The 117,618-nt window shown below is 43.8% G+C and overlaps 34 protein-coding genes across 34 annotated transcripts; 15 read left to right on the top strand and 19 right to left on the bottom strand.

The window, feature by feature from the left end:
• Positions 1 to 12,644: 12,644 nt before the first annotated feature.
• LY79DRAFT_594541 (uncharacterized protein) lies at positions 12,645 to 13,963 on the top strand (the record flags this gene model as incomplete). The annotated part of the gene is made up of 2 exons (XM_060561699.1): positions 12,645 to 12,649; positions 13,396 to 13,963. The coding sequence occupies 2 exons, from the start codon at positions 12,645 to 12,647 to the stop codon at positions 13,961 to 13,963; spliced, it is 573 nt and encodes a 190-aa protein (XP_060408251.1).
• A 593-nt stretch (positions 13,964 to 14,556) lies between these two features.
• Positions 14,557 to 16,299, bottom strand: LY79DRAFT_678464 (cytochrome P450; the record flags this gene model as incomplete). Its single annotated transcript, XM_060564500.1, has 5 exons — positions 14,557 to 14,716; positions 14,772 to 14,938; positions 14,997 to 15,311; positions 15,382 to 16,164; positions 16,222 to 16,299. 5 exons carry the CDS (start codon positions 16,297 to 16,299, stop codon positions 14,557 to 14,559), a joined length of 1,503 nt encoding a protein of 500 aa, XP_060408250.1.
• Positions 16,300 to 17,820: 1,521 nt separating this feature from the next.
• LY79DRAFT_594539 (major facilitator superfamily domain-containing protein) lies at positions 17,821 to 19,284 on the bottom strand (the record flags this gene model as incomplete). Its single annotated transcript, XM_060561698.1, has 2 exons — positions 17,821 to 18,551; positions 18,582 to 19,284. The coding sequence occupies 2 exons, from the start codon at positions 19,282 to 19,284 to the stop codon at positions 17,821 to 17,823; spliced, it is 1,434 nt and encodes a 477-aa protein (XP_060408249.1).
• A 1,855-nt stretch (positions 19,285 to 21,139) lies between these two features.
• LY79DRAFT_653642 (averantin oxidoreductase) lies at positions 21,140 to 23,654 on the bottom strand (the record flags this gene model as incomplete). The annotated part of the gene is given in 6 exon segments (XM_060562607.1): positions 21,140 to 21,530; positions 21,631 to 21,806; positions 21,889 to 21,924; positions 21,937 to 21,984; positions 21,994 to 23,007; positions 23,610 to 23,654. Coding segments are annotated over 6 exon segments (1,500 nt in total). The 3' UTR covers positions 21,140 to 21,349.
• A 600-nt stretch (positions 23,655 to 24,254) lies between these two features.
• LY79DRAFT_707646 (isoprenoid synthase domain-containing protein) lies at positions 24,255 to 26,514 on the top strand (the record flags this gene model as incomplete). The annotated part of the gene is made up of 3 exons (XM_060565056.1): positions 24,255 to 24,306; positions 24,391 to 24,449; positions 24,501 to 26,514. 3 exons carry the CDS (start codon positions 24,255 to 24,257, stop codon positions 26,430 to 26,432), a joined length of 2,043 nt encoding a protein of 680 aa, XP_060408247.1. The 3' UTR covers positions 26,433 to 26,514.
• Positions 26,515 to 27,821: 1,307 nt separating this feature from the next.
• LY79DRAFT_642954 (uncharacterized protein) lies at positions 27,822 to 29,312 on the bottom strand. The gene is made up of 5 exons (XM_060562386.1): positions 28,758 to 29,312; positions 28,609 to 28,705; positions 28,195 to 28,553; positions 27,910 to 28,134; positions 27,822 to 27,828 (listed from the first exon to the last, which is right to left on the bottom strand). The coding sequence occupies exons 1-4, from the start codon at positions 29,143 to 29,145 to the stop codon at positions 27,911 to 27,913; spliced, it is 1,068 nt and encodes a 355-aa protein (XP_060408246.1). The 5' UTR covers positions 29,146 to 29,312; the 3' UTR covers positions 27,822 to 27,828; position 27,910.
• A 2,030-nt stretch (positions 29,313 to 31,342) lies between these two features.
• LY79DRAFT_674263 (uncharacterized protein) lies at positions 31,343 to 31,837 on the bottom strand (the record flags this gene model as incomplete). The annotated part of the gene is made up of 2 exons (XM_060564275.1): positions 31,343 to 31,694; positions 31,737 to 31,837. The coding sequence occupies 2 exons, from the start codon at positions 31,835 to 31,837 to the stop codon at positions 31,343 to 31,345; spliced, it is 453 nt and encodes a 150-aa protein (XP_060408245.1).
• Positions 31,838 to 32,077: 240 nt separating this feature from the next.
• Positions 32,078 to 32,478, bottom strand: LY79DRAFT_674262 (uncharacterized protein; the record flags this gene model as incomplete). Its single annotated transcript, XM_060564274.1, has 2 exons — positions 32,078 to 32,146; positions 32,353 to 32,478. 2 exons carry the CDS (start codon positions 32,476 to 32,478, stop codon positions 32,078 to 32,080), a joined length of 195 nt encoding a protein of 64 aa, XP_060408244.1.
• A 1,109-nt stretch (positions 32,479 to 33,587) lies between these two features.
• LY79DRAFT_570613 (uncharacterized protein) lies at positions 33,588 to 34,894 on the bottom strand. Its single transcript, XM_060559173.1, has 3 exons — positions 34,441 to 34,894; positions 34,099 to 34,381; positions 33,588 to 34,042 (listed from the first exon to the last, which is right to left on the bottom strand). Exons 1-3 carry the CDS (start codon positions 34,682 to 34,684, stop codon positions 33,871 to 33,873), a joined length of 699 nt encoding a protein of 232 aa, XP_060408243.1. The 5' UTR covers positions 34,685 to 34,894; the 3' UTR covers positions 33,588 to 33,870.
• Positions 34,895 to 35,110: 216 nt separating this feature from the next.
• LY79DRAFT_570609 (glutathione S-transferase) lies at positions 35,111 to 36,413 on the top strand. Its single transcript, XM_060559172.1, has one exon. It carries the CDS (start codon positions 35,282 to 35,284, stop codon positions 35,942 to 35,944), a length of 663 nt encoding a protein of 220 aa, XP_060408242.1. The 5' UTR covers positions 35,111 to 35,281; the 3' UTR covers positions 35,945 to 36,413.
• LY79DRAFT_570608 (fungal-specific transcription factor domain-containing protein) lies at positions 36,383 to 38,579 on the bottom strand. The gene is made up of 4 exons (XM_060559171.1): positions 38,396 to 38,579; positions 38,205 to 38,338; positions 36,925 to 38,148; positions 36,383 to 36,869 (listed from the first exon to the last, which is right to left on the bottom strand). The coding sequence occupies exons 1-4, from the start codon at positions 38,462 to 38,464 to the stop codon at positions 36,608 to 36,610; spliced, it is 1,689 nt and encodes a 562-aa protein (XP_060408241.1). The 5' UTR covers positions 38,465 to 38,579; the 3' UTR covers positions 36,383 to 36,607.
• A 222-nt stretch (positions 38,580 to 38,801) lies between these two features.
• LY79DRAFT_570606 (uncharacterized protein) lies at positions 38,802 to 39,281 on the top strand. The gene has a single exon (XM_060559170.1). It carries the CDS (start codon positions 38,954 to 38,956, stop codon positions 39,110 to 39,112), a length of 159 nt encoding a protein of 52 aa, XP_060408240.1. The 5' UTR covers positions 38,802 to 38,953; the 3' UTR covers positions 39,113 to 39,281.
• A 3,007-nt stretch (positions 39,282 to 42,288) lies between these two features.
• LY79DRAFT_570603 (uncharacterized protein) lies at positions 42,289 to 43,344 on the bottom strand. The gene is made up of 2 exons (XM_060559169.1): positions 42,673 to 43,344; positions 42,289 to 42,616 (listed from the first exon to the last, which is right to left on the bottom strand). The coding sequence occupies exons 1-2, from the start codon at positions 43,131 to 43,133 to the stop codon at positions 42,346 to 42,348; spliced, it is 732 nt and encodes a 243-aa protein (XP_060408239.1). The 5' UTR covers positions 43,134 to 43,344; the 3' UTR covers positions 42,289 to 42,345.
• Positions 43,345 to 44,023: 679 nt separating this feature from the next.
• On the bottom strand, positions 44,024 to 44,848 carry LY79DRAFT_570601 (uncharacterized protein). Its single transcript, XM_060559168.1, has 2 exons — positions 44,574 to 44,848; positions 44,024 to 44,514 (listed from the first exon to the last, which is right to left on the bottom strand). Exons 1-2 carry the CDS (start codon positions 44,749 to 44,751, stop codon positions 44,363 to 44,365), a joined length of 330 nt encoding a protein of 109 aa, XP_060408238.1. The 5' UTR covers positions 44,752 to 44,848; the 3' UTR covers positions 44,024 to 44,362.
• A 284-nt stretch (positions 44,849 to 45,132) lies between these two features.
• LY79DRAFT_570600 (uncharacterized protein) lies at positions 45,133 to 46,416 on the bottom strand. Its single transcript, XM_060559167.1, has one exon. It carries the CDS (start codon positions 46,272 to 46,274, stop codon positions 45,408 to 45,410), a length of 867 nt encoding a protein of 288 aa, XP_060408237.1. The 5' UTR covers positions 46,275 to 46,416; the 3' UTR covers positions 45,133 to 45,407.
• A 2,438-nt stretch (positions 46,417 to 48,854) lies between these two features.
• LY79DRAFT_570598 (kynureninase) lies at positions 48,855 to 51,008 on the bottom strand. Its single transcript, XM_060559166.1, has 3 exons — positions 50,732 to 51,008; positions 50,250 to 50,653; positions 48,855 to 50,198 (listed from the first exon to the last, which is right to left on the bottom strand). The coding sequence occupies exons 1-3, from the start codon at positions 50,916 to 50,918 to the stop codon at positions 49,308 to 49,310; spliced, it is 1,482 nt and encodes a 493-aa protein (XP_060408236.1). The 5' UTR covers positions 50,919 to 51,008; the 3' UTR covers positions 48,855 to 49,307.
• A 194-nt stretch (positions 51,009 to 51,202) lies between these two features.
• On the top strand, positions 51,203 to 52,963 carry LY79DRAFT_618089 (indoleamine 2,3-dioxygenase). Its single transcript, XM_060562020.1, has 2 exons — positions 51,203 to 51,729; positions 51,786 to 52,963. Exons 1-2 carry the CDS (start codon positions 51,406 to 51,408, stop codon positions 52,776 to 52,778), a joined length of 1,317 nt encoding a protein of 438 aa, XP_060408235.1. The 5' UTR covers positions 51,203 to 51,405; the 3' UTR covers positions 52,779 to 52,963.
• Positions 52,964 to 54,165: 1,202 nt separating this feature from the next.
• Positions 54,166 to 56,841, top strand: LY79DRAFT_570592 (fungal-specific transcription factor domain-containing protein). Its single transcript, XM_060559165.1, has 8 exons — positions 54,166 to 54,361; positions 54,495 to 54,755; positions 54,808 to 55,004; positions 55,069 to 55,363; positions 55,424 to 55,508; positions 55,571 to 55,935; positions 55,993 to 56,203; positions 56,252 to 56,841. Exons 1-8 carry the CDS (start codon positions 54,271 to 54,273, stop codon positions 56,805 to 56,807), a joined length of 2,061 nt encoding a protein of 686 aa, XP_060408234.1. The 5' UTR covers positions 54,166 to 54,270; the 3' UTR covers positions 56,808 to 56,841.
• A 7,107-nt stretch (positions 56,842 to 63,948) lies between these two features.
• On the top strand, positions 63,949 to 65,750 carry LY79DRAFT_653630 (histidine acid phosphatase; the record flags this gene model as incomplete). The annotated part of the gene is made up of 4 exons (XM_060562606.1): positions 63,949 to 64,194; positions 64,252 to 64,385; positions 64,446 to 64,594; positions 64,646 to 65,750. Exons 1-4 carry the CDS (start codon positions 64,038 to 64,040, stop codon positions 65,748 to 65,750), a joined length of 1,545 nt encoding a protein of 514 aa, XP_060408233.1. The 5' UTR covers positions 63,949 to 64,037.
• An 813-nt stretch (positions 65,751 to 66,563) lies between these two features.
• Positions 66,564 to 67,472, top strand: LY79DRAFT_594525 (uncharacterized protein; the record flags this gene model as incomplete). Its single annotated transcript, XM_060561697.1, has 3 exons — positions 66,564 to 66,867; positions 66,947 to 67,373; positions 67,427 to 67,472. The coding sequence occupies 3 exons, from the start codon at positions 66,564 to 66,566 to the stop codon at positions 67,470 to 67,472; spliced, it is 777 nt and encodes a 258-aa protein (XP_060408232.1).
• Positions 67,473 to 68,786: 1,314 nt separating this feature from the next.
• Positions 68,787 to 70,439, bottom strand: LY79DRAFT_707639 (ubiquitin fusion degradation protein UFD1-domain-containing protein; the record flags this gene model as incomplete). The annotated part of the gene is made up of 2 exons (XM_060565055.1): positions 70,344 to 70,439; positions 68,787 to 70,286 (listed from the first exon to the last, which is right to left on the bottom strand). A coding segment is annotated over exon 2 (1,284 nt), but the record flags the coding sequence as incomplete, so codon positions are not given.
• Positions 70,440 to 73,297: 2,858 nt separating this feature from the next.
• LY79DRAFT_55495 (uncharacterized protein) lies at positions 73,298 to 75,326 on the top strand. The gene is made up of 3 exons (XM_060557890.1): positions 73,298 to 73,770; positions 73,902 to 75,125; positions 75,193 to 75,326. Exons 1-2 carry the CDS (start codon positions 73,472 to 73,474, stop codon positions 74,926 to 74,928), a joined length of 1,326 nt encoding a protein of 441 aa, XP_060408230.1. The 5' UTR covers positions 73,298 to 73,471; the 3' UTR covers positions 74,929 to 75,125; positions 75,193 to 75,326.
• A 1,894-nt stretch (positions 75,327 to 77,220) lies between these two features.
• Positions 77,221 to 77,872, top strand: LY79DRAFT_674253 (uncharacterized protein; the record flags this gene model as incomplete). Its single annotated transcript, XM_060564273.1, has 3 exons — positions 77,221 to 77,360; positions 77,510 to 77,704; positions 77,773 to 77,872. 3 exons carry the CDS (start codon positions 77,221 to 77,223, stop codon positions 77,870 to 77,872), a joined length of 435 nt encoding a protein of 144 aa, XP_060408229.1.
• Positions 77,873 to 78,058: 186 nt separating this feature from the next.
• On the bottom strand, positions 78,059 to 79,469 carry LY79DRAFT_527553 (actin family; the record flags this gene model as incomplete). Its single annotated transcript, XM_060555943.1, has 2 exons — positions 78,059 to 78,969; positions 79,034 to 79,469. 2 exons carry the CDS (start codon positions 79,467 to 79,469, stop codon positions 78,059 to 78,061), a joined length of 1,347 nt encoding a protein of 448 aa, XP_060408228.1.
• A 3,911-nt stretch (positions 79,470 to 83,380) lies between these two features.
• Positions 83,381 to 86,093, top strand: LY79DRAFT_674251 (uncharacterized protein; the record flags this gene model as incomplete). Its single annotated transcript, XM_060564272.1, has 2 exons — positions 83,381 to 83,764; positions 83,841 to 86,093. 2 exons carry the CDS (start codon positions 83,381 to 83,383, stop codon positions 86,091 to 86,093), a joined length of 2,637 nt encoding a protein of 878 aa, XP_060408227.1.
• A 408-nt stretch (positions 86,094 to 86,501) lies between these two features.
• On the bottom strand, positions 86,502 to 87,719 carry LY79DRAFT_527566 (L-galactose dehydrogenase; the record flags this gene model as incomplete). The annotated part of the gene is made up of 1 exon (XM_060555944.1): positions 86,502 to 87,719. The coding sequence occupies one exon, from the start codon at positions 87,717 to 87,719 to the stop codon at positions 86,502 to 86,504; it is 1,218 nt and encodes a 405-aa protein (XP_060408226.1).
• Positions 87,720 to 88,520: 801 nt separating this feature from the next.
• Positions 88,521 to 88,992, top strand: LY79DRAFT_570560 (uncharacterized protein). The gene is made up of 2 exons (XM_060559164.1): positions 88,521 to 88,846; positions 88,925 to 88,992. Exon 1 carries the CDS (start codon positions 88,563 to 88,565, stop codon positions 88,746 to 88,748), a length of 186 nt encoding a protein of 61 aa, XP_060408225.1. The 5' UTR covers positions 88,521 to 88,562; the 3' UTR covers positions 88,749 to 88,846; positions 88,925 to 88,992.
• Positions 88,993 to 90,282: 1,290 nt separating this feature from the next.
• Positions 90,283 to 92,494, top strand: LY79DRAFT_642906. Its single transcript, XM_060562385.1, has 4 exons — positions 90,283 to 90,367; positions 90,419 to 91,522; positions 91,580 to 91,680; positions 91,737 to 92,494. The coding sequence occupies exons 1-4, from the start codon at positions 90,297 to 90,299 to the stop codon at positions 92,252 to 92,254; spliced, it is 1,794 nt and encodes a 597-aa protein (XP_060408224.1). The 5' UTR covers positions 90,283 to 90,296; the 3' UTR covers positions 92,255 to 92,494.
• Positions 92,495 to 92,826: 332 nt separating this feature from the next.
• Positions 92,827 to 95,546, bottom strand: LY79DRAFT_570554 (general substrate transporter). The gene is made up of 10 exons (XM_060559163.1): positions 95,425 to 95,546; positions 95,237 to 95,366; positions 94,720 to 95,043; positions 94,582 to 94,665; positions 94,408 to 94,533; positions 93,932 to 94,361; positions 93,728 to 93,865; positions 93,518 to 93,676; positions 93,360 to 93,456; positions 92,827 to 93,308 (listed from the first exon to the last, which is right to left on the bottom strand). Exons 2-10 carry the CDS (start codon positions 95,323 to 95,325, stop codon positions 93,202 to 93,204), a joined length of 1,554 nt encoding a protein of 517 aa, XP_060408223.1. The 5' UTR covers positions 95,326 to 95,366; positions 95,425 to 95,546; the 3' UTR covers positions 92,827 to 93,201.
• Positions 95,547 to 96,183: 637 nt separating this feature from the next.
• On the bottom strand, positions 96,184 to 99,102 carry LY79DRAFT_570546 (uncharacterized protein). The gene is made up of 4 exons (XM_060559162.1): positions 98,222 to 99,102; positions 97,534 to 98,166; positions 97,196 to 97,482; positions 96,184 to 97,142 (listed from the first exon to the last, which is right to left on the bottom strand). The coding sequence occupies exons 1-4, from the start codon at positions 98,794 to 98,796 to the stop codon at positions 96,346 to 96,348; spliced, it is 2,292 nt and encodes a 763-aa protein (XP_060408222.1). The 5' UTR covers positions 98,797 to 99,102; the 3' UTR covers positions 96,184 to 96,345.
• A 1,499-nt stretch (positions 99,103 to 100,601) lies between these two features.
• LY79DRAFT_678354 (rhamnogalacturonase B) lies at positions 100,602 to 102,631 on the bottom strand. The gene is made up of 2 exons (XM_060564499.1): positions 100,910 to 102,631; positions 100,602 to 100,857 (listed from the first exon to the last, which is right to left on the bottom strand). Exons 1-2 carry the CDS (start codon positions 102,503 to 102,505, stop codon positions 100,828 to 100,830), a joined length of 1,626 nt encoding a protein of 541 aa, XP_060408221.1. The 5' UTR covers positions 102,506 to 102,631; the 3' UTR covers positions 100,602 to 100,827.
• Positions 102,632 to 106,376: 3,745 nt separating this feature from the next.
• LY79DRAFT_618051 (uncharacterized protein) lies at positions 106,377 to 107,828 on the top strand. Its single transcript, XM_060562019.1, has 3 exons — positions 106,377 to 106,677; positions 106,732 to 106,945; positions 107,002 to 107,828. The coding sequence occupies exons 1-3, from the start codon at positions 106,503 to 106,505 to the stop codon at positions 107,510 to 107,512; spliced, it is 900 nt and encodes a 299-aa protein (XP_060408220.1). The 5' UTR covers positions 106,377 to 106,502; the 3' UTR covers positions 107,513 to 107,828.
• Positions 107,829 to 109,300: 1,472 nt separating this feature from the next.
• Positions 109,301 to 110,605, top strand: LY79DRAFT_527618 (oxidoreductase; the record flags this gene model as incomplete). The annotated part of the gene is made up of 1 exon (XM_060555945.1): positions 109,301 to 110,605. One exon carries the CDS (start codon positions 109,301 to 109,303, stop codon positions 110,603 to 110,605), a length of 1,305 nt encoding a protein of 434 aa, XP_060408219.1.
• A 371-nt stretch (positions 110,606 to 110,976) lies between these two features.
• On the bottom strand, positions 110,977 to 111,887 carry LY79DRAFT_642890 (GNAT family acetyltransferase; the record flags this gene model as incomplete). Its single annotated transcript, XM_060562384.1, has 2 exons — positions 111,823 to 111,887; positions 110,977 to 111,758 (listed from the first exon to the last, which is right to left on the bottom strand). The coding sequence occupies exons 1-2, from the start codon at positions 111,866 to 111,868 to the stop codon at positions 110,977 to 110,979; spliced, it is 828 nt and encodes a 275-aa protein (XP_060408218.1). The 5' UTR covers positions 111,869 to 111,887.
• Between the last annotated feature and the right edge of the window lie 5,731 nt (positions 111,888 to 117,618).

Below are 117,618 nucleotides of genomic sequence, written 5' to 3'. Positions count from 1 at the left end.
AAGGTTTTATTTTATAATATAATAATACTATAAATATAATAAATAAAGATACTATACCTAAATATAATAAACAAGAAGAAAATAAAAATATAAGAAATAAGTATATAAATAATAATAATAATGATGATAATAATAATAATAATAATAATAATAATAATAATAATAATAATAATAATATATAAAGAAGAGGAATATATATATATAAATAAGTTACTATCTCTTGTTTTCTCCTGCTTATAAAGGTTTTAAAGAGATTAGTAAAGTATATATTTAAGTATATATACTTAATAATAAATAGCTATCTTAATTTTTCCTATTAAGGTTTTTATAGATAAGCTATATATAATAAATTATATATACCTTAAGGGGGGGTATTAGATATTAAGGTTTAAAGACCTTATATATATAAAAATAAGATAATAATATAACAAAGAAGTAGAATATATAATACAGTATTAATAATACTGTATACACTGTATACACTAGATATAAGAATAACTACTTAGAAAACAGCTATATATACTATATAATAATAATATTTATATATAAAGAATAGGTCTTTTAAGTAAGACCTTCTCCTTCTCTAAGGAATTAAGAATATAGTTCTAGGTTACATAAGGTAAACAGATAAAACAATACCCTACTACAGGTAAAACAATACCCTACATTCTAATAACCTACCTAATAACCTACTTAATAACCTAGAATACTAAAGAAATCCTTAGAATACCTAAGATATAGGTATAAGTAATCCCCTTATATCCCTAGGTCTAGTTAGATAGTTAGATCTATAAGCTCTTCTGTTATATCTATAACAATATACTACCTTTATATCTTATCTCCTATCTCCTATCTCTTATTTGCCCCTTTTGCCTCTAAAATATTTAATTAGGTTAGTTTTATTCTTTTTATTTTAGTCTAGTTAGTTTTTATTATTCTTATATTAGTTTTTATTATTTAGTTATTATTTTATTATAAGAAAAAGTTACTACTATATTAGTAATAAGAAGATTAGTAGTTTAATTCTACTATAAGGCACTATTAAAACTAAGTAAAATATTAATATATAAGGTAGTAAAATAACTAGTATATATATAACTAATCTAAATAACTCTGCCTAAAGGTCTTATTACTAGTATACCCTAAGCACCTATAAATATAAAAGTAACTTACTAACCCCTATTTAAGAAGATAATAACATTAATTAATAGACCTTAGTCTAATTAAGGCTATAGTTTATTAATTAAATATTTATTTCTAGTTAGTAGTTAAACTTAGTTAGTAATACTATTATTACTAAGTAGTATAAAACTATATATAAAAGGTCTTATTATTTAGTTATATAGTTATAAGGTAGGCAAAGTACTTAATTAGGCTAAAAAGGCCTAATTAGGCGTATAAGATTAAAAGAATATCTAGGATCTATTATATTACTATAATAATAAAGTTATAGTTAAAGGTAGAGGTTAACTTATAGATATTAAATTCTATGTCCTATTTATCTTGTTAGTCTTAATTAGTATTTAATGTCCTAATTAGGATAATTAAGGCTCTGCTAGCTAGAAAAACACTTATAAAAACTACTTAAAGAAAAACCTAAAATCCTGCCCTATTCTATTACTAGTACTAATATTACCTATATAATTAGTACTACTCTTATAATAATTACTAACTACCTTAAGTTACTATAAATACTTATAATACTTTATACTAACTTATACTTACTTTATAAGTGCTTTATAAAGCTTAGTACTATAAAAAAGAAGTAACTTATAATAGATATTATAGCTCTTTACTAGTTATATAAACACTATAAGATTTTTAAGATATAATTGATTTATAGTAGTAATAACCTAGTAAATAGATTTATAAAGTTATTACTAAATAATATATTAAAGAAGCTAGTTAATAATAAGTAGTTAAAGATATAGATAAATAAATAGGTTTTTTATATATAATAAACTATATAAGTAAAAAGTATTAAATACTTTTTAGCTTTTTGTTTTTATTATATTTTTTAGCTATTCTTTTAGATATAAATAATTAGGGATTTTTAGTACTATAGAAAGTTACTAGTGTTATAATATTAACTATTATAAATAAATATTAGAGTTATTAGGTTAACCCTAATAACTTATTACTAGTAAATCCTTAGATATTTAGCTATAGATTCTCTAAGGATTTATAGGTAATAAGTTAGTTATTTAACTAACTAACCTATAATAATTCTTCTTCTTTTCTTTATATATAATAAAGAACTATAGTTACTTTATTATTTATTAATTACTACTAATATATATAGTTAACTATATTAACTTATCTTTTAGTATTACTAACACTATATACTACTTTACTTATTATTTTCTTTATTATTATTACTAATATTATTATTATTATTATCTTTATTTTTATTAAAAATAAAAAATATAAAAGTACTACCTTTATCTTTATTAGCCTTAGATTTAAGCTTACTAGTATATTAAAAAGAAGTTAGTAACTAGTATAAAAAAGTACTAAAGAGAATACTAAGTAAATATTAAAGAAAAACACTTATAACCTAAGAGTAAGTCTAGGACTACTTTAAAAAAAAGTAGTCTAAGCTATAATAGTAGTAGTCTACTCCTAGAAGATAATAGTCTAGGCCTTAAGGGCTATAATAGTAACCTTAGTAGTATAAAGTATAGACTTAGCTAGCTTAACCTAGTAATAAAAAAGTTAATAGTAGTCTTAAGGGTTATAATATAGTACTAGTAAAAAAGCTACTTTTTTTTTTAGCCTTAGCCTTATACTTAGTATTAAGGGCCTTAGCTAGGTTAACTTAGTACTAAAGTACTTTTTTAGCTATAACCTAGGCCTTATTAATTTTATCTTAGGCTAATATTAATATAAAAGGTTACTAAAAGGGCACTAGAGAAAGTAAATATATAGTAATACTATAGTAAATATAAGTAAGCTTAGTAAAATAGTTTATAACCTTAAAAAAGTAATATAGTTAAATACTAGCTATAGTAATAGTATAAGTAGTTTACTTAAAAAGTTAGTAGCTACTAAAACTTATAAAGATAACTAAAATAAAAATAAATATACTAAAATATAAGGCTTACTATATATAGTAGTATAGTAAGTATATTTATTACTAGTAGCTAAAATATATTAGCTATAATAATAAAAAAAAAGTACTAAAGAGGTACTAAGTATAAAAAAAGGTATATAAGTAGTCTTTATATAGTAAAAAAAAGTAATAATATAAGTACTTAATATACTAGAATACTAGTTAGTTATTTAATAAATATAGTAGTTATAAAGTATATTATAAATAAGCTTATCTTTTTTAATATAAGTATAAAAGTAATAAGTAATAAGTAAAGTAAAAAAAGACACTAAAAAGCTAGTAGTACTACTTTAGTTAATAAGACTAGTAGTAGTAAAGCTAATAGTAGTAGTAATAGTATTATTAGTAAAAGTATTAATAAAAGTAAAAGAAAATATAGTAGTAATAAAAAAGCTAGTACTAATACTAGTATTATTATTATTATTTTTCCTACTAAGTAGTAGTAGTAATAGTAGTAATAGTAGTAAAATAAAAAAATAAAAAATAATAATAAAGTAAAGCTATTAAAAAAAATTAAAGGCTAAAAAATTAAAAAAAAGTAAAGCTAAGAAAGTTACTTAATTAGGCTAAGTTAAAATAATAAAGTAAGTTATAATAGTATCTTAAGCTTATAAAGTAAAAAAAAATAATAAAAAAAGAATAAGACCTAAAGAGTTATTAATATAATTTACTAAAAAATAGAATAAAGGCTTTTTTTTATTATAAAAGTAATATAACTTAAGGCTAAAGCTATAAGAAAATAAAAGTAATAAGAAAAGTAACTATATAATAAAAGTTTCTTAAAAAATATATAGTACTTAAGAAAGTATTATAATTAAAAAAATAAAAAAGTAATAAAAGTATTATAAATAAATAAAGTATTTTTATTATAAAGTAAATAACCTTTAGTAAAGCTAGTTAAATAATAAAGACTTATAACTTAGCTAAAAATAACTATAACCTTAAAAAAGTAATAGTCTTAGCCTAGTTAGACTATAATAGCTAAAAAAGTAAAGTTAAAAGTAAGTAACTAGCTAAGGAGATAGCTATTTACTTAGTAACTTACTAAGCCTAAAGGTATTCCTAGATACCTCTAAGATACTAGGTAGTAGTAAAGCCCTAGGGGCTTACTAGAGTACTACTTAAGGGTCCTAAGGATAAGACCTTAAGGAAGAAGAATTATATTAGGTGCTAAAAGTAGAAGGCACTAGGGGACTACTAGCTATAGGGCTATAACTAGAGTTCTAAAAAAAATACAAGGATTTTATATAAGTGTTAAGACCTTTATAGTGTAGTAAAAAAGTATAAGTAATTATATAGGCTTATATAAGCTATATAAAAATAAAGTAAAATAAGGTTTAGATAAAGCTTTTTTTTCTTAATTTATTAATATTTTTATTCCCTTTTTAAGAAATAGCCCTGCTTTTCTATATTAGTTATAAGAAATCTATTTTTAGTATAAGCACTAATATATATTATATAGTGCTAGGTAAAAAATATAATATAAATACAAGTTATATTTACTAGTATATCTTAGTATATAGTTACTAAAAATAAAAACTATATTAAATAACCCTTATAATAATTTTAAGATCTATAATATATATTAATTATATAATTTAATATTTATAAGTTAGCCTAAAAAGCATTGTATTTTAAAAAAAATACAAATTCTGTATAAAATACACTTTAAATCTCTAGCTATAACTAAGAAAACTATTATCTAAGGGTTATATAAAAGCAAAGTTCTTAGGAACTAGAGAATTAGGAGAAGGTAGATTAGAAAATAGTTATAATTAACATCTAACTATACTATTTATAGACTTCTTTACTTAGTATAGTAACGTCTCTAATATATAGTAAAAAGTAAAGAATATACTATTAATATACTAGAATAAGGTAAAGTAATTAAGAGGTTAATTTTAGGTAGATTAAAGATAAAAAGATATATAAGAAGAAAAAGTTATTCTAATTAAGTAAAAAAGCTATATAAGAGAACTAGATTATATTAATAAAATACTAATAAACTTTTTCTTTTTCTTTTATAACCTATTAGGATATTTTTTAAATTAATATATAACTATATATATATTATAATATAAGCTATAATTACATAGTAGTAATTATAGATCTGCTTTTATTATTATAGGTATAAGCCTACTTTACCCTAGACCTCTATATACTATAATAGTATATATATACTATTAATAATACTAAAGGATAAGTTAATATAGTTAACTATATATATTAGTAGTAATTAATAAATAACAAAGGTAACTATAGTTCTCTATTATATATAAAGAAAAGAAGAATAATTATTATAGGTTAGTTAGTTAAATAACTAACTTATTACTTATAAATCCTTAGAGAATCTATAGCTAAATATCTAAGGATTTACTAGTAATAAGTTATTAGGGTTAACCTAATAACTCTAATATTTATCTATAATAGTTAATATTATAACACTAGTAACTTTCTATATTACTAGAAATCCTTTATTATTTATATCTAAAAGAATAGCTAGAAAATATAATAAAAATAAGAAGCTAAAAAGTATTTAATACTTTTTACTTATATAGTCTATTATATATAAAAACCTATTTATTTATCTATATCTTTAACTACTTATTACTAACTAGCTTCTTTAATATATTATTTAGTAATAACTTTATAAATTTATTTACTAGGTTATTACTACTATAAATCTATTATATCTTAAAAATCTTATAGTGTTTATATAACTAGTAAAGAGCTATAATATTTATTATAAGTTACTTCTCCTTTATAGTACTAAGCTTTATAAGGTACTTATAAAGTAAGTATAAGTTAGTATAGAGTATTATAGGTATTTATAGTAGTTTAAGGTAGTTAGTAATTATTATAAGAGTAGTACTAATTATATAAGTAATATTAGTACTAGTAACTATTTATAGACCTTAGAGGTAAGTACACTATATATAACTCTTTTATACTTTCTTAAGCTAAAGTAAATAATATTACTAGTTAATTTAAAGCTTTTATTATTAGTAGTAGGTTACTTAATAATTTATTTATTAGTAAAAACTATAATAAAGCTAAGTTAAGAGGTAAAGTTATAGTTATTTATAAATAAGTTATTAATAAATATAAAAAGCTTAGTAGTTATAAGGTTAATTAGTAAGAATTATAGGCTATAGTTAAAGTTATTAACTTATTATTTAATTTAGTAGTTTAAAGCTTTAATCTTCTTTACTATAGGTAATTAGTGTTAAGTAGTAACTAAATAGTTAAAGTAAGCTTTAGGTTAATAAATAAAAGTAATATATATACTATAGGTATATTACTAGATATAATCTTACTAGGTAGTAAGTAATTTCTTATTAATAAGCTAAAGCTTTTTACCTTAGCCTTTCTAATAAAGAGTAAACTTATTATTAGTAATAATAGATAATATACTACTATTAAAGTAATAAAGTAATTAGCTATAAGTAACTACTTAGGTTTTACTATAAAAGTAGCCTTCTTAGGCTTCTTCTTTTTATAAGTAGAGAATTTACTATTTATAAGGCTAATTATATTATTTATTTATATACTAATTAATCTAAAGTTACTATTATTAGGTAATAATATTAATAAGTAAAGGTTAAAGGTTAATAAATTTATCTAGAGATTTTCTTTATAATAGTACTTATAAGTTATTTACTAGTAGGTTTTTACCTCTATAATACTATATAATAGCTTAGTTACTATTATTATTATATTTACTAAGTAAAGATAGTAAATTTATATAAGTAAGTAAATAAAAATAATATAATTTAGTAGTATTACTAATTAGGTATATACTTAAGTAATATTATATAACTAAAAGAGAAATCTATATTAAAGTAGTAAAGAGGTAAAAGTAAGAATTAATTACTAAGTTATTTACTAGATAGTAAGTAACTATATAAGAATTATTTTTTTACTATTATTTATATAGCCTTAGATAATAAGCTATAATTTCTTATAAGGCTATTTATTTTTACTTTCTACTTTATAGACTATATATAATTTAAATATATAGGTGTTACTATAGAATTTCTTATTATAAGTAATAATATAAAATACACTATAGTTAATAAGGGCTTTTACTTTTACTTTATTAAATTCTTTAAAGGGTTTACTAGGTATAGTAATAATCTTTTTCTTATATAGCTTAATAGTAAGTATATAGTCTACTTTCTCTTTTATAGTTAAGAATACTATAGTTATAGTAAAGTATATCTTTATAAAGAATATAAGTATTAGGTTCTTTTATAAGTAACTATAGTATTATTATAGTAGTTTATTATTAATAATAATAGTATTATATACTTCTTCTTTAGTATTAGGTATCTCTATAAGGTCTTCTTATACTTATATAGTATATATAGAATTATTTTTTACTTATATAAAATAACTAGTAAGTTTATTTAGTGTAAAAAGGTCTAGTTAACCTTTCTCTATATAGTAAGGTTTTACTATAGTAATCCTAAAGTTATATAGGCTATAAAGTAAATTAATAGTATAAGTAGTACTATTATTAGTAATAAAGTAAAATAGGCCTTACTAGCTATATTTCTTATACTATATATAGACAAAGGATTAAAGGGGTAAAGTAATAGTATTAGTTAAATCTAGGCTATTATATATAGCTAGCGCTTTATAAAGCTATTACTTTATATAGATTTAGTATACTATAGCTATTACTTTCTTAATTACTTTAGTATACTATATAGTAGTTATAGTAGATAGTAACTTATTAGTTATTTAGAGGTATATACTAAAGACAAAGAGAGTTAAGATAAGGCTATTTAGGCTAGTAGTATTATTAATTATTTTAATAATAAGTTAAAAAGTAACTTTAGGTTTAGTACTAGTTTTTTTATAAATAATCTTAAAAGTATAGTAAAGGGGTATATAATAGTACTTAATTTTACTAATACTATAATAGGCTTTAATAAGTACTTCTTTTACTTTAATAAATAGCCTATAGGTAGTATATTTAAACTTACTAAAGTAAAAATTTAGGCTAATATTAGTTATTATTTAATTAAGTAGACTAAGATATATATTAATCTAGTATATCTATAGTGCCTCTTATATATACTTTATAGTAATAAATTATAAAAATCTTACTATATTAAATACTATTACTATATTAACTATATAAAGTACTAGTTTATTACTATTAAGATATATTATATTAATAAAGATCTTATAGTAAAACTTATTATTATTATATAGTATAAACTTAAAGTAACTAGGTGCTTTAGAGTATAGTTAGTAGTAGTAGTAGTACTTATTAATAGTTTTAATTAATAAAAGGGAGGTATTTTCTTTAGTATATTTAAGTAACTTATTAAGTTATTAAATAAATAAGTAGCTAAATTACTAGTAGATTTAGTATAATTTACTATCTATTAGGTATTACCTAGTAATACTTTTCTCTAGTAGTTATAAAAGTATTTATAGGTAGCTAAATTAGTAAATAATAAGTATAATATTATTACCTTAGATTAGCTAGTTAGTAAGGTTATTAAATTTTATACTATAATAGTTTATATTTTTAAAGTAAAAAAGAAATAAAGTATTAGTAGTTATTATATAAAAAATAAGGTTACTAAGTAGTATAAGTATATTAATTACCTCTAGGGATTTAAAGTAATTACTACTACTAAAGTAAATACTTACTTTACTTACTTAGGTAGTATTTATAGCTATCTTTTTACCTAAGTAGTACTAGAAGGTAAAGTATTACTTATAGTTAGTAGTTAATCTCTTAGCTATACTAGTATTAGGTATAATACTATAAAAAGTTACTACTAAGTAATACTTATTAAGTATAAATATTTTATTAGTTTTTATAGTTTTACTAAGTAATAGCTTTTTTAGTAGGTTCTTATAAGTAAGTATATAAGTAGTTACCTAGTTATATAACTTAGAGAATATAGTTAGACTATTAATTAATAGTTATATAAAAAAGATAGTAAATATAAAAAACACTATATTTATATAGTTATTATTATTACTAATAGGTTATTTATTACTATTACTTACTTCTTAAAGGTAACTTATATTATAACCTTTATAGTTAAGAAGAAAGTAGTTAAAGGTAGCTAGTAAAGCTTATATAAAGTAAGTGCTTTTATACTAGTTAAATAAGGATTACTACTCTTCTTTAGTATATTTAGTTAACTAATAACTAGGCTTACTATAAATAAAGTACTTCTTAATTAATTTATTACTATACTAGGTTTTACTATAGTAGTTACTTTATAAAGAACCTTATATTTACTATAAATTAATATAAGTATTATAGCTATTATTATACTTATAGTTAACTTAAAATTACTTATCCTCTATAGTAGATTTATTTATAAGGTATTATATAAGTAGCTTATAGTAAAGTAAAGTATTTACTACTTTATTATATAGTTATATATAGAGGCTATAGAATATAGCTAGTAAGTTAAGAAAGGCTATAGTATACTTAGGTATACTATAGTAATAAATAATAAGGCACTTATAATAATCCTTATCCTTAGGTAGACTATTATAAGTAGTTACCTTAATTAGCTTAATAACCCTTTTAATAAGTAACTTAAGGATCTTAAGCTTATTCTTACTATAGTTTTTATAAGTAATTAAGTTAAATAATATATAATAAAGCTTAGTAATATAGGCTAAGTATACTTTATTACTTTTAAATTATTTTTTAAGCTTTACTATTAGAGTATTAAAATTATCTACTTATTAGTAAAAAGTAAAAGTATAATACTTTTATAGTTTACCTTAGAGTATTACTTAAATTACTATACTATAGTAGTCTTATATTATATTTACCTAGACATAAAGATTATAAAATAATAGTAATTTTAAGTTAATAGTTTTATACTAGCTACTAGTATATTTTATAGCCTAGTTATTAAAGTATATCTTTATAAGGTTACTTACTTACTTTAGCGTTAGCCTTAATATTACTATTAATATTACTATAGTTAATAAAAGCTCTTATAGTAGTATAGTAGTTATTATATATAAGCTATTAATTTTAGCTATTATATAGGGTTTTAGTATTAATAAAGATAGTAGTAAGGTAAAGGTTAGGTTATTATAAAAGGTTTAATAAGTAATTACTAGTAATAAGTACACTTTAGTTAGTTTTTTACTATATAGAATTATATTATAACCTTAGATATTCTTAATAAAGTTAAGGTCTTTAAGGTATAGTTTAAAGTTATATAATAATCTTTTAATAATAGTAATAATCTTATTAGTCTAGTAGGTACCTTTCTCTTATTAAAGAGTATTAAATATATATTAGGTAATTAATAGGTATTTACTATAGTTAACCTATATACTATAATTAATAAAGAAGTTATATAGGCTTATTAAGACCTTCTAGTTAATTATCTTAAAGTTATTTATAGACTATTTACTAAAATCCTTATAAGTATAGTAAAGTAATTTACTACTAATATAGTTATAATACTTATAACTACTAATATAAAATATAATAATAGTGTTAAGTATAAAAGCTTTTTACTTACTTATAAGGTTAGTTAATAACTTCTTAATATAGTCTTTTCCTTATTACTATAAGAAAATATACTATATAAGGTTAATAAGTATAGTAAATATATTATTAATTACTACTACTTACTGCCTTATATTAAGTAGTATATTATACTTACTATAAACTTCTTCTTATTACTTTATAAGTAAAGGTATAGTAATCTATAAGCCTTACTTACTTATAAGCTTATTATATTTACTTATCTTAGCTTAGGTCTTCTACTTATAGGTATAGTGTTATTTACTATTACCCTTTATTAGCCTAATAACCTCTTAAATATAAGTGTTTCTTCTAATAGACTAGAAGGTATATATATTTATTAGAGGGATTACTACTAGTAGTATAAATAGTTAAAAAAAAAAACACTTTTATAAGTAAATAACTTAGAGAAAAATAATAGGCTATTATATTAGCTACTTATTAATACTATTAGTTAGTAAAAGAAGAAGAAATAATAGGCTATTATATTAGTAACTTATTAATACTATTAGTTAGTAAAAGAAGTATATATATAGAAAAAGAAGTTAGTAAGCTAAAGAGCTTATAATAAATAAGATATAGTAAATAATTACTAGTTAGCTATAGGTATATAAAGTAAAAGGTTTTTTATAGTTAAAAGTACTTCTCTAAAGGTAATAAAGCTTATATAATAGACATAAATTAATAAGGTTTTTACTAGTTAAAGGGACTAGTTATAGATCTATTAATTAACCTATTATAATAAGTAATTAGTATAAACTATTATAGTAAAGGTATTTATAAAGGTATTTTTTAGTACTTACTTACTTTAGGTATATAAATAATTAACTAGTAATAATTACTTTTTCTTATAGACCTTACTAATCTATAGTTTAGATAATAAAGTTAACCTATATAGTTAATAATAAAGTTAACTACTAATTAGTATTAGTAATACTAAAGAATAAGTTAATATAGTTAACTATATATATTAGTAGTAGTTAATAAATAATAGAGGTAACTATAGTTCTCTATTATATATAAAGAAAAAAAGGATAATTATTATAGGTTAGTTAGTTAAATAACTAACTTATTGCCTATAAATCCTTAGAGAATCTATAGCTAAATATCTAAGGATTTGCTGGTAATAAGTCATCAGGGTTAACCTAATAACTCCGATATTTATCCGCGATAGTCAACATTGCAACATATACGTTATATCAGAGACCCCTATAATCCTGAGGGCCCAGGTTCAAGCACTGTTTAGGGCAGTTAAAAACACCACCTATACTTTAGCAAGATGTACCCAATTAGAAGAAGGTATTAAGAAGAGTGTTCTATATTACCAGCCTTCTGACAGATATGTTGTAAACCTAGGAGGGTGTCGTGATATAAGCCGTAATTACGCAGTAGCAATTACAGATCCGCTTTTGTCATCACAATGTATTAATAAAAACAAATCACCCCAAATCTTTTATTAAGATATGGTTTTCTAGATACATTTGCAGATCCAAGATACCTTAAGTTTATTAGTAGGAGATGCGATATATATCATCTTGTAATTACTTACTACAACAGTATTTTAACAATGTGGGCCTATACATGACGGACCTGGTCCCATAGGTCTCGAGACAGGTTCGGGAAATGGAGGACTCTCCTATATGAGCACTGTTCATCACCATGTCTCTTTGAATAAAGTTTCCCTTGGAGTAGTCATTACCTCTTGGGCCGGCACGGCAAGAACGACGGCCACAAACATTGAAACTAGAACAGTTTGAAATCGCATTGTGATTTATGAAATATAAATAATCTTTTCGACTGTTTGTAGGAGTAATACTGTTGTTTTTGCTAGGAAAATGGTTAACGTGGGCAGCTTTGTCGTTTTATATAGACATCTCATCGCACTAAACGCGTTAGTAAATAATTAAAGCGAACTGTGTATTGAGGCCGCGAGTCAATCTATACAGTACACATCGCAGTGTAAATTGCGAGGAACTTGAGAGAACTACTCAAGGCATCATGTCGTCAATAGCAAAGCTTGAGCTTGCATGGTATGTGAAACGACCCACTCCTCTTGATAGTGTGGCTAAACGTACGCAAAGTTTTCATCGTGACAATATATTTTGTGTATGCTTTCAACTCTGACTTCTTAGGGGCCTATGTACGGTGTATTTCTTGAAAGTAACCGGGCGTTTCATTCGCTCAGAGTTTAAAGATAGTTTATGTTGTGCACTGTATACATAACCGCTGTCTGTTAAAACGCTAAATGAAGTGGAGCTATTAATGATTCATGCCGAAATACTGTATTTGTTTGCGGGCTCTGGGGATCCCTTGACATATTTCCCTGTATAACTATATACCGTGCCAGCGCCCCGCTTCTAATCACGATTCCCATGGCTCACTTTTTCTAACAGCCGAGTTTTTCTCTCTTCTGCCTGATGATGGAGCCTATGAAGCATGACAGCAACACAAGGCGGAGAAGCACGTTTATTCCTACAGTGCGGGTCAGTTGGGTGGCTACTAGCCTTATTGCCACCCTGGCTGCCGTACTCTGCCTCAGAATATCCCATCTCACGCCTTCCTCCCGACAGCCCGGGCTTCAACCTATAATAATCTCCTACGATCCATTGGTCATATATCTGGAGAACTTTCTCAGTCAAAGAGAGATCTATCACCTACGAAGGCTCGCGTAAGACTAACAAATCAAATCCCTGAGATGTGCTTTATATGGTTGCTTTAGCTGGCGCAACTCTGACATTTTGCCTTATAGGGAGGGAAGATATTACCCATCTACAGTTACAAGCTCTAATGGGCAGCTTGTGGATTTATCAACGCGGAGAAGCTTGACTGCGGTTTTGCCTCACAATGATTCCATAGTCGAGTCAGTCGTCTCGCGAGCAGCCAAATTCCAGGGATTTCTTCCCACATCCAATTTTGAGTCTATCCAGGCGACTAGCTATGTGGCCGGCGGGGAATTCCTTCCCCACTATGACATTGCGACACCAGAGCCTATCTATACCCACCCAAACGAAAGCCGCAGCTCGAACAGGACAGACAGAGCTACCACCATCTTCGCCATACTAGACGAGAGCTGCGGGAGCAAGTGCGGCACTATGTTTCCCAGGATCAAGATCAACTGGACGAACCAAGATGGTACATGGTGTGATTATGTGGATTGTGACTCAGAGACACTCACTATTAAGCCGAAGCCTGGTAACGCTATCTTCTGGAGAAACCGGAGAGACGACAACTCTATCCACCCTAACTCTCTTCACGCTGGGTTGCCCTTACATAAGGGAACAAAGTTAGGTATAAATATCTGGGCTAAAGATGCATAATCGGGCGATTTATAACAGAGAGTAATATTTTATAATATATAGAAAAAGAGTAGTATAAATTCACAGTATTTTAAAGCGTTATATATAATAAAATTGATGTAGACGTATAGTCAGTACGGGAAAGATGGCCGTAGGCCCGGGTTAGGGTGCCATTGCTGCTACTACGGCTGCCCCGGTCGACGGGAGCTGGAAAGCTATTAAAAGTCACAAAGCTTTTATAATAGTCGCGAGGCGGACCACAACAGCCAGCAACAGCATGCTAGAGATTAACATAACTGGTGGTAGTTTTATGCCAATCAAGGAGATTCCATTTCTCTAAGCAAGTCGCTTCAAAAATCTCAGCTACCTTACTAACCTGTTAGGTAATCCACTGACTTAAAAGAAAGATTGAGGACTTGGAGCCGGAGTAGCCTTTTACGCAGGGGTGATGAAGAGAAAGGAAGGTGGCGAAAGTCCTGGCAAATTGCCTGGAAGTAAAGCCCGCGCACCAGCAATCTCATCACGTGCCAGCCTGGACCTTCATCCGCCGCACTGCCCACCAGAGCATCTCGAAGCATATCTGGGTGATACCAAAGCTGCCTTTGAAACAGTTTTTAAGTCCCCTTCCTGGGTATCAAGCGCACGTTCAAAGGACCCTTTTTCCAAATGCCATACAGGTCCTGTTCCAACCAATTTCTACTGTCCTCTGCAATCTGTAGGTCGAAGTTCCAGATTACTCGGGCGAGGATGACTCTCATTTCAGCTATTGCCAGGCTATGTCACCACAGGTCAGTAAAGACCAAAGAGTTCAAAATTATGTTGCACTTACTTCCGACCAATGCAGTTGCGAGGCCCGTAGCCAAAGGGTTGAAGAGCACCTTTGTCTTCGTCTTTGAATTTCGGATCGTCAAGGAATCGCTCAGGTATAAAGTCGTCTGGCTGGACGAAGCGCTTCTTGTCGCGATACATAGGCCATTGAGAGATCATGACCCTGGTCTGCTTTCACCACAGTTAAGCGTCAGCTATTTCAAAAACATCATTACATTACACTTACACCTTCTGGCACAAATTTCTCACATATATAGTCTCCTCCAGGCTTAATAATTCGACTGATTCCTGTTGGTAAAACGGGATAAAGCCGCATAGTTTCATCCAAGGCTGCTAGCATGTACTGTAGCTTTTGCACACTAAGAATATCAATTTCTTGTTCTGCGCTAAAGGACGAGCGGACTTCCTTGGCAACTCTTGCCATAGCATCGGGATGGGTCATTAGGAAGAAAGTAGCACCTGAGAGCACAGTTCCTGTAGTCTCTGAGCCACCAATAATCAAGGTATCAGCTGTTGCTTCGATCTCCAGCTTTGACATAGCCTAAGAACATGGCAGATCAGTCAGTTCAAACACTTTATATTTCACATCTATCAGGGTTACCAGGACTTACTAGAGCACCCTCCCTCATCATCATAGACTGAATAAAATCCGGTCTTGATTCACTTGAAGCTATGCGTCTTTGTATCTTATCCTTACTAAGTTGTTGATGAAGGTTTTCCTTCTGCTTTAAATTTTCTGGAATTAGCCACTTTGTGAGCTGACTGGTAATCCAGAACTGCTTGAATGCATTTCTGTAAACCCTTGCATGGAGGCTGTCAAAGATGGATGAGACCCAAGGGTGATAGTCTGATCTTTCTAGGCAGCCAAACGGCTCACCAAAGGCCAGGTCTCCCATAATATCAAACGTTGCAAAGTTATACCAGGCAACCATGTTCAAAGCCCTCTTTCCATTCTCGCAGTTTTCATGAAGACGTTGGATCAATAGGTTAATCTGGTTCTGGATCAGGGGTTGCTGCTTAACCATGCTCTGGGCAGAGAAGCCATGCGCGAGAACCCGCCGGATACGAGCGTGGTCTTCTCGGTTGGCGTATATAATACCATACGGCTTACCACCAGCCTTGATAGGGTCCCTGTAGTTCTCCGTACTGCTTCCCCTACTGTGCCCCATTAAGTCCTTGAAAGCGCGTGGATCAGCCCAGTCTATAATGTTTGGGCCGATCCTGACAACAGGGCCATATTGCTTATGTAGCTCTTCGAGTTTCTTATGTGCCCTGCCGCTGAGGACCATTCTTGAGTGAGCAAGACCCGTAGCAGCGTAAAGCTTGGGACCAGGATAGTTACAAAGGGGGTGGAGGTATATGTTATAGATAATTCTGGAGAGTGGGATAATTCCCTATTGCTTCTGTTAGTTTCTTTCTTGGACTAGTTGGTTTTAATCCTGGAAGCTTACTAAACTAAGAAAAACAACAGTGAGCACTGCTGTTAATAATGTACTCTTGAAATTTGATATATCGTATGAGATAACCATAGTTGACCTGGTGGCGTGCCTTTGACAGCAGCTGCTTCTTTAACTGTAAATAATGTGTATACTGTTCTGCCTTAGTTATTATATCAAAAGGACTCAATGGTGATGAAATGAACTGAGATAGACAGCTTGCAAGAGAAGAATAGCTAATTATCCTGTTCTAGACACAAGATGTAAGGTTAGCTAGATATACTCCTCTACAAGCCTTTGCTCGTGCGTAATCTTGCTTTCGAAGCATAAAAGCTTCAAGGAAAGTCAAATATACTACTTAGCAATATTACCTCTACATTGGAAGCCTCTCCTGGTAATAAATAGTAGTCTATTTATGCAAGTGCACTTAGCTTTCCGGAAGCATAACTGCCGAAATCTAAGCTATAAACTTCCCACCTACTAAAGCAACATACATCAGGGATATATTCACTGTCATATTAGCTAGTAGTCAGTGTAGAAAGTTTAAATCAATTACGTCAAATATTAAGGTTACAAAGTAACTTTGTGATGTATTATTGGCGACTTGTTGTCTTCTAACAGCTAGGCTTTTGTTAGCCTTAATATAAACAATTAGCCCCGCAGAGCCCCGCAAGGTGGAACATAACTCTAACGTTAACAAATGCCTAATTTTGTTAAAGAGATAAGTTGTTCAAATAAACGTGTTGATGGATCCCGGGTACAGAAGTATATATCTATTAAAATAACTAATTTCATTAAGATAACTATATATATTATGCTTATTTTTTTATATACACCGTTAAATAATTATTCTTTTGGCTATTTGAGATATAGATGTATTATTAATACTGTCTTAAATCGTTTGTTGCAGCCTAACAAGTTATAGACAATGTCAGCCCCTCTAGGCTTAGAAGCGTAGACAGTACAACCTTTATATAGATAAGACAACTAGAGTTATTATAAAATAACAGTAGCGCTGTCTATATTATAACCTTGGTTATTCTATTTATGCAAAGGCTCTACTGCCTGCCCTTTTAGGGACTAGTAGGGCTAGTATTACCTATAACTAGTTAAGTTATAACATCTAGCCTATAGGTACTCTAGACATAAGAGTTTAAGTGTATAGTATAAGCTAGACTTATAACTGTTGTAGAGGTACTTGTTAGGTAGAAATTAGTATAGAACAATAGCTTAACTATCTACTTGTAGGATTATATAGTCTAAAATGGAGGAATACGTTTCTATGTATAGGACTAACTATGTAGGGCTAGGGGCAGATTGTCTAGTCCTAGTAAAATCCTATAACGCTCTATTATGCTAATAAGGGCATTGTGACGCTACTAGAACAAGAAAATACAGTATAGTACTAGTTTAGTAATTCTCTTACACTACCTCACACTGAAATATGACGACTTTTGAGCCCCAACTAAACTTCACCAGGAGCTATTTAATTAGGATACTAGGACAATCTTCAGGTAAAGCCAGCATAACAGAGTCACAAGGAAAAGAAATACAGCAATAAGATAATTATACTATTGAGCTTATGAACTGAATTGGGTCATCTAATAAATAATATTATGCTCTCAAAGATTCCTTTGACCGTTTCCTCCAGTCTGGGCCCTTTCTCATGATATACCACAACAAGGGCATAAATAAAGCATTCAATCCTCCAAAGACCGTCATGGCCCACCCAATGCCGACGCCGTTTATCAACGGCACAACGCCTGCCGTCGCGCCCGCCCCTAGGACGCACCTTAATAGGCTGTTGGACGCCACCACCGTCCCCGCCCGCCCCGGATTGATGTCCAGCATCAACGTTTGGATGCAACTCAGGGTTGCCCCCGCGCAGAATCCAAGGGCGAGGAGCATTATCAAGGGCCCGGACACATGGGCGCCCGCGTGCAGCATCCAGCCAAAGCTGACGGTGCAGGCCGTTCCAAGGCCGATTGTAGGGGCCGCGACTTCGATGCGAGCGCGCTCGATAGGGAAGTCTATAAGGTCCGTCTTGTTATTATCCACAGCAATTCCCAGCGCCGCCGCGTGCCGGCGGAAGTTGGCATCGATGAAGTAGCCCCGGCTCAGCGCGGCTAGAAGGGCCCCAATACCGTAGGGGAGGTAACAGAGCGAAACCTGCAGCTCATTAAACGAATAAACATGGCTGAACTGTGTGGGGATTAACGCGAGTGTGGCAAAGTACGAGCACGCGAGAATGGAGGAGTAGAGAAGAGGAAACCCGCATTCTGGTTTGAGGAGCAGAAGCACCGGCCTCAGGGGGTTCGGAAACTTCAACGGGGGTGGCTTGATCTCTAGCTCCGCGCGCTCCCTTCCCACGTCACCAGCTCCGCCCTTCTTGCGTCTTTGGAGCAAGACGTCTATCCCAGATTGATTCCACCACTGAGGTGGCACGCTTCCGTTCCCAACGATCTTCCTGCATGTCTCTGGGAAGAACAGGGCCATGGGAAGCAACGTCGCGGCGCCCAAGGCTGCGAGGAGCCAAAAGATGGAGTGCCAGCCGGCGTATCTGACCATCAAGCCTCCGATGACGGGCCCAACGGCCGCGGCAAGCATGGCCAGCCCCGCGGCGTAGCCTACGTACGCGCCGCGCTCGGCCGGCGCCGCGACATCAGCGACAATGGGGCTGACGAGGCTCTGCGCCCCGGAACTGCCCGCGGACTGAACCATGCGCAAAACAAGAAGAGCCGCGTAGCTGTTCTGGATGGCCAGACCGATGTTTGCACCGAGGAAGATGACCAGGCACATGATGAAGACCGGCCGACGGCCGCAGGTATCGGATATTTGGGCGCTGAAAGCCGGGGTCAGCCCCTCAAGGATCATATAGGTGCTGATGGAAAGGTTGACGAGACTGTCGCTGACATTGAGGTCACGGGCGATCAAGGTCAGGGCTGGGAAGTATATGTGGCCGGATAGTGAAGACAACAGCCCTGCGAAGGAGGAGGAGAAAACGAGTGCGCGTTTAGCCGCAGGTGAGTAGATGGAATAGTGGACGTTGTCAGACGGAAAGGGCAGTTCTGCTGCCATCGCTGGTTCGTTTCCCTCTTTCTTAGATGGCGAGTGTCTCTCGCTGGTGCTGGCCATGATGGTGCTCCCGTCAGCTGTCTCGTTTCGAAAGGTAATTGCGGGGTCGGCGCCGTCGTTTCTGCTTCCAAAAAAGTGTCTCCAATGTTGAAAGTCTGGAAATAATAAAAGAAAAGTCTTGAAGGTAATGCAAGTTGACTTATTTCGTCCAGGCCTATTGCCATAACACATTAGAGGCACTCAGTACGCAAAAGGCTGTAAGGTTACAAAAGCTGATTTTACTAGGCTTATTGAAGTTAAGCAAATGTTTCAGCGTACAGTATTTTCCCAGCAAAAAGTGTCACGGGAGAATACGCCGCCTATTTAACAGCTGAAATCTTCAAGGTTTCGGATCTTACGTGGCAGACGGAACAATTTCACAAACAGTAACTTTTCGGCCATGGCACTAAGCCACGACTTGAGTAGCCCTATGCCCCAGGTGCTGCGTTGTTAAACGCCTAATTTGGTAATAGCTTATAGATAACCTAATGTCTCGGCAATCGGACTTTACGGCCAGATCTCACACCATTGTTATCTGAGAGTGCAAGGAGAACCTAATCAAATCAAAGGTTGCAACAGACGTTAAACCAAAGACATGCTCATGAGTCATAATACCCGGGGGTGTCAGTTAGCCTTTGGCAGAGCTGATTACCCCCTCCTCACGGAGGGGCCAAGAAAAGAGGGGCCAAGAAAAGAGGGGTTGCAGTTGGAAAAGGGGGGTTACACCCTATGATTTTAATTAGTATTTAAGATCTTAAATGGAACTATAAAGCTCTACTTAGTAGTGAAGTATAAGGCTCTCCTTAGTAAAGAACTATATGTTAGAAATTACCTAAGTCATATGTTACAAGCAAGTCAGGGCAACTGACTCTAGCATAAAGCAAAAGCTTTAGTAGTAATACACCTGCATTATTATCTCCTGTTCTACACTATATAAGTACGCTAGCCAGCACTCCAACTGGTTAGGATGTAACACTTATATAGTCTTGATTCTAGAGGAGGGGGATTCAGTAGTTGTTACAGCTAGTAACTTAGGGTTATATAAAGAGTTAATTTTAGAGGGGCGCGCTTAGACCAAGACTATGATTTATAATACTATTTGTCTTACTTAACCTACCCTAGTTACCCTACTTCCTGGCTTTAAACCCTGACACCTGAAATAATAGCTTAAGATCTAAAATCTAGTACACTAGGTAGTAAAGCTAACAATGCTACTTTTAAAATTCATACCTATATCTGAAACTTTTGTCCTCTATTTAAGAGACAAGCTTTACAGCATACTGATTGTTTAAAATTAGATGCTGTAAATTGGCGTTGTAGGCGCAGGCTAAAAGTGTAAGGAGGAGTGTCTCCTTAGCACCAGTCAGTGTGAGCTTTCCCTTGCTAGGGGCAGTAGATGATGTTGGCCAAGACATTACAGTATTACTACTTTGGTAAAGGCAGTTACAGTTAAAGGTGAGAAAAGAGACAGCATGTACACGTCCTTCACGAAGAGACTTCTCTTACTTTGTACTTTAAAGAGTGCTATGGTCGTAGAGCCTAAGTGGGTAAAAGGTTTGGGGAGACACTCTTTTTAACTTATTGGCTTGTCTGAACAGCCATGAAACATGATTTTGAATAACTTAGGATGCGATTGTAAATCGATGTTAATCTGAGACATATAAGAAACCTTACGTGGCATGTACTTGAAAACTCAAACCATGTTGCTCTGGGTTAAGAGCACAAGAATAGATATAGTTCTAATTTACTTTCACAACTTCATCTCAGGGCCAGACCTTCATACGCCGTATTGCTCATAGTTTATGCGAGATTGCCTGTTGACGATTTCAATTTATGACCCTTACAGACGCCTTTTTAAGGCACTGTTGGGTGGGTGTTCTTCATACGGATGATACAGAGTCACATGTCCTTGAAAACAATTAACATCTTCAGCCTTCCCTTTCTTCCCACTGAGCCCAAGCTCTATGCCTCCCGTGCAGCACAGCTCAATCTAACACCGCCGGAGCAGCTAGGGCGACCCTTGTAATAATCAGACAGGGAAATCGAATTGTCTTGGAGTTGCCTTGATAAATAGCGGTCTCTTTTGCCGAATAATCCGGATAAACTCGGCTCTATGCCCCTTGTCCCATTGAACTGATCTTGGCGCGATTTCAAAGTCAAAGTGCCAGATCAGGGCAACGAAGGCCATGCGAACTTCATGGTAGACAAAGCTTTAAAGAGTTGCGCAAGTTAGAAACCAAGTACTTTGCACCATAGTTTTGGAATTGTACGGAAGGCAGCGTAGCTCCTCAAACGATCATGACGGCTTACCGTTTTCCAATGCAGTCTAAACTGCCTTTGGCAAAAGGTCGAAAAGCAGCCCTCTTGTCATCGGCGTACTTAGCGTCACGCTCCTCTGGCAGCCAGCGTTCCGGCACAAAGTCGTTTGGGTCCTTGAAATTGAACTCCCAGTGTCCTGCGCAGTAGTGCGGAACACCGCACGTTGTCTGGAAGCCGCAGCACGTCAGTAAACAGGCAGTGAAATGTTAAGAGTCAGAGATCCATCGAAATCAGTTGGATACGACTTACACCTCCTGGAAGCCAATACCCATCCATCCAGGAACCCTCCGGCGGTACTATCCGAGGGATTGTTGTCGCAAACGGCGTGTCTGTCCGGAGACTCTCCTGGATAACGGCGTCTAGATACAGTATCTTGTCTGTGTTCGCGGCTGTGATATCCGCCGCCGTTCGAATCAGCCCCGAATCTCTGATCTCAAAGCAAAGCCTTCTCAAAACCCTCGGTGTCCTTAAGATATTCCACATCATGGCGGTCATCAAGATCGGGGTTGCCTCCCCGCCCGATAACGTCAGTATGGATGCCACATCAAGTGCCTGCACGGGCGTGATAGGGTCCTTGGCGTCTTGCATTCCTCTGTAAACCGTCGCCATAATATCCTCGCGATCTACGTCCGCAATCTCCTCGATCCACTTTCTCGCCGCAGCGTCTGACATAGTCCGCAAGCTATTCCACAGTACCATCCAGGGAAGCTTCTGCGCCCAACCGTAGACCCATCTGGTCGCGGGGAAGCGTAGGATGATCTGCATGATGGATAGAGCCGGCGCGCCGAGCTCGGCCGCTCGGAGATACGCATGGTCCCGTTCGAGAGCCAGGCAGCCAAAGTCGGTGCCGAAAGACAGCGCCCCCATTACATCAAATGTGAACCATGTGAAGAAGCGGTCAATATTGATCTCCTTGGGTGACTCGTGCTCCCGGATCTTGGACACGAGCCTGTTGATCCATTCTCTGACAAGCTCTTCGTGCTGCTTGAACGTCTTGCTGGTGAAGGCGGGGAGCAGCAGGCGGCGGATGGCATGATGCTCCGCTTTGTCAAGAGAGATGAAAGACTTGCCCTTTGTTTGGAGCTGCGAGACACTGAAAAAGTTAGGGTCGCGCATAAACTGGCGGGATGTCCCACCGATAACCTCCCAGGCGACGCCCGAGGGTGCAGAGACCTCATCAGGCCCGACACGCACAATGGGGCCGTAAGTCTCATGGAGCCTGATAAGGTCACGATGATGACAGCCGCTGATATGCTGCCGCCAGAGACGGGGGAACCAGGAGATAGCGTAAAGCTTGGGGCCCGGGACTTTGGACAGAGGATGAAGATACAGGTTGTGACAGATGCGATAGACGCGGTAAACGCAGAACTGGTGAGACGTCAGAGTAGGAGGGACATGGATATTTGGAAGTAGGGAAACAATACTCACGAGACTGGCAACCGCTAACCACATTGAAGTCCTTAACTCCATCTGAAATGTGGTAAGATATTAGTGAAGTGATAGTCACCACTTACTAACTGATAGCTAGACTTATTTGTAAAAAGTGAACTCAGAAGACATAGAGAATGGTCACCTAGTTTGAGTGAGAACATAAGATAATGAAAGCTTTTGGTGTGACATGGTAGAATATTTGTTATTTTAATTGCGACGTTATGAATGAGTATCGACTGGGCGATCGGAGTGGTCTAAGCTATACGTTGACATAGTTTACCGAGTCTTCAAATGAAACTACTGTAAAGCGGAGACTGTACGATGTAGACTTCAAGATCTCTTCGAGCTAGATAAATCAAAGTTAAGATTCGCGGCCTTTCTAAAGTCAGTTTATAGGCTTTTTTGATTAAGCGGCACTCCTCAGTTAATATACATATACAATAATTAACTTATTTGACCCTGCTAATCTTTGGTCCCTCTGCAGCTCATGAATCAGGTTTACACAGCTCCTAGGTTGAGCTATAAACTAGCTTTGTTACCTTTAAGAAGCGATACTTTCTAAGTAGGTTATTGGTCTGCGTCATGATCTGTTTCTCATGATCTGTTTCTCACGATGGTTTTCCCTCGCATTCGCATTGTGAAATAATTTTTGTCGACCGCATTGTAGTCAGTTCATTGGGGCCCGTGCTTTTTGTTCTTCTCTTGATACCTAACACGGGCATCTCCTCTTTTCCTGGCTTGATATTCAGCCTCTTCCGGCTATCAACCGGATATCAGGGCCTCTTTGCTCCTTATGCAGCAGTGTACTGTTTGCCCTTTCACACACACCCTCTGTATTTGTCATGCATCTCTTGCTCCTTCTCCGTTCGCAACCAGCAACATAGAAGACCAGCGAGACGGTGAGCAATTGACTCCTGTTGACCCAGCAGGAATTTTTATCATACTACAGGCGATCCCAGCATTCAAACAATTATCTTGTGCTATGGATGCGTTATCCAAACTAAGCGAGGCCGACCTCTACCCCTATTCTTTACCAGTCGACCGCACTGAGGTTGTACAATCCGGTGCACTCACTTCTCTTCCAGTACGGATCCATCGATACAATCACCTTGCTGACAGCGGTGCGCTGTGCTTGGCAGATGACTGGCGCCGGGCCATGCAAGATGGACAGCATAAGAAATCCAATGCTTCGTCATCCATCGTGGGGAACTGGGCAAGCTTCATCTGGCCTGAATGGTAAGCATACTTCTTTCTTATCTCCATCTAGCCACGGTCTAGCTTTGTCACCAGCCACAACGGCTAATATTGGATCATGAGCAGCCGACCAGAACGGCTTGGGCTTCTATGCTATCTACTCGACGCAGGTTGTCTTCATGATGGTAAGCTCCGCCCTAGCTACCCAAAACTCTGAGAGCAACCGCTAAATATAGTCGGCAAGTTCAGATGCCTGCGAAGAGATATCCATCTCTGCCGCTCAGCAGGAGCACCTCGACTTTGCCGATGCGATGGAGATCCGAAGCGGAGAAACAGAGAGCCGTCCTAATAGCCACCCGCGCTCGGTTCGGATCAAGAACCTGATTTCCAATGCCGTCCTAGAGTGCATAAACGTTGACCGAGCCGGGGCGATGCGCATGCTAGAGGCGTACAGCAGAAAATGGTTGCGCGTCATGGAAACGTACAAGACGGACAAAATTGACGACATCGACATGTATTTTGAGGCCAGAGCCAACAACGGGGGCATGGGCGCGTACTATGCCATGCTCGAGTTCTCGCTCGGAATCACAATAACCGACGGCGAGTATGATATCTTGAGTGAGGCCATACGGCACGTCGAGCGCTGCATGCTCCTGACCAACGATTACTGGAGTTGGGCAAGGGAGCGAGAGCAAGCTAAGCGTCAAGAAGTGGGAAAAGTCTTCAACATTGTATATTTTCTCATGCAAAACAACAAGTCCCGGTCGGAGGTCGATGCTGTCGCCGAGGTCCGCAAGATGGTCCTCGAAGAGGAACAGAAATGGGTGAACACCAAGACAAAGCTGTACCAACGGATTCCCAACCTCGGCCGGCATCTTATCAAGTTTCTCGAGAGTCTGAATACAGCATTGGCCGGCAACGACTATTGGAGCTCCCAGTGTTACCGACACAATGACTGGGAGCACGTCCCGGAACTCCCGGGAGAGGGTGCACCGACCGTGGGAGAGCTTGTTGACATGGGGAGAATATTGCTGCAGGATAGCGACCCGGATAGTGACGACTTTGGTAATTCTGGTAGTGCCGTTGCAGCTGCAGACCCGTGTAAACCCTTGTCACTTCTGACTCCCCCATCGTCGTCATCGAGTCCAGTCACCGACCCACATCCATCACTTCCGCGCACGAGTCGTTTTACTGAATCCCCCGTCACCGAGCCAATCGACTACATCAGGTCCCTGCCCAGCAAGAAAGTCCGTGCGCACCTCATCGACAGCTTGAACCTCTGGCTTTCGGTGCCTCCTTTCGCCCTGTCGCTCATCAAGAAGGTCATAGACTGCCTGCACGACTCCTCCCTCATTCTGGACGACATTGAGGATGGATCTGACCTGCGCCGTGGGTTCCCTGCTAGCCATGTTGTCTTTGGAACAGGACAGGCCGTCAACTCCGCTACTTTTCTCTACCTCGAGGCTGTCCAGGCCGTCCACGACTTTGTCAAGGAGGGCGGTGGTGGGCTGGAGTTGATGGATGTTTTGCTGGCGTCCTTGAAGCAGCTGTTTCACGGCCAAAGCTGGGACTTGTACTGGACGCACCATCGAATTTGCCCAACAGAAGAGCAGTACCTCTGCATGGTTGACCAGAAGACTGGCGCCATGATGCGACTCTTGACCGCTTTGATGCAAACTACAGCAACATCATCGAATCCGCGGTATGATGCGTTGGAGCCCATTAGCTTTGAGGGAAACCATAGACCAGGGACGACACTGAGCAAGTTCATACAGCTCTTCGGCCGCTTCTTCCAAGTGCGCGACGACTATCTCAATATATCTTCTTGCGAGTCTTCGTACGCAGAGAAAAAGGGGTTCGCCGAGGACTTGGATGAGCAAAAGTTTAGCTACATCCTAATCCACATGTACACGCTTCATCCCCAGGCGAGAGATAAGGTCGAGGGAGTGTTCAGGGCGACGCGCCAAGGGGGCAAAGAGAGGTATGATGGGATACAATGGAAAAGATACATCCTAGGACTGCTGCAAGAGACTGGCGCTATGGAGGCGACGAGGCGGGTACTGAGAGAGTGGCACGAAGAGATGATAGCTCAGATCGGGAGACTGGAGAGGGAATTTAGAGCCAGAAATGACATTCTGAGGCTCTTGCTTGAAAGTCTGAGGATCTAAAGTCCCCCGACCTGACCTCTGGCTAGATGGGTGCTGCGCTTTATATTTACTCTGCTATATTTATAAGCTACTCTCTTGTTGTCTTGCCTTATAACTACCTCCTCTTTCTCTGCTACCTCATTAACAAGTGCACCTAGCTTACTTAAGGTTACTAATACATTTTACGTTCTCTAGGCAGCTCACTTAAGGCTATTACTGCCCTTATTTGTCCTGTCATCTATTGCCGACTGCACATACTTCTCAAGACTGTTAAAGCAGCTCTGTTCTTCTGTACTTCTGGGTATTTGGAAGCTCTTTTGCTAGATATAGATTCTGCTGTGAAACTTATAGAGATAGGTGCCGCTCTACTGACTGTATACCTAGTCTCTAATAGTACTGAGCCTCTATTAAATGCACTATTAGAAGGAGCTGTTACTAGAATAAAGAAGAGGACTATATAAGCCTTCTTAAAGAAGTATAAGTTAAAGTATAAAGACCTTTAACAGGCATAAGGGCAAGATTTAGAGAGGAACATTAATTCTCTCAACAGCTATTGCTCCTTTACACCTAAACGTTATGCCATACTATCCTCCTACTCTATGTAGATCTAGAAACACCTAGGCTAGTGGTATATTCATGTTGACGAGTAGTTCCTACGTCTCTATAATCTCAATATCTTCTGGATTAGGGAGCTTGGACAAGCTTGTGGTCTTGAGGTTCGCAGATAGTCCCGATTGATGTGTGAGTAACATAGTCCGTGCCAAAAAGTGCCGAAGATGAATCGTCCAGGGCCTCCCACAAGACCTTTATCCAACACTGCTGCCACCTCGTTAATGTCGTCAAGCTCCATTTACTGGGCATATTTGCTGCTGGATAAGTATAGAAGCCTTCCAGAAGCACTACAGTTATTCCTAATGCTTAGTAGTATATCATAGCTTGCTATACCTCAGTAAATGCTGATATCCTCCATTGCGCCGTGCCGTGAGCACAGGACCTCTGTCATTTGTGAGAGTCTGGAGACTTTTGATGACTATTTCGGTTGGTTTTGTAGACACTCTTTAGCGTGACTCTATTTAAATTACTCCCCGCCGCGGCGAAAGAGGGCCTCGATGGCGAGAAGCTGTCGGGACGTGGCAAACTAACAGGCTCGGCAGCCGCTATGTAAACAGATAGTTCTCCAGTCAGCCTAGCAATGCCTAAGACAGCAACGGTCTCAATGCCGAAGAAGCCGTGCGGCGTCCGAGGTTTGGATGACCAAGGTGACCCCTACATGTACAGATATTATGTGAAGTTGAAGTCTCGCTCGGTTTTCGTTCTTGTCTTATATATTAGTTTGTTTAGATCAAGTGTATATTGATTTACTCTGAGGGTGAATAATATCTTAAACTTCTGGTCTATAAACTTGTTTCTCTCGACTCTAATCAGATTTAGGATATCATATTGTCAATATAACATTGCCGTACTAACAAGTGAACAAATAAAGGCTGGGGTTACAAACCTCATGTCAACGAATATTGGTAACATAAACCACCTCCTTGAGTACCCATCACCTGAGACACACGGACATTCTCTTCCTCTAAACCCTCCATGTTGAGGATGTCATTAAGGCTTGCGTTCTCGTCTGAGCTGCCTGAGTAGTTGGTGAGTCTAGTCTTTTCATCTCTTTTCTGCCAAATGAACCAAAGACGGTCCAATTGTGCATGGTGGAGGTAGAAGATTGGATCTTAAGCCTGAATCAGACAAAGAAGTTCAAGTCGAATTGTGAGTCTATGTGAACGCTTACCATTAGGAGCCGTAAAATTGAAGAATTCACCTCTGATACCATTGGGGGCCATGTCATGAGGACCTCTCTCCAAAGCCAAGAAGAATGTCTCATAGTCCCTTTCTCTTAGAATATCTTGCACCACTTTCAGACTTACACTCGTGCCAGCGAAATCAGTGATGCCACGAGATAAACAATGGGGTTGTGAGTTTGATCCGTAATAGAGAGGACGCCAGTCTGCGAATGGGCCATCGGTCACACAGTGTCCTTCACCCACACTATGAGGCGCACTTTGATTCCCATTGCCGCCAAAACCAGTGACGCTCGAAAATATCGGAGACTCTGGGAAATTCTCCCAATCAAGTGTCCAATCCCAGTATCTATCGACGAACAAGTCAGCGTGTTTTTGAGGACAGTGTCCACATATTAACTCACGGCAATGCTCCTTTGTACGAGCACTTGTCCTGTAGATATTTTTCATATATGAAGATGAATCTTCTGTGCCATGGGAGAAAGGGTGCTTTCCCATGCGCTACCACTTTGGTCAATACGGAACTCTCTTGATAATGATCAATACGGCTTACCGCTGTGACCATGCTTGTTGTGCACAAAGGCAAAGTCGTCGTGAATGGTACCATTACCTGTGAGTACGGAAGTCATGCGGGTGAGACATTTAACCGCTTCTATGTAATCCAGCTTTTCTTGTCTTGAGAGCGTTCTCCATTCGCTTCTGAATGAGGGATCTATACAGCGATTGGGTTTTGAGGTTGCATCTTCATAGCCTAAATGTCGACCAAGCGCAAATATTGCTATGAGAGAAATAAAGATAACAAAAGATGTGCCAAATAGGCAACTAAATTGTCTCCAGCGTCGTTCAGTAGAAGATATTATATCAAGGTTGTCGTCAGATGACGTGTCCAAGTTAGACAACTCTAGATCAGACGATAATAAGTATCGGTATTTGGTATTCATGATTAAAGAAAACACAGCTAGCGTGATTGCAACATGAGTGAGAAGAATGATCGCCGGTTACAATATGATAAAGTAAAAGGAGGAACGGTTACTGATCTTACATGGGGGGATGGCCAGTAAAGATGTTTTTGTGACTGTATAAGGTTTGACTGGGGCTCTCTGTAACAATTATAAGCATCAAACCTATAGTGTTTTAGACATCCTTCAGTTTAATTGCTAGGTATATAAATCATACTATTATAGTCAGACAGCATTAGAACTAGACTTATAGCTATAACGTACATAATAAGCGAGCCAATCAGACAAGCAAACCAGTGACCTAACCGCAACTATAGTATTTTCTTCCTTTTAACACACGTCTAACCGCTAAAAACAATGCTATTATTAGATAACAAAGCCTAATTAGTCCCAGTAATCCAAGCTATCAAAGGAGGGCATCAGCATCACGTCCTCGCAGTCTGCCTCGACAAGAACGACAGCCAAACCCACGCCCCCGGCTCCCACGCACAACGGCCAACCTGTCGACTGTAACAAGTGGGACGTTGTGGCAGAAGGTAACAGCTGCGGTTCTCTGGCCGCAGACAACGGCATATCGGTCGACCAGTTCTATGCCTGCAACCCTGCTGTTTCCAAGGACTGTACCGCTAACTTCTGAATTAGGCAGGCATACTGTGTTGGCGTATCCGAGGCTGGACCTGGCGTCACGACAACGTCACCGTCAACGAGACCCTCCTCCACGACGGCAGCCCCGACCCCTCCCGGGCCGACACATACGAGCCAGCCGTCAGACTGCAGCAAGTGAGACGTCGTGGTAAGCGATGACAGCTACGGGCCCATGGCCGCGGATAACGGTATCACTGTGAACCAGTCTTACACTTGAAACCCTGCCATGCCGATGGATTATGTGACAAACTTCTGGGCTGGCCAGGTGTACTGTGTCGGCGTCTTCAGCTAGAAACAGGCATCAGAATCTGTCATATAATTGGATTGCTACGGGGTGGGGGTAGGATACCTGACTACATGTGAGGATATTATCATCACGAACGTATTCTCTAGAACATATATTCTTCATGCCCAGAGGGGCTTATTTAAAGTTACTGATTCTGTTTTACAACTGAAACTGTAATTTTCTCGTCAATCTTGAAGGGCGCGTAGAAAGATTGTCTTAAACATTTACTCGAGAGAGTTTTATTTAATAACTTCTCCGCAACCGCCTAAGATACCAGTAGGTTATAGAACCTTATATTTAGGAGTATATATATTGGAATAGGTCAGGGCGATCAGGAGATTGATTCTGGGCAGATCTAAGGTATAGAGGTGTACAGGGAGAGGCTTTTGTCTTAATTAAGGGAAAACCTATATAAGGGAGCCAGATCACATAGATAGGAGACTAACAAACTTTTTCCTTTCTTTTCTAGACCTACTCTTTTAGCTAGATCAGACTATAAACATTTCTTCTGTGAGCTAATTAGATATAATAACATAAGATAATTAGGAGCTTTACTCCTCTAATTATGTTAAGACTTGTTCTAATTAGACACTTAACTCTCACGATCAGAAGTCTCTGTTACCCTTGATCAGTAGACTTGATGCTCTGATTGAGGTAGGCTCTTGACTGATCGAGGAAGCATCTTGTGTTGCCTTGTGGGTTGTTGGTGTTTTTCCTTGGATCACTGCACTGCAGAGGTCCCTCCTACTCTACATGTTTCCAATATGAAAGTCTGTAAAAGGCCTGCTGGAATATTAGCTGAAGAGAAAATAAGCTTAAGCTCTGCTAATATAGTAGGAAGCTGTTAAGGGCTACTTTATTAAATGCGTCTGAGTATAAACTTATGGCGCAAAACTAGACTTGTATTCTTTTTGCTGCTATCTCCTAACTAACACTGTTTATCTTAAGCATCTACTGACAATGCTTTCTTGATGATAATGAGCATATGCTTTTACTCTCCTTGCTGTTACAATATCATATTCAACTCGCTATTTCTAAAAGAATTGGTATTAGGCCACTTATTCTTAAGTCAGCAACAAAAGATCTCAGTTGCCCGCCTAACTATATGGCTCATGACTGGCTATTTCCCAGCAAGTTGTGCACTGCTGTAGATCTGTACCTGTTCCACTTAAGAATGAGCCACTCCTGCCCCCCTAGGTTTTCAAACAGACTCATGACCTCCTCGCTGGGTCTCCAGTCTTTAACCTGCTACTGCACCACAGGTGTTGTTGGTGCCGCAGCAGCAGCAGCATTGTCGTCCTTCTCCTCCTCACCACCGCGCCCAGCTATGAACTTGACACTCCATCTTTGGCCCAGTCTCATCGGTAGATCATATCCCTCGGATTCTCTATTTTTTGAAGAGACCCACCACAGGTGCGCGAAAATCTCGTCGTCCTCGAGGCTCAGCATATTGTCGTAAGTCAAAGACTTCGCAAAAGCCGCAAGCAGGGACTCAATACAGTCCCTGCATGGCCCGGTGCTGAACATGTTTAGATAGTGATCATACTTATTATCCAGGTTGTCGCTGTACTTGGCGTCGAGGTCCATGTCCTTGTCCGTGCTGGTTTTGCGGGGTTAGTGTTCTGTACCCAAGATCTTGTACCCTCCTTGCTCAGAGTCGTGCGGATCCTCGCCACCGGGGCCAACAAAGTACCACCGCCCGTCTGGACGGAGTGGGTGAAAATCGACCTGGAATCGCCGCATGTGCGATCACTGCTGGTTGGTTGGCGCCTTGGGACTAAGAAACAGGTCTGAAGTGACGAAGGCACGCACGTCAAAGAGCCTTAGTTGCGCACCAAGCTTGAACAGGCCGACAGACACAGGATCTTTGTCTGCGGGATGGACCAGGTTTTGACGGGCTACAGACTGTTTATGTTTGGGGAGAGAGAAGAATGGCTAGAAGTGTAGTGCGGCCCTGGCCAGACTGGAGGGGATCCTTTTCCTTCAGAGGAGCTTCTCCTGGTCTATGATGGCGGCGCTGAACTCATGGCGGGCGTCTTGCAGGGGGTCGTCCTACAGCTAGGTGTAGTGCTTGCGTATTACTTTACTTGGCATGAAGGATGGCATGTGGCGCTCCCACAACCAGGGTGTATTGCATTATTGGACAGCCGGCAGGTGGACGAAACACTGCAGTGGTAAGAGGGAGACAGAGGGCGTGTGTCTGTTGCGTTTTCGGCGCTGGAGCTGTACGCCCTCGACCTGATGACCAGGGTGCTTACAAAGGGAAGATCTGGCAGTGCCTCGGGGTCGTGCAGGTGCAAGTGGCGTAAGTGATACCTGCGATAGTGGCATTCTGGCGCCCCTGGCTCAAAGTTCTGCGGCTGGATTTCTAGCTTGATGCTCATGCTGGCTGGCGGATCCTCCATCACGTTATAGACAGCAGCAATCTGCTTGTAGACAGCGCTTCACTCAAAGCAACCCCATCAACCAACTTCATCAACCAACCAGTCAACTTTGCGAATAGCTTCACATCAACCAACCAACTTCAAGGCCAAAGTTGAGTTGGTTAATTAATTTATGTGGAGTCAGATTATCTATATATTCCTCTGCTGTATATTCTTCTGAAGCTGAATATCTACACTATATTTCTACCTGTTATACTATTCTTGGTGTTTATATAGATATATAGTAGATACCCTGCCTTAAGTTAGAACCTATTATACTTGCTCCCCCCTGTCTATCTCTTATTTTTTCCTTTTCTCTATCCCTCTTTATTTCCCTTCCTAAAGCTATTTATTATAACTACTCTATTAACAACTAATGCCCTTGCCCTCCTATAATCCCAAGATACGATATATACCTAAGTAAGGAATGTATCCTTAGTTACCGTGCTATCTTTATAGAGTACTCTGTATAATTATAACTATTATTGTTTTGCCTTATGCTGGGGAAGAAAAGAAACCCACTATGGGGGGGGGGGGGGGGGGGTGGGGGGGGATGCCCTTCTATACTATAGGAATAGCATTATATAGATAATGGGTATTCAACTGAAACAACTAATTCAACCAACTATCAAAGAAAAATAGCATTCAACCAACCAACCAACTATGGGAATAGCTTCAAGTCAACTAACCAACTTCAAGGCCAAAGTCGGGTTGGTTGCTCTGAATGAAGCGCTGCTTGTAGAAGGCGGGGATGCGCAGAGAAATGTGGGCGCTGATGGCGATGGTCTCCTCGACAGGTTCATTACACAGCAATGGCTTCTCTGTAGAGTCGTCGAGGAGGAGGAGCGGCAGCGGGGTATCATAATCGAAAACCCCGAACCCTAAGTTGCGGACGGCCTCAACATCTGCCTTGACTTTTTCCAAGAGCTTAGTGTCGAAATCTGGGTCGGTTTCGCAAAGCGGCTTATTAATGGATAGAAATGTGATAGATTAGTGTTGGAGTTAGTTCCTTGATTGGTTTTAGTGAGGTGGGGGTTGAATGAAGCAGACCTGCTAGGGGCAGAAAGAAACAGTCATCATTATATACAATCCACCGACGTGGAGCTTGGCATCGTGCAGGGAAGGGAAGACTTAAGACATAACCACCCCACGCTAGATACTGCACAGCCCTACCCTTGGCCCAGCCAATCGGCCAGCTTCTTCTCACTTTATCACCTCCCTCATCACATTGCGCAATACAACAATATTGCCCTCAGCAGGGATAGAGGTAAAGAATTAGACCTCCAATGATCGTACCACAAGTATAGCAGGTGCTACTTCATAATAAAACTATGGCTGGTGTCTATAACAATACTAGAGTTGATACGGACCAAAGTCCTTATATCCGGTGCCCTTAACGAATGTCTGCAACCACGGCCCCTGTGTCTTCCCCTCTGCAAGCTCTAAAAAGAGCTTCGAATGTGCCTCCCCGTCAATTCTAAAGGCGGCCGAGCCGTCCGCCTTCCGTTCATCAACGTAGTAAAATCTACAGAGTATCAGTTGCATTCAACTAGTTATTCATGAACGGTATAGTTGGCACACCTGAACCCTTTCTCCTTGTATTCAGAGGCAGCAGCCATCATCATGTGTGCCGAGGCTGACTTTCCAGCACCTGATTCTAGAAACTGCGGCAGAGGTACAACGTTCAGGATGTTCCCTGTAAAGAAAAATGTCTTCTGGGTGTCGGCAGGGAGCTCCGCAAAGCAGAGAACAGCTTGCTGCGCAGCCACAAAGACACTGGTATTGTTGATGGTCATGTCTCGCTTGAAAGCCTCCAGTGGGATGGAAAACGGGTCGCCAGCAGGGGAGAATGTTGCGGCACCAGCTGGGAATCGTTGGTCAGCAGGAAAAATAAGCTACTTTCCCTCTATCTTCAAGGCTTACCGTTATAAACGACCACGCTTGGGATTCCCAGCTCCCCCTTAACCTTAGTGAAGGTATTGATAACGTCATCGGGATTGGAGAAGTCGCTTCTTATGTTGAGCTGCTCGTTTGTGCTATCCGCCTCCTCCAGGGACCGGGCTGCAATTGCGACTTTGTAGCCTTTGCTTCGAAAGGCGCTTGCGGCTGGCAAGCCGACTTTTGGCCCTGCACCGAGAATGAGAGCGACGGGAGGTGATCCAAGCATTTTGAGAGGTAAGAAGGTAAGATAGGCTGTATGTAGTCGAGCATGAAAGCCGGCAGAAATGTAGGAAGCCTTTACCTGCCATATTTATGCGTATCTTCTCGGTGAGAGAAAGGAGGTGCAAGGTAATGTGAAAACCAAATTAGTCACACCAGCCGCGCTGGCGACATTTTCCCCCAGTTGCGGTTTGTAAGCTAATTGATCAAGTATATGTAAATTCAACTGCGCATCTACTAGGCCTATTAGAGACATCAAGTCAGCACGGCAATGGACCCTTCGGAAGGTCCGTACTTGAGCAGAGCATGACCAATAGAATGTGTCAGCCTACATATGTCAGCTCAAGAATTAGTCACCTTTGAAGCCCTCCCTTATCAGTATTAGAGTAATCTAACTATCAAAAAGAGCAGGACTTAGATCCAGCCTGCTTTTGAATATTAAAAAGTCGTTGGCGACGCCGCCGAAGACAAGATCAACTTCCGTGAATCAAAGTACATTCCGCGTTTTTGCGCACCTAATTGACTTTCGTCGTCGACCACTTTCGAACTCATCAAACCTTCTATGGGCAATCATTATTGAACAATCCGATTTACCTCTATCCAAATGACAACGATGAAGCCAATCAAAGTCCTGGGAATCCACGGGCCCAATGCTGGCAAGGTTATCCTTCTGTGCGAGGAGTTAGGAGTTCCATACGAGACAGAACCCATCCCACTCTCCGACGTGAAAAATCCCAAGTACGTCGCCATCAACCCGAACGGAAGATTGCCGTCTATCCAGGACCCAAACACGGACCTCACGCTCTGGGAATCTGGGGCTATCATCGAGTACTTGACTGAGAAATACGACAAGGACCACAAGATGAGCTTCATTGCGGGTACGGCCGAAGCCTATCACGCTCGGCAGTGGCTCTTTTACCAGACCACCGGGCAGGGACCGTACTATGGACAAGCCATGTGGTTCATTATATATCAGCCAATCCCCGAGGCGCGCGATCGGTACGTCAAGGAGGTCAATCGTATAACTAGTGTCCTCGAGGGACATTTGGCGAACCAGAAGCCTGACGCAGATGGCAACTTCTGGTTCTTGGGTGGCCGGTTCTCGTACGTGGACATTGCCTTTTTCACTTGGCAGAACACTGCTGCACCGCGAATTCCGGATGATGAGTTCAATCAGAACGACTACCCGTATGTCCGGATGTGGTCTGAGAACATGCTAGCGCGCCCGAGTGTAAAGAAGGTCCTGAACCTCCAAGAGGCCAAATAGGATGTAAAATGGGGTTTTCTGTCTATTGCAAGCAAGTTACTAGGTGTGAACGAGGCAAGAGTGAAGGGAAATAATAGGTATCGGTGGAAATAAATTTGAATTCCACGAATTTCTCGTCCATTGCATTTGCATATGCATATATATACTGGTGATAAGGCGCAGCTTGTGCTTGCAGTGGGGAAATTGATGGTTATTTACCAGATTACAGAACAGAACGACGAAAAGTCAAATACTCTGGTTCTTGATACACTTGCTGGTATTGGAAGTTTTTTTACTTGTTCTTTTTTTCCTTTTTTTCCGGCATATAGTAAACTTGAAATGGCTGCGGTTTCTCAGCTTGCCTATTCCGTGCGTTTACAGAGCCTGCTGAAAGTGTATTTGAGGTTTAGAAACCTGTCGCGATGCCTTCACGACATCGCGCAGCCTTTGATGGATCCGACCGGTGCCGGAACATCTATTAATCCGGATCCACTTTACCGACACGTATATCTACGCGCCTCAACAGGCAGTCTAGAACGTAGATAGTCAAGCCGTCTTCTTATGACATTCCATGACGGAATAAGTGCATCGTGACAAAACCTAAACCTGTCCAGCAGCACCACCCAATCCCTGCGAGCAAGAAATATCATCCAATTTAACCCAATAACTGCCAACCTCAAATCATCATGTTAGGGACGCTGTATACCTGGAACCGAAAATCTGGACAGCCTTTTTTGCTTCGTCATTCAAGTTGTTACACATGGTGTGTATTCGCCCGAGCTCCTCTGATTGTGAGCCTCCTCTTGGATCCTTCAGTAGCGTATCCAGCAGACGCAAGAATGGCTCCACAAGATGCAGGTCTGAGAGAGCGTTTGGAGACATCGGGTTTTGTGTTAGATTATAGAGTATGCTGCGGGTTGCAGCAAAGAAAGCGTGGAGTAGCATCCTATAATGAGTTAAAAAGCATTCAGCACAGCTATAGGTCTCAACAAATCATTTACCAGACACAAGCGCGGTCTCCTGGAGGGATAGCTGCAACAAGACGGATTGCTCTGCGTGACTCGACAAGACATAGAGTACCTGGGTGTAATGACACCTGAGGCCGACCAACCTCTTGGTTGAAGCGAGGTTGTACCATCGGAACCAAGTGACGATCAACCATTGCCAAACAATGAATGTATGTGAGCCGTAAAACCACTTTGTGTATCATATAGCCTGTTATTCGGCATCCTGGCAACGATGTGGGGTCGTCTGGCGAATCCAGCTGAGCACTGGCATTCCAGCGCGATAACAACGAACTCAATGCTTGTGCCGCAATTGCTCTTTGCGTCTCCGTTTGTCGTCCAGCGTGGACAGAGTACAACTGTTTGTAGACCTGTCCCTGAATAACCGCAAGCCCGATGCGATGGTTGAAAAGGTCCTCGTAACCTGACGCAAGGTTCGTATTTGATGGTAGTCTGATATCCATCTCATCATCATCTTGATTGAATGGGCAGCACGTCCGTAGACTGATGTCCTTGTCTAGAATATAGATTTTCCAAAATACCCGCCTCCGCTGCTCAGCTTCGGACTGCGTGAGGCCCATGCTTGAACAATCTCTATGTAGATCCATAGCCTGTGCTAGTCGTAAAGCGGCGGCTACAAGCACTGAGGCTGGCTGTGGATTTGGTGTTCCCTGAAGAATGCAAGCCATACCTACCAGAGCTTGAACGGCAGAAAGACTACGGTTAGAAACGCTTAGTTCGGCGACAACGCCTAAGGCGTTTCGCATGTATCCAGACGCTAAGTGGTTCTCACGCTCCGGGTCCGATGAACGCAGGGCGCGGAGGCGATGAGCTATCGACAGCACGACATTGAGACATGCCCACCAATCAGCATCTCCCGGATTGGAGGTCGAGTACTTGAGCTGAAAGTTTCCCAAGAAGTCATCTTTATCGAAAAGTGGAAGGAATCTGTTATAATTGGTGAAAGTTTCATTGACCAGCTCCAGAGCAAACGCTGTTGTAGGAAGTTGCTGCTGGGCTGGCCGAGAGAAGGCTCGCAACTCCGGAGCGGAGTACGACAATAGTTTACCAATGAAACGACCAGTTTTATCACCCTCAAGGGTAAGCAGTTCGGTTCCGCTGTGGTTGTAACTGATCCCAGGCGTTGTTGTCTCACTTAAAGAGTTGTTTCCCAGCAATGCTTCCACTTCGAAAAGTCTTTCCTCGAGTTTTGCGATGTATCTAAAGCTGAGATGTTTAGCACAAGTAATTCTCATGGGATGTTGCATCAGACTAACCCAGCTGGTCTGCGAGGATTCTTCTTTGTTGTGATTGGCGTGAAGTGGCACCTTGAGTGATACTTGGTGCACTGAACGCATCCTTCCATAGTAGGGTCACAACGGATCTTTCTTCTCCGACACCTGTCGCAAGCCTTTTGTGAAAGAAGCGTTAGCAGAGTAAGTATGAGGAGAGGTTTTTGGTGACTCACACGAGTAATTACTTGCTGCCCTTCTTCTCTAAAACTCGACGGATGCTGGAAATCTGGTTGAGATTCCATGACTTGCTATTCTAAAATTGTTTTACGGCTCAAAAGTTTCAAAAGGCAGAGAGAATAGACTGACAAGGAGACACTTAACCACTTCTCGTGAAGATGTTGGTTCCCAAGCCATGATAGTGCAACAGATTAGCCATATCAAGGAGATGGATTACAAATCAGAAAGGGGGGGTCGTTAAAGCGAGGGGGATGGGCGATAAGAGCGGCCAATCAACATATACGTGAAATGCATTGGCCGCCACTGAACTTGTGGGTGGGTTTACGGCCAAAGTGAGTAGATAGGTGTCAGCGACCCCCGTTATTCTCTCTTTCTTAGGCTCTATGCCATCAAAACGTTGCCCACAAACGCTAATACATGTTCACCGCTAGTTTGACACATGGCTGCAATCCAGCTTAGCGTGAGGGTATTAGGTTAGTTATCTGTGTTGCATCGCAACATCTGATCATCAGAGTTGCTCCATGTATGAAACGATACTGGTGTAAAATACTCACATGAGCCTGTACATGCGGTTAAGTGCTGTCATGCCCCTTAAATCAACATTGACACAATCAGCGCTAGCTCTTAGGAGGCTTCTTACATACTCTTCATGTCCCCTCTCGACCCCATACTGCACAGGAGTCCGCTTGCACCCATTCATAGCACCTACATGAGCGCCTTTCTAACAAAATCCCACCATATCAAGATGCCTAAGTTCTAATACCATGGGCATAAAGGCTTTATTAAGTTTAGACTCTAATAGCCATATACCTTCTTTCTTGTGGGATGCGTAATCAGACTCCTAGTATCAATAGGACATAAATCAGAACATCTATAGATACCCTTTTGATGCCACGAAACTTACGTAGTTCTTCGTAAAAAAAAAGTTATTTCTGCTTCTATTCTACTATGTCCGGAGACGCAAAGCAGAAAAGAATGTCTAGCAAAGACCTTCGCAATTATAAGTGTGAGTCATCAAGCCTGATCTTGTAGGGTCACAAACTTGTTATGGGCGAAAAGCTATTCCCCCGGTGAAGTCGGGTTTCGAATAGCCTTTCGGGCTTCTCCTCACTAAATCTGCGGTCTGAGGCTGCTGTGAATTTGGAAAGGATGCATGCATTCTCCCATTCTTCTCTTCTTGATAGCTTGCAGCCGGGTGGGTTATTATGGGTTATTAAGACGAATTCTATGATCTATTGCGGGAGCCAATTTGGCAAAGTTCGCTTCTCATCTCGGTGCAGAATATCGTCTAATTGGTAGCTTTACTGTTCAGTATTGCTCTTCTTCGCCCTATTAGCGATTATCAGCACAAGGACAGAATTGAAAACCTCGGATATACTCATGGCTGCTTCATTTTCCTACTTTGTTCCCTTCGACGGCCTTTTCATTCGATATCGGCTAGCTAGGCTTTGGCACCAGTTCCATTATGTTCTGAGATCATTTCCACAGATGCCCAATTGCAGTTTTAATTGGATAATCTAGGATAGATGTGCAAGCATACATACGTTAGTACGATGCTAACTTGGATATTTTCCATCCGCCGGATCCAGAATATCTAAGCATGTAGCATTGGGCTCCAAAGGATCATTGTTTAAACCCTTTCCACTTAGTCCTTTTCCCGTGTTAAGAAGCCACTAGACAGAACGCAGTCCAATAGCAGTCCGCAGCACTTATATGCAGCCTTGCGGCTCAGCTAGACACCCCCATATAATTACATCGTTACTGTCGTATTAAGTAGCAGAGAAAAGCAGTATTCATGCGTTTGAAGAGCTAAATCAGTATGGATTAATCACGATAACCAATCAGGTTAAGTGTCAGTATGTTGGCAGCGCACAAAGGTACGTCTCACTTTGTAAGGTGGTATAAAGGCTCAAAACGAGAGTCTCTCTAGTATTACGTAAATAGAACATGGAACTGTTGCAGCGTGGTCCCCATTTTTAGCACGCTTCTGGTTATAATTTGACTCTCCATTTCACGGGAAAGTCGTAAAAAGACTCTTGGCGTTTGTATAAGTACACTTGGAAATCATATTTGGACCAACTCTGCAACAAGCGATTGGAGGCTTTGATATCCCATGCTTATCTCTCCAGTCTACAAAGACTAGTCTACAACCGACATTTGTGGTGGACGCCTCAAACCTGCAGAATGCCATCGTCACCTGAACCTCCCGGATTAGGTCCTTCTAAGGTATTATCCGCAGCGCATATGGTGGCTTAGGGTAAGTATTTAATAAAAAGCATGTTTACTCTCCTCTACTCCTTGTTCATGACTTCTCTTATCGTTGGCGAGTCGAACGAAGCCTTCTTGAAGGGATTTCAGACAGTATAATTAGTGGAACGCAGATATAGCGAAGGCATTTTCCCGCACATCAATGACAGATTTGCTGCTGTTAGGCTTAAGTTTTAGCTCTGTATTTCTAGGCGCCTGGACAAACGACTGTGAACGAAGGTTGCCGTCAAACAATATTCAGTGACACAGAAAATAAGAAGGTTGTAGTTATTCCAAGCTTTTTTACATACCTCCCTAGTATGAAGCCTATTCTTATACACTTCTCAATAAAACCCTACCATTGTCATATTGTTCTACAATATTTCAGTTTATGTTTTATTATTAAACATAGATCACAAGACACCTTGATAGTACAGGAGGAGCTTGAGGGCGTGTTCTTAGTGGCCAGCAAGAAGAAAAGCACTGCAGCTTCGGAAATACAGAAGCCGCAGAGTGGAGTGGCTAAACCTAAACTCCTCGGCCATCTTTCTCTGTTTAGCTAGGGACAGTTTTCGACTTCTTTCAAAGTAATCAGTGTGTAAGCTGATGAAGACTGATGGTGACCTTACGCCACAATAGCAATTTGGTTTGGACACAGGCAATTCCGTGTAGCTAGTACAATTTGTAATCGCCGGAGATATGGCTCAACGTACGCATAGGCCCTTCTGCTGGAAATCGTCTCGTATGTAGAACCTAACAAGAACAACCATGTTAAATTCCTCTAGCAAACGCTGCTTCATTGAACTAGCACATATAACCTAGGGACATTCCGTAGGGAGTTGCACCCTCTCTATAATAGCGGGCCTAAATGCCAGAAAGACTAGGGAAAGGGCCAGAAAATATTCTATTCTTATTGGAGGGAGTTAAAACTAGATATATAGTCACCACAGAGGCTCTTCGCCCTTTTGGGGAGGACCCTAGCGTAAACTAGCACGACAAAAAATGAAAGGCTTAGTTGTGCATTGCATAGAAGCGGAAACACTGCATTGTTTTGATAAATTTCATTAAATGTACATTGCCAACTTTGAAGGCCTCGCTGTGCTACGTCCAAAGGTATATGAGCGGCAGGAAAGTGGGTCCGAAGGGGGCCAGGAAAACATTGTTCTCAGTCAAGTGATTTTTTCTTTTTCCCTTTACACTTTCAGACTCCCACAGGATCATGCTGCCTAGATAAGTCTCTAATTAGGAGTATATCCAGATACACAACATGCACAGATTATTAGAACAGAACAACACACTTGCGCACACTTCTTCTTAGAATCCAAACTAGAGCCTCGTAACCTTATCAATACAGTTTACAGACAGTAACTCAAGAAATTAGGAGTCTTTTGCATTGTCTAGCTGATACTTTCACCCCTAATTAGACTTTCGAAGCTCTGACTAAGGAGATCTTTCGCTATTACCAGATAGGGAACCTGAATTGCTTTGTGTTGTGTAATACCGTTGTGTTCTATTCGCAGCTCTTCCACAAGTTACAACCAGAGTCCCTAAACCACACTCTGCACGCTTCCACTATAGCCTTCATGGCTTATGGGTTTCAGCGCCAGGAAGCAATTCACAGTAGAGTTGTTCGTTCAGTCAACTTGAAGATGATCTTCAACTTATATATTTAAATCCACTCCTACTCTAGAACTGCGTTCTATTCTTTTACCCAGCATCCTGAAAAGCCGACTCTTACAAGTGTTGGTTCCGTCCGGTCTGAGCCGTACATATCCTTGAGAAAGTCTGCACAATGCTCTGTATGGAAGGAATTGACAATCACACCGTCGAACGCAGCTCGGTCCTCGAACAGTGTCCAGAATTGCTTCTTCCATAGCATTGAGCAATGATTCAAGTGGTCGCGTATCGAGGTATAATAAATCTCCTGGTCACCCATGTCTTCCGGTGCAATGCGCTCCGATAAGTTGCGGCTGAAGAATCATCGTAAGTAAATGCTTTCCGCATAATGGGATTGATGACGACGTACTCCGCAAATGCAGCCCAGCTATCGTCATCCTGGTATTCTGTCTCGAACTCTTGGTCGAAGCACCGTTCGTGAACCCAATAATTCAACAGTGTATCATATCTGCACCCGTTCCTTTTTGCCTCAGCGGTTGAGTTACCACATGAGATATATTGTGCGGCTGATGTGACGTTGTGGAATGCTGCCAGGTAGTCGCCGGATATAGCGTTCTTGCTGCCCATGTTGCGCAATGAGCTGCTGCGTGTATTGTGCATGAAAAGAAAGAAAATCACGGCCCAAACAGCTGATGTTGCGAGAGATACCGCGGCATCGCGGAAAAGCCTGCTTCTCTGAGATCCGCTTTGCGTGACTTTTTGATCATCAGGAGTGACAATTGCCATCTCGCTGTCCTCTATTGAATCTCGCGCAGCTGGGTCATCTCGAAACCCTAAGAAGGGCTGCCGGTCATCGGCTTTTGACTCCATGGTACTGTAAGGAACTCCTTCCGTATGAGATACTGTACGAACTGTTGATTTGAATACTAATGATAAAGTCGATAGATTGTGAAGTGAATTTCTTTCTGAACAGACAATCACGTGGAACGAGGCTTGAAGCAGGCTTTTAGACCGAAGCGGCACATCAGCCGAGGGGCTGCCTCTCTTGCGTAGTTTCGTTTCACAGGCATGCCATCGGATGGTTTGCTTGTTTCAGGAAACCCTGAGTACCCACACCGTACCAGCGCACGTCCCATATTAAAACCACAGACACCCCTTGAACTCCGTCAACAGTGAGGACGGAGCTAAACTTTTTAGGCTTGCACGGCTGCGAAACAGAATTGAGACACTTGGCTCAAATCAGGCCATGTTTCTTATAGCAATCAAAGGTTTAATGCAGAGTCGGCATCGAATACATTGTTCATTATACGTTGTCCGATGTCTATGGAACAGGCCAATTGGGGCACACATACACCCCTTAATACTGCAACGCAGTCGGCCTGTGTGAAGCTATCCTGCGGAGGTCGCCGCGTATGGAGCCCTCTATTTACCATTGCACGATCATAGGCAACTATAATCATATGGCAAAGGCACTCTTTGCACATGTGACATCGCTAGGTTATTTACCCAAATGAAACTTACACCACATTGTTGCTTTAGTATTGAAGTCTAGGCAGATGGAGCCTTTTGTGGAAAGGCTGAGATAAAGAATCGCTACAGCCCATCTAGCACCGCGTGTGAGGCTCATATAAAGAATTATTTTCAATATTTACACGAAAAAGATACTACAAGAATTATGACTACCTCTTCAATTTTGATATGACCTCGAGCTTGTTTGCAGTTCATGTTCACTTGTATGTAAAGCCTCGCCAAGGAAAAGCTGCCAAAACATGTTATTGCCATCGTCAATACTGATGGACTGCCTAATAGGCAAATCTGATACTGAAACGACAAATTGACGAAAATTCGATGAGAAAGGAGCGAATTCACAGTAGTTTATTTCCATTATAAGATTAGTATATCTTAACTCAGACCTCCATCATCTATGCATGCACAACCCATGACAGATTGCTTAGGGTTATTATCTCAGGACATCATAGACCCAGCAACCGTATTTGAAATGCGTCCTCCACTTCAGTATTGATTTGCCGTATTCACTACAGAAAAGTAGCGCAAAAATGGCTTATGTATGGTCCATATGGGAGGGTTCATTCTTCCTTTTAGGCGATAGGGTCATATCCAGACCGAGAGTTATGGGCAGCGCGATTCGAAAACAGCCAATAGATGACCATACCAACGATCGGAAAGAGGAAGACCACGAGACACCAAAGAACCTTGTGACTGACAGGCCGGTTGGACTTCAGAACTTCAACTAGACGCGGAGCATGGTTAGGCACAATACTGACACCGGCAAGAATAAAGAATGCGTACGGAAGACAATGATGTCCAATACCAGGACAATGAATCCGAGAATACCGCCACCGGTGCCGTACTGCCAGGTGTTGCCGTGAGCTGCTGTTCCCAACGCGGGGTCAGAAACAGGTGCTGCGACAGCCAGCAAGGCAAAGCAGATCTGGAGGAGAAATCGAGTGAATATGGTGTTTCTCATTGTGCTGTCGGTTCCTCGTATTCTGGTGGTAATCAATATGGTCTCAGATTGTGGCGCAGAATAGGTTCAAAGAGAGCAGGGTATTAACAATCAACAGGTAAAAACATCTTCCGTTTTCGCCGTGGGCGATCAGCGGAATTAATCCTATCGGTGGAGTTGCTGATGACGTCACGCTTTGAGTCGTCTGACCAAGACGAGCTTTGCGCTATGCCCAAAAAGCTCATCGAGATCCAGCCACACAGTCGACCGGTGAATAATAAGCGGGACAATGATGCCCAGGTGACACTGGTGTCACGTATATGCCTCAAAATTTTAGTGAACCCAAATACCGCTATTTGAATCAGTAAAAGCATGGCGAGGCAAATCTAGTTTGGATTCATCTTTTTTCACGGCCTTATACAAAGATTTATAAACGTGGATATACTCAAACATATAGAATTTCGAAAGTTTCAACAGGTTATTAGAAACTAGATGTCTATTATGATATAATGAGTAGTAAGACGAAGGCCATCTAAGGATCCTAGCGTGTAGAGTCACGCCGGAAATACAAATGTCTGCTATATTCCCACTATTTCCACGATGTCCCCGGAGCTAATAGAAACAAACTGGGAACAATGGCGGATGGAAATCTATAACTCGCTTTTGATGAAAGCACCTTATTGCGACGAAGTCGCCTTAACAGAACTATCCAACGCATTTTTAATAACGGTCCCTGCCTCGGAGGCTACAGTACGGTAGGCCGGATCAAGGACCTTGATAAGAGCGATGATGAGATGGTTGGCGAGTCCTAATTGCAACCCACTAGAGATCACATCAAGCCAATTGTCGCCTCGAAGGAGTGTGTTTAATTGGTCGGCATTCTGTAGTGAGGCGCTTTTCAGATCACCCATTTTATCTTCAAGTAGCTGCAGAAGCTCCTGGTAATGTGGGACGATCTTCGTTTGTAAGACATCAACAATGCTTTTCGATGCGTCTGAAGTGACTGTGGGTTGTAAAGACTGAGTCTGGAGCAAGACGTCGTTGATCGCAATGTTAATAATGCCATTGCTGCTAAAGTTCTGGCAAATTTCGCCCACATCCAGGTTGCTATCGCTTTTTTCGATGCTACCTGTTACGGTTGTGATAGCTTCGTCAATAGTGTCCAGTCCCAAGAGAAGTTTCGTAACTTCGGGGGAGTTTGCAACATTTGTCGTAGAGACCACCGTAATAGATGTGGTCGGTACTGAGACAACTGGCACAGACGCTGTCGATATAGAGTCCGCTGGGATAGACGTGGTCGGTACTGAGACTACTGGCATAAACGCCGTCGATATAGAGTCCGCCAGGATAGAAGTGGTCGGTACTGAAACCACTGGCATAGACACCATCGATATAGAGTCCGCCGGGATAGACGTGGTCGGTACTGAAACCACTGGCAAAGATGTGGTTACCACAGAGTCAAGGGGGGTCGAAGAAATTGGCAGAGCCAAAGCTGAGGCCAATGCAACCGAGGAGAAGGAGGCGACGAAGTTGGGAATACGCATTCTAGATGCTGTGACAATGAGCAGAGTGGTGCTTTACCAATATTTTAGGAATATTGAAATTCAGCGCTTGATATGATTATGTAGATAAGTAAATTGCTTTAGCTGTAAGGACGTTAAGGAAATGATTAACTTTGGATATTTTCAATCGTATGTAGATTTGTCCTGAATTTGTACACATCTTAACTCCGGGATCTAGCAAAAATTCTAGACTTGCCGTTCAAATTGTCTTTGTCCTCTTGTCTTAGATATTGACCCTAATGTCTTTGTTCTTTTTCTGTCTAATTGAACTATTACGACTTATGGGTCCCGATAAGCCCTAGGGTCCCAATTCAGGAGGGTTAACCTTTAACAAACACGCAGTAGTCATATCATAAAGACCGAGACCGTTTTCAGGGAAGGTCTAGAAGTCGACAGGCTGCATGCATGCTGTACTAAAAGGATGGCAGGTTGTGGGAATATCTGATTCTAAGCCACCATTCTTGAGGAACAGTCCAGAGCCAGTCTAACAGACTAGCATATAAGCCCACAGGAGGCTTTCGGGATCGTCCCGGGGGCATCACTCAGCCTATACCCTTTTTAGCAGTTAGCTTGCGTCCTATGAATCAGGCTTTTCTATTTGCCGCGCCACTTTCTAACTCTTTGTTATTTCTGCTTTGCCAATTGTGTCTTTTTAGTTCCCAGTTATAGGGGAGCTCAGTATATTAGAGTGCAACTACTAGCATTAGTGTAGTCAGCAGCGGGTTATTACTACCTGTTAGTTACAATAGCTAATTGTTGTGCTCACCCTAGATACCCGAGAGCATAAAGAACAGCCACATTCGTCAGCACCTGCGGATAAGACACTCCGTCTCTCTATTTTGTTACCCTAACTAGTATTCACGCCTTAGAGGGAAAGACATTTCCTCTACCTCGCTTTCTCTTAAAACAGGTGAGACCTCTACACACACATCCAAATAGTCTAGATTAAAGATTCCATTTATGGAATGACTGCGACTGCATAGTCTGGTGTGGCGTTCTATCACCAATGGCTAGTACGAGAGACTTTGCTTCTGGATCGGTATCGGACTGGGAGTCAGGCTCCAGAGGCTGAATCATCTGGATTGCTGTGGCATTGATCTTAGGTGATACGGCTGTCGCTGTGTTCACTATGTTAATATGCACGCTCAGTGACTAGGCATTTCCCGTATGCATACGCTGTCGACTTCCCGAGCTTTGTGAGCAGCTCACTATCTTTGGACAGAAGAAAGCCACATTTCAGTATTGAGGACGACTCAGAACCGCTATTGGATTACTCTTAATCATCTGCATTACTTGTTCACATTAGCTCTCTGTCGTACTAAGACGACGGATGGTCCGCCTCAGCCTATATATGGTGGATCTCATTCAACTAGGTTAGCATCTGTCGCGCGGGACCGCGCAGTGGGTTGTTTACGTGTGAGACTCCTGATCCCAAACGGGTATATATTGGCCCATCTGCACACTATCCCCCTTTGTATAGTCGAACTATTTCTACCAGCTACATCTAGATCCCTCTTGTGACATCATCTTATTTTGTATTTATGTTTATTCGATTTGGCCCTTCAGTACCCCTCATGGCTCTGACTTAAGATTTATTGCTGTTTCAACGCTCAGCCATGTAAAAATGTGCTATTGTGGAGTAACAGAGGTGCTGGATATATTGGTAAATGCTATATATTCCTTTATCCTAGTAAGACACTTTTGACATAGTATTGTCAAATACCCCACACTGCCTTCTTGCTCTATGATACCATCTTCCGACCCTAATATCGTTTTGCTTAGCTTGGCTGTAGGGTAGTGGAGTCTAGTGTTTAGGAAGCTGCGGAGATGATGGACGAGTTTAAAATGGTTCACATTATCAACGTGCTGCTCTTTTTACGGCCAACTGATTGGATCACGAGTGGGATCTTTGATATTTATATGTTAGAGAGCCTGTATACCACGATTTTTCATATTTCTAGCGATGGCTTTCCCATGCCCTCAGCTCATATATTCAATGATCTCCAGGACTCAGCTTGTCTATCGTAAATGTCTTTTTTTACTGTTCATTGTTTTTGGCCTGATCACATCAGGTCCGGGAGTTGCTGTCAAGACTCTACAAAACTCGAAACACGGTTCCAGGCCTTCTTCTTGGGTTCCTTCTAGCGTTGCTCTGGCTGCTGGTTCGCATCATCGTCACACTCTTCTTCTTATATCTACAGAAGACAGCATGCATGTACACCATGCTAGAGATGACTTTTTGCCTAGAAGATCGGTGTTTTAATTCATTTTGGGGGTTTGATGCGCTGGGAACACCTAAAGAAGTCACCTCTTATCTTAGGGGGGGTCCTCCTTTGCCTCGTGGCGGCGCTTCTGCTATCTTTTAACGCCACACATCTGTAGAGTGGAAGTACAACCACCGCCTCCCTGATTAGATTCCCTTAGTCCCATCTAGCCGTCAATGTTTCAGTCGGTAGACTTGTAGATCGACAAGCTTTGCAGCAAGGTGTTTGTCAACACATGAAAGGACTTTTTCTTTGCGTTGAAAATGTCTATGATTAATGAGCAATGAAATCAGATTTCGCTTCATCATAAGTCAAAACACCATTTTACATCCAAGAACATCTCATCTACCGTCGTAATTGCTAAGCCTTGCAGCAGTCTCTTGGAATATCTTGACAGAATAATTGACATTAAAACGTGCCTTTGTTGTCAATAAACTTATGGTCCGCTGTCTCGTAGTTGAAAAGATTCCATTTGTTCCAGGCAAGCGTCTCAGAATCAATTTTGTGTCTTATGCAAGGTTCCTCTCGATCATACGTTTAACGGTGACTTTGCCGAGCCGACATCGCTTTTTTATCCAATACATGAAGCCTCTCCGAGTTAGAATTAGACGCAAAAACATATGACCAAGTGCCCATTCTAGTATTTTGGCTGCGGGTGCTTGTGAGCTAAATTCTCCTCGTCCTAATGTTAAATTGGTCGATGACCAGGTTGATAATGTCAATCGACAACCATCAGTGATCAAATTCGTCCTTATACAATTGCTTTTCTGAAAATGTCCATAAATTTCCATACGTCTTGGAATGTGCAATACAGAGGCACCGGCGCAATACGAATGACACCTGGTTTCCGCTTGTCACAAACGACACCTTCACTAACGAAAGCCTCAGAAACACGGTCCAACATGCCGTTCCTCAAGAGGATGCTGAGCTGAGCACCTCTTTCATGTGCGTTTCTTGGCGTAATGATTCGGAAAGCTGGTTCACTGCCAGTATCGTCTGCCAATATAGTGTCTAGCAGGTGCTCTGCGTACGCCGTCAGCACGAGTGACTTCGTTCGCAGTTCAGTCATGTTCGTCTTGCTGAATACGGAAAGAGCACCCGAGAGCGATGCTAAGTCAATCGCTGAAGGGTTCGATAATTGAAAACCACCAGCACCGACGGTAGGAAGGAAGTTGTTATCCATATCGAATCGTACAGATTTGTCGCCTCCGTACCATCCAGTGAGTCTGTGTCGAAACTGTGGCTTGCCCTCACTTGTGTCAACCTTTCCGTGACGTTCGTGCACGAAGGCACCGGCCATGGATCCTGGTCCTGCATTCTGGTATTTGTAGGTACACCATGCAGCAAAGTCAACGTTCCAGTCATGAAGCTTCAACTCGACGTTACCAGCTGCGTGTGCAAGGTCCCAGCCAACGATGATGCCCTTTGACTGGGCGTATTCAGTAATGCGAGACATGTCGAAAAGCTGTCCGCTGTAGTACTGGATACCTGGAAGTAGGATCAAGGCAGTTTCCTCTGCGTGCTCATCGATTGTCTTTAAAATCGAATCCGTAGAAATATAGAAGTTCTCATTTGGTTGCATCTGGACCATCGACTTGGCTGGGTTCAAGCCATGCCACTGGATCTGAGATTCGATGACATACTTCTGACATCAGTAAACATTTCAAATCATGTCGAGGCAACAGTAGCTTACATGATCACTTGGAAATGGCCTCCATTCAAGAATGATCTTGTGCCTCTTCTCTGTTGGTCGGTAGAAGCTAGCCATCAAGAAATGCAAATTGACCGTCAAGGTGTTCATCATAACAACCTCCTCAGGCAAAGCACCGACAATTTGCGCACTCTTCTTCGCTACATCCTCTGCCATGTCTTGCCAGCACACTAGTGGGGAGTTTTCGAGTCCCCGAAAGTGACCGTTTACCCCAATTGAGGCCCAGGTCTCCAATTGAGCATGAATGTACTCCTTGACTGCCTTGGGTGGAACTCCCAATGAGTTGCCACAAAAGTAGACTGACGGGGTTTCGTCGTCTGCTGTTGACTTGCTAGCTGAATGAATGCCGTTAACACCGGTTGCTTGACCATTGAATGCTTGCTTATCTGTATCAATATTCAGCAAAACAAGACTTCGCGAAAGAAAACCAAGCTGCCTGATTACTGTCCTTTCGGAGTACTTACTGGGAAGGGTGCCATTCAAGGACTTTTTCTTCAAAGAACCCTTTGTCGGTATAATGAACTCATCACGCAGGTGCCCGAGACTGTCTTGTGCGTCAAGTTTCTGGGCGAATTCAAAGCTTGTCGCATTGGCAGGGAAGTTGGCCGGGTGACCGGATTGGATCTGCTCTGCAAAGGTAGTAAACTCCATCTTCAATCGTACAAAAAGCTGTTATCAAATGCAGCTGATAAACTGAGAATCAAAGATGCAACACAATTTTTAGAAGACGCTGGGCATTTCATATGTCTTTGTACTAAGTGTCTCCTCTCGGAAACTAGGATAATAGCGCCGCATCGTCATTCCGTATTCCACACGCGGCCCCTCCTAATATCCGCCTTCCGCTTCCGTTCAAGCTTAGCGCATCCGCCTGTAACCGATCCGGACGGGTCTCGGCTTGACCCACTTACACCTTGGGTTGACAAGAGATTCCTCAGGGTATGTAGAACGAAGTCAACGAGTGATGCGGGAGTAGAAATTGGCATTGCGATTGCGTAAAATACTTCTTCATGTCAGCATTCCTGACTCGCATTGAGTTTGTTCTTCACATCTGATTCAACAGCTTTTTGGATCTTTGTTCCATCAAACCTAGCTTTTCAGCTGCCGCCGACGACTGGTTTCGAAAGCCTCTTCTATCCCGATGTCTCCCCACGCCCTACCTATATCTCCTGAGATAGCACAGATCGATACATTTCCTCTTTGGAAATACGCCATCACCCCGAATGGTTTCCTTCCTGCGGAAGCACCCCTCAAAGTCCTTTCCGATCCCTATTTTGCACCCTGGGAAAGGGTCATTCAACACCTTCCCGAAACTCTCAAAGCTGGAAAGTTGCGGAGAGAAGTGGAGTCTCTCCCCGTATTGTCGATAGATAAGCTACGAAACGAAGCGGAGTGTAGACGGGCGTACGTTATCTTGGTTTTTCTGGCTCATGCCTACATTTGGGGCGGTAAAAATGCCGCAGAGGTGAGTAACTAATCACCTTTTGAATTCATATTTCAAATTTCTCATATCGAAACTAGGTTTTGCCGCCGGCTGTATCAGTACCTCTCCTACGCGTCTCTAAGGCCCTTGACGTTCCTCCCGTTGCGACTTACGCTGGGCTAAACTTGTGGAACTTCTGGTCAAACACTGAAGACTTCACCGATCTGGACTCGCTAGAGTCTCTACACACTTTCACCGGCACAAAAGATGAAGCTTGGTTTTACTTGGTTTCAGTGGCCATGGAGGCACAGGGTGCCCGTATCATCACTGATGCACTTAACGCACTAGAGTCTATGAAGAGAAGGGATTATCCAGCTATCACAACAGCACTTGATGGATTCTCTGCCAATATTCGACGAATCGGTGCGCTCTTGGAGCGCATGTACGAGCATTGTGATCCCATGGTCTTCTTCTATGAAATCCGCCCATTCTTGGCGGGCAGCAAAAACATGGCGGCGGCTGGTCTGCCCAACGGTATATTCTACGACGAGGGAGATGGCCGTGGTAACTGGCAGCAACTTCGAGGAGGTAGTAATGGCCAGAGCTCCCTCATCCAATTCCTTGACATTGTGTTGGGCGTAGAGCACACATCAGAAGGAAACAGCACCCCGCACACGAGCAAAAGCACACCCAATCAAACAAAAGTGTCGGGATTCCACGAGGAGGTCCGCAATTACATGCCTGGGCCACACAAGCGGTTTCTCGAACACGTTTCCCGCATGGGCAGCATCCGCGAGTTCGCCAAGTTGCCAGTTTCCACAGCGGAACATGAAAGCCTCCGAAAGGCGTATCAACTTGCGATTAAGACCATGACGGAGTTCAGAAATAAGCACTTACAGATCGTTGCCCGCTACATCGTTCTTCCTTCAAAAAGGGCATACAGTGGCGCCAAAGTTGATTTGGCAAGCACATCTGCTCTCCAAGATGAGCAGCTCACTGGCACCGGGGGAACAGCATTGTTGCCATTCCTTAAACAAACCAGGGACGAGACCCTAAAGACTGGTCAGTTAGAGAAGGAGGTACGAACGTGATCAATTGCTCCTGTTTCATGATACATGATATCCATAGAGTTATTACCGATGCCGTTGGCAAGGCTTTTGCACGAATTTCAACTGATCCAAGAGCAACAACAAATTGTCACCCGCATGTAACGTTGCCTTGATGTGCATTCATGCATATAAAGATAGTTCGACTAATGAGGAAAGTCGCATCCGCTTGGCTTATATCTGTTTTTCTGCTAAAACGCGGAAGATGGTCTGTGTATCTTCGGTAGACCCCATCGGTTCCTCGCTGCACCCAGCATTGTCTTATTAGTCACAGATCAGCGGAACTTGGTGCTAGGGAGTTCATGACCCGCTCTCGTCGTATCCGGTGGCATCGCCCTCATGAGCACAACTTCGGCTATCACCAGGTTTGTGCGTTTCAGATAAACTCTCGCCCAGCTTTTGCCATGACTCAATGCGAGGTTGTGCATAGTATTAAATGTCATCAGAATGAGAACGATCACGCCGCTCAGCTGAACTGATGGAGAACACTTCCTCGTGTATCCAGTTTTAGCATCGAAGCCTACATCGTCGACGAATCGAACAATATTGAGTTATCATAGATACGAGCTTTAGTCACAGTGTCGCATTTCAAAGCTTCATAAAGTCCACGAGATTCAACCACTTTCATCTTAATGGAACAGGAAAGGCTCCGTTGACCCTATCAATTATCACTTGATAGGATGTTCCATAACCACCGATCTATTCCATGAACAGATGCCTTACACTTCTACCGTTCCTGCATAGCAGAAGTCCAGTCTTATTGTCAAACTGTCAGTCATTCAGGGAAAAGCGGGATACCGAAAGGTTGTCTTTATCATGACTCGATACTTCCAAGCGAGTATGAACCAGAATAGCTTCTACTGACGACTTTCAAAGCACCCATCGACTCGCAATACTGTGGATATTACCCGGTTTCTAACTTTTGATGTTATTGATTATTAATCAAACTATTCAATACACTGTTTCAGAAGTGCGGAATCGCCCGTCAACTCGGAGATGTCATGAGTACTGATCGGATTGACTCACATGTGTCCATCCGACCGTAATGCGCATCCAAGACGGCTTCGGCTGCGCTAACACAAAAAAGGCTTTAACCCATGATCCCGATTCTACGTCACGGGAGCTACACAGAACGTCCGGCTCAATATGGCGGATGGCTTGATATGCGTAACGTAGTGCGTTGTGGGTCAGCCAAGTCATACGTAAGAGTGCTAGGCCGGGTTCTCGGATGTTCGATCTAGAGGCACAGTGCAACCTTCATCGTGCGATTCATCGGAATTACTGTACGGAGTCATCGTCACGGGGCTCCTTCATTGGGACTTGTAATGCCATCACCTAACCAGGGCTAGCGTAGAATCTGTTCCGAAGTCCGAAAGTTTTCCTGATCTCGGCAGATGTGGTTTCCTTCTCCGTGTCCGATTTTCTCCCTTCCGATAGAGTGTGCCTGCAACAACAAAGTAATATCGGCGGCACCATCATGGACGGTGTCTCGGTTCGGCAGCCATCGCCGCAAACTTATATTCGCACAAGAGTTGCCAACGCGTGCGACAGTTGTAAAGCTCGAAAAGGTAACATGTCCACCAGTATTGTGACCAACCTCCCTGTGCTCTTAGGTCCACGGAGCAATGGCGGAATTACGGCTTATTTTGCATATCATACTCCCGCAGTCCTCTTAATCCCGGCTCTGACATTCGGATGTAGTCAAATGCGACGGAAAACTGCCATGTAGTTACTGCTTGAGACGCCACCGTCCTTCCACCTGCCGGTACTCACCACAGCAGAGACGAAGAGCACCGGCTCCCATACCAGGAACTCCTCCTTCTCTAAATGCACATGTTCATGACGGACAGAGTTATCAGGCCGAATCTCGACAGTCGGGCTCGACAAACGACCCTTTGGTTGAAGAGGAGACTGAGGTTCCCAGGGAGGCGCGTCTGTTATGTGATGCCCAAGGAAAGCTGAGTACGTTTCATATTTCCAAGCTGACGCCTCCAACTGACGGATGAGAATGTAGTTTTCATTGGAGACTGCGCTCCATTGTCGTTCTTCCAGACCGTCCGCCAGCTTGTCAACACACGCGTAGATCCACAAGTCTTCGCGCATCAAAGTGAAAATCCCCCTTTCAGACCGCCCACCCACTACTCCGGCAACGATGAGCCTGGCCTACATCTGGCAACGATAGCCGAAGCCATTTCTACCTATCATGCAGTTGTAAGAGAGTTTGAGATTCCCGATCGAAAGAGCAAACTTGATGACCGTTCGACGTTTTCCGCAGACCAGTGGCCTTGTAGATCTCTTCGACCATGCGCATTTTGTGGATGAGGTGGGATCCTGGGCCCAACAAACACACCGCTTACAGGATGCATCATCTGCGACTTTCTATCTCGTCCTTGCCATAGGTTACCAATCTTCCGATGAAGACCGTGCCTCGTCTTACTTTGAATATGCACGCAACATTGCGTTAAACAACCTCAGTGGTAATATTAACATCCCAACAATTCAGTCTTTCACTCTCGTTACTCTTTACATGCTCGGGTCATGTCAAATGAATGGAGCATTCCTGTTTTTTGGTAAGTCAGACATAAAATGAAGTTCTACGTAAGAAATTCGCTATTAATATTCCTTTCCAGGCATCGCAGTTAGAGCAGCATACTCGATTGGGTTACATCGCACAGAGATCAACAGTCGATTTGGCCCCGAGATACATAGACAAAGGTACGGAACCGGTTTTCAATCCCATCATGATATGTTTTGTAGCAACTGACTATTTCTTATAGGGATCGATTATGGAAGAGTTTGCGCGTGCTAGATCTCTTCTTAAGCACATCAATGGGCCGCCCTCCCGCTACATCTGATGTCGACTGCACTGTGCTGTATCGAGCAATAAACGATGATGGACACGAAACATTTGATCTTCTCAATGCGTCTGCGCAGATTTTTCTGATCACCGAAGGCATCGTAGTAGAGGTTTATTCAAGGAGGAAGGTCTCCTATCAGCTGACTGAGGGCATCTCACGACAGCTACGAGACTGGTCAATGCGCTGGTTGCAGAGATTGAAAGATGTTGTGTCCGTTTCCTCAACCGAGGACGACTTAAGCAAAATAACAGGGGCCTGCCAAGTGCTTTGCTCTTACTATTATGGTGAGACTCAGATCTTATGGCCCGACTAGATTTTGACAGATACTGACCCTACCACAGCCGTTATCTTAGTATCTCGACCTTTTCTGATGTATGAACTGCACAAGCGTCTGACTGATAATTCTGCGGGTGGCTTCATTGGTAAAACTGGAATCGTGTCTGGCAAGTCAAAACTTGCCGATGCATGCATCGATGCGGCAAGCTTCATGGTAGATATCTTGGTCAACCTCACAGAGAGAGAGTACCTCAACGGGCACATGCCGCTGATAGTGTGAGTATACTCAACTTACGGCCATTTGCCTTCAACTAACCGAGAAAGGTCATGGTTATTCGCTTCATCACTTATATTAGGCGTAGGGTTGCTTGGATCTTTCGGCCGAATTTTGGAGAAATACACCCGAAACTCCATCATGGTCCTAGAGCATTTTGCCAAAAGTGATGCACATGCTTCACAGTATTCGCTTATTGCAAAGTCCTTGCTCAACGCAGCTCTTGATTACTTGGAGAAAAAGGAGCTACAGGAGCGAACTCAAAGAACAGAGAGCTCCTCGCAGCTGTTTGGCCTCGTGCCCCGCGACAACACAGAGGCTAATGGGGGCGCCCATCCTACAACAAACGACTATGTCACACCTACGAGCGCGGGCCGGACACTAAATGCAAAGTCTAACGATTTGTTTTCGGGCTTCTTGGGTCTAGACTCATCGTCATTCGCGGATTTGGGTGCATCGTTTGTTGGTCTTTCCGCGTCTCTGCCGCAAACCCCAGACTTGTCTGCACTTGCCGGAAGAAATGATGTCGATCATAGCTTCAGTGATCTCAACCTTTTCCAGCTTCTTGACGGTGACGGTCATATCGACCTTGGTCCTTACATTTAGATAGCACAGCAATACACAATATATTACTCTTGCTATTACAACTCGTTTCCTTATTTCTTGTACTGTTGGTTTTCACTGGCTAATTGATGGGATCCTGTATCTCGTGATATCACAAAGGTTGGGAAAAGGTGGTCAAATTTGTGGTTATTAATAGTTAACTAGTTAACAAGGTGAAGTAGGAGCACAAGTGTAGTAGCACCCTTGCGTATAGGCAAGGGTAAGGGATTTTACCAGTAGGCAGTGTATTACGTGACCTACTGCCTCTAGCTATATCACCTATATACTAACACTAGTAACTTTCTTGTGTAGTAAAAGTCGCTAGTGCTCCTATTTCTCCTAAAAAGCCTAAAAACGTAATAAAAACAAGAAAAGCAAAAGTATTACACTTTTTATAGTTATATACTACTATAAATTTATTTATCTATTTACTTAGCAGAGGTAGGCTTACACTATCTTATTTAGGTGTATTTTCTCTTTAGCTATAGCTATTAGAGGCATATACCTACGTTAAATAGATTTAACTACTGTTAATCTATATAGTTTATATAACCTATTTTCTTCTCTAAGTGTCTATTATCCTATATCCTATTATTCTTATTATTTTCTATTATATTTATATAACTTATCCCTTTATCTATATTTTTACCTTGTTATAAGAAATAAGACTCTTAAGTGCTTAGTTTAGTAAGGACTTTATAAACCTATTAGTAAGGTTATTATTACTATAGATCTATTATACCTTAAAAAGCTTATATTACTTATATAATTATTATAGTACTATAATATTAATTATTAAGCGCTTCTTATAGGTAGTACTTAACTTTACTAGGCACTTATATAGTAAGTACAAGTTAGTGTAGGTAATAGTAAGGATTAATAGGTTACTAAGCTTGTTTACTACTATTATTATAGTTATAGAGAGAGTATATACTATATTAACACTTTTAACTATACTATAGACTTCTAACACAAGAACACTTTATATTACTTGTTTAGATTTAGTTAATAAGAAATAGAGGATATTACTATAGAGGGTAAACTTACCTTACTAGTTATTAACCTCTTTATTAGTAAAAAGATAATAAATCCTAACTATAAAGTTAAGTTATAATTATTAGTAAAAGATCTATTAATAAACATAAAGAGCTTTATGTTAAGTAGGTTAAAGGGAATAAAGGTAAGGCTATAGTTAAGTGTATTTATCTACTACTAGATTCTTTAGTTAAGTTATTAAATAGCTTTACTATCTAGCTCCTTATGCTAAGCTATAGTAGACAGGTTAAAGTATACTTTAGGCTAGTAGATAGAAGTAATATATACGCCTTAAGTGTACTACTAGATATAGTCTTACTAGGCTATAGGTAATTTCTTGTTAATAAGTCTTAGCTTTACGCCTTAGCCCTTCTAGTGAAGTGTAATAGAGGTGTCTTTAGCTAAAGTTAATAAGATAATTCCTTTGTTAAATACTAGAGGTTTATTCTTTATAAGTAAAATTTTTTTTTATAAGGAGCTTTACTTTAGTAAGCTTATTATCTTTGTAGTTAGAGAAATTAACGCTAGTTAGGCTAATTATATTATCTATTTATATCTTAATTATTATAAAGTTAGGGTTTTTTATAGATAAAAGGAGTAGGTATAGGTTATATAAAGTAGTAACTATATTAAGCTTTTTATAGTAGTAGTAGTTATAGGTTATCTACTAATAAGTACTTACTTTAGTAAAGCTATATAATAGCTTTACTACCTTTATAATAGTGCCTTAAGGGTAGTAATTATAGATTTAAAAGGGAAGTTATATATATATAGTATAGTTAAGTTATAAAGTTAACTACGTATAGGCCTATATTATATCTTATAGCTATATTACCTTACTATTAGCTATAAGGGAAAAGGTAAGCGTAAGAATTATACACTAGCTAGCTCTCTAAATTATAGGTAACTAAACTAGTAAGGTTTCTTTACTATTATTACTATAACCTTATACTATAAGTTATAATTTCTTATATAGCTTATTATTTTTACCTTTAACTTTATTAATAAGGTAAAATTTAAAGATATAGCCTTAGTAAATAGAAGGATTATATATAATAATCTTAAATACGCTATAGTTAATAAGGCCTTAGATCTTGCTTTTGCCTAACTGTTTAAAGGGCTTACTAGGTGTAGTAATAATGCCTTAGTTATATAGTTGTTGCGCAAGGGCTAGGTTAGCTTCTTCTTTAGTAGAGAAAAAGGTAACAGGGGAGGTTTATCTATTTTCTATAGTAGTATATTAACTAGAGTCTTATATAGTTGCCTATAGGTATACTACAGAGGAGGAGAGGCTATAGTTTAGACAAGTGCTCTTGTCCTTATAGTAATAATAATAGTATCCTTTATATATTTACTAGTGTAGTTAGCATCTATAGGTTAGTTAGGTTAAGGATTTATATTAATAGGTTTACCTGTTTCCTTTTTAGTGTAATAAGGTTTAACTAAGGTAGAATAGAAGTTATATAGGCTATTAATGTTAATAATATAATTCTTACTATTAATAGATAGTAGGCAGTGTAGGCTAGACTATTTACCCTTTTTATACTATACTTGTACTTTACTACTTAACAGTAGGTCCTTAACAGTAGAGGTATCTAGGCTATTATATACCTTAAGTGCCTTATAAACTTAGTGTATTATATAGCTCTTATAGAGGTTATTAGTAGCCTTCTAGATAGTAGCTGCCTATTAGATAATGTTAAGTAAAGGGGTAAAGTTAGTAGTTATATAGAAGTAAGCGCTAAATACTAAGAGGGTTAGTATAAGGCTATTAGGGCCTATAGTGTTATTAACTGCCTTAACTACGCTCTAAAGGATAGATTTATAGTTAGTAGTTAGGCACTCTTTATATATAATTTTATAGGCCTATTAGAGCACTATATAGTATTATTTAACCTTTTTAACGCTATAGTGTGCCTTAATAGGGATAATCTTGACTTTAATGCCTATTGCGTAGGCTTTATATAAAAATTTAGTTATAGTAAAGTTCTTGCCTATGTTAGTAATAATCTAGTCTAAAGGTCCTTAGTAGACATTAATCTAGTAGTAATAAAGTGCTTTTTATATAGTCTTTATAGAAATATTATAAAGAAAGTATACTACGTTAAAGGTAGTTATAGTATTAATAATATAAAGAACTAGTTAGTTACCTTTAAGGTATATAACGTTAATAATAACCTTATAGTTAAAAAAGTAGTTATTATATAAGGTAAATTTAAATTATAAAGGTGCCTTCTTATAGAGCTAGTAGTAATAGTAGTATTTAGTTAAGTACTTAATAGCCTTAACCTTAACCTTATAACTAGCCTTATAAAGAACCTTATAAAGACAGTAGACTAATAGGTGCCTAAATTATTAGTAAAGTTATTATAACTCTACGTTAGTTAAGTAGTAACTAGTAAGGCTACGTTTAGGTAGGCTAAGGAGTATCTATAGATACCTTTATTTTTATATAACTAGTACTATAATATTGCCTTATTAAAGGGTATTTATAAAGTTATTAAAGTAAATAAGTAGTTAATCTATATTTACTAAGTAAAGTAAAAAGGGTATATTTATAGGTATTATATAAAAGGTAATAGGCCTAAATAGTGTACTAACTATAATAGTGCCCTTTAAGTAAATAGTGTTACTATTACTAAACTAGATCTTTACTTAGCTAGTAGTAGTAGTGTTAATAGTTACTAATAGTTAGATCTATTATAATATAGTTACTTATAAGTAACTAGCAGTAGAAAAGGTTACTACGCCTATATTAGTTAAAATACCTTAAAAGGTGCCTAATAAGTAATAATCTAATATAAAAGAGGTAGCTAGATCTAATAATACTACACTAGGGTTATCCTTTGTTAACTAGTAATAAATAGCTTAGTTAGCTAGGCTAAAGGTAAGCTTATTATTACTAAAGGTAGTACTACTAAAGAATATAGTAGAGGTATAAAAAGTATTACCTTCTGGTTTATTTTTACTACTTTTAAAAGTATAGTTACCTTAAAGGTAGTAACTAAGGTCCTTGTTGTCTTTATTACCTTCTTTTTTCTATAGGTGACTACTTTTATAGCTAGTAAGAAAGGTTTAATATATAGTTAGTAAAGAGTCTTTTACTTAGTAGTTGTTTTTAAATTATTAATACGCCTTATATTACTTATTAGTAGTGTGTTTTATTAACTAGTAACTAGGCTTATAGTAGATATAGTACTTCTTAGTATTATAGTTGCTATTATTATTACTATAATAGTTACTATTACTATAGTTATTACTAAACTACTAGTTATACCTTTAGCTATAGTAAGTATAGTTAACCTAGTATTAATTATTAAGGTCTACCTAGTACTAGCTAACCTTGTTATTATATTTTATTATAGTATTTACTAATAACTATAGTTAGTTATAGACTTCTTCTAATGTAGGCGCTAGATTAAATAGGTATAATTTATACTTGTGAACTCTAGAGTAAGTATTTAATAGCTAGGATTAAAGGACTTTATTATTATAGTAGCTATTAGGTAGCACTTGTTAAATAAGAGTAAGTTTATTAATAAGCTTCTTAAGTACTTTAAGCTTATTTTTCTTAGGGTTATTATATATAATATAGTAAAAGGTAGTATCTTACTACTTAGTAAGGTACATCTAAATAGCTTTAGGGCTCTTAAAGTAAGCTCTTATTTAGGTAACTATAGTAGTAAGGTCTTAGATATTCCTGCTGCTAATTTAGGTAAAATAAAAGGTAAAAGCTTTACCTTTAAGTATTAACAAGAAGGCTAATACTATCTAGTGTCTTTTAATACTAATTTTACTATAGTTATTATAAAATAAGTTTAACTTAATATTAAGTATATTATATATCTTGCTAGTATACTTAGATTTATTAGTAATAATCTTAGTTAAGGTGCCTAATTACTAAGGAGAAAGATAGTTACTAATAGTGTTATTCTTAATTAGTAGTAGCTATCCTATGCCTTAGGGTTCTATAGGATTAGTATATAAGTAAATAAAGGGTCCTTACTATAATTAATAATAGGCAGAGAAGAATAATAGACTATTACCTTGTTAAGATAGTCCTTGTATTATATTATATAGGGAAAGTAGTAAATCTTGTATAAATTAAGTCTACTATAGTAATACTAAGGTTTACTGCTTTTACTAATATAACTTCTATACTTATTTATTAAGTTAGGCCTATATTATTACTAGTTATTACTTAAGGTTTATAAATATTACTAAGCTTTATTTAGTTATATAAGTAATAGGTTACTATTACTGTTTTTACTTATACTACTCTAGGCTAATATAACTACGTTAGATATTATTTAAGAAGCTATTATATATTTTAATAAGCCTATTAAATATTACTAACTTATACTATACTTTCTTAACTTCTTTATCTATTTAAATATAAAACTTATTATTATTAACAACAGTAATAAGGTATAAGGTAATTTATTAATAGTCTTTAGGTATAAAGACGCCTTAGTTAAGAAGGAAGTTGTAAAAAATCAACAGTAGTACTTTACTAGTAGCACTAAAGAGGGCTTTATCTTATCTATTAAAGTAATATTAAAAGTCCCTTTAGAGCTTATAACCTATAAGGGTATATTTAGCCTATTTAGCTATATAATAGGCAAAGTAAAAGTAAATAGTAGGAAGGTCTTGCTTATTAAGAAGGATTTCTTAGCTATACTTCTTATAGTTAATATATTTTACTATAGAGGTAGGCACCTTAAGGTGTAAGGTACTACTAGATTAACTTATTATAAGGTTAGTTATTAAGGTTAATTAGTAGTAATTACTATATAACTTTTATAGTAGTAATTAAGTAGTAAGTTTTCTTCTTAATATAACTTACACTTATAAGTCTAGATAGTACTAGGTTAGTTTTATATATATAAGGTAGATAAGGATAGTTTTCTAGAGGGGTAAATATAAAGATAAAAAGGAAAGTTAAATAAGGTAGTAATTATTACTACTTAAGTGTTTTTTCTTAATAGCGCTATAGTTAGCATAGAAGAGATTCTTACTTATTAAAAAGGTTCTAATAGTATAATAGACACTATAGTGTTTCTTGTAAAGGTAAAGTAGCCTTAATAATACTTAACTTAGTTAGTAGTCTACTAGGTTATAGTAGGCTAAGTAAACTCCTATAATAGTAAGCCTTATTAATTACTAGTTATTAGTAATAATTAACTATTAATTAATATTAGTTTTTACTAGCTAATTAATAAGATCCTGTATCTTATAATATTACAAAGGTTAAGAAAAGGTAGTTAAATTTATAGTTGTTAATAGTTAACTAGTTAACAAGGTAAAGTAGGAGCACAAGTGTGGCAGCACCCTTGCGTATAGGCAAGGGTAAGGGATTCTGCTGGTAGGCAGTGTGTCACGTGACCCACCGCCTCCGGCCGCATCACCCATATGCCAACATGTACATATCAAGCCTCAACATACAACTTTTTTTTCTGTTGCAGTAACACATGACGAGCTCTCGGCCACGCTAGAATAATAGCCAGCAGCCGCGCTACAATTTAGCTTCGACTTTGGTTTAGCTCTATATCGTTCCCAAGAGAAATTTCACCTATCATATCGTCGTACGTGTATGTGCAACATCAGGTGCTGTCTGAATATGACATGGTCATAGCCGATTCTGGCTACGGCATCTGTGATGAGAAGAACAAGGTGCTTTGATGAAAAAGGATGGTAATGGAAGCAGATTTGATGGTCGACCAATCTCTGAAAAGGGTTCTTGACGTCACATCAGGGGGTTCACTTGAACTATCCAGAGATAATGTTATTCCCATGTTAACTTGTGATGGATGGGTTGATCAAAGGCCATCGAAATTCAAGAATATATATTAAATCAGCCAAAAAGTGGCATTATCTCCGGCCTGGACACGGTTCGGTTCCGAAGGTGACATTTATTGATAACGCTAGTGGGATCAATCGCGGGGATACCACCTCATCCAGCATCGCATCCCCGTTGTTTCTCCACAACCTTGTCTGGGTGCCCGAATCAGAGAATCGCATTATTCACGTGCTTCTTGGTAGTAATATTGCATTCCTCAGAGCAGCAGGACTGTCCGCGACAGATATGATGAGTACGCCCAGCGCCAATGGTATATAGTGGCCCAACAACTCACCGTTGTTCAGCAGTGGAATTATGTTCTTATTCCGTGTTACCTGGCAGTGCGACAAATAACCACGATGGCAGCATTCAAATTTGGCATCATCTGCCTTGCGGCGACCCTGATCGAGGGAAACCCTAGGCTCCTCGCTCCAGTTCAGGACATCAACCTTCCGGCCAGTGATTCTGCCGCACATCCGCTTGAGCATCTGGGTGCCAACGGTCCTTGGATCGCGGGTATGTATATTCGTCCTCAAAACTGACTTCGCTCATCAATCAACATTTGTACACTAGGACCCAACGTCAACGATATCTCTTCAGATATTCCCGAAAACTGCTACGTTGACCAAGCGGCTTACGTCCTTCGGCACGGATCACGATACCCTGACCCTGGTGCTTACAATGGATGGGTCTCGATGCAGCAGCGAGTCAGTTCATCGTTACTTATATGCAGGCTGCCATAACAGTTTTAACAAAAGCTTGTCCAGTTCCAAGCGGGAAATTATACTGCATCGGGAAGTCTTAGCTTTTTGCCTAAGTGGCAAACAGTGTTGACCAATCCCTCATCCCAAATTTCGAATCTGAGCCCGACCGGATACAAGGAAATTCACGACCTAGGCTACACCCTACGGACCAGGTAATTGCGCATTGTCACTACCGCGAGAAGAGTTCAGCTGATGAGATGCAGGTATCCGGATCTCTATACTGAAAGCGAAGATTTTATGGTTTGGGCCAACAACTATTCCCGAGTCCTTCAAACCGCACAACTCTTTGTCTGTGGCTTCCTGGGAACGAATGCCACTTTGCATGGGGATGTCATATCTGTCACGTCTCGTGGCTTTCCCGGAGGCATCGGCGACAGCTTGGCGCCATCAGACATGTGTCCAACATTCGAGGACAATGAGGGAGGGGATGCTGTAACTCAGTGGAACAGCGTCTATATTCCACCTATTCAAGCACGCCTGCAAGCACTCATCGAGGGAAATCTCACCCTTACGCCGGGCGATATTTCCCAGATTCCCTACCTATGCGGCTTTGAGAGCCAGATCACAGGACGTTTATCACCATGGTGCGATATACTCACGGACGAAGAGTTTCTTCAGTATGAATATTTCCAAGATCTTCGCTACTACTACGGTGTTGGTCCTGGAAGCGACGTCCCCAAAAAGATGATGACTCCCTTCCTCAATGCTCTTATGGGTATTCTGGAGGAGGGCCCTTCTGTAACCGGCAGACGCGGAGACGGGAGCACCTTTAGCTTACCGAAGCTTATCATGTCTTTCCTTAATGATGGACAACTCAACCAGTTGATAAGTGCTTCCGGAGTCTTCGACGAACAACAACCCCTAGCCAGCACTGAAAAAGATGACAACCGCCAGTATGTCAGCTCTCGTTTTACCACCATGAGGGGTACGATTGCTTTTGAGCGGCTCAACTGCCTCTTAGCTGGTAACAGTACGTCCGTCAACGCGACCCGTCAGGCACAGTTGTCTAGACCCGTTAGAAGATTCAGCTCTGCACAGCCTTCCTCCCCATCACAAGGCTCTTATAATGAGACGTACGTGCGCATCCGTCTCAATGATGCTGTATATCCGGTGCCGTCTTGCAGGAGTGGACCCGGCTCCTCATGCCGGTTGAAGGACTACAAGCAATACGTAGCTACAAAGCTGGAAGCTCAGGGCAATTGGATCGAGAACTGCAACGTTACCACCCCTGGGGCTCCAACAGAAGTCAAAGGAGCAAGCTTCTTCACTGATCTCAGTAGCCCGTGGTTGAGTCATGTAGCTCCTTGAAGAGCTATAACGGTTCAGCATGATATTAATAATACATGGGGAGTCACTATTTACGAAGTGAAAAGCCATTCTGTTGCGTAGATGCGGCCAGATCATCCGCCGCCATAATTAAGAATGGGGTGAGTAGAACGATCTGGGCACTGCCGCAGGATATCGATAACTAAATGCTCATTATTCCATTTTAATTTACACCCAACGTGCATGATCTGCGCGAGGACGCGTCGTCCAGCCAGCAACCGATGCGGGATAATTTTCAATATCATGAATTAAAAATTTCCCAGGAGTCATTAGTGGTAGAAGACAAACAATGACTGGGTGGTTACTTTGTAGGTTGGTTGAGTTAATCAGTCACTGAATGTGCTGCCCTGTGATCCAAAGGTAACAATCTTTATACCCTTTGGCGTAGAGGTAGAAAGACCATGAAGTCCTCCTTCGGTTAACTTCGCGAGCTAAAGCCGAGTTTATGTAGCAGGGCCAATCGGGACACGAAAAATATGTGGGGAGAAGCGGTGCCCCTCCAATAGTCAATGACGTGCATGATCTTTCTAACCCAGCGCGTTCGCTTTTTTAAGTGACCCGGACCGTCCGAGTCGATCTATGAAGTAATTAGTTGAATTGATGACTTTTCATCAAAAGCCGAGGCAGTACTTGGAATATGAACGTCATGTCTGCTTGCCCTTCCTGCCACTTTCATAACATAAAGACCCTACAACAACTTATTGCACTTGAACGACAGCCTTCCCTCTACCTTCGTAGCATTTTTAAATCATAAACCACTTTCGTATCGGATTCTCATAAGCAGAGGTGTCAATGATGGGTGTCTCTCTTTCGACTGCGAAATGGCTTGCGCCTCTTTCATTCGTCATCGACTTTGCAGCCCAGAACTATGGCATGTTCAGTACTCCTAATATGAAAGACGTACACGACGCAAACCTCTCTTTTTGGTCACCGCAGCCCTTCTTCATTGCTGGATTCTTCTTCCCACAGCAACTTTTCCAAGTGGCCTGGCTATGGCGCTTGTACAAGGCGGATGCGAAAATTGAGCCAATGGATCCAGATGTTGGAGCGATGGTTGACTTTGCACCGTTTTACGCCGTTGGCAACTTCTGCATTGCGAGTAAGTTTTTGTGTTCTTGAAAAAGAGGAAGAAAGCGTAGGAGAAGAACGGAAAACCCCGAGCTGACAAGTCATGACAGCATGGATGATTTTCTGGAATAGCGGAGATCTTAAAACCTCCAACGTTTTTGTCATCATCAACAGCCTTGCCCAACTGTACTTTATCTTCAACCGCCTGCCGCCAATGAACACCAAATCAGTGAACTCTGTTCTCACCCACGTCGTTGCGAAGACATTCGCCGGCATTGGAGTCTTGGATCTTCTCCACAACGGCTCAGTCGCTTACTTCGTTCACCAGCAACCTTCCACCGTTATCAAGGTGCTTACCGGCGTTGGATTTGGGCTATTGGCCAGCCTCAGTGATTGGATCTTCGGTGGCTGTCTTGTTTACGACCTCATTGCTCTATCCGTTGGCCAGTCTGCCTATGGGAATGCCGACTGGAGCAGACTACTTGGCATCTATGCTGGGGGGGCAGCTGCCATTGTCAGCGCCCGAAACGTAATGAAGTAAATCTTTTCCTTTGGAGCGCCTCGCGAGGCCACAAGCTGACTGTCCCCAGGCCTCCTTACGTTAGCCAGCCCACAGCTGGCTACAGCCCTTTGTGAAGTAATGGAATAGTAGCGACAAGTAAGAAGAGGCATGTCACTGTTGCATCTAGCATCTAGAGTAGCTTCTTGCAATTCGTCGACCTGTCCTTGCCCTGCTAGCCTTAGTGGGGAGCTGCTCTGCTTCTAGTCTCCTGGTTAAACTGCAATTTTGTACGAATTCTGATCCTACCGAATATCGATATCTTCATCAGATTTTATCACCTGAAATTCAACATGTCATGAATATGGTTCAAGCGTGTGCCTAGGTGGTTAAACCATATATTCTACATGATAAGCCGGGCACACGCTATGCCGCCTGGGTGTCTAGTCTAACGTGCTCTATCTAGTTGGCGCCCAATTGACCAACCATTCTCGTGCTTTGTCCAAATCTCCCGTGGCTGCTTCACACGCAGCGATGCACCACTCAAAGTCCCACACTCCTTCTCCTGCCAGCATCTCTGCTAGCTTCCGCCGCCGCTGTGAAGCTTCATCAACACAAAAGTATATGGGTTCCTGGACTCGAGGGATGCTTTGCACCAACGGCTTGACGAGTGGCAAGGCGGCTTGCGCACTCGTTCCTTTGGACTCGAGCCCAAGATTGGCTCTGCCAGAACGACACCACTCATTTCCACACCATTTCTTTCCGCAGCCTGTCATCAACTGGCCGAGATATCTTCTCTCAATACGACGTCGGAGAGCCTTGCCCTCTGGGTCATGCATGCTAACGTAAAGAGGTCCAAAGCATAACGAGCAAAGACCCAGTTCATTTCCAGGCCCCTGTCCCATCGCCGTTCCGGCACCAACGGTACCAGCGGATCCCACGCCATGAAGAGTTCGGCCGCAGTTTGCATTGCGGCAGATTGCAGGCTTGGATCGGGAAACCTTATCCAACTCGTGGTGCTTCATGTGGGCTGTCATGTCTCGCATGCGAACGATCTTCTGACACAGGTGGCAGTCTGTCGTGCGGGCGCCATCGGCCAGTTCATGGGCTGTGAGACCTGACAGAATTGTCTCTGCAGATGGGTTCAAGGGGTCGCCCTCCTGTGGTACTTCAAGGTGACAGAACTGGCAAAGAATCAATTTCCCTGGGCACACGCTTGTACGGTGCAGTGCCAGCTCCACCAGAGATGGCGCAGTGAATTCACAAGATGCGCATTGACGCTCCGTATGCCGCACATAATCGTGTTTGGCTTTGCTTGCTGATGAGTCGCCGTGGGCATCGTCATGTTCACAATGCCAGTGTGCTTCCCACTCCAAGGATGCCTTCTTGAAGACATGTCTGCACCTTGTGCAAAGAATATTGTTTCGAAGGCAGAAGTTCTGGTGCAGTACCAAGGTGCGCTTGGGAACCCACTGGAGGCAGTTTTTGCACTGTTCCTCGTCTGTTGGCCTCGTCTCATCGTTCACCAGGTCAACCGTCACATCATGTAAGTCTGCCTCTCCTTCGGCTTTCGCCCTGAGACAAAAGTGAACTGGTACCGAATCTTCAGAACCTCCCGCCAAGGGATAGCCATGAACCGAAATGAGAAGCTGCTCTGCGTTCTCCAGCTCGATATTAGTAGGTTGGATGGTGATGACCTTTCTTCCGTCTTGAGAGGGAGCGAAGTTGCCAAAAACGTGTTCAAAGTCGCGAGGTTGGGCTCGTTGCCGAGCAGATTTTGGGCTGATGAACAAGTCTACTGCATCGGGAACTGAAAGCTCGGAGAGCTCAATGGTCAGGGGTCGGGTTCGGTCCCAGGAGGGCAGCTCGTAGTCGACGTATTCTCCTGGGAGAACTTGGCCTTCAACGGGTTTCCACACATCAAGCTCGCTTCCTTTCGAACTTCCATTCGCAGCACCAGGTTGGGCCTTGGCCATGATTTGGCGCATAGTCTCCCGGGCTTGTTCCTCGTTGAGAGCCTCAATGTCAACTTCCAAGTCGGTATCCACGACGCAGATGCCGTCCCCCTCGGGCAGGAATTTGTCGACCAAGAACTTGAAATCTTCGCCTTTGACGCCGCGAACGGAGAGAACGGAGTCCTTTGTGAGGGTGGTGTAGCTTTCTCGCAGCTGACGCTCGAGCAGAGACTTCCAGTCGTCGGGGTCGTAACCTGCCTCGAGCGGTCTGAGGCGAACATAGGTCCCCTTGGGCAGTTGGTTCGCGTGCACTGTCACCCTCGGCTGAGTGTGTTTCGTTGAATCGTCCGTCAGATCAAGGGGTTCGTTGCTGGAGGTCTCGCTGCCAAAATCAGTCGGCAGTATGCCCAAAGCTTCCATAAGATACGGAGCCAAGGCAATCTCTCCCTCGTCGGCAGAGAACTCGCGAATGCCGGCGTAGACAACGTTTCCGTTGTTCTGATTGACCAAGCGGAACATCAAGGGGTTGGGCAGTTGCTGGGAAGTGTCGCTATGGTGGTATTGGGTTTGGTGATGGCGCGCATATGGATTGAGTGGATCGTATGAGGTGAAGGTCGAGTTTGCGGGTGCGGGTGGTCGGGGTGATGCTGCGAGCAGCTGCTCAAGAGCAGACGGAGGAAGAAGAATCTTGTCGCCACGCAAGTCTCGAGGGGAGGATTTTGAGGGTGGTAGTACTGCAAATGGCGCAGACCACTTCAGCTCAGGCTGGGATTCCTCCATATCTTGGTTCTCCTAGCCGTGTTCAGACGCGTCGGTTCTCGAATTGGCGGTTGTCTCTTTTGCTTTGCAGACCGTTAATGACGAACGGCAGGCGAACAAGTCTAGGTGGGGTGGAGGGGTAATGAAGGAACTGCTCTTTCGTCGGAGGCACGGTTTGCGCTCGAGGTGTTGCAACTTGACATGATCGGAAAAGAGAAAGCGTCGAGTAACCGGAGTCTGGATAGAGAAACATCAACCAGGCATGCCGCTTAGAGATTGCATTGCATCACCTACCTACTTAGGTAGTGTAGAAAACAAACACCACGGTGACGGCCGCGATGAATCAGCAGGATGGTGGGGTTTCTTCTGGATTCCATAGAAACCGCCGCCCGGATGGCTGCTGTCTTCTAACGTGCGTGTACGGATACTTGGTGCCTACCTGTACTACCTATGGTGCCTCTTCAGAGTAGATTATGTAATCTGACACCAGAAAGCCCCGTCCAGGCCACAGTTACGCCTTATCTCTCCCTTATCTCTCTCACCGCCTACAAGTTGAGGGGGCCCAAGGTGATCAGACAAGCTGATATTGTCCCCCCCCCTGTCAACCCAAGAGTACCGTGCACAATAACAGCAATAAAGCTCAGTAGACAGTGGATTTAGTAATAACACAACTATCTTAATAAAACAATAGAGGCAAAAGGGATAGTCTTGGCCTAACTTGACCTAGAGCGCAGCGTAGGAAGCAGGGTGGGTTAGTACTATTCTAACCCTCCTTAGTGGAGCCGTTTTAGAATAAAAAAAAATCTAAGAAAACTGGATTGAACCTGCAGCCTTTAGGATATAACTACAGCCTTTAGGATATGAGGTTTATCGCTGTTATTGTGCACAGTACTCTTGGGATGACAGGGGGGGAACAATATCAGCTTGTCTGTATCCGTACTCTGTAGACTCGGGCGCAAGCTCTCGGATCACCCCCCCCGTTCTTCATATACTGTTGATAGATTGAACCGGGGCGCCGCCGAGACTGGTCCCGGTAGGTACAAAAGCAATAGCAGCCAGTCAGTCAGTCAGTCAGCCAGTCACATTGACGAGTGCTCATCTCTGCTGCTCGCCGGCTTGGCGGCCTGGCCGCGCACGCTCTTATCTGAGCTCGCTCACTCAAAATAACTAAAACAGAACAAATCAACACTATTCGGGAACTGCCAGACGCGCCAAGAAGCTCCATTCCCCTCTTAATTGTTCCAAAACTCCCCCGGCACCAAAAACAGCGGAAATAAAAGTCTCCATAACCCCCGACTCCGCGACTCCGGACTGCAATCCCGCGAGCCCCGGATCAGGGCTGGCTAGCGGATCAGCGCGCCGAAACACTCCCCCAAAATAGGTAGGCAAAGGAGCCATACAGTCCCCCCGAACTGAGGTGGTACCTGAAAGAGTATCCGCAGTGTACGTGTACAGCACACCGTATGCCCCCCAAACAGCTCCCCAGCAATCCCAGGCGGTGTCGCACAGGAGCAACATCTCGTGCAGGAGGCGACTTGGCCCCCGAGGCTTGAGCAGATGGGCATGGCACACTTACTACTTTCTGCAAGGGTCAAGGTCAGTCGAAGGCCCAGCTAAGTAGCCAGTTTTGCAGTAAGTCTCACGCGACCTTTCCACCCTTGACTGTTCACCACACTATACAGAGGGAAGAGGAGAAGAAGCTGATCTCTGTGCAGCTCCACCTGCTCCAGGTCGCCATATCCGCTTCGCGTATCTCGGACCATTTACCCCATCCTAAGAGCACAGAAATGCTCACAGCTCAGCACGATCTACATACACTACAGTAACCAGCTACAAACAGCCATGGCAACTCTAAGCGGTTGGTGCGGCTAAGTTGGTCATGCAACAGTTTCAAGCCAGATCAGCACACCTTCATTGGAGCTTTGTCGGTCCAGTTGGGATGAGATGAGTATACCCTGATATCTATATGACAGCACTCACCCAAACAAATGAGGGGAGCTGAGCTAGTGAAGCTGTACTAGGTACTAGCACGATGCGAGCGAAACAAGGAATCCCAATAAGTGAGTGCCCTGCGCTGTTGTTCTGTTTGGATGAGAACCGCCTCGGCACTCCCACACCTAGCCAAGGCCGATGCAGCTTGCCTCATATCGCCTCAACACCTTGCTCACCTCACTTCACCTTGCGACTCCAACCCCCCGCCGCCTTCGACTCCATGGAGCGAGTGTCTTCCATACGCACCACCACCACCACCCCCGTCCCATTGCTTCACTATTCGGTCCGTACACCACGTCTTCCCCCAGCTGTTCTATCTCCTCAAACGGGCGACGCATGAATAAGTCGATGCATGGCAAGCCTCTTAAAGGCACTCAACATTGGTGTCGATGTGCCAGCGCGGTGGGCCTCCGATGTTGCTCTGCAGGTTGCCAAGACCGTGCCAAACAGCGGGTTGAAGCTCATCCGTTTCAACCGCACTAGGTATTCTCCGCCTCCTTCTGCCACCATGGCTTCATTGACTGGGCACGGCCAATCCTTCTTTCAGGGCCCGACCCAGCTGGGCCAACCCCCAGATGCTACTCTCCGTTCCACGCTTACCACCTTTTACCGGCAACACCTACCCTGCTGGGTGAAGCGACAAGCCAGTCAACGGGTGGGGGGCACGCTTGTGTCTGTCTGTCTTGCCTTGGCTGCAACGCTGTTGCTTCTACCCCATCCTCAAAAATAACGAAAGAACCCCAGATGGGGGTAACGGACTTGGATGGGGTGTGAACCAACCCACCAACTTGGACGTGCATTTATTGGGGACTTGGACCAATCTACCTAGCCTACTGAGCTCTAGCCCGCCCGTGCTGCATCTCTCGGTACTACTATGTATGAGGGCGGTTAACCTCAAGGTCCCCTTGCCCCATGTACAACACATGCTACCCTGTCTCAACTCTGCTTCACGGATTGAGTGCATCTTCACCGCAAAGCTAAGGATAGACACACCCACGTTTCTTGTCTTGCCTTGCCCGGACACTAGCCCGCCGTCCACTCTCTTTTTGTACCTGGCAAGCTTTGACGGCGTAGATATTTAGATCAACACGTCTTCCGGCTCGAGTATGCCTCAGAACCTGCCCACACAAGCTAGAGAGTTCTAATTTTCCCTACGCAGACCGCCGTCATCATCATCGCTCCAGAAGCTGACAGCTATTACGCCACTGCCAGCGAAGCCGCCTGATCTGCCTTGTCGACCTTCCTGTCGCAATTCTCGCTTCCCTTTCTCTGTGTTTCCATCCTACTTTATTCCTCTCTTCCGCCAAAAACCGCCGTAATCGACCAACTTTCTGATTCGATCGCCGCTGACCTTCGTGATTTACGGCCGTCGCATACCTCCCTACCTTTCTATTCTTCCGGATCCCTCAACCGCGCGCCTTCGCCGTAACATGCTCCAGAACGTCGAGGACGCCTACACGCTCTACGAGAACCCGGCCACGACTTTACTCTACCTCCTTTCCAATCATCTCATCCTATCCCACACAGCGCCTCACCTCTCTGCCCATGATCGCCTGAACCTTGCGTCCACAAGCCGAGGATTCCGAGAACTCCTCAAGCACACCTCCGGTGTATTCAGGCATCTTGACCTTACCCAAGTCCGCTGTGCGCAATTTGACATCGATGGCGTCGACCGTGGAGGCCAAGTCTGGCGCAACGTCCAGCTCGACGAGAACTTGGCCGAAGATGAGTGCGTCCAACATCTATCCCCTCCGCTCGCCCTGTTCTCGGTTGCAGGAAGTGAACCCAAGTTGCAGTGGATCCTTTTGAGGATCCAACGGGCGGTGGTACAACGGTTGGCTGACGTGATGATTTCACCAGCTTCTACTCGGGCCCGCTGAGAGGCATCTTTTCCAACATTCGTGCACAGCACATCCTCCAGGACGTGCAGACGCTGATCCTCGATGGCCTGTCCGTGACGGCCGAGCTTTGCCACGAAATCATTCTCGACCCGGCCTACAGCGTGCGCCTCCTCTCCATCCGCGGCGTCAAGAACCTCAATGAGCGCAAGCTTTGCGGCTCTCTTCAATATGCCTGCAGACCGTCACGGCCAGAAGGCACGCCCCGACTAAAAGGCCTGTACGTCTTTGGTGCCAAACACACTCCGCTGCTGTCAACAACGGCGCCGGGCATCGCGTCTAGCGCAACTTCACACGCACCGCCGATCAGTGCAGGATGGAACGCCAAGTCGCAGCAGGCGTTGACCTCCTCCCTGCGCACCGAGGGAGAGGACTGGTATCAGAAAAAGGGCCGCATCATTGCGCGTCCCTTGGTGGACGAATGGGCCAATACCCTGGTAGATTGCCATGGCATCATCGCATTCGATGCTCTGGCTTGTACCGGTCCCCACCACATGAACTCGCCCGCGTACGCCAAGGTGAGGGTCCCGCCCGCAGCTCGGCACTGGGCCGTGGCCACAATCGCATTGGGTGGTTGCGCCGGATGCGGCGCTGCGCCAGAAGGCATGACGGTCCACAACGGCACGCCTGCCATCCAACGCCCACTATTGGCGCCCCCACCACTCACGACGTCTTCGGTCAAGGCCGCGACCACACCGTTCATCGGCCTGGGATCGAATTCGTCCTTCGTTGCACGATGCGTCGACTGCCTCCGAGAGCGATACTGCGCTGGTTGCCACAAGTGGTGGTGCGAGGAATGCTACCAGACGCCCGGCGCCGTGACCGAGCTGGCCGACACGGACGTGGTCGTCGTGGACGCTGAGGGCGGTGCCTGGGTCCAGCATCAGGAGCATGAGAGTCATCCCAAGATCAAGGTACGAAACGGCGCCTGCTTCCCGAAATGCCCCATGGGCGAGGTCATCGACGCGCAGAGGGTGTTGCTGGACTGATCATCGGACGTTCCCCGCCGTCTGATCACGCCGCCTGCTCAAAGTGTATGCCACAATGCTGTCCATGTTTCTCGTTCTCCGTCGAACCCCCTATCTTGTTCACCTGCGAAACTTTGCGTATTTTTTGGAGAGCCAAAGTTGCTAAGAAGAGAACACAGGCTCGTATTACCAAAAGCTGCTGGGAATGCGGTAGCAACGTGAGTCTCATACCCAAACCTAGGTCCACAGGCCCATCAAACCCCGAAACTGACGGCTAGGAAACAGTGTCAAGATTGCATCGAACGCACCCAGAGGCTCTGCAGAGGCTGCTGCGGCGGATATTGCATGATTCACAATGAGGGATCGACCTCAACTTTTGTAAGGCTGCCGCCTCTTACCAACGTACCTCGTGGTCTCGCTAACTCTTTTCGCAGTGTGACTGTTCGCTCTCCCCGATTTATCCAATGTCGTCTGTCTGGATCGCTGACTTTCAATAGGGTGCTCAAGCCGCGGTCGGTTCTTGAGACACCTTTAGGTGCATTTCTTTCGGCGACGACGATAGCCTCGGCCGTAGTCTTAGCCATCGGACGGCCGTAACCGTGACGCCGGCAGCCTCCAACGGTCCAGAAGGGGGCCCTACAGCGATGTCTGTTCTGGCGATTCGGTCCATTTCTCCTGACACCTCTCCACTCTTGTCGAATCAACTTTACGAGCCTCGGCACTTCCAGTCCCTTCTTTTCGGAGGGCAACGGTCCTGGTTTTTCTTTACTTTTGGCACTTGTTTTACCATCACTATGTATGAAGCGCACGGGTTCTCATCATCAACCTTTTTCTTTTCTGTTCTCCCTTTTCCGAGATACCCTTGGAGAACAGCGTTTCAGGCGTCAGTTGCACAAAAGTAGCGGCAATGGACAGTCTCAATTCTCTCTCGTTCTATCATTTCCGTTGTGATATGCATCACACCAAATGTACGCCAAGGTGTCAAATTCCAGTAATTCCCGATTTCAGTGCGAGAGCACGGCTCATACCCCCAAGCTTACTATCTATGCCTTGATTTTACTTTCGATCCTCTCTAGCTCATGGCATTCGATGAATTCTTGATACTAGCGCGGCCAAGATCCACTGATCTCTTACCTAGAAGTTGTTTCGGAGGACAAGACGGTCAATTTATTATTCAATATCGGTAGAAAGACGGTGCTGTTATAGCCCCTGCATAGGGTTGTCTCACTGGTACGCCCTTCTTGGGAGTAACGTGGGACCTCTCTTTTGGTGCATTTCCAAGTTGCCTGGGAAGTCTGGTAGGGCGGCTGTCACCTACCAAGAATCGGATATCACGTCAGCAAGGCAGACATCTCTCTCTGTCTCCGGAGACGCCGGGACTTCTTCCCTCTCCATCCAACTACAGTTCGAACTGACTGACCCTTGCTACAGCTCCTTAATTTCAAGCGTAATTGTCTTTCTAAACTTGAATTCCTGTTTCGAGCCCTGTTATACAGCGGCAAGATGCGCAAAATCTGGGGCTTCTCTGGCTGCAATCAACTGATCTCAATCTCAATACGCAGTAACATTATTGGACTAGAAGTCATGTGAGAGACTGCAAGGGGGCTCGGGCTCCTTTCAAATTTAACAATCTCCCGTGGGCTGATTCCACAAATGGTTATAGCTAGAGAATTCGACTCCTCTTGCATCACATCCAAGCTGACATTTTTTAAACACCAATTGCGTGAATGATTTAGAAAGGGACCCTTACTGGCCGTTTTGGAGGCTCAACGGTTTGCTTGTGGCTCTGCTAGGGGATGCTTCTGTCCTCTTGGCTTGGCGTTGTTCAAGTAGTTTGGACTTGGCCACCTCTCACCATTGACAAACGCTGTCTCACAAGGCTGACTGTAGCCACATCAATCGATGGAGCAAGCTGTGCACAGATTCAAGGAATGAAATGATAAAAGGTCGCCTTGTTCTGGTCCGCCGGAGGCTAGGTAGAAGCAGGAACCTCTAAGACAGGCTGGACGCCTTCCAGACACCTTGATCACCTCGGCCAACATGATCGTTTTCCCTATGACGCCGAAAGGTCTTTCTTTATTACTTCTGTGTCTCCAAGCCGTAGGAAACAATGCCACAGATAACACACTACACACAGAACTCGTCAGATCATTGAGAACGAGTCCGACAGAGCTCGATAAGTTGAAAACCCTCCCCAATGATAAAGACTGGACATTCAATTATTTCGCCCATCAATATCATACATACACCCCTGGTGGAGTAGTCAACGCGAGTGCTGCCACGTTCCTAGCAACAGTGGGCAATGGCATGACCATGGCTTGGATCACTCTCGGCACCTGCGCCATGCTGCCGCCACACCACCACGCACGCGCTTTCAACTACGTAGTGTCGGTGGTGGGAAGCACCGAGACATACATGACGCTGGAGAACGGCGCTCGCGTCTTCAGGACGAAGTTTGACCCAGGGATATGACCGTCTTCCCCCAAGGCAGCCTGCACATGATGCGAAAAACAGGCAAGACATCTTTGGGGCCGGAAGCACCGAAAAAGGCTAAATGAGATCTCCCAGGTTGTGGGAACGCCACTCTGATATCGGCCCTGAGCTCAGAAGACGCCGGCACACAAAAAGTTGCCAATGGACTGTTCGACTTCCTTCCAAGTGCTGTTGCCGCAGCGTTCGGCGATAACCCCCTTTCTGCCCAGTCTGCGGAACTTCGCCGCGATATCCCCGCAGTTGGAACTGGTGCCTCGCTTGGCAATGCGGAATGCCTTCAGCGCTGCGAAGTCAGCGGTTACAAGTACGTAAACCCTACAGTATGCCAGTTCTGTAACTACGAACAAAATCATCGCGCTGACGATTTGGCAGGAAGATTGATCCGTCGTTGGAAAAGCTTGAGGGGCGGCCTGTCAAAGTCTCCGAAAGCTCGCAGTACAAACACTTCTGGGGTATCGTTTTTGGAGGTTAGTCTGCCTCATGCCTTGCAAAGAATATACTTCTTCACAAAAGCCGTGGTTTGGCGGGCGGTGCGGCTATGTTGGTTGAATATTTTAGATCCCCAAAGTGTATAGAAAGCATACCCAGATCGGGCGAACCGTGGGGGAAGGCTGATGTTAGCCAACATTTCTGCCGTTCCACCATATAGTAATTATGATCAGTCACCGGTGTTCCCAGAGCTGAACTTTCGTGCGACCCATGAAGCACCGTACTCTTCGTACTCCTGCTTCGTAGCAGAGAACTTGTGAATGTCTGGGTGTTTAGCCAGGTTGGCGCCTCCTTCCCAAGTGCTAGTAATGGGGTTGACGGGATGCGCGACCCGAACGATGCAGGCATCAGGAACTCTCTTGACGAGCTCCTTCTCCAGTCGCTGAATAAAACCGGGAAACAAGGCGTTGCCGCCAACAACAACAATATTGGCCAACAGGCCAGGCCAGAGCCCGATGGGTAGTTCGGACAGAGACTGCATGATAACATCGGCAAGACCAGGTTGACGGAGGCCAATGTCAGAAGGTTGAAAAAGCAGCTCGGGGACGGCGAATCGTTCGTTTCGGAGCGTCAGGATGTCTTCGTTGTTGTCTGAGGTTCGTGCCGCCATCTTCTTCGCTTTTGTATGCATCGCAGGGTCGTAGTCTCGAACAAGGCCCTTGGTTCGCGTGTGGAAGTCGGGCAAGACGTAGTCTTTTGCAATACCGGCTCCCGTGACATATGGTTCCCTCTTCTCGCCCCGAGTACCTTTCCAAGTCTTCTCAAGGTCTCCGTTGAAGTCCATTGAAACGTAGCTGGCCTGTTCTTTGATCTCGTTGACAATGTAGGTATCATTGCGCATATCGTAGTACCTCAGAGACAGGAGGCGCGTCAGGTAGTTCGTCATGAGCTTCCCACCAACGTCGAGCCTACGTACAGCGGAGTGCAGCGGTCTGCCCTTGAGAAGAGGCATGACGATCGTGTTTGAGTAGCCAGAGTCGATCAACAGCACAACTTCAGCCGGGAGATTGGGTATCGTGTTCGGGTCTCGGGGTGTCTGAAGGATGCCTTGGACGTCGTGGTACGCGTTGAAGGAGACGCCTGACGGAGGAAATGAGACCAGGTCAGTTAAAGCCCAGGGTTGTACTAGGGTGGGGTGACATACCGATGCCGCGATAGTAGCTTTCGAATTGATATTCCTCGAAAACGATCTGGTCGCAGTTGGATTGGAGTATGGGCAACGAGTTGGGCTGCTCTGTAAGGAGAAGCCTGGTTTCCGAGGGGTCGCATCTCTGAGGTGCATTGTCATTGAAGAACTCGTGGTCCCAAATCTCCTTCTGAGCCTCCCAGTTGACGATGTATCCCTTCTCTACCGGTCGCCGAAACTGAATCTCACCGAAGTCGCGGCACTTGTCCAGATCAGATGCGACGTAGACCTTCCTTGCTCGGTCTCTAGCAATGCAGTTGGGGATCACTCGGGGCTCTTCGGTGAGCTCTTCGGAGACGAAGCCAGCCTTGATAGTGTACGCACCATTGTCGAGCACAAGGGTTTTTGAAGGAGGCGCAGGGTCCGCGGATTTGTTCTTGCGACCGCCAGCCATCGGAAGAAAATGCGCTGGTGCAAGCTTGCACAAAGTGGTGTGCGATCGGTCGCGACTTTCTGAACTTTCCTGTCAGAGAGGCTTTGGCAAGCTCCCAGGTTGAACAACGACTCGTATTGGTTGAATCACGGTAGTGGGGGCTGACCTGGTCGGCGGTCGGGGAAAGCGTCACCGCGCTGCTGACATAATGCAACAACTCTTTAATGCCCAAATGGTGACGGAGCGAACCGTTTCCTTTTATTCAACTCTATACTCTGTCTGTCTGTAAAAATTAGTATATTCGCTGGGATTTCATGAAAGCCCTGATGCGGAAATCGTTTGCTCTATAGCGCTATAGCGGGTTTCCCAAAGGTAGTTCTGAAAGTTGCTGATATAGGTTGTTTGAGTTGATGAGTGAATAACATATACACAATTTGGAGGTACAGCGCAAGGAAGCTGTAAGGGAATAAGGCTCTTGTCGAGCCTGTACCATTCAGCAACGATTGTTTTATTACGTAGCATAGCAGGTGGATGATTATTCTGCATTTAATAGTATTTCAATATTATTAAAACCCTCCGTGTTAGTATTGGAGCGAGCAACATGGAAGCTGCGACACGATCGTTGTGGCCAGGACCATCGGCAAAAGTGTAGTATTGCAGCGATCGTCGGGACTTCATACTGACTCGGATCTTGCACATGAGTAATTTAGGTTGCAAACCCACCTCACGTATGTTGTAATCCCAAAGCCAGCAAGCACATGCGATTGATAGTGTATTGCCATGATACGGTGAAAATTGCTGTTGGGTGTTCACCGCCGCCGTTCAGGCGTGACAGACGAATGTCTTGGAGCGTCAAGCGGCAATGCCATGGCATTGGCCAGGGAGATAAGGCGGCAGGCAAATTGAGGCCTACGGCAGGAGCACATGAGGCACACCGCGGGGAAACCATGTCTATGTCTATCAGCGGGGCGTGATGCACTTGCAAAGTCTTTGAGCATTGGATAATCTAGACCGGTGAGGCCCTTGTTACCGACTTTTGCTCGAAGGTTTCACGTGCCAAACGTGCATCTGCGAATGTAGGCGAGCTTCGAAAGGATAGTATTGCTTCGGCTTAGCGAATGCAAAGCATCGGCCGAACAAGTAGACTCACTAGCATCATGACAGAACCGGGACAGGCGCGTGAGGGTAGTTTAGATGAAGCGAGAAGAGGCAGGCTAGAATCTAGGACCTTGGGCGCAACACGGGCTCAAATATGGGAGACGACATATTAGCTCTCTTGTAGGACCGAGATGTGCAACCTTTTGAGAGGCGGATATGTACATGAAGCTGTCGGAGGGCAGTGAAGTACATGAGCTTTGCGGCGTTGAGAGCATTGAATGGCAGGGGAGGGTGACCCACGGGCGGGGTTATGATGGGATAGATGACACAGGAGAGCGTCGTCAGGTGTGCCGTGGTACACTATATCGAGCATTGCGAAGAGGGGGGAAAGGAGACAATGAGCTGTGCAAATGCCGTAGGAAATAGGGGCCAAAGGGGGGCAATGGAGAGACGATGGTGATAATTCTTAGCGGTTCATGCCGAGAGTCAGGCAGAGTAAGACTATGTACGTAGTAAGGTTGTGGTTGCGGGAAAGACCAGAAGCAGGGTTTGTTTGTTAGGTATGGTGGGGGGGTCTTGGGCACGCCGACCAAGCAAGCAGCAAAAGGGGGGGCTCTGATTCGAGCCATGTGTATCCGTATTTGTACCCAAGTACGGATACAAGCTGCTGTTCAGGCAGACTTGACTGTGCTTTTCATGGAGCAAGCATCAGCACGCGCATGTACCTGCTTGTACGAACAGGTGGGTGTTCACAGTGCAGCACTGTTGGATGGAACGAGGGACGGTATGCATATATGGGTGTACCCTTAGGCGGGGGAAATGCAGGCAACGATACCTCTGCGGTACAGTGAGAGGCAAAGTGCATTTTGGGCGCATTTGGATGTCGGGGCGCTGGCTCCACCCTCCGCGTCAGCCTCGCCTCTCTCTTCTATCGCACATTCCTCTCAATGGCCGCAACGAGCAGAAGGTGTTGTTTACCGTTTAACCTTGTTTCCTGGTCCCTGCCATACGGTCGGTCGGTCGCGTTCGACTCTTTTCTCTTTTCCAGCTATCACCACCGGGCGGCCCAACTCCCAACTCTTTCCGCCTCCACCAAAATCCCACCTGTGACGGAATCGAAGTTCCTCCACACGCCTCGTGCCTTGCTCGCTCCTCCACAACCCGCCCAAGTGCCCAACATTCAGTGAGTCAAATCCTGTAATGCGTCCGTACCTCCTACCTTACCTAGGTAGGTACACCTACCTAGGTAGCGGCAAAGACGCCAGAGTTGGCTTACCTAGGTACTTAACTTAGGTAGGTAGGTAATAGGAGTATACATATAGCGACCCAGAAGCCCGCTCGGGCCCACGGTCCTTTAGTGTATGATGGAGGTGCTTTGCGCAGGTACATGTCACCTCCCGCCGTCTTGGAATTCATCCAATGTACTCCGTACCTGGGGCCCTGCGGGGCCTCATCTTACTCTAGGTATCGACCTACAGTGTAGGTAGTGTAGGTAGTTAGTGTAGTGTACTGCTGTAGGAAAGTGCACACGATACTTTCTTGGACCCTTCCTATCTTGATTATTCCCTTCTCATGGTTCCTCCCTCTCTTCCTCCCCTCTCGGTCTCCAGCAAACCCACGTCAGACGTCACATTGACTTGGCGACGCCGTCATTGACAACTTGGGCGGGCTACCTGCCACTCACTTAGGACACTAGCTACCTACCTTGACACCATTGACTTCCACTGGCGACTTACACTAGACTCGCAGACTCACCCTGTCCTGTCACTGACCGCTGTCTGCCTCAACTGCTACCCATCTACCTACCTACCATACCTACTGTACGTACACTTCCCACCGCGTGCGTCACGGACCTGCGAGCGAGACACAGTACGGATACCAAATACGGATAACCACCCCCATCCCCCCAGTCCTCTACCTTAACCAATCCCCCCCCCCCCCCCCCCCCGGCCCGACGACTCTAACAAGCATCTGTTGCTCGTCCCTCTCGTCGCTATCCCCGATCGGTCGCGGCCTCGCCATCTTGGCCCCCTCTCTTTCTTATCCGCCGTGCCGGTCCTGCCCTTTCCTTCTCATCAAAACACTCCTGGAAGCTATACTTCCTCTTCCTGCAACCTCAGCAGACACTTCACTTCCGTCGCCCAGCCGCCACCACGCACGTATACATAGATACCTAGTACGACACGACATCCACGTCGTCACAAGCTTCCAAGACCCCTGAACCTCTGCCCAGTTCCGTCCGATACGCACGCAGCACAGAAACAACAAACAACAGCATCACCCGCTTACCACCATCCATCCACTACCCAGGGCTCTCGAATTGCCCACTGCACATTAACCCGGCACCATCCATCACCGCTGTCGCCTGCTAGAACCACATCACCATCGCAGCCCATCGCATTACCTCGCACCCTCCCCTTGAGGACCGACAAGTCGCATCGCTCGCTTCCCCGCTCGTCCGCCCTCGCCTGACAATGCCCGCAGCCCTTGACGACTTCATCTGAAGGATGCATTGTTGACTGAACAATTCTCAACTCCTCACAACTATAGATTACAGCAGTGTTTACCATCGGAACCGCGATTGCCATTTGCTGTTTTCTCTCGACGGCACAACTACGCCACGCTTAACTCGGCCGGCTTCCACTATCTGCACCCGCCGCATTCCATCCCTCTGCCAACCTTGCCCTTCATCCTTCACTGGTATCCCGGCCGCTGTCATTCCTGTCGAGCATCCCGCCAACCGCTGGCGACGATTACGCCGATTCAAGTCCATAAAAAACACCAACTCCACGAGGCCGCAATAGGATAGACCATTCCACAGCATCGATAGCAATATGGGCAATTCAAGCACCAAAGAGTCTCGCCCGGTCGACCCGGCGACCGACTATCGCCAAAGCCAGGCTGCCTACTTGGGCACCTCGACTTCCAGGGATCCCCCAACCGATCGCTTCAGTTCACGGAGGCAGAGTCGTTTTAGCAGAGGCGACCTCAACCTACTCGGACTCGGAACAACCGGATCCTCCAGCGCTGCCAGCAGAGAAGATGCCCCTTACGAGCGGAGAGAGACGAGACAAGAAAGGGAGGCCCGACGACTCGAGCGAGAACGCGTTGCCAGAGAGAAGGAGCGTGAGCGCAGCATGAAGGAGGAACATGTTGACGGCGGCTACCTCGTCACCCTTGGAACATACACTGGCCCCGAAGATTTTAGCAAACCCATCGTTCGCCAACTGCAGGCAAGTTCAGCCTTGAATCCCTCATACACTGAAACGTATGCTGACATTGACTGCCTGGCAGATTGAGAGGCGTCTTGCGCCCTTCTGGAGAGGCCTCAACGACTACTCCGACAACTGGACCGAATACCAGCTCATTTGCGCCGGTCGCGGCCTTCCCATCCCCGCTGCCGACGAGCAACCTCCACCCGAGTTTATTCCGCAACCCAACTCGCCTGCCTCGCCTGACGACCAGTCACAAAACCTCGCCAGCCTGACCGTCCCAATGGGCCCGAGGTCTTTGTCCGTTGGCTCGGACCGTAGCGGCTCCATGCCTGGCTCCGGCATTTCATCACCCAACGCCGCTCAACAACAGCAGCGTAGCAGTTCGCCCTTCAAGCCCCGAGCGAAAGCTCTGGCCGCTGCCTTGAGCGGAGCGTCACGCAGCAACTCGTCGGGTGACGCTGCTCCACGCGAAATCAGGCTTCCCAACGACCCATACGTCAACGGACAACCCCTAGAAGTCTTCCTGTACAAGGATGCTTGTGAATGCCCCATCTGCTTCCTGACATATCCGCCTTACCTGAATCGTACTCGGTGTTGCGACCAACCCATCTGTAGTGAATGCTTCGTCCAGATCAAGCGCGCCGATCCTCACTATCCCGAACACCACGGCGAACCGAATGAGCAGCCTCCGAACCCCGCCAATCCGGAAGAAGCTTCCGAGATGCTGATTTCCGAACCCGCTCAGTGCCCCTACTGTCAACAGACGGAGTTCGGTGTAACTTACGACGCTCCCCCATTCCGTCGTGGTCTTTCCTACGCCATCGGATACCCGTCGCAGAATACCGCCATGTCATCACAGAGCTCTCTGAGCTCGACTCTATCACCGACTTCACCCAACTCTTTCAACAGGCGACGTGCTCAAAGTCTGTCGGCTAACGCCCCGAACGTTGTCACGACGGACCGAGTACGCCCGGATTGGTCGACGAAACTTGCGGCGCAGCGGGCACATCAAGCCCGGAGGGCTGCAGCGGCAACAGCATTGCACACCGCTGCATTCCTCATGGGCAACAATGAGCAACAACGTGGCTTCACGTTTACGAGGCCTGGTCGTTTCAGCCGCAGGAACACCGGTAGTCGTACGCCTTCGGGGCCGTCTAATCACCCAGCAGAGGAAAGCCCCAACCGTCATCCCGAAAGCGAAACTGTCCAGGCCGGACCCGAACCCGGACCGCGGGGTTCGTCGGGTCGTGGAGCTCTCAATAACAGGAGAAGCAGGATGGAGGAGCTGGAGGACATGATGTTTATGGAAGCTGTCCGCCTCTCTCTCGCAGCGGAGGAAGAGCGGAAGCGCAAGCAGGAGAAGGCGGAACGCAAAGAAGCCAAGAAGAGGGGCAAGGAGGAGCGCAAAGCTGTCAAGAAGCAGGACCGTCAAAGCGTCTACGGGGCTGAGCAAAGCTCTGCGAGCGCTAGCAGTCTCTCTCTTGGTCTCGGTCGACGCCGTGGCAATAGTGCCACTAGCAGCAACCTTCGCGTGGAAGCTCCTCTTCAGGGGGCACAGTCGACTTCTGCTGGTGCCAGCACCGATACATCACCAATCGCGGCGCCGAGCAACACGGGCCCCACTTCCGCCCCTTCTCTAGCACCGGTTCCGACAACGAGCTCCAAGGGCAAAGCTGTCGAGCGCCCAACAGTCGAGACGCAGTCTTCTGAGAACAGCTTCCAGAGCACCTCGTCAACTCCATCATTACCCATCCCAGCACCCGGCCGGGGCCCTTCCCATCTTAGACATATGAGTAATGCGTCGTCCATCTCGTCCTCCCTAGCTGATAGTGCTGCCGGGAGCTACATCAATCAGGCATATCTCGATCCTCGGGCGAGCGAACTGAGTGTTGGTAACCGAAGCGAAGAGGGCGACCGCGACAACACTGAGCCGATGTTCAACTTCCGGAGCCTGGCGGAAATGGTAGGCGTTGATATTGAGAACGGCGAGACCAACGAGAATGAGGGAGGAACGTCGGGTAAAGTTCAGAGGGCCACGACAAGGAAGAAGGACGAAGTTGAAGACGAACCCGAAGCCGAGCATATGGAGGAGGCTCCCATCGAGTCACCCACCCATGCCAGTGCTGGCACTTTAAAGCCGCCATCTACTGTCCCCGAAGAGCCTGTTGACGGCAGAAATAGCAAGGGCGACGTGTCTCCTGGCAGCGGGGCACTAACTCCCGAAGTCATGATCACCCCCGAGACCCCAGGGCCAGCAACTGAAGAGGATACCGAAATGAAGAGGCTCGGTCACGACAACGTCGTGGAGAGGTCCTCCGAGATTATACAGTGAGAGAATAATAACGGTAATACGGAGGAGTACGGCCCTGCTGCGGCGGGTGGCAGGGATTTCGGCACAAGAGCTTTGGGAGACATTTGCATACACTCTGGGTTGGGAACTCAAGGACACTCTGGGCGTTTAGCGTGACATTTTGGAGGGTAAAGTGGATTAGATGTGTTTTCTCCTCCCTCTTTCTTTTTCGTCATGTGAGAATGGCTGGCTCAGTGTATTCTACCCCAACATGAGCTAGTGCGTGAGACAAGAAGTCGAGATGACGTCAACCTCGGCTCGACAATTATATGCATTTAAAGCAAACGCTGAAGATGACAGTGGTCCAAGGCTGATTATTTTCTCTTCGCCCCCAAGTATCCCGTGTTGCCATTCACCAAAGACCCAGCCCTGATAGCCCCTGGGTATCATCTACATATGAGACTCGGCGGTAGCGGCAAGTGTGGACGTAGCAGCATCAACGACGGCGGCTGCATCAGAGGTCTGCGTACGCTGGTTCACAAAATTCTCGTCAGGACTGGCCCAGCTGTAATTGCGCCACTCTCCCAAGGCCGGCCACATATGTTCCTTCACGAGGCGCTCAATCTTGTTATGTCTACTCAGAAGGGAGGTATCAGTCGGGGTCTTGTCAGTGCTGCTCTCGGCTGCCAACTCGCGAAGCATGCTCTGCCAAGCGGCAACCGTCTCCTCCAACTCAGAGACGGAGGTAACACCCATGACGCTGACACCGACCTTGGCGGGGCCATCGTAGGCAGGTGACAGTACCTCGCTGCCAAAGACGGCGCCGACGCGAGCCCAGTTCGCCATGGCCCAGTATAGCGCGACCTCCTCCATCTTCTCGCCGACGCCCTCGGCGATGCCGACGAGTCCCTTGCACGACTTCCGCAAGGGGCTTGGGGCCGGATGCCAGCTCGCCATAGGCCCGTCGTCGACGCCGCGGGTTGTGAGGAGGCCCATGCTCAGCATGCTCGCGTTGGTGACGACGGAGACGCCGGCGGCCCGCAGCCGCGACAGGACGGCGTCGCTGCCGAGGGTGTTGTTCTGTATGCAAAAGTGGGAAAAGGACTGAACGGCGTCGATGGGCTCGCCGGTCTCGCGGAGTACCTTCTCGGCGAGCTCGCACAGGACGGGAACGGGGTAGCCGCAGATGCCGACGTAACGGACGAGAGCCTCCTCGTCGCGGAGTCGGCGCAGCTCGCGGACGGCGGCGACGACATCGTCGGGGGAGACAAACTCTGCGTCGTGGGTGTAGACGAGGTCGAGGTGGGAGGTATTGAGGCGCTCGAGGCTGCGGCGGACGGATGCGCGCATCCAGGCCGGGGAGTAGTCGAACTCGGCCGGGGCGATACGGCCGGCCTTTGTGACGAGGAAGTAGGACTCGCGGGGCGGGGAGAGGGCACGCAGGGCGGAGCCGAGGATAGCCTCGGAGGGGCCGTAGTAAGGGGAGGTGTCGAAGGCCCTGACGCCGAGGTCGAGGGCACGCGAGACGATGTCGATCGAGGGCATGCGGTCGGGGTCCGACACGTATTGGTAGTTGAAGGTGGCCGTGCCGAGCACCAGCGGCGGCAGTACGGCCGAAAGTGGAACGCGGGCGGCGGCGGCGGGGGCGTTAGTGCGCGGGGCAGCCATTATTGTATGTGTTCTCTTTCTCTTTCTCTTCCCTCCCGATCTACAGGCTTAGAATTGGAACAAGTCTGATGAGTCAGCCCGTTCCCTGGCTGGGCGCTGCTTCTGGGATTATGAGGATGGAGTGCATGAGATGTCGTGAGAACCGGCAGATGGAAGGAAGACAAAGGGAGTCAGAGTCCCCCCCCCCCCACGCCACAATCCCCCTGCCGCACTTGACCGAATGCATGAATGCGACTTGCCCTGCCGGAAGGGCGGGGTAAAATCCTGTCCTCTCTTTTTGGAGTTTCGCTGGAATTGGACTGGTGCTCGTGAGCTGGGAGTTCCAGAAGTGTACAAGTACTACGAGGTGAGGTGGTGATTGATGGTTCAGGGCCGCGTCTGGTATACTCGTTAATTCATTCTGTGTTCAAGAGAAGCCTTCATTACTATGCTTTCTTGAGCCTATTGGGCATTTCCCACCTGGTCGTGCAGAGAGATTGGCTGCATGTCTACGGTAATACATTACTCTGCCTTGATTGATGAACATGCATGCTGCCCTTGAAGTCGTATATTTGCGGGGGGATGGAGTCGTGGTCACTTAAAGTTTCATGGCGGAGCTACGCGCGGCACCTCTTGATGCAGTATCAGTCATCAAAACGCGCCTGGGCGTAGTGAATACCCGTCGTGGCGGCGGTGGTGATTGTGGTGGTGTGGTGGTACCTGGAAACCGGACGAAATGACTGCGGAAACCCTCTTGGAGAAAAGGTCTTGGGACATAGCCGGATCGCTTGTTCTCCCGGGCTTCATTCCTGACGAGCTGTACTCCGTATTTAGCAACGGACACCTACGCGATGGGCTGATCCCATGTCGAGTTTATTCACTCAATCGATTAGAACCTCCCTCGATCGTCCCCATCTGGTTGTCCATTTTCTCCCTCCTCTCACTCATCGATCACTACCATCTTTGTTCCTTCACCAACGCCTCGTTTCGCAACTGGCTCTCAATCACCCCTCACCTCTCGCCCTTTTTTCTGTTCAAAACACAACATGATGATGATGACTATGACAGTGTGGCTGTTGCGAGCCGGTATGGACGTGTTCCACCTTGGCTTTCCGTCTTAGTATCAATTGCACCGATGTCCCAATACAGTGAGTTCCCCAGAACTCGCCCACCATGGCATAGCCCACCCACCCATATGGCCAGAGGAGACTGACACTCAGTGCGAGCATCTCCATTATAACACGCGTATTGTTTGCCTCGAAATGTGTGCTTTTGCTTAATGGACATTCGAGCTGATACGGATTGCATATCACTTCCATGCAATCAACTCCAATCAAACACAATCGGATTGGCCGACGAATTGCCAAGTCTACCTTCCCCATCAATCCGCAATCGGTCATGGTCTCATCCCTCAATGTCTCTCTGGCCCCTGTCCACCCATCAACCCTTTCCTGCTTCCAACTTGACTCGCTTGGCCCGCGTACCATCCCCCTTTCGGGAGCGCAAACCGCCGTTCTGTGCGTCTTGTAGTGGTTGTGTGTGACCTCCGCCCGCTTATTTGAAGGTCCCAACGTTGCTCTCTGATCTGCGCCCCAATCCAGTTGCTTTGATCGATTCAACAGCTCTAGTATGCCATTGGGAATGCCACATAAGCTACTCAAAGTAGCCTCGAGCCCCTTACAGGAGTCACAAATGCGCAGATGCAGCCTCCCACCTCATACCGAAGCTTTGCTCACATGCCGCTCTCCTCGTACTCCCCTCATCTTGTATCATGGCCTCTCAAGTGATCACCCACAAGGCGTCGATCATCAGATCCAGAGGCGTTTCGATTATAGACATCGTACCTCGCCAAATGGCCACAAGCGTTTGCAGCCATTGTTCCAGTATTATGGTAGGCTCGCAAACAATTTCCTACATACAATCTTATGACTTGGCGACCTCCGTGCACCAAGACCGTCTTACGGTAACTGTGTTTGATCCAGACCCGAGTTCGGATCGCTTATCCATTGCTCAGTAACGCCAAGACTACTTTTTTATCAAACATGACGATATGTGTGTTTGCAATGGCCTTCCCCTACCTTGCTCTATATCAGCTACCTTCCATTTCAATTATCCATCACCCGCCTTTCGGCCACAGCGGAAGCCATTCTGCCGTGGAACCATCTGCCGAATGCTTACTTGATATCTCAAGACGGTTGCCAGCGTGGCTTATCTCAAAAGGGGCCTGGACCCCAGTGATAATTCATCACTTACAGCGGAAGCGAACGCAACTCCTATGACTTGAACCGAGGACCAAGCAGACATTATGCGCTGGCTAAACAGTACCATCAGTGCTGTGGCACTCGTCAGCTTTGGTAAGATTCAGCACACGTTCGAGACTGCCATGTCATACCTGACGTGTTTGCAGCTACTGCTCAAGAGCAGTCGGAGTATTGCGATAGCTTTGGGCGCTGCTTCGCCTCGTACACCAATGATGGTGGCGTCACCTTTGGTATCGCCATTCCTAAGGAAGCCATTTCAGGCAAATCCTACGATACCATCTTCCAAATTACCGCCCCCGTTCAGGTTGCATGGGCCGGTTTGGCTTGGGGAGGCTCCATGACCAACAACCCCCTAACCATTGTTTGGGTGAATGGCGGTGATGTGGTTGTTTCTTCTCGGATGGCATTGTGAGTATATTGGTTCATGACTTTGTGACTATGACAATTGAACATGAGCAGCGGCTATTCCACTCCTCCGCCATATGCCGACGCCGTGTATACCGTTCTCCCCGGCACCATCGTCAACACTACCCACTACTCGGTGACAGCTCTTTGCAAAGGCTGCACATACTGGGCTCCAAACGGCAACAGCCCGAAATCACTAGATCCTAGCGGAGAGAACAACTTGGCATTCGCCCACTCCGGTGTGCCCGTTCATGAGCCCGCCAACAACCAAACGTCCTTGAGCAGGCACGAGCGTGTGGGAAACTGGATGCACAGCTTCAAGTCTGCACAAGCAGCCGAGTTCGAATCGTGGGCTGGGAGCGATAGCGGCAGTGAGCCTCCTGTCAGCACGGCAACCCAAACGACGCTATCAACGGTCTTCTCGACATTGACGCTCCGCACCACCACCACCGGTATAGTGTCCTCACCAGTCGTCAACAGCACTGCCACTTTCTCGGCTTCAAGTCCCAGTACAATTTCGTCCCCTGTTGCATCCAGCACCCCCCCGCTTCCCGTTCCGAGTTCGTGCTCGGGCGTAAACCCTTTCAGATCCGGATATGAGACGGCCAGTGGCTGGAGAGCAGTGAAGCTTGCCGGGTCACTTACATCCCCTCGAGGAGTAGCAGTCGATTCGGAAGGGAACCTGCTGGTTGTGCAATCAGGGAAAGGCGTCACGGTTCACACGTTTGGGTCCGACGGCTGCATCTCCGCTACGAAAACTCTCATCAGCAACCCGTCGCTCAATCATGGCATTGGCTTCACACCAGATGGGAAAACGCTGTATGTAAGCTCCATGACTACCGCATGGTCGTACGCCTACGATGCAAAGGCGCAGGCTGTGAGCGAGCAGACTGTGGTCGTCAAGAGCATGCACCAAGAAGGGCACTCAACGCGCGCGCTGCTCGTCCCACCTGCGACGCCGCACCTTCTCGTCATCCAACAGGGGTCTGATGGGAACTTTGACTATGATTCGCTCAATAAGGCAGTAGCACGTGCTGTGGTCAAGGTATTTGACATGCGAAGCGTCCCAGCGGGAGGGTACGCCTACGCTTCTCAGGGGTGGCTTCTGGGATACGGCCTACGTAACGAAGTTGCTCTTGCGACTGACGGAAACAATGCGTACGTCAGAAATCAAATCGAATATCATGATTTCGATGCTGACAATGAGTGGTGTAGGGTCTGGGGTGTAGAAAATAGCGGTGACGATTTCGCCCGCACAGTCAACGGCCAGAGCTACGATATCCACACTGATAACCCAGCAGAGGAGCTCAACTTCCGTAAGTAGTCTTATGCTTCTTTTCATTGACCGGTATCAACTGATTTGATATGTTAGTCGGAAACCCTTCTGAGCCAAACGAACAGTGGTACGGATACCCGACTTGCTTTTCTGTCTGGGAACCTTCCGTCATCACCGACAAGAGCTTCGCGGTCGGTCACCAGTTTGTTGTCGCCCCCAATGACACTTTTAACGACGATACCTGCATTCAGCGCTCTATTGCCCCGAGACTCTCGTTCCAGGCGCACAGCGCCCCTATCGGCGCCGCCTTCGACGGTTCTTTCCAGAACTTGTACGTGACACTTCACGGGTCCTGGAACAGGTCGCCCGCGACAGGCTTCAAAGTCTCGGCTGTCCCCTTTACGAAGCTCTCGAACGGAAACTATGATCCGGTTGCGGCGGCGGACTCCAAGACTGGCTACACAGACATCCTTTGGAGCACCAACGTCGACACCTGTACGAGCTCGACTTGCTTTAGGCCGTCTGGCATCACATGGGACCGCTCCTTCTCAAGGTTATTCGTTGCCAGCGACAACGATGTTGAGGGAGAACTATTTATTCTTACAAAGTCTTGATATTGGAGTATACCACGTAGTACAGGGGAAGACAGTTGCAGTTTTACCATCACTCTGATGCTGTGTCCGTATCTTGGCGGCTATTATTCGATGTTATCAAGACGGCACCGAGTTCTAGCCCTAGTTACCTGGGCGATTCCAGAGACTGTCACAACTAGGTCAAGTCAGAAAAACATCGAATGTGATGAACCATAGTGTCTAATCATTTGTGAGTAAAGTAGTTGTCCTATTAAGAATCCAATTCAGGGCGGTCCGTGCGGGTGATACGCCACATCTGTATCGGCCGCCACTAATACTAGCCACACGATGCTAATCCAGCTTCACGACATCGAATATTTCAAGGGTAGCCAACGCAGTTACAGGAAACTTAATTAATCCATGGGTTATACGAACCATCATCGAGCTCCAAGACAGGAGAGGTAAGGTGGAACCAACTCCTGAACGTGGACTTGACTTCTAAGACGGAGCCAATGACGTATCAAGAGCCCTTTCAATCACAGATTCCTTCAGTGTGGCGAAAGGGTGAAAGGGTTCACAAATGAGATAGGTGTGTCACACAAATTGCAGCCAACCCATGGTTCCCTTTGTTTGCTGCCCGTAAATACAGGGTAGATCATTTTGCCATACGGAAGGTATTCTTATAGACAGTTCCCGCCGTATAGAGGTAATGTCTCCCATAATATATGAAAAAGAATCGTTGGGTACTTGAAGGGAAATACAAGCTTCAGATGGTGTCACCATCCCATATATCATGACTAAATAGCAGGATATGGCAGGATGTTAATGAACAACATCTATGAAATACTACTCGAAGGTGAGGCTTATACTGTTCGTTAAGTGCACCCCGGCATCTGATACCCCAACTGGAATACATCCGGCGCAGAAAGCATTAAGTTCTATTCTTCTTGGAAATGTTCCAGCAGACACTTCGGGTGAGACAAACAATATCATCCTGTGAGGTTGAGACCGTGATCCTCATCTCTTGAAGTGCCAGGGGCGGAATCCTCAGAGTCCCTGTAGGAAGCATCATCCCGTAACAGAGGTACAGAAGCATCTAACTCTAGATTAGCTTTGAGAATTTGCACGAGAGAGATTATAGACTTACCGTCAGAATCACTTCTTGGCTTGTCAACGGCACCAAAAATTGCGTCCATTTCTTCAAGGCCGCGGCCTTTAGTTTCGGGGAAAAAAGTGTAGACAACCTGACATAGACGAAAGCGTGAGTAACAAGCCGAAGTCAGGGGTCCTCAATGGTATACTTACCGGAATACAGGCGAGATTAATCGCCGCGAACAGAAAGTATATGTAGTTTCCCAAGAAGGAAAGCCCGTAACTCCAAGCTATGGTGACGATAGTGGCACCAACAGAGCCGCCCACTGAGGCAAAGTTAAGTCCTCGGGCTCGCACCGATGTTGGGAAGATCTAATTTGCATGTCAGTCAAGACTCAGTTTGAAGCTCAGTGGCCCCGTTACCTCTGTGTTGTATACCCACGTAACAGGCCCGAAACCTATGGAAAAGCCCATGGCATATACGAAAATGAAAATAATGCAGACGACACTAGCAGCTGTGTTTTCCCCATAGCCATATACGAGAGGCAAGGCAGCGTTGATCTAAAGACGGAATAGTCAGCCTATAATGATCAATGGAAAACTGGAAAGATTTTGGCTTCGACTGACTAATAATGAAACAGCCATAATAGCACAGCCAGTAGCTAGACAGTTTCTGCGTCCGAAGCGATCAATTATGAACATTTCGAGAACGGTAAAAAATATCTTGACTGTCATTTCAATGGCGGTAACCATCACAGAAATCTTCATGCTCAGGCCGAGACTTCGCAATAAATATGGGAGGTAGTACTTTATGCCGGATGCACCGCAGAGCTGTGCCATGAACTGCAGCAAAGTAGCACGCCATAGACGAGCAAACAAGGCCTTTTCTTTGAGGAGCGAAAGCCAGTTGAATCCGGAATGGTGATACTCATCGACGTCTTCAATGATCGCACTAAATTCACGATTGATCTGTTCGCCATCGAAATTACCTTCGCGAAGCCAATAGAGGGTTAGGCGCGCTTTGTCCTTTTTTCCGTGCTCGACAAGCCACCTCGGTCTTCATATGGTTAGAGATGTTCATTCTTGTAATCCGTAGAACTCACGTTTCAGGGATCCATGGCAAGCCAAGCCCAAAAATGAGGGCCGGGACTATTTCGAGCAAAATGGATAGTCGCCATCCCCAGAAATCCCCAGCCCTTGACCTCCAAAACCTCATGAAATACCCAACCCTGATATAGTTAGAATACCGACATTTTCTGATGTGTGGTATACGCTACCAAAGACCCGTGGCAATGCCTGCGATAAAACCAACGTGGTTTACCGTCACAAAGTGGCCGCGCTTCTTCGCTGGAGAAACCTCCCTGCAGGCAAGAAGTTAGTTGTCGATGCGTATCAGTTCATTGAGTTGAACCCACGCCTGGTATAACGGCACAGAAGTTGAGACAATCGCGACGCCGAGTCCGCTAACGATTCTGCCGGCGATCATTGTGCCCAAGCCGGTGGGACCGTTGCTAATAGCTTGAAACAGCGCGCCGATACACACAACTATAGTTCCAACCAGTGCAGCATGCCGGCGCCCAAGCCAGTCGCTGAGAGGATGAGAGAGAAGGAGGTAGCTGATGGAGGTCCCGATGTAATAGGAGCTGATGATATATCCCTTCTTAAACAAAGGCATGTGGCCTGTAGCATTGTCGAAGCCGTAATTGGAAATAACGGTAGACATCACACCTATATTGTACCTAGAAGTAACGTTAGTTTCCCGTATTTGGCCCAATATAGAAGCCAGGCAAAACAGTCAAGCATGACATGACGCCACGATATCAAGAGAATCGCTGGTGTAGTCGGCAAACCTCCGAGACCGCAACTCGCTCGGCATGATACCTCGCGTCTCCGGCAAAATGACTGCTGAATGCCGCGAATTCGTTAACTCACCCCCATACGGACGCACCTACGCCGAAATAGATACAGAGGAAGTAAAGGCGTAATTCACCGGGGGGCGCTGTCATACCGAGCCAAGCCATGGCTGCAGAAGTGCCTTTGAGGTTAACGAGCGCTGAACCTGCTGGGGGAGTAATTATCAGGCGAGGGGCCTCGTACGGTGGGCTATCGGCATGACTTACGAAAATCAGAGAAACACTTGTATTATCTTGGGATCTAGTGAAGAGAACGCGAATCTCCAAGTTGATGGAACCAGCTGGAAGGCTGTGAGGTATAATGAGGGAGTGAAAGTAAGAAATCCCCGTCACCACCCGCGGGGTCGCCTGACCGAGACAGGTTGGATGCAGGATGATTATGTAATGATCCACTCGCATTCAAGGTGTCAGGCGATTTGACACCTCGGACTTGTTCTTACCAAGTCGGGCGCAAAAGTCTTCCGTGACGATGACTATAATACCGGCAGTGTCTCCTTGTTAGTTTACACTGCAAGCCTCGTAAACGCTCGCCCAGTAAACGGCCCCGTGTTCATCCCCTATTGTCATCGACTGACATGTGCTTTACCCTTTGGGTCTGGATACTTCGCGGGATAAGGGGTCTTGTTGACTGCCTACACGCATTTTTACTTGCAGCCCAATTTCCGATCCGCACACTTTTTATCCTTGCTTACTCACAGATGGCTGCATGGCAGTTGGCAGCCATGACTTACAGCGAGTCATTGATTGAACTGTCGCTCGTATCTCACTGAGGTGTCAATCTCATCAATCCGATCTCGCCCTTTATGAGGCCTCAAGTCTCCCCCTTTTTTAACGTACACTATTATTAATGAACGTTTGTCGCAAAAATCTAGACTCTAGACATCGAGGTAGCTGCTATTGTTCAACTTTCATCATGTCCCTCTGACAAATACGGCGGATGATTATTATACTCACTGGCTTTTGTTTGGGGTCTTGCACGTGGCCCATTTACAATGCTAATAGCCTGGCAATAGGATTATTATTAATGTATTTTCCGCTACCAAGATCGTGATATGCATCAGTCATTGTAAAAAGCCCTTGCTCGTGTACTACTCCTATAGCTCGTATTAATTGTTCCTTCAGAAAGACTTAGCGAGGCATATATCCTGAAAAGTTGTACATCTCATTATTATCCTGCAGTCCCGAATTCCAGTCCAGGAATTGATTCTGCCCATTAGTATCCATTGCCGGAGGATACATGTTCATCTGACCTGGCGATGATCTTGTTTCGACATGGACATCACGGTAGGCCCAGAGCTGTGCTGCCATTTCAGGCGTCATTCCACTCATCATGGGGATGAGGTCAACATTTTGATCAGACAGTAGCGGCTGCTGTGGTATTTGCTGTTGCTGTTGCTGCGCGGGCGACAGCTTCTGTTGTAGAGAAGGAGAACCTCCGATGCCCGGCCCAGCGGCTGGCAGCTGCTCCATCAAAGGCTGCAGCGTCCGTGGCAACACTGAGTTCCTGAACTCCGAAGAAGTAGACGAAACCCGTCTTACGGTCCTCACACTATCAGAGTGAGCCAGCATGCCCTGTCCGTCAAACATGCCCCCGGGGAAAATGGCGACGGACTGACTGTCCTCAGAGCCGTCATCAATGTCTACACCTGAGTCTGGGCGGGGAGCATTGCGGGCCAAGTGCCGGGGAGCCACAAAACGCGAAGGGGACGGCTCGTTCTTTCGGTTACTTCGGTTGGAGTAGGGCATCATTTGAGAGTCCGCGATGCACTGCTCGATGACTTGGATAAACTGGTTGCGATAAATGTTGCCGATAGTCTCCAGCGCCTGTTGAGTCATACCCTTGTCCCGGAGGCGATCTTCAACATCCTTAAGACTGTTCATGAACTGGGCTTGTAACTCAAAGTGCTCAATAACAGGGCAGAAGTCTGAAAATAGTCAGGAAAGACACACGACAACGAATTGTTTGTATGTTGCTCACCGAAGGGCTGAACCCTGTAGTCATCGTCGTCCGGAAACAAGAGGTTCCAGATTTCTCTCCACTGCACTTCTGGGGTCATGCCACTTGCTCGCTTTCTGCTCAGAAGCTTCGTCATTGTAGGGCCGTCAATACCTGACTCTGGATCATGGTCAGAGACATCACACATCTGCTCTCTGGGTAGACGCTGATGATCTCTCAGTTCCCTCTTGCTAGGAAAGTCTCGGTTGCAGCGATCACACATGAAGGACGACGAGTCATTGCGCTTGTGCTGCTTGACAATGTGTTGCCTACAATGTCTTAGTTCACGTTTCAATAAGACTCTACGGGGAGTGACTGACCGCAATTCCGCGAACTTTGGGAAGTAGGTCATCGCACACGAGTGGTACTCCCTGACATTAAACCGATGCGGATTTCTCTTTCGAAAGGGGCAGCTAAGGCGCAGGTTCTCATCTACCTCCCTAGGTGTTGCTCTTACTCTTTTGAAAGGGACACTCGAGTCGCCGTCATCGTCAGTCAGGTCGTCGCCGTCATCACCTCCATCCAGGCGGCCTGCCTCGCCCTTCTTTCGTTTACCATTCTGAGATCCCCGGCCAGATCCCGATCTCCTTGCTAGGGGCATCGAACCATTGGACGAGGTTGATGTTGTGTGTGTTAATTGTGTTGCGACAGGAAACCCTGCGAACGCAAATCTGCCGATGTCTTGCATGAACCTCGAGGCAAATTGCCGAAGGAATGACGGCGGCATGTTAACCTCCTCAAGCTCAACACCGTACGTCACCTGGAGGACATAGTCCAAGACGGCATCGGCCTCCTCATCAGGAAAGTCCACCGGGGTTGGCGTAGCTGGCTCCCACGCACGCGAAAGACGGTCGGAGCCAGAGTCGAAGCTCATTCGATCGCTCAGTGGCTGAGGAGGGATAGGAAAGGGTGCCTCACATGGCGACTCGGGGGTATCGTCCCGTGCCTGCGGCCTTGAACCCTCGTCAGTGTGGCTCTAGAAATGGCGCACGCACTTCAACCGCTTACCTTGGTGTCCCCGCAGTGTGATGCATGTCATTCTGCCCGTCATCTTCCGCCTCATCGAAACCCATGTGTTGGAGCGGGTCGTCCTTGTGCCCCGTGCCGATGGATTCCGGATACGCCGGAAATCTCTCTTCGTTAATGGAGTCCACGAATGTTGAACCCGAATCGCACGACTCCCGATACCGATGGCCGTTCGTCTTGGACCTTGTTGCGATAAAGGGAGTATGCAAGCGCTCTGGCCCGTCGATGTCAGGGGTGGTCGCTCTCGTGAATGTTGACGAGGTGGGAGACATGGGCATGGAGCACGTTGTTGCCGAGTCCGGGACATGTGTCGAGCTTATCGTCGAAGCAGTCGGCGACCGGTCGCGAAATGTCTTTCCAAATGCGCCGGATATGATCTTGAGACCTTCGGGACATTTTGACTGTTGATATTGCGGCTGCGACAAGCGGAAGTGATGCTCAAATGGTGAATGAATGACCCCTTCCATCTTGGCTTGCGTGGCAAGGGCTGAATCACGGCGAGGCAGCTTCCGAGGTCGAATCGGAATCTCGACCGTAAATGAGCGTTCGTCGTCCATCGTAACTGTGGAACGTGTTGAATATTCTGCACAGACTTGCCGAATTGATTCAAATGAAAGCCCAAATGACACTTATTCCTGTAGCTGTGGTTGCCCTTGAATCTTTAGACTTTCTTGCCCTCCCTTGCTTCGAAGCTCACTTCCCAGACGTCTTCCGTTACTTGTCGAAATTATTATAAAGATGAAATCAAACGATAAACGAGTGTTGAGAAAAAGTAGAACAACCTGAGAATTTGGGACAAGACTCGAAACAGGAAAACAGGAAATGACAACCCCCTCGCTCATATTGCTGCCTCATGGGCTCAGCCCCCCAAGCTATGCGGGTTAGAGTGCGGACTATCTGAGCATAACAAGGGTGGACGGCGGCGGAGGGCTGTGATTGGGTCATGACGGCGACCGTTGCTGACGCAAGAAACTAGTTTCTGTCATTGGACAATGGGGGCGTGGTGGGAGGATGCCTCCCCTATTTCTGGCGTGCAGAATGCAGCAGGCTGGCATGATCCCTCCAGTTGCATTGAAGAGCTGATTTGCTTATGGCGGGTGCCTCTATGAGTCTCCGACAGGTGCGGCAAGCAGAAACATTGTTTCCGCCAATTAAGCCTGTTAGACAGACTCAGATAAGCCTAGCATCTAGTCCCACCAGTCGGGGTCTTATATAACAGAGTAAATAGGGATCAGCGTGCTCGGTCTCAGGAGCCGCTGAGGCACCCAGTATACCCTGACGCTCGCGTCATCGATATGGGATTCCCAAAATCGGAAATCAGCCCTACGAGAATAATACCCCTAGTGCTGCAGTTCCACTGATGCACGCCATCGCCCCCTCTATGCAAGAAGTCGCTCGACTGGACCTGAAGCGTTCCAGCTTCAGCTGAGATCAAAGCAAGAACATGTAGTTGCCCTGTCGCAGGCCAGCCATCGGCCAGTCGAGGACATCTCGTTATTGGATAATGGCAACAAATGATGAATGGAGGGTGCGGATCAAATCGTTCTCTCAAGGGAGCGGAGTTGATGTTTTCAAGATGCCAGTGTATCTCTCGTTGAGGCTCACCGGCAAGTCCTTAGGGAGACTTCTTAGGCCATCGGTGTCTCGATTAGCCAGAGAAGGCGGATATAAAGAAACGAAGCGTCGGTAGTCAAGATGAAGATAATGACATACCACCTATCCGCTGAATTATAACCGTTACGATCCTCGAGAGATTCGGCGACATCTTTTAAGACCTCAAGCGAAGCTTCTGCACGAGCTAGCCCAATACTTGTCTTATCTACGTCTGCAAGTTTCAGCGCAAACACTATGCCGCACTCCAATACAGACTCTAGCCAAAGTATCCAGCCTTTTTCTAGTCTGTAAGCTGGATACCCTTTACCTCCGTATCCAAGCGACTGTACTAATGACGGAAACCAATAGGGTTTCCCAGAGCAGTTCGTATAACATTGTTCGATATATAAGAGGGCCATCCCCTTGGACTCCATTCAGTCAACGAAATGATACTCCTCGCATAAGTTGCAGCGACCCTATGAACTTGGACCTTGATAGGCTATTATGCCAAGCTCAGCAAGAGTCCAAGACGAGCAAGAGATGATGTCGGTCTTTCGACGAATGCGTCTCTGATTTCGATTACCTCATATTTCCAGGGGCAAGTTTATGTCATTGCATTTGACTAAAATATAATACTTAGTCAAGGGTTTGGGGTGGGATATAAGAGTGGCATAGTAGTTATGGTTTTATAATTAGTTTAGCAGCAGAGAATGGACATATACGGCCGTCATTGGCGGTCGATCAGCGATCATGTCTGATGTAACGACCAATGTATGTTTCATGGCTGCTGATTTGGCTGGCCTTCTCCCACGGGTATTCAATATGTTATTACACATAGATATATGTACGACAAAATGTACATGCAGAAGACCGAGTTCGAATATATACCGCGAATGCGCAATTAAAGCAGCCAATCCTACTTCCCTTTCCTGCGTCTGTTCATGCAATAGAGTCTGTTTCAAAAAGAGAGCGGACTTGATTAATGCATCAAACCTTTAATAGAAGAGCTCAACAGCGTCAAAGATCTGGCCGATAGTCAGAATATGTTGTCTTCGAATGGTGCGTGATAGATCTTACAACACTAGGACTCAGATAATCTGTGCCACTGCTACCAGAGATGACGGACAAAGTGATAATATTGGCTCCACCAACGAGTATACCGGCTGGAATACTGACATCGTAGACCTCGCCGAAACCGCGATAAGCACCACGAGTGACTCCACGAGAGTCAATCTTGGTTGGCGCAGCAGGTGCAGGCCCGGTCCAGTTGTTCACTTTGGCCTGGGGACGACCGCCGCCGAATGCAAGGGTGGTGGCAATACGGAGGGTGGCGGCGCCGGGAACAGAGGCGAGGGTGAACTTGATGGTTACGGGGTTGTTTACGGCGGTGAATACGGCCATGGGAAAGTCGGTAGCAGAGGAGGAGCCGACAGTATAGGTAAGGGGACCCCAGCTGCTCATGCGGCTATCAGAGGGGTGCATACGGAGCTGCTTGTCGGCGTTGCGGAAGCCGGTCGGCTGGCCGTCGTACTCACCGATCTTCCAGAGGCTGGTACGGGAGGTCAAGCCGCTTGCAATGTTGGCGGTGGTGCTCTTGCCGGCGGTGACAGTCACGGAGCTTGTGGCGACTTTGAACTCGGTCTGGTAGAGAACCATAGTGTAGGTACCAGGCTTCATCAGGGGTGAGGTGAAGGCGCCAGTGGAAGAGGCATAGGTCCAATACTGAGCGTTGGTATTGTACCAGTGGACAACACGTTGGAAGTTGCCGGCGATGCCGGAGGCGGTGCCAGAAACAGTGCCACGGCCAGAGCTGGCCACAAAGCCCTTGAGGCCCAGCTCGCTATAGAAAGCGTAGTTGAAATTATTGGGGATGCCGGAGCGGGAGAAGGACTGGACGTAAGGGCCGTGCAGACCCACACGGTAAGGCTCGGTTTGGACGTGCCCGCTGTTCATATAGTTGTAAAGGTTGGTGGAGTCACCTGCGTTGTTGGTGTTGATGTCACGGAAAAAGGGGCCGCCAGAGGACAGCTCGAAGCCGGTATTGGGCTCGACGGACACGCATACATGAATCTCTTCGGGGCTAGTGCCGTAGACGCAACGGACCTTGTCGTCAATGAATCGTTCGCTTGAATAAAATTTGGACCGGGTCTGGCCGTTGACGACGAAGACATCGGAGCCCTCTACAACCGCCGTTGAGCCGGCGGTGGTGGAGGCGGTGCCAAAGGGATATTCATTGGGGAGGATGTCTTTGTTGAGACGCGAGATCCAACGAAGCTCGCCGATGGATGGTTCAGCAGTGATATAGGTGGCCATGTAGATGCTGGAGTCACCCTCCTTGACGATAAGGTAGTGGGTCAGGGTCGAGGTGGTGCAGGTCACCTTAATGACCCTGGTGCCAGTACTCACAGTGACGGTGGTCGCCTCGACGGTAGCGGAGCCGAGGCCAGAGCTGATGTGGCTGCCCTTGCTCGCATACTGCAGCTCATGGCCGCGGTATCTGATGGAGTTGATATCGCAGCTCGACTTGGAAACCTGGAAGACGAGGGGGTTGGATGAGCCGGCATCGATGACAAAGTTGCTGCCCGAAGTGGTGACGCCGAAGGCTGCCAGGACTGAGGAAGCAAACGAGAGGATAGAGAAGAGGAAGACGTGAAAAAGAGTACTAGACGCCATTGTAGGCTACAATGAGCTGCCTTCCCGTCTGACGACTGCAGGGAATGAGAGGATGGCGAGGTTAGAATAAGGCCAAGCAGCACGAGAGACACTAAAAGAGCCCAAGAGAGCCTCCTTAAGAATCTTGAAGATGTGGGTGATGAACAACATTATAAAGTCAGCACCAGCACGCCAGATTTGGTGCTCGACGGCCAAGCAGTCCAGAGCTTGAAAGACCTCCCTCCTGGATTTGGCTTTCCTTCCTGAGATTCCATGGTCACTCGCCTACCAAAGTTGCCTCTTGAAAGGGCCTGCGACAGACTATATTGCCTTGTTGATTGGCGGAATCATTATATCACAAACCAGCGACAAGGGGTTCCTCATCGTGTATGTGCGAGGTTGACAGCCAGAAAGGGAAAAAGGAAGAGTGGCTGAACAGGGGTCCTGGATTGTCTGAGGGGCAGGGGGCGTCCGCCTTAAGTCCAACTCTGGGTGGGTGGGAAACGGACAAGAAAGAGGTGAGAAGTTATGATTGATGGGACTTTGAGATGATCTGGCAGAAGTCTGCTGCAGCCGTGTGCCGTGTCGTTCACATGGCAAATGGTGTCTTTAGCCCTCACGCCATTAGATGCCAGAACTGGAAATAAACATTCAGGGTTGCAGTGTTAATCAGAACCAGCAGTTCGCGGGGTGAGGGGTTGCGGGCACTGGAAGGCTTGTGCGCTGTACACTTTCGGGCGTTACTCGTTCGGACTGCCGAGTTGGACGCGTTCGTCCGAGGGGGGGTTGTACTCGGTTTTAGCTATAGCAGGGAGGAAGGCGAGAGATGACGGTAGTCTTGGTCCGTTGGACAGAAGGAGACAACTGCAGTCTGCAGAATGGTTATGCAACAGTGGCAGCCCACTGCATCTGTTCGGATGAACGACGCACGAGGAACAGACGACAGTGTCAGGGCACTTTACCCCGGATTTGAATCACAGCGACTGTGAAGCAGATGGGCTGCGGAGGCAACTTTGGAGAGCTGTTAATGCCACTGAGGTTATACACTATAAGCGAGCCCATGGAGAACAGGGTTTTGCGAGCATGTGAAGCTCAATTGATTGACGAAACGGCAGCCCGGCAAATTCGGGTGGACATGCCGAGAGGTAAGACGTGCAACTACGCCAGAATCTATGAGCTGCTATAATGTTTAGTTAAGGAAAAACGCTTGCCTAGTGGGACGTCGCAAGGATCAGAAGAGGATCGGCCGGATGACACCGTAAAGTAAAGTGGGTGAAGCCAGACAGTAAGGCCGGTATTCGTTATACTATAGTCCGTATATATAGGGTCATATCATGGGGGAGGACAACAAGTGGGCATACTTTAATCGCCAAACCGCAATGTCCCGGGTCAGTTACTTGCGCTCTGTACGGATATAAAGAGTACCACTGGGCTCCTCCCCATACTGGCGCTGGGCAGAAACAAATAAACAAACACAAGCAAAGCGGGGCGAGGGGGGGGGGGTATGTCTCTCGACAGGGAACGTGCTCCACACAGGAGAATCCGCTAAGCTTAATTTACCCAAGCTCCGTCCCCTTGGAGCTCCTATCACATCATCACTCTAGTAGCTATTATGTACAAGAAGGTAGTCAATGACACGCACTGCCCTTTTTTTTGTTTTTGGGAATGGTAGTTTAGTAGCTGTGTATCCAGACTACGTCTTGCCACGGGTGCGACGGAAACGTTACGGGCATTTCGAGCTACCCCTCCTTCGTAATTTAACCGGCTTCGCACGATTCTCCCAGAGACCATGTTGAAGGCGGTCTCGGTCATCTCGCTTACCCATTGACATTCTCTTCCTTCATTCCTAAATCGTTGCCTTGACTGGTGCTATATCCGTAAATGCCGTCGATCTGGACGCTCCAGTTTGTTGCCCCTCTTTCTTAGGTGTCAGGTGTCCTCATATCTGTAGGCTGATCATCTAGAATTCTATGTGTTAACTCAAGCCAATCGTGTCTTCTGCCCTGTGAAATCGTTTGATGGCCCTGGTGATAGCAGCTGATGTTTTGTTTCTCCTGAGCCTCAACTGGGCGTTCTTGGCAGCGTGGGGCGCTAGGGGCGCCTGTGGCGATCTACTCCACCCGGTTCGTCAGGCACAGAAGCACAGAACCTTTGATCACATTACGGAGTTTGTACCTGGAGAAGCGTTCTCTTGTCTTCTTTTCTTTGGTACCTGTGTGAAAGAATAGTTCTTTTTGCATCCAACGGTGCATGGTGCCATTGCTTGTTCCTCCACAAGCAAGATGGCACACCGGGATCGTTTTTAATTCTGAGTGTGAACTCTCTGAAGGGGAGGCTTGCAATAGAGGTGGAGGCATTGCCAGCCGAGGTGCAAAAGCAACACGCTGTAGGCTCAAACTTTAGTGATTCCCAGGGCTCACACATCAGTTGTCAGGGGCCGCTTGAGGAGTTGACGCTGTGACTATACTCTAGCCAGGGAAGATGCCAGGTTGTCGGCACTGGCTTGCGAACCATGGAAGATACAAAGAAGGGCGCGTGCCGCGTCTGAGATAAACATGAAGTGGTTCCAGGCGGTATTGCTCTGGAGCAGCTGGCTATCATTCCGATTGCGAAAGTATGGTTCGATCGATCAGCTGGAATGCGGAAATCTCTTCAACCTGTCTTGGACCGCCTCTGCTGTTCTGGTCTGGTTCAGACCTAAGGCACGACGCTCTCCCTGTAAGCCGTCACTTTTCTGCTTTATACCCTTTCTTATACACGAGAATTCTTCCATTAGAACCCGGCACTAATGATTGCTAAGTAGTTTCCGGGGCTTTATGCTCTTCAACAAATTTCCCAGCCCACTGATGAGCAGCCTTTCATTCTTGACATTTAAAAGATGACCAACATCCTTTTAGAGAGCCCAAAGACAAACCGTACCTCATAGTTTCCACAATCTTGTACTACAAAAGAATATCGGCGGTTTCGTCATACTTATTGTATTAAGTCTTTAATGTTCCACATCCCAACGTGGAACTATCTGGTTGGCCTGTTTGGTATCTAATAACATCGGATTTAGCAACAACGGAGGTTTGGTGACGATTTCATATCCACCCGAGTATGTGACAAATTCCATAAATGCTTAAACACTGGTTAACCAATCAGAATTTACCGCACGAGAACTCCGAGATACAAACGGTGACAATATCTCACGTCGGCGGCGGCGATGGTGTGGATTCGAGAGGCAGCAAAGACGAAGATGCCGGTATGATCCGACGCTGGGCGTTACTAGGCCTCACCTTTGATGGCTCTATGGCATCCGGAATGTGTTTCATCCGTTCCAGGATGCCTAATTCCTCCGAGCCATTCCGTCGATCAATTCAAATAACTTGATCATGCCGGAAACAATCTCATCCGAGTGATAGCCCAATTAAGAGCGATAATTTCATTACCAATAACTCTTTTTAGTTCGAGCCTTGCCTTTTCTCACCTGCCAGGTCGGGTGGGATCCGAGAGGCATGGGAAATTGGCGTAAAGGACGGCTTGGTGCCTTCAAGACGCTTCCAGCCCGTGGGGTTCGGATCTCTGGCTTAGACTATCCGGTCAACCCAGTCTAGGACTTCAACGGCTTCTATCATCCAATGAGATAGATAGTATTTCCAAAAGAATATAGACCATTGCCCTGACTCGGATGATGCTCCTCCGGATCGGGGCAGACCCGGCACTAGTGCCTGGCGGTCCACTAGCTCCAAGCTCGTAGGCATGAGACTAGTGCTAAGGCTTGACGAGACCATCTTTTCCTATTTGGTGCCAGTTGCCAAACATTCTCCATCGTTGGTTAATAGGGAAACCAATGTGTGACACATCATAGATAGGTTAGGTTGTGAGAGTAGTACCCTTTCGACATCTAAGTGGTTTCTCAAAGCATTTATAGACTGGACACCTCTTCCGTCTAGCAAGAAAAACCAAGCAACTTCCCTTTCTTCATAATATCACATCATAGTACAACAACTTCTTCAAAGTTCAACTACTGATCAAGATGCACTCCAAGATCATCCCTACCATTATTGCTGCAGCTGGTGTCGCAGTCGCCCAGCGCCCGACTGACACACCAATCTGCGACTACTACACGACAGCACTGTTGAAGAACAACACGGCCGAAAACCAATACACCCTGCTGACACTCCTCGTAAACACTGCTGTTATTGGAAATTGTAAGCTGTACCCAAGATTTGAGTTGAAAGACTTCCTGACTCTAACTCGTTTAGACACTACGCCAAACGTGGGAGTCAAGGTGCCCGGAATTCTAGCAACAGGTACCTACAATGGTGCAGAAGTCAACCTCCTCCCTTACTTCAATGGAGAACTTGCTTCTTCCAACAGAGGTGGCAGCTCCGGTGTTTCCGTCAATTTCTTGGATGGTGGTGGCGCGGCGCCTCTGATGAAGAACATGCCTGCCAACAACGACCAGTCTCAGCAATAGTGGGTAGCCCTGACCTGAAGATTTAACCCACTTGAAACTAACTCATGTCATCCAGTTTCCTTCTGACCCATCTCTACCAATTTTTCGGCGCCCTTCTCGGTTGCTCCAAGTATGGCATGGCTGGCTTCCCCCGATACGGCGGGTCTGCCTCCATGTATGAAGTGCACAAGTTCATGGACCTAGACGCGAATGAGCTCGGATATTTCATCGAGCAGGTTGCTCTTGCTGGGGCATCGTTTGGTGTCACCCAGGATGACCTTAAGACTGTTGGTATGGCTTTGAACCAGCTCTTCGGCCTCCGTTGTAGCCCTGCCGCTACGGCAATTCCTGAGCAGGGACCTCAGTTGCAGGCGATATGCATTGCTGACGACTGCCCTCTCTCACCCAACGCCGTCTGTTCCAGTTATCAAACAGCTGTTGAGCCGAAAAAGGCTACTGGGAACTCTACTGCCACTAGCTCAACATCGGCGACAACAGTATCCCCAAGCACAGTACCAACAGCCGGTGCAGTTATGCAGAGCGCAAGCTTAGCCATCATTGCTGGTGTTCTTGCCTGTCTTATCTAACACAAGAAGCGATAGAACAAGGAATGAATTGGTGGCGTGGTTCGATGGCAAGGACTTAGTGGAATTTTGCGTCATATATGTTGTTTATTCTCATGGCAATTCATTGTCTCATTTCAGGTATAATCACGCTCGAGGCACAGAAGCCTGCGTGAATACTTTGCATTGTACAATGTCCATATCAGACTGGCCAAGTGGATGAACTCACGATGCTCGTTCATCTTCGGTTATCTTTACAAGCTCTTCCTATAGACGAGTATGGTATCCTCAAACCATCATAGATGTTAAACTCCTCTCCTAGTATCCTACCAATGCCCGTAACTGTACTTGGCGTGAGGGAAATCTTCCTCGCGAGTGATCTTGACATGGTCGATTGGGCATTTCAGCTTGAAGAGATGAACGCCGTCGACCATAAGACTATGGCCCTATTACCTGTCATTGGCTCTGCCCATGATGATACCATGATGACGAAGGTAGAACCGGATACTAATAGCTCGCAGCGCCAGTATCATGTGAGCACAGTGGTGAGTATTCAACCGAATATAGGCCATGTACAAGGCAGAGGCCTTCCACTCCGTCGCGATTTGATTAGGCTCCAAGCCTTTCTCCATGATATGGTTGCGGAACCCGACGTTGTCCTTCTCGCACTCGGCAGTATAAGGGGCGACGAAGTTGATTGTTCCACGCTGATCTGTAAGGTTGGACATTGAGAGATCCTGGATGCCATCCAGATCCACCTTTGGATCTTCCAACACAGCGAGGTGAGGCGAAGGAAGGTACAGCTTAGGCAGCCTGTGATATTACAGAACTATTCCATAAATTATTGTAATGATGTGTGAACATAACCGAACGCCAAGCTAAGTTGCTTGTATGTTTAGCAAGTGAGAAAGCTTTCGTATCAATGATCGCCATTAGTGAGACCCTAGTTTTGAATTTCATATTGATATTCCTTTAATGGCTGACATTGGCTTAACATGTTGCCTCTGATCTTATATTGGCCGTCTGTTAGTCTGGCCAAAGTTTCCTTAAACGTAATTGGACATGGAGAAGTAACGTAAAAAGCGTTTTGAACGTCATGGAAGGGCACAATGCGTCGAGTTGATAGATGACTTGATAAACCATTGGTGGTGGAAAGCGAGATAGAAACATCGATATCGAGCATCGTATCAACTAGGACCTCACCACTAAAGCCATATCCTATCTGCATGCAATATCGTTTTTACGTGAGAGTCTCCTGATGCACAAGGTTCAACGTTCCATCGTACGTCCAATGGCGGCTTAGTTGGTATCGTCCAGAGCGTGTCACTAAACACCGATTGGTCATTCAGTCATCCCGAATGCAACATCCGACTCCTCCGAAGACTAACGTCAAACAAATCCAAGTTGCTTCAGCAATTTACTTTACGCTGTTAAAGGAAGTCGTCACCAGGCTCAGATTAGTGCGAATATGCCGTTTGCTGGCCAGTGCGCTGACACTCGGCAATCATTAGACCCGAGCCTTGACGTCACGAGTGGTGTAGTCGCAATAATTAGCGAATTCGGACCGGATGTCGGACTAGACAGATTGCCGAGCCTATACTCCGACACAATGTCCGCCAATGTCATTACATGCTACATGCTAATTACATCAACCATGATTTAACTCCTCATTTGTCTAATATACCATTCCAATCCAGCTGGTCTGTTGAATGTATGAGAACCCGCAGGCCTCGTGCACAGAAAGCAACATCTGCGATAGTCTAGAGCATTTCAGCGGAATCTTCTACTTTTGTCGAACAAATTTTGATTAATATGTCATCTGTCAAAGTCCTCATCTCGGGCGGGGGCATCGCTGGGCAAGCCCTGGCGTTCTGGCTGGCGAAGCTCGGCCACGATGTGACCGTCGTCGAGCGATCTGCTAGTCTTCGCATTCAGGGTCAGCAAATCGACCTTCGCGGCCAGGGAATCGAAGTGGTCCGCCGTATGGGCTTGGAGCAATCAATACGATCCAGGGTGGTCAACGAGGCCGGCCTCACATTTGTCAACCTTAAAGGAAAGCCGCGGGCTACCTTCGAAGCAAACAAGACCGGCGTCGGCAGGCAGGCGTTTACGTCCGAGTTCGAGATTATGCGTGGCGACCTGGTCCGAATTCTCTTCGAAAAAGCCAAAGATCTTGGGGTCAAGTACGTCTTTGGCGCTTCCATCGAGTCCTTTGAACAGGATCCAGACTCAGTTACAGCGCGTCTGTCCAACGGCACTACAGCCACATATGATCTCCTCGTTGGAGCAGATGGACAAGGATCCAGAACCAGACAACTCATGCTTGGCCCTGGGGCCAAGGACCCATTCTATCAGCTTGGTTTGCACATGGCATTCTACACCATCCCGAAGTGGAAGACGGATACCAACTACGCTACTGTCTGTGTTTCCACCAAGAAGCGAGTCATGATGATAAGAAACGACAACCCAGAGACGACGCAGGCCTACCTTAGCATCAGTCCAACTGACGACCAAACCGAGAAGCTACTTGTAGACGCTGAAATGAGCCGCGACGTCAAACGGCAGAAGCAGGTGTGGTCGGAGCTTTTTAGAGACGCCGGATGGCAGGCAGATCGCTTCGTGGACGCTTTGCAGGAAGCCGGCGTATCTGATGATTTCTATTCCGTGAACATCGGGCAGATTCGAATGAAGAAGTGCTACAAGAACCGTGTGGTGCTCATCGGCGATGCGGGGTACGCACCAAGCGTCGTGACCGGCCGCGGAACAACCTGTGCATTCATTGGAGCCTACGTTCTGGCAGGAGAGATCTCGGAGCACTGCTCACCGTCTTCTGGTAGAGTTTCTGATGGGGTGCCAGCCGCCCTTGAATCATACGACCAAAAAATCTTGAGCTTGATGAACACGGTTCAGGATGTCGGGATCAAGCCGTCTTGGATCTTTCCTAACTCACAATGGGCAATAACCATCTTCAATGGCGTTCTGTGGTTGATGATGACGTTGAAGATTGACAAGATCTTTCAGAGGTTTCAGTCGGATGATGTTGCGGAATGGAAGCTTCCACAATATTCTGGTCTTCCTTACGAGGACACTGAACAATCCAAGAAGGGAGGCAACTGAGTTTCAAGGAAAGAGAAAAAGGCAGGTGCGCTCATCTAAGTATATCGTTTATGGACCACGATTTCTTGCTTTTTTTATTGTTTCTTTGCTTAGTAGACAGTCTGCTTCTATTCTGTATTGCTTAATTACAATGAAACTGTTCGTTTCAACCACCTGGCCCCGAAGTTATTGAACAAAATAGAGAGAGAGTACCCAATAGTAACTGCTTGGCCAGATCTGGACTGGCACTGCGTGATAATACTGTATTTACTTTGATAATTAGAAAACCCAGAGTATACTGCAGTGTGAATTCCTTGACGCATAGAACAAAGGTTGCTTTCGGAAGCGACTTAAGAAATCAATTGCATCCTCAGAATATAATAAGTGGTCAACTACTCGTCAGAGCATCCGACCATTGAAAGCAACTCAGCCCGAATATGGCCAAGCGCTTTTACTTGCATTCCATGGTTATCGAAGTTACTGCCAACCAACCACTTCTGCAAGGCACTTTTTATCGACGGCCACTCGGTGTCGATAATACTGAACCAGCTCGTATCCCTCGATCTCCCCTTGATAATCTGATGGTTCCTTAAAGTCCCCTCATACACATACCCAAGCCGCTCCGCCGCCCTACGAGACGATGTATTCAGACTATTACACTTCCATGACACTCTCCGATACGGCAAAGAGCTTCCCCCCTGCACATCAGTCGGCTCCAACACATTCATCAACATCGTATGATGCGCTTCAGTCGCCGCTGCCGTCCGCTGTAGCGCCGGCGCAAACAACGCTCCAATCTCGATCTCACGGTGCATCGCACCAGCCAGCGAATATGCCATGAAGCCAAGGACCTCTATATGTCGGACTGAGCTTTCCATTCCCCCAGTTCCTTTCGTCGGGGCCAAGCATGCCGGATCAGCAAGAACAGCATACAGAATGACGTCTGGCTCTGCAGCTGCGTGTGCGACTTGTTTAAGCATATCCTCTTCCGAATAGACCTCGTCGAACGAGAAGTAATCCATCAGCCATGGATTTTCGAGTAGCTGGAGGTTGCGCCAGAAACTGGTCCAGTGATTCGATACTGACCAGGGTTCGAGCGTAACGAGGGAGCCGTGCAGAATGGCGGAGCCGTCCGGTCCAGCAGCGGAAAGAGTACTGACAACGGGGCCAAGTTCTGCACGGAGGATCCAGCGGGTTAGTGCCATTTGCGAAGAGTGGAAGGAAAAGTATGCTCTCACTTTTGTCAGGAAGATTTTCGCCGGGGAATCGACTCTTAGGGGACATGTTGAATAGCCTAGCGTAGAAAATGGTTGAGTTAGATGGACTACTCTGAGAGGGGAAAAGACAGGAAACTTCCGCGTCTTATGTATGTTTCCGTTCTGTATCTAAGATAATCCCGTACCTGTTTTCGATTGCTGACTGCTTTAACGCAATGTTATTCCTTGTATCCGGTGCAGAAATCAGAATCCTAACATTCACCCTTGCCTAATGCATGTGTACTGACCACAACCTTCCCTCCTACATACTTTTCTTGGCACGCACTGTTAGTGTAGGCCACCTTAGTTATACTATAACCACTAACAGCCACCTTTTAGACTAAATTTCTTCCTATGGCCCTAGCCACCAAGGCTAAGGCCCTAGGCCCCTTAGCCTAGGCCTTTTTATCTATAGCTATTACCTTAGACACCTTTAACTTATTTTTTCCCCCCCTTTATAATACTACTTACTTTAATACTACTATTTATAGCTTTAACTTTACTTAATAACTAGTTTACTTACTATAAAAGCGCTTTATCTTCTTCTTTTTACCTATAGAAGAGGATAAAGAGACCCTTAAATCCCTTATACCTTAACTAAGTATTTACCTAGAAAACTCTATAGTTAGTAATCTTTTAAATAAGATTAAAAGCCTCTACTATATTAGTACTACTTTTACTAATATAGTATAGTTAGCTTTAACTTAGCTTAAGTTAGAACTAGTTAACTAAGTAGTAGTCTACTACTATATACTTATCTTTACTAACTTCTTAAAGGATATTACCTATAGATACTTTAATACCTTAAATATTAATACTTTTTCCTAAAGCCTTTTAAAAACCTATACTACTACTACTTTCTCTACTACTAGCTATAAACAAAGAAAAGAGATATCTAATTAAGGCTCTTTAATCTTTTTACTAGCTTTATAAAAGAGGTCTCTAGGTCTATATATAAAGAATATATAAGTCTTTATTAGACTTCTTTTAAACTACTCTTTATAAGTAACTAATCTTATAATTATCTATAACTAACTTATAAAAGCTTATAAAATCCTAGTTAAGGATATTATAGTATTAACTTAGGTTAATAGTAGCTTTATAGTTACTTTATATACCCTAGGAATATAATTAGCTATACTTACTTATAGCTCTAAGTTATCTTAACTTTTTAATATAACTAGTATTAAGGGATCTACTAGTTAGTGTTCTTATATTATTTATAATATTCTTTATAATATTTACTTAGGATTTAATAATAACTTTATTTTTACTAAATCTTTAATAGTAGTAAAGATTAAACTTTAAGTAAGTAAGCTAGTTATCTAGGCTTACTTTACCTTTACCTTAAAAGACCTCTAGTTATAGTCCTAGGTTATTACCTTTAATACTCCCTTAGACTCTCCTTAGTTTTAACTATTTAGTAATACCTTTACCTTATAACTTAAGAAGAAGCCTCTTAGATAATACTAAACTTACTAAAAGTAGTATAAAGAACTAATATATAACTATTAACCTACTTACTTATACTATAGTAAGCTATACTTATAAGACTATAAAGCTAATACCTATAAAGCCTTTATCTAATATATTAACTACCTTAGCCTATACTACTTTAATACTAAACTATACTTTACTTACTAGAACAGGGCAAGATTTTAGGTTTTTCTTTAAGTAGTTTTTACAAGTGTTTTTCTAGCTAGTAGAGCCTTAATTATCCTAATTAGGACATTAAATACTAATTAAGACTAACAAGATAAATAGAAATAGAATTTAACACCTATAAGTTAACTTTACTTTTAACTATAACTTTATTATTATAGTAATATAATAGATCCTAGATATTCTTTTAATCTTATACACCTAATTAGGCCTTTTAGCCTAATTAAGCACTTTACCTACCTTATAACTATATAACTAAATAATAAGACCTTTTATATATAGTTTATACTACTTAGTAATAATAGTATTACTAACTAAGTTTAATACTAACTAGAGATAGACACTTAATTAATAAACTATAGCCCTAATTAGACTAAGGTCTATTAATTAAATTATTATCTTCTTAGATAAGGGTTAGTAAGTTACCTTTTATTTATAGGTACTTAGGGTACACTAGTAATAAGACCTTTAGGCAAGGTTATTTAGATTAGTTATATATATACTAGCTATCTTACTGCCTTATATATTAATATTCTACTTAGTTTTAATAGTGCCTTATAGTAGAATTAAACTACTAATCTTTTATTACTAGTAAATAGTAACCTTTTTTATAATAAATTAATAACTAAATAATAAAAACTAATATAAGAATAATAAAACTAACTAGACTAGAATAAAAAAATAAAACTAACTTAATTAGATATATAGGTATATATTTAATCCTAAAAAAGACCTAACTAAATAAAAGATAAAAAAGCAAGAATTAGTACTATTTACTAGTAGTATAAGAGATAAGACTAAGACCTATATACTAGCCTTCTTTTTTCCTTAATTAAGAAAGCTACTTACTATTATAGAGATAGTAAAGAATAAAGACAGTAAGAACTAGACTTAAATATAGAAATACTAAGATAGTAACTATATTACTAGAACCTACCTTCTTAGACTAAAGTATAATACTTAATAACCTTTATACTAACTAAATCTCTCTTTATTATATAATTTTATAGAACTATTAGCCTAATTAGGTTAAAACTAATCTTTACTTATAAAGAATAGTATTTTATAATTAATAAGACTATAATAAAGAAGTATATATAGGCCTTTAGCCTTAATCTTAGCTTATTTACACTAAGCTTTACTAGGAGATATAGTAATAAGTAAAGCTTTATACTTAAAAAGTATTATATAATACTTTTATTACCTTAGTTAAAGTTATTTCTCTTTAAAATAATAATATTAGCTTTTAGTAGTATTTAATATTTATTCTTCTTATAAAGACTTTTTACTAGTTATATACTACTATTCTTTAGTTACTAAGATACCTAATACTACCTTATTAGTCTTAATCTTTAACTTTAACTTAAATATATCTAATTAGACTATTCTTAGCCTTAGTAAGTCCTTCTAAGAATACTATAAGACCTAGGTACTTAACTTTAATTTAGACCTAGGATAAATAAAAGACTTTAGTACTATAGCCTCTTTAAAATATAGAAAAAAAAAAGAAAAAAAAGGTAAACTAGTTTAACTATTTTATTAAGTTAATAAGACTTTTTAATAACTATTAGTTAAATACCTCTTAAAGAATAACTTATTTTTACTATATATAACTATTATACTTAGTAAAATATAATAACTAAGCTAGTTACTTTTACTACTACTAACTAAGAATACCTTTAATATAGAACTAAAAGTCTTTATAGTCCTTAGCCTTATATATTTATTAAAATACTACCTCTTAGTTCTCTAAGAGTATTTACCTTTAATAGCTATAATATTACTTACTTTTTAAATAAGTATAAAGCTTTAGTAAAGTTAGCTAGTTACCTTAATTAAAAGAAGATAACTACTTTACTATAGTATTTACCTAAAGAATACTAAGTAACTATTAAAAGTAAAGCTAGTACTTATACCTAGGCTTAGTTAAAAGAATACCTCTTAAAACCTATAGCCTACTTAATAAAGAAGTTATCTTTTAACTTAACTACTATATTAAGGATTTACTTTAAGGCCTTTTAATTAAGAATAATAACTTAATAATAACTATAGAGCTATTTTAGAAGGTTAAAAGTATTTAAAAAAAGGCCTATGCCTAGGTAAAGCCTATTATACTTACCTAAGAACTAATTAAATTATTTATAAAGTAATATACCTAAGAGATAATTTAAATAGTAGCCTTATAAGTAAGTATAACTTTTACTAATCTTTTTAAAAAAGAAAACTTTAGCTTCTTTAAAAAGTATATATTAGCCTAGATTAGTTAAAAGATAAAATACTAATACTATTATAGAGATTTTAACACTATAACTATTAGTATACTTATTATAGCCTAGGCTAGTGTTCTTAAGACTAAGACTAGGTCTAATTAAGGTAATATAATAGTTAAAGGTATAATAAGAATAGCTAATGTCTATATTTTTATTAACCTAGTTATAAAGCTTTCTTAGAAGCTTAAAGCTTTAGCTATAATAATTAAAAGTAATATTAGAGAATAAAATATAATTAGTTATTTACTAGTAGTTACTTAGAACTATAATATAGTTAAGATATATAGTTAACTAAGGCTTTAGTTTCTTATACTTACTTTACTTATATCTTTCTTAAGGCCTAGTTTTATAGAAGGTAATCTTAATTAGTGCTAGTATAATAGGTAAAGAATTAATATATAGGTATAAGGAATTAATATATAGGTATAAGTCTTATATAGGTATAAGATGTACACTCTCTAATTAGTCTAAAAAACAAATGTTAGTATAACTAAATTCTACTAGACCTACACAAGGTAGCCCTCCCTTTCCTATCCCTCCTTATAATATCCCTCTTTATAATAAGGTTAATTTATTTAACCTTAGGTTTATCTATAGTATTTACTTACTATAGCTTTATAATACGTTCTATAGTATAAAATATAACTATTTTACTTTTCTACTATAAGTTATATCTTAAGAGAGCAACTAGTAATTAATTATAACTTACTACTATTATCTAGCTACCTACTATTATCTTCCTCCTCTAAAAGTAGTTATCCTAGTGTTAGCTAGTTCTATAGAGCTAGTAATCCTAAGAGGTAATATAACCTTATAGCTAAGCTTTTATTAAGCTTACTATAAGATATATAACCTCTTTTATACTATAAACTATATTACTCTAGTATAAAGCTAATACTTTACTTTACTTACTATTTCCCTAAAGGGATAATAAAAACTTAGTAGACTATTCTTTTTTAACTTTCTCTAGAGTATAACCTTTTACCTCCTTATAAGTAGTCCTAATAACCTCTTTATTTTACTATATAGTAGTTTAATAGTACTTTTAACCTTATTTAATAAGTTATTAAGACTAATTAGTAGCTAATAATAGTACTCCTTTAATAATAAAAGTATATTTATTAATAGTAAAAATAATAAGGTCCTTAAGCTAATCTACTACCTTATTTACTACTTTAATAATAACCTTTTCCTTAAAGTAAAGCCTCTTTTTAAACTATAGCCTCTTACTACACCTAAAGTAATAGATCCTCCTCTTCTCCTATAAGTAAAATCCTAAATTTACTAATTCTTAGTAATCTAGAATAAACCTTTAACGCCCTTTTTAATTAAGTTAATACTTTTATAAAGGCTAATAGATTTAGTATTATAAAGTAGTATAAATATTAGCACTATAGCTAGGTTATATAATATATTATTTAATATAATTAGTTTAGTAAGCCTAGGCCTATAGAAGGTACTAGTATTTAATAGTGTAAGTCCTAAAAGAATAGCTATAAATAGTAAGTAATTATAGAAGCTCTTTAAGAGGGGCAATAGCTATTATATTATTATTTAGACTCTTAGTATAGTTAGTATAACTATAGTCTTAGCCTTAAGGCATCTATATATCTTTTTTATTATAAGGTAACTTAGCCTATAATAGACACTATTAATATAATAAGCTAATAAGTTAGTATCTAGGTATATAATATATATACTATTATTTAAGAGTAGTTCTTAGATTCCTTATTTACTTAGTAAGATATTTATAACACTAGAGCTTATATAAACTAAGAGAAGCTAGATAAGTATTTACTTACTATAGCTTTACTTAAGCTATTTAATAAGTAAAATATCCTATATA

This window comes from Colletotrichum navitas (assembly GCF_030913465.1).
Source record: "Colletotrichum navitas strain CBS 125086 chromosome Unknown LY79scaffold_114, whole genome shotgun sequence".
NCBI classification, from domain to species: domain Eukaryota; kingdom Fungi; phylum Ascomycota; class Sordariomycetes; order Glomerellales; family Glomerellaceae; genus Colletotrichum; species Colletotrichum navitas.
This window is presented reverse-complemented; position numbering and strand designations above follow the sequence as displayed.

Coding starts and splice junctions, on each gene's coding strand:
- LY79DRAFT_642954 (XM_060562386.1), bottom strand. CDS start 29,145: ATGAATACCAAATACCGATACTTATTATCGTCTGATCTAGAGTTGTCT. Junction 28,706..28,757: donor CAACAAGCATGGTCACAGCG/GTAAGCCGTATT, acceptor CCAAAGTGGTAG/CGCATGGGAAAGCACCCTTT. Junction 28,554..28,608: donor TCGTACAAAGGAGCATTGCC/GTGAGTTAATAT, acceptor GTTCGTCGATAG/ATACTGGGATTGGACACTTG.
- LY79DRAFT_570613 (XM_060559173.1), bottom strand. CDS start 34,684: ATGCTTGGATCACCTCCCGTCGCTCTCATTCTCGGTGCAGGGCCAAAA. Junction 34,382..34,440: donor AAGCGTGGTCGTTTATAACG/GTAAGCCTTGAA, acceptor AACGATTCCCAG/CTGGTGCCGCAACATTCTCC. Junction 34,043..34,098: donor TACAAGGAGAAAGGGTTCAG/GTGTGCCAACTA, acceptor GATACTCTGTAG/ATTTTACTACGTTGATGAAC.
- LY79DRAFT_570609 (XM_060559172.1), top strand. CDS start 35,282: ATGACAACGATGAAGCCAATCAAAGTCCTGGGAATCCACGGGCCCAAT.
- LY79DRAFT_570608 (XM_060559171.1), bottom strand. CDS start 38,464: ATGGAATCTCAACCAGATTTCCAGCATCCGTCGAGTTTTAGAGAAGAA. Junction 38,339..38,395: donor GGCAGCAAGTAATTACTCGT/GTGAGTCACCAA, acceptor CTTTCACAAAAG/GCTTGCGACAGGTGTCGGAG. Junction 38,149..38,204: donor AATCCTCGCAGACCAGCTGG/GTTAGTCTGATG, acceptor TCTCAGCTTTAG/ATACATCGCAAAACTCGAGG.
- LY79DRAFT_570606 (XM_060559170.1), top strand. CDS start 38,954: ATGAGCCTGTACATGCGGTTAAGTGCTGTCATGCCCCTTAAATCAACA.
- LY79DRAFT_570603 (XM_060559169.1), bottom strand. CDS start 43,133: ATGGAGTCAAAAGCCGATGACCGGCAGCCCTTCTTAGGGTTTCGAGAT. Junction 42,617..42,672: donor AGCTGGGCTGCATTTGCGGA/GTACGTCGTCAT, acceptor ATGATTCTTCAG/CCGCAACTTATCGGAGCGCA.
- LY79DRAFT_570601 (XM_060559168.1), bottom strand. CDS start 44,751: ATGAGAAACACCATATTCACTCGATTTCTCCTCCAGATCTGCTTTGCC. Junction 44,515..44,573: donor ATTGGACATCATTGTCTTCC/GTACGCATTCTT, acceptor CTCCGCGTCTAG/TTGAAGTTCTGAAGTCCAAC.
- LY79DRAFT_570600 (XM_060559167.1), bottom strand. CDS start 46,274: ATGCGTATTCCCAACTTCGTCGCCTCCTTCTCCTCGGTTGCATTGGCC.
- LY79DRAFT_570598 (XM_060559166.1), bottom strand. CDS start 50,918: ATGGAGTTTACTACCTTTGCAGAGCAGATCCAATCCGGTCACCCGGCC. Junction 50,654..50,731: donor CTTGAATGGCACCCTTCCCA/GTAAGTACTCCG, acceptor ATATTGATACAG/ATAAGCAAGCATTCAATGGT. Junction 50,199..50,249: donor GGCCATTTCCAAGTGATCAT/GTAAGCTACTGT, acceptor TGATGTCAGAAG/TATGTCATCGAATCTCAGAT.
- LY79DRAFT_618089 (XM_060562020.1), top strand. CDS start 51,406: ATGTCTCCCCACGCCCTACCTATATCTCCTGAGATAGCACAGATCGAT. Junction 51,730..51,785: donor GCGGTAAAAATGCCGCAGAG/GTGAGTAACTAA, acceptor TATCGAAACTAG/GTTTTGCCGCCGGCTGTATC.
- LY79DRAFT_570592 (XM_060559165.1), top strand. CDS start 54,271: ATGGACGGTGTCTCGGTTCGGCAGCCATCGCCGCAAACTTATATTCGC. Junction 55,364..55,423: donor TGGAGCATTCCTGTTTTTTG/GTAAGTCAGACA, acceptor ATTCCTTTCCAG/GCATCGCAGTTAGAGCAGCA. Junction 56,204..56,251: donor GGGCACATGCCGCTGATAGT/GTGAGTATACTC, acceptor TAACCGAGAAAG/GTCATGGTTATTCGCTTCAT.
- LY79DRAFT_55495 (XM_060557890.1), top strand. CDS start 73,472: ATGCTCCAGAACGTCGAGGACGCCTACACGCTCTACGAGAACCCGGCC. Junction 73,771..73,901: donor GAGAACTTGGCCGAAGATGA/GTGCGTCCAACA, acceptor TGATTTCACCAG/CTTCTACTCGGGCCCGCTGA.
- LY79DRAFT_570560 (XM_060559164.1), top strand. CDS start 88,563: ATGTCGAGTTTATTCACTCAATCGATTAGAACCTCCCTCGATCGTCCC.
- LY79DRAFT_642906 (XM_060562385.1), top strand. CDS start 90,297: ATGACCAACAACCCCCTAACCATTGTTTGGGTGAATGGCGGTGATGTG. Junction 91,523..91,579: donor GCGACTGACGGAAACAATGC/GTACGTCAGAAA, acceptor TGAGTGGTGTAG/GGTCTGGGGTGTAGAAAATA. Junction 91,681..91,736: donor AGCAGAGGAGCTCAACTTCC/GTAAGTAGTCTT, acceptor TTGATATGTTAG/TCGGAAACCCTTCTGAGCCA.
- LY79DRAFT_570554 (XM_060559163.1), bottom strand. CDS start 95,325: ATGGCTTGGCTCGGTATGACAGCGCCCCCCGGTGAATTACGCCTTTAC. Junction 94,666..94,719: donor TCTGTGCCGTTATACCAGGC/GTGGGTTCAACT, acceptor TCTTGCCTGCAG/GGAGGTTTCTCCAGCGAAGA. Junction 93,457..93,517: donor TTAATCTCGCCTGTATTCCG/GTAAGTATACCA, acceptor CGTCTATGTCAG/GTTGTCTACACTTTTTTCCC.
- LY79DRAFT_570546 (XM_060559162.1), bottom strand. CDS start 98,796: ATGGACGACGAACGCTCATTTACGGTCGAGATTCCGATTCGACCTCGG. Junction 98,167..98,221: donor CACACTGCGGGGACACCAAG/GTAAGCGGTTGA, acceptor CGAGGGTTCAAG/GCCGCAGGCACGGGACGATA. Junction 97,143..97,195: donor CTACAGGGTTCAGCCCTTCG/GTGAGCAACATA, acceptor GACTATTTTCAG/ACTTCTGCCCTGTTATTGAG.
- LY79DRAFT_678354 (XM_060564499.1), bottom strand. CDS start 102,505: ATGGCGTCTAGTACTCTTTTTCACGTCTTCCTCTTCTCTATCCTCTCG. Junction 100,858..100,909: donor ATTATCTGAGTCCTAGTGTT/GTAAGATCTATC, acceptor ACTATCGGCCAG/ATCTTTGACGCTGTTGAGCT.
- LY79DRAFT_618051 (XM_060562019.1), top strand. CDS start 106,503: ATGCACTCCAAGATCATCCCTACCATTATTGCTGCAGCTGGTGTCGCA. Junction 106,678..106,731: donor CACTGCTGTTATTGGAAATT/GTAAGCTGTACC, acceptor TAACTCGTTTAG/ACACTACGCCAAACGTGGGA. Junction 106,946..107,001: donor AACGACCAGTCTCAGCAATA/GTGGGTAGCCCT, acceptor CATGTCATCCAG/TTTCCTTCTGACCCATCTCT.